This window comes from Natator depressus, chromosome 1 (genome assembly GCF_965152275.1).
Source record: "Natator depressus isolate rNatDep1 chromosome 1, rNatDep2.hap1, whole genome shotgun sequence".
Lineage (NCBI taxonomy): Eukaryota > Metazoa > Chordata > Testudines > Cheloniidae > Natator > Natator depressus.
Genome location: NC_134234.1, coordinates 85317793 through 85461971, shown reverse-complemented (window position 1 = coordinate 85461971; position 144179 = coordinate 85317793). Strand labels below are relative to the sequence as shown.

Sequence of the window (144179 nt, the reverse complement as noted above, 5' to 3'; positions counted from 1 at the left end):
CATTCGTATCAAGCAAATCACCCAGAGCTTGGTAGTGTGGTCAAAGTCTGGGATGGAACCCTGGGAGGATGTAGAGTCAGTTCCTGACTCTGTCTCAGACTTTCATGCAAGTTATCCCAGTTTTGGGGTACGTGCACCTTTAACCCTCCTCCCTCCGCTCCCCCAGTCTGCTCAAAGAGTGCCCTCTCAGGCCTCTAGCTTTCTCATCCTTTCTCAATGCTTTCTCATCCTTTCTCTCTCAAGACAGAAGTTTTAGGCTGCAGTTGCCTGCAGTTGCACTACAATAATTTCAAGCAGGTTTGACTAATTTCCAGCCTTTGTACTTTGATTTCTCTCCAAAGGCTATGAAAGGTATGCCAGTGGTTACAAGTAGCCAAACAGTTTAGAGCAGAATGCATTTACTTAAGGACAAAAACCAGAGACAGCACTTACAAAATAATAAATGTATGCTTAACATACAAGCAGTTGCCTATCTACCATGTAGGGGAATCTTGCAGGTCAAAGTCCTTCCAACCCCAACAAAAAGCAAAGTTCATTTGTTGAATTGAAATGAAGCCCCCCTCTGTCAGGCTAAAACGAGCCTTTTATACCAACATCCTTTTCTTTGTCTCCTTGGGATAATGGGACCTGTCTGAACTAGTATATGCAAACCACCCCAGGGGTGGTACTTCTCTGGAGCGGTTTACGGTCCCAGGGATTGTAGTAAACACACACACATACAGAGAGGTTTTTTAGTTCTGGCAATCCTGTGGTAAATGATCCATATAACACCCATAGAGTTAATACAAGAGTTCCCAAAGAGGCTGCATATGTTGAAATAACTGCCACACAAGTCACTTCTCTCTCTATGCCTTAGCTCCTCATCTGAAAACAGGGATCATGACACATTTTTCTCCTGACCTTAGTTTGTCTTGTCTCTTTAGACTGTAAAGTATTAGGGCAGGGAACTGTCTCCTACTAAGTCTCTGCAAAATACGTAGAACTATAGGTCCCTGCTGTTAGTTGAGCCTGTTAGTGACACTAATACAAATATATAATAAAGGTTCTCGTGGAGCAATCTACAGAGCAATTTTTAAGTCCAGTTGAAATTAAATTAAATTAAAGCAAATGAATAATACACCCAAAATGATAAAAGACACACAATTACCAAGAACGCCTAGTAAGATTTCAGTGTTTGTGTTCTCTAACTCAAATGAAGTTACGTATGCTGCAGAAACAATGCATTGCATTGGGGATTGCAGTTTCTTGTACTTCAGCAAAGACTGCACAGCATCTAATTTGAGCATCCATGGTGATACCTTTAATATGTTAATAATTTAAGGTGATATGATGATATCTTTACTCACTATGAATAGTATTTTAATTGCAATGGGACTGCCTAAGGAGGAAAATCGTACTCACAGTGAGTTAAGGCATCATATGGTGTGCCTCAATTGTACTCAAAAGGGATGGATGATAGTGAAGAGAACCATGACAATGACCAGGACCAAGAGAAGCAAGATTTCTGTTATGTCATAGTTATATTTCAGGAAATTCACTCAATTTCTACATCAGATTTTTGTCAAGTGTAGATAGCACTGACAACACAGGCTGCTGTACTAATAGAAACAGAAAGAACTCTTTAGGCCCAGATCCTCAGGTCTTGTAACACCAGTTTACACCAGCTGAGGATTTTAAGTGGATGTGTGAGATATCTCAGAGTACAAATCCAAATAACATAATGTTATACATGTTAAAGTGCATGGGGAACCATATCTTTCAAAACTGCATGTCACATCAAACATCACATAAACTGCTTCAGTGTAGAAAAAAAGGATAAGAAGCAATTGTTTTCCAACACAAATAACTGTAACTAATGAGAAAGATAATAGTTTTGCAGATGCCTTCCCTTTTCATTAGATATTCTAATGGGGTTTTAAGTTCACTTCTTGTATCATATCTTTTTGGTGATTTGATACACAAAGCTACATCGAATGGGAAAATGCAACCAAACAAATATAGATATATAGATATAGATACACCCAGAAGAAAGCAGGGTATATATATGGAGTGAAATAGAAGAAAGATGAGAAACAAGCCATGTGATCTTAGAACTGTAGAAGAGCACAATGATTAGCTAGGAACAAAGTTATTTACATTGTAGCTGATAGGAAATTATCACATTGTAAGATGATTTCTCAGAATATTTCTGATAGTTTTGATAGTGTCACAGGGTTTACGACTCACTGCTGGGGCACCTCCTTGGGGCAGATCTGAGGACTAGCTCTCAACAGGTCTGACATCCTCTCATTTGGTTGTTCACACCATGGTCGGTCTGTCTGTCTGTCTGTGTCTCTCTGGAGCAATTGATAGGTGACTATCAACAAATCTCCTTGAGTCACATTTATAAGAAGGACAGATGATTTACCAAGCTTTTGACCAAATCACAAAAAAATTGCACATACCAAATAAATGTGACTAGAATTTGGGTGGACATACAGATAATACAGCTGAGTACTATAAAGCATAAATATATAATAAATATTATGATCACTCCTGCATATTAGGAGCCAGATTCTGCCACTCTTAATCATTCTGAACAGTATCTTTCTGCACAAATGGTCCCACTTATGTAAATGAGAACACTCATGGAGTAAGGAGCTTCTGAAAGTGAGTAAAGGTATCAAAATCTGGCCCTATATTATGACCTGCAATCACAACACCAATGATCCTTTTCAAAATGAATTTGTCCTTTTGTCACCTAACTTGGACCTTTAATCCCTGCATTTGGCACTTTGGAGAAGTCAGAATTTTGCCAAGTGCATACTTACGTTGTATTAAGCTTTCTTTTTTCTACAAAGGCTAGATTGTGACATTAGACACAACCCTGAACAAGGGGTGGTGCAGAAGCTGCCGCAACCCAGGAGTAGCGTCAGGAGGCTCTGTAACTCGGACACAGCCCTCTGAAGCCCAGTTCCTCCTCTTCCTCTGCTTTCTCCTGGGTGTATAACTGGTTTAGGCCAGCAGTAAATTACTACCCATCCTTCACTCACTCAGGTAATCAAACTAGTGAGTAGGGGAAGGGAATGGAGCCCAAGCTGTAGCCATTCCCTATCCATTTACTCTGGAGAGGGAGTATGCCAGTGCATTGTCCCACTTTCTTCCCTGGACCTGAACCAAAAGTATGTGAATCCAGGTACCCTTTATTCAGGAATTTTAGTCCCTTGCATTCATGTTTTATTTTGGTGTAAATCAGATGCAGTAAGATACAAGTGATGTATTTAACCACACAGTGCAACACTTAAGATGTTTAAGTTATATGCTTGTACACATTCCTGGCTTCATCCAAAGTTCACTGAAGTCATTAAGATCCAAAGACCATTGACTTCAGTGTGCTTTATATCAAGTCTTTATAAAGCTGAATCTATTTTCCCCTCATTTTATGGTGATGATGTGCCTCAGCCTGAGCCTGTTAGTGTGACTTGAATAATACTTGGAGCGGATAAAAGGTTTTGCACTTTGCATACTGACTCACTATACTGAGCTTTTCTTTTCTTACAGAATAAAGAAATTTACAGCTGCAATTCAGTCTAAGCTTGGTACAATACCAGGGCTCATTTTACACAAATTATATTCATCTAGCTTGGCCTGGAGTAGTTTTAAAAGCTGCATATAAAGCAAAGGAGGATGGAATGAATTACAGGATTTACTAATTGGGCCTGATTCTCAACTGGTGTAAATTGGCAAAGTTCCACTGATTTCAGGGTAGCTCTACTGATTTATACCCACTGAAGATCAGGCCCAAAGTGTGGTGGTTGTGCCCCTTTTTCTTGGTAAATATAAAATTTAATATCCACTTCTGAAAGCTTTCAGTGCTCTGCCATAGTGACAGCTGAAAGGCCTGCAGAACCAGGAGGGGATGGGACTTAGTTTATATGAGCTATCACATGCTGTGTCACTATCCTTTTAACAGTAATAAATGACAGTTGGTGTTAATGGCTCCTTGTTAAAACAGTTCGGAAGACATGTGGTATGTTGTTAGTATACCTTTCCCCCCACTTTTGAATGTTCCTTTCTCAATACTGTGCATTATCCCTATCTGTGGTATCAAACAGCTAAAGATGGACTGTCACTTTTTGACTGACAAGGTAGTAGATGAGGGGGCAGTCATTAAGAGAGTCAAAAGACAAAGAGATTCTTAATATTTTTTTTTGTTGTTATTTCCACTGTGGTCCTCCAATGATTCCTTGGTATTGCCAGTTCTCCCTCCAAGAGGCCTGATTGTGATCAGTCCTTGTATGGTCATGCTAGCAAGGAGACTTCCCTCTCTAGCGTGGCTATGCAAGCATCCCTGAGTGAGGGCTGCTTGTTTGATCTTTGTTCCCTCTCCAGGGAAAGAGATAGGGAGAAGGTAGGTCCATTGCTTCATTCCCTGTTCTGTACCTGCCTGCAGGGACCATGTTCTGGGGGAGCAACCTGTGCCATATAATTGTTAGGTCAGAGTGAGTAGCCCTTGGGAGTTTGTGTAACCTGAGGCAAAAAACACTCCTGATGTCCGGGTGATATATCTCCTCGGACCCCCTACACAGGTCTCTCTGTGTGTAAAGAAAAAGTGTAGCCAAAGGTATTGAAATGTGGGCAGTCTCATGCTTTGTTAGATACTCATCTGGAGGCAAGTAGAGAAAAGATCTTCAGGCTTTTCCTCTGACTCTTCATCCTTCATTTGCTGTGTTTTTTCCCCTTTAGTCTTTAATCCTTTTCCATCTTCTAACTGGATTACGTAGCCATCTCCGCAGTGCTCCATCACCATTTAACTACCATCAGGAAATGTGAGTGGAAGAGAGAGTAATTCCCACTCCCCCTCACAATCCAAGCAAGCCAGCTCCAGACTGGATCTCTTGTTGTGCTAGTTGTTAGTACCTTTCTCAATTCCAATGATCTTGCTGCAGCAGTTTTACTGAAGCACATTCACTCTTTTAAGTAAGTCACAAGCAGTAGATTCATATACCACCAGGAAAAATAAACACAAGCTCCCAGACTTGACAATAATTGCATTTTCTGAAACAGTCACTGGTCTCCTGTATACATATTCACATTCCTAATGATTATGTCTAATAAATGATTACAAAAGAAGAGCTCTGTGTAAATCTTGTCTCTCTCACCAACAGAAGTTTGTCCAATAAAAGATATTACCTCACCCCCTTGTCTTTACAAAAATTTAGTCTGATTCTCTCTCCTAATCATTACAGCCTCTTTCCTGTCAGCATTAGGTAATATACATACTCTCACATTATCTCCCAAAGACACAAAGAACATTGGAACACTGAAAACATGCAAATGGAAGACGATTTCTCACTTTAATGTTCAATAGTCAGAATGTAGTACAGTATCTGATTAACACATTAACAGTGTTGAACATGAGCAGGGACCATACATTTCATTAAAGCATTAAGAGAAATAACATGACATTGCAGAGATCAATAAAGGTGTCAGACAAAAATAATAAAAATATTAGAAAGCCTCCTGATATTGAATACAGCAACAATTCATAAAGAAATGTGTTTGAATCAGCCAGCCATTAAGAAAACTTACATAAAACATGCCTTTTTTTTACAGAACTTCTATTGATATCCACTAGCATTCACTAAATGAGGCTTTATCTTTGGCCAATTACCTGACAGACTCCTTCCCCCCCCCCCCGCCCATCCACACCCCCAAACATGCTCATGAAAAAATAAATTATCTCCTTGTTGTCCTAGAAACAGTGACCATGACTGTTTTAGTAGATACTTTGCTACACATGTTGATAGTACCACTGTTCAGCCATTTCCTGAGCTATAATGTTTCTTTCCTAGAAGCAATATTGATACTGTTTCTAATGAAGTACACAATGCTTCTGCAGATACTGGATGAAATTCTCTCTCACATACATACACACATGGCCCCTTTACACTGGGTATGGGGCAGGAGTACTGTAAAGCAGAGGTGATGCATACGGGGGGGGGGGGGCATGGGGTCATGCCCCACAAATTTCTGCTAGTGTGTATATGCCACCCCACTGCATATACCAGAATCTTTAAATTGTGCCCCCCCCATCAAAAGTTATGTGTCGTCTCTGGTATAAAAAGTTTCTAAAAACCCCAAATCAGGCTGAAGGAGAATTCCTGAACAGAACTGAGGAAGACAGCTGAATGCTATCTTCTGAGGACTCCCTCCCAAGCCCTGGCATGGGGGACATAGCTAGGGATGAGAGGAACATGGTGGGCTGCAGCGCATAGAACTGTGTACATTCTGGGCAGTGCTTCTGCCAATAACAAAGCTTGGGGAGGTTGCTGTAAGTTTGACAGCCCCTCAAGGATGTCAGGAACTGCTCCAGCCCCTGGAACAGCTCAGAACTGGAAGTCACAAGGGTGGTTTAAAGCCTGTTTACCCCCTCCCACCAACAGCAAATTCTGTGCTGTACCTCTAACAGTTTATCTACATGAAAACGTTTTGCCATTTTAACTGTGCTGGTGGCAAAAGACAAAACAAGGAAACAAAAAGCACCTAGCACGGTGGCGAGTAAGCTATATTGATTCAAGCAGGGTCGACGTTAGGCAAAATTGGACCCTGGGAAAACTTGTATTTTGGCCCTCGCTGACTCCCCCACCCCGCTCCCTCTTGCCCCCACAGCCTCCCATGGCTCTCCACCCCCTCCATCACCCTCTGGCCCAGCTGCCTCTCTGGGATCCCCACCCATCCTCCCATTTTCCCCCAAGCCCTTCTGCCTCCCCATCCATCCGCCATCCCCCCTGGTCCCCGCTGTTTCCCAGGCTCTCCACTCCCAGTACCCCTAGGCCATGATGCCTCCCTCCTCCCCCCCCCCCATTTTCCTGAGCTAACTTCCACAGCCTTGCACCCCAGGCCTGCCCCACTCCTTGCTTCTTGACAATGGCACCCTAAGTGGTCCCCCATGTCACCCACCCATAAGGCCAGCCCTGGATTCAAGACACCTTTATACCAGTATAACTTCATCAGCACGAGGGCTTTTATTAATATCACAATGCTGGAAAAAGAACTTATATGTTGGGTATTGGTCCTGCTTTGAGCAGGGGCTTGGACTAGATGACCTCCTGAGATCCCTTCCAACCCTGATATTCTTTGATTCTATATCCCAGAAATCTTTTTAAGCTTAGACCATCCTTAAGAAGTGCAGAAGGAGAATTTCATCCATTATTTCAAAAACAGAGTTGATCAGAAAATCTCTACAAAAATGAAATTATGATAGAAAATGGAAACAATGTTTAGAAAAAAAATCACAAAATGTTGTTTTTGTTTTTCCATCTGTTCTGATAAAGAGCAACAAGCTGCTATATTCTGGATGAAAAAAGTAAAAAAAAAAAGGATGAAAGTGTGTTTTGGTGGAGCCTAGCTAATACTCAAAACCAACCTTCTTTCTTAACAGAAATTCTAAATGTTTTAAGAAACTTTATCCGAAAGCACCCCTCTATTCAGTCCCTACACACTATTGTAATCATATTGTGCAAATTACGCCTTGTGAGGTATCATTTAAAAACTAATAACCCACAGGTCATGAATATTATTGTGTAACGTATGTACAAAATGTATATTAAGGGTTATGAACATAAGCTGTAATTATGACTAACAGACAAATGTGTTTACCTTGTATCTTGTTAAGTTTTATCTACTAGAACACATTTTATCTTTATTTCTTTTGTAACCATTTCTGATTTTAATACTTTATACTTGTACTCACTTAAAATCTCTATTTTTGTAGTTAAATAAACTTGTTTTATTTTTAGTCTAAACTAATCCACTGTCATGTTTAAACTGAACTTTTTGGTAACTCCAGTTAAAATAGCAAACTGTTGAATATTCACCCTTTACAGTGACAACAGAACTTTAATATCTGAACTGTTCAGGAGAGGGACTAGACAGTTCAGAACACATGTTTTTGGTGAAATTTGGGACTCAGAATCTGTTGAGGTCACCCTGTAAGTAGTAACCAAGGCTGGTGGAAGCCAGAGTCTGACTAGAATGTTGCTGACAGACTGCTGGAGACAGCAGAGCTGCCCCCAGGGTGTGATTGGCATGATGTGATGGTGCTTGTGAGGACTTACAACAGCAAAGCATTGGTAAGCCCCCAAGATTGTGGGGAAGGCTGTGACACAAGCCCTCACTGGTCTGGATTTAATCCCAGAATATCTCAGAAATCAAATTATACATGATCTGAAAATGGGATCTAGTCAGTTTCCCATTGCCACACAATCCTTTACTTACTAATATACTACACGTTTAAACAACCTACTCAACCTTAAGGTTGCCTCATAAAATGTTCAAAATATACATACAGATCAAAATTACAAGTCATTAGGAGACTTGTTAATGTAAGAAAAAAGGACATCGGGTATAGTTAAACCACATCTCCCAATTACGTTAGCTACACTAGCAAAAGGACCCTTGTCTTTTCCTGGTGTAAGTTGCCTCTACACAGGTGATGAGGGAGATGGAACGAGCGCTGCTGGCATAGCTATGTGGTTTATGGGTGTGATTTTTTTCCACACTCCTAAATGACATAGTTATGCAGGCAATTTTGTGTAGTGTAGACCTGGCCTATGTAACAGTTTACTAGAGTTCTGCCAATGGGAATTGAATGCTTTATTTAGGTTATTGCAATATAGGGAGAGAAGAGCTGTCTGGCTATATAAATGTATTATGTTTCTAGGAATATCTCATCCTTGCTTGGACTATTTCTTGGATCTGTGTCCAAAGGACAGCATTCATGAATACACTTGAATTGTTAATCTCAAGACTTGAAATACTGCTGTTAAATTCATATTGATTCCAGGGCAAAGCTGTAGAAATTGTAAAGATACTTAAGGAAATGGAGCCTAGCCCTAGCTTGTTGCAGTTTCTAAGGTAGTGATCAATACAGCTCTCGGGGACAGCTAAGTTGCCTGTGTTAGTGTAAAGACTATACTAACTTCACAGTCAAGGACTGTGTTTGGCACTTGTCACTAAAGGGGATCTTGCAAATAACCTCCTAGACCACAACAGAGCCATTGACATGAGCCTCATAAGAAAAGAGAGGAAGTTGAGATCATGTTTGGAGAAAATGGTGAGTTTAAAGGACAACCAGTTTGGGTCTTACTGCAAGAGGGGGCTACACCCTTTGTACTTAGTATAGTCTGTAATCTGCCAAACCACAGATTCCTGAAGTGAAAGAACTACTCACTGTGAGATAATGATAGAACATATTACTGAACCAACAAAGTAGTGTGCCCCAATGCTTTGGTTCTGAAAGAAAACAGGTAGGTCTATATCTGGATGGACCAAAAGGGTATATCTACAGTGCAGGTGGGAGCAAGTCTCCTGGTGCGGGTAGGCAGACTCGTGTTAGCCGGGCTTGTGCTAGCACACTAAAAATAACAGTGTGGATGTTGTGGCGTGGCCTGGAGCTTGGGCTTTCGAGTCCATCAGACTCTATAGGCTTCATAGCCTGAGCAGGAATGTCCACACTGCTAATTTTTGCATTCCAGCTCGAGTTCCACCAGTGAAAATCTGTCTACCCAGGCTGGGAGGCTCGCTCCCAGCTGCAGTGTAGACATACTGGAGGAGACTTGATGAATCAGTAAAGAAGGAAAGGTATAATATTTCCTATTATGGAAAATATTATTTCCAAGTGAAAAACTGCTACAATGATATCTCCTCACTAGATACAGCTAGTGGATTCTGGCAATTTCTGCTCCCCTGCAAAAGTGCCAACCTGAAAACTTTTATAAAGCTATTTGTAAGATATTGTTTTATTGACTCTTGTTTAACATCACAAGCACCCCAGCAACAGCAGGAGGGTTTCATTTAGGATTATGTGCATTTGCTTTGCAGGAACTCCCTAATGAAGCTTCCTTGGTGCCTCCACTTTAGCAATGATTAGTGCTCTGAACCAGAAGTTATTGGCTTGATGCATGAATTACTGAGTGAAATTGTGTGAACTGAATTATGTGGGATGATAGAGTACATGATCAAATTGGTTCCTTCCAGTTCTATCATATACTAAACTAGTCCTTCACCCTCATGGGTACAAAACACACATGTGTTTTTATTTTTTTTAAACAAAATCCTTTTTATAGCATTAGTATTAAGGGGTGGTATTTTTGTTTATGATATTTCAGGATTTATAAGGATTTTAATACAAACATTGTTTATTAAATAAAGTTTTTCTGGGTGGATTTGTTTTTTAAATAAAGGATCGTTTTCATTACATAATACTGGAGGACTGATGTAATTAGGAATGAGTAATCATAGAGCCACTTTATCAACATGTAAAATGTAGAAGTCCTCTAACGGTGGGAATAAAAAAGAATATGTTGGCTACTTGGTAGTGGAATTGAGGGTGGATACCCAATTAAATCTTTGATTTATGGAATCTTTATATATTCTGAATCTGATCCACCATGTGAAGGCATATAATGAGAACTGGTAATGTTGACACTCCCAAAACCTCCAGTTGTCAGTATTGCACCCACAACACATTTTTCACTATTACAAGACCACAGAAACTTTTTGTTATTATTTTAATTTGTATTTCTCAGTCTTGAATATAAAATTTTTCTTTCATCTGTTTTATTCTCCCCTTACACTAATGTCTGAACTGCACACTCTACATTTCCCTCCTGTGCCCACATTTATGTCCCCAGATCACCCAGAAATATTGTAGATTTTCAATCTTGTAAACACAGAACCTCAGTGAAATCTATGGACTCGGTATAGGCACCTGTGTCTCTCAGAGTTGGGCAGGAAAATTTCCCAGCCCAGGAGAAACTTGGAGAGTTTCAAAAACTTTCCTTCTAGCTTAAGGACAAAAAATTAAACTATCACGGATTTATAGATTCATATATGCCAGGGCCAAAAAGGACCAATGTGATCATCTGCTCTGACCTCCTGTATGACACATGCTGTAGAATGTGCCTTAAATAATACTGTTTTGAACTGGAGCATAGCTTTAAAAAATACAACATTTAATCTAGATTTTAAAATTGCCAATGATTGAGAATCCATCAGGTCAAACAAAACTAGTTTATTTATTATTTTATTATTATTATATAATTTAACCCTTTGCACAAACGGTTTCTATTTTGCACCCCATAATGTGACAGTAATGCCCCCAAACTTGATGTTTCATTAATTGAGTATGTTGTCATTTGATACCGTGATGGACAGTTTTAGGGTAAAGTTCTTTGAAAGCTCGCAGAATTTTCCTCTACATCATGTATTGTTCCATTCAATAGATTTTATGCTCACTTATTATTTTTATAGCTCACTTACTACACTCTTAATTACTATCTCTCCAGCTGAAACAAATGTAGTAGAAATATACTAGAATATGCTGTTTTAGACAGATCATGAGCATCTTCAAATCATTTCAGAAACCTGTTTCACATTATGTAGCTCTTACACATATTTGTCAAAGCAAACACGCTTCAGAATAGATTAAACTAATGTATAAAGTGTTGTTCATATCTTTTCCTACTAGGTGGATATGTTTTGTAACAGTGGGTTAATAATAAATACACTATTTATACTTTGCTCTTTCATAGTCCCTTGATCAGAGGCTCTCAAAATGCTGTACAGACATTAATTAATAGCATCCCAATTCCCTCATTAGGTAGATATGACCTGCATTTTACAGATAGGGAAACTAAAGCCCAGAAAGTTTAGGTGATTTTTTTCAAGGGCCACACAGAAAGTCTGTGGTAAAGCTGAGAACAAAACTCAAATCCTCCTGGGTGAAATCCTGGGCCTCATTGACATCAGTGGTAAAACTGCTGTTGAACGCAACTGGGTCAATATTTCACGCTCTGATTTCTGTGCTAATGCTTTAACCAAGACCATCCTTTGGTTTGTCAAAAGAATGTGTATGTATGTCTCATAGTAGCAAAGGAAATTATTGGCAATGGCTCCTGGTTTTGAACAGAAGCTTGACTGATATTAATGGCAAGCAAAAACTACATACCTATTGTACTTTTTAATCACAATACCTATTTTTTACTCTAATGAGAATATGGCTTCTTGTTCTAAAAATATGGTATATATTTAGGCTGGAGCTTTTGGAGAGATGTGTTGGCAAGACTAGGAACTTATGTTGTTTTTAATGATAACTCTGAGATTGTCCATGCAATCAGATCATTTAGTCTCTACAAGATCAGAACTCTGTGTGATAGCATGGAGAGTCCAGGTGTTAATACAGATATAAATCCAGAAAGGGACTGTCCAGATGGGTAAATTCATAGCTGTTTTGCAGCCATAAATTTAGACTAAGTATTTGCTATTAAAATGACTAGTGAATACACAATGTTTACTTTAAACGTCATATTTTGGGGAAGAAAAACAATACAATATGAAGTGATGTAATGTGAGAATATAATTTCAGATCAGATACAACTATCAGTTTGGATGAAAAAATAGTTAACCTGAACTGTAAGTGGGGAGGTGTACATGAATTCTCCTGTAAAAGAGACACTTTAGGCAGTAAGAAAAGGAGTACTTAAGGTGCCACAAGTACTCCTTTTCTTTTTGCGGATACAGACTAACACGTCTGCTACTCTGAAACCTGACTTTAGGCAGTGTTCAAGAGCAATACATTTTTCATTGAGGGTCTCTCATAAATGCCAAATTTGCTCAAATGGGCATTATTAGTAGTTTGCATAGCACAAAGAGTTTGTCAACATAGCCGTCTTTTTCCTAATAGGTGAAATTTATTAAAGTAAACTAAAAAAGGTTTGCAGATAAACACTATATGGAAAATGATTTTTTTTAATTAGAAAAATCCAAGATTAAATTGAAGAGAGCCGGTCAATATATTATGGGGGAAAAAAGCCCCTGAGAAGTGATAATTAAAAAAGATTCTAGAAATGGACAACAGAAGTAGCCTAGACTATTTTGTCATTTCACTGTCTTTAAAATTATATATGTTTCAGGTTTGCCAAAAAGGCTTTTCACACGCTTTTGTTGGAACTAAAGCCTAATGTGATTTGAAGTTGGAAGAGAACATTTATCATTTTCCAGATTGGATTGGTTATTTATGATTCGTAAATGTACTGAATGGCATAAGGAAATAATTCAGCATTAAACAAATATGAAATATTGTTGTTATATGATGAGAAAATGTAAAGGAAACATATTTCTTCTGTTACAGATATACAGTTATTATTTAAACAATGAATACCCTGTGTTTTTAAAAGGTGATTGTACTGAAAATGTGTGAAAAAAATCAAGTTATTGTTTACCTAGATCTCCATTTTCTTCCCAGTCCAGATATGAGAAAGTACCTTTAGTGTAATCTGCAAAAAAATGAATACTGAGATAACAAAGCTCCTCTAGTCCTGTCAGAGATACCAAATTTTAATCAGAGAAGTTTGGGAAGGCAACTTAGTAACCACAGAACAGTAGTGCACTGATACAAGGAGGAAGTACTAAACCTTGAGTTGAATATCACCAGTGGATAAATGGGTCACTATCCTTCTCAAAAATGTTTATTTACTTACCCTGCAAAGACGAATCATGGCAACTGTATGCACATATTAATATCTCTTTAATAACTTGGACCATAATCTCAAAGTGAATGCCCTCATTTCCACCCCCAGGTATTCAGTTTCAAATGTTGATATATTCTATTATTTTTTATCCACGCTAGAGATTTTTAAAATTTCTGCATGAAGATTCAATGAATCCCTGTTCAGTATTTTTACAACATGCGGAATTTTCAGATCTGGTATTCATCACATCCCTACAACTGTAACCAAAAGAACTATTTATAAATGTAAAGTGTACATTCAGCATAAATATGTTGCACCCTTAAAATGAATGCATGTTATCAATTCTGTCTTTGTAAAGTACATCAATAAAACTGTGGCAAATTTGCACCCATCTTGCACTACATTTGTTTGCCAGGAGCATTGTAGCATTAACATCATATATCAATTACAATATTTTATTTTAAATCTAGAGAAAATTACCCTTGGAATAACACAGACAGCACAACCTTCAATTTCTAGTCTTCTAATAGGCTGAGTTCAAGGCCAACCATTCATGCATTCAGAATGAGGAAATTATATATCTCTGATGAAAGGGAAGAGAGATTAGTATATTAGAGAAAGGCAGAACAGTTTTGGCAAGGTGTATGCACTTCAGAACATGTTTAAAACTAATCTTGCTCCTCTGGACAAAGGGAGATCTGTATTCACCTCCTTGCTGCCCTTTCCCCAGTTGCCTAATATCTCAGGTATAAAGTATTCAATGTACAAGGAAGTAGGGACGAAAGACTGCATGGATCCCTCTCCTCTCTCATGACTTAAGATATTGGTAACTGGGTGTATGAGTACATGAAGACCACAGAGAGATCTGTTATATTAGGTTAGATGGAATAAATGGGCTAAAGGTGTCAACATGACCAAGTTAATGGCCAACACTAAACAGTGTTAAACAAGATTCAGGGTTTGGTATCCAGAGACCTCAGCCTGCTTACTACCATTAAATATCCTTTCAAATTTTTATTAAAGGTACAGAAAAGAAGGGAAAAACAATTGTAAAGCACATCAAACGTAAAGTATTAAGTAAGGCTTTCATTTTAACATAATTTCTTGTTCTATTTCCCTTCGGATGGAGAGTTTTTAGAAGGGGGTAGGAATTCTACAGCCCTAATCTGACAGTCTTTTAGTTAGTAATAAAGATGGTAGTAACTCTCCTTTTGGGGAAAAGAGAATCATAGAATCATAGACTATTAGGGTTGGAAGAGACCTCAGGATGTCATCTAGTCCAACCCCCTGCTCAAAGCAGGACCAACACCAACTAAATCATCCCAGCCAGAGCTTTGTCAAGCCAGGCCTTAAAAACCTCTAAGGATAGAGATTCCACCACCTCCCTAGGCAACCCATTCCAGTGCTTCACCACCCTCCTAGTGAAATAGTTTTTCCTAATATCCAACCTAGACCTCCCCCACTGCAACTTCAGACCATTACTCCTTGTTCTGTCATCTGCCACCACTGAGAACAGCCTAGCTCCATCCTCTTTGGAACCCCCCTTCAGCTAGTTGAAGGCTGCTATCAAATCCCCTCACTCTTCTCTTCTGCAGACTAAATAACCCAAATTCCCTCAGCCTCTCCTCATAGATCATGTGCCCCAGCCCCCTAATAATTTTTCTTGCCCTCCAGTGGACTTTCTCCAATTTGTCCATATCCATTCAGTAGTGGGGGGACGAAAACTGGACACAATACTCCAGGTGTGGCCTCACCAGTGCCAAATAGAGGGGAATAATCACTTCCCTCGATCTGCTGGCAATGCTCCAACTAATATAGCCCAATATGCCGTTGGCCTTCTTGGCAACAAGGGCACACTGCTGACTCATATCCAGGTTCTCATCTACTGTAATCTCCAGATCCTTTTCTGCAGAACTGCTGCTTAGACAGTTGGTCCCCAGCCTGTAGTGGTGCATGGGATTCTTCCTTCCTAAGTGCAGGACTCTGGTAGAGTTGGTAGAGGAAGTTGGTAGAGATGGGTTGGAGCTGATGTTGTTGCTGGTGTGGTTAAAGTCTGATCCCATTTCAACCCAGGTGGTATCTGGGATTCAGGTGGAGCTGGTAGGGGTGGCCTTTCTCGGGCCTGGTCTGGTCAGGACATCCCTCAAGATTAGGATAATGAAGGTCCAGGGTACCTGAAGATCATGGGGGTGTGTGATGGGGTAGGTCTCACCACCTCGGCACCTCCTGCTCTCCGTGCTGGGAATTAGCTCTTGGTTGCTGGTGCACCTTCCTCTAGTGGTATCTCACCGCCATAGCTTCTGCTCCACCCTTAAGACCAGTGTCACTCCCCGGACCGAGGTGTCCTCTTCTGGACATGGACCTCTGGCTATGCCCCACTCCACTTTCTCCCCACTTCTGGGAAAAATGGCTGTCTCTAGTCCATCCACTTGCTGCTGTGACCTACTGTAGCCTTCAGTCTAGCCCCTCATCTCAAGGGGTAAACTGCAGTTCGAATACTTGCCACCCTCTCTGTGGCAAGTGAGGGGAAAGGGGTAGGGTGGCCCCAACCACTATTCTGGGCCCCAACCCAGGGACCCTATAGCCAGCGGCCCTGTGCTGCCTCTCCTCCAACTTCTACTGTTTATTTCCCTAGGACACTTCCCCGTAGCCCTACCACCTTCCCAGCTTCTTGCATCTGGGGCCTCAGTCTGGGAGTCCTCAGGCTGGAGTTCCCTGTTACTCCCCTGACCATCACTGCATTATCTAAGATACTCCTCTAAGGCAGCTAGTGCCTCTCCCTTGCATTCCAGGGAGAGACCGACTTTGCTCTAAGAAAAGGAGTACTTGTGGCACCTTAGAGACTAACACATTTATTTGAGCATAAACTTTCGTGAGCTACAGCTCACTTCATTGGATGCATTCAGTGGAAAATACAGTGGGGAGATTTATATAGAGAGAGAACATGAAACAATGGATGTTACCATACACACTGTAACCAGAGTGATCACTTAAGGTGAGCTATTACCAGCAGGAGAGTGGGGGGGGGGGGCATTTTGTAGTGATAATCAAGGTGGGCCATTTCCAGCAGTTGACAAGAATGTCTGAGGAACAGTGGTGGTGGGGGGGAATAAATATGGGGAAATAGTTTTACTTTGTGTAATGACCCATCCACTCCCAGTCTCTATTCAAGCCTAAGTTAAGTGTATCCAGTTTGCAAATTAATTCCAATTCAGCAGTCTCTCGTTGGAGTCTGTTTTTGAATTCTTTTTGTTGAAGAATTGCCACTTTTAGGTCTGTAATCGAGTGACCAAAGAGATTGAAGCGTTCTCCAACTGGTTTTTGAATGTTATAATTCTTGACGTCTGATTTGTGTCCATTTATTCTTTTACGTAGAGACTATCCAGTTTGATCAATGTACATGGCAGAGGGGCATTGCTGGCACATGATGGCATATATCACATCGGTAGATGTGCAGGTGAACGAGCCTCTGATAGTGTGGCTGATGTGACTACGTCCTATGATGGTGTCCCCTGAATAGATATGTGGACACAGTTGGCAACAGGCTTTGTTGCCAGGATAGGTTCCTGGGTTAGTGGTTCTGTTCTATGGTGTGTGGTTGCTGGTGAGTATTTGCTTCAGGTTGGGGGCTGTCTGTAAGCAAGGACTGGACTGTCTCCCAAGATCTGTGAGAGTGATGGGTCCTCCTTCAGGATAGGCTGTAGATCCTTGATGATGCATTGGAGAGGTTTTAATTGGGGGCTGAAGGTGATGGCTAGTGGCATTCTGTTATTTTCTTTTCACCTTAAATGATCACTTTGATTACAGTGTGTATGGTAACACCCATTGTTTCATGTTCTCTATGTATATAAATCTCCCCACTGTATTTTCCACTGAATGCATCCGATGAAGTGAGCTGTAGCTCACGAAAGCTTATGCTCAAATAAATTTGTTAGTCTCTAATGTGCCACAAGTCCTCCTTTTCTTTTTGTGAATACGACTAACATGGCTGCTGCTCTGAAACCTGACTCTGCTCCGTTGAGCAGTCCTTATATGGCCCTCCCTGGCCCTGATTGGCTGCTCCAACAAACCTTCTACTGATTGGCTCTCTACAAGCCTCCTCCCATTGGCTTGGTTTTGCACAGCCTCCTTGAGGGATGCTTTAATGGTTCCTCTACCTGTGTGGGCCTGCTGCTCCACCACAGTGTGGTAGCCATGATGGTGAAGCTCACTCCAGTAGCCTCTGTCAGTTCTTTCTGTTTCTTTTCCCAGCAAAGTCACTTTCTTTAAAGACCCCAAAAGGGAGTGGTGAGTAGAATAGTGTCCTTTCATTATTTTGTCCACTAGTTGGGTCTAAAATTTGATGCAATATTTTTGGCTCATTAACTCTGTATCATCTGTTTTTAACAAGCATAATTTCAACAGTCCATGGGTTATATCAAAGTGGCCTTTTTGGTTTAGACTAATCCAGTTTCTTTGCCTGATTTTTCTTGCACTTATTCACATCAACAGTTGTTATTAGAGGTTATTGTTACATCTTATGAACTTACACTCTGGTTTTACAGTTAAACATGCAATTAGGGTAAATTTGTAGGTCCAGTTATCACAACAGAGCCTCATAAGATGAGTGTTGAGGGACCCCTTTAGGAGGGGAGACTTTCCAAGTGGGAGAAAGGAAGAAAAGAATGAGAGAAGAGATCCCACACAGGAAGTTAAAAATAAAGCTAGGGAAATAATTGATTTTTCAGTTTTTCCAGCAAAACAAAAAAAAATAGTAGAAATATTCAGTTCTGAAAATGTTTGGAATTTGTCAGCAAATAGAAAAAGTCCAATAGGACTAGCTTCAGAAAAGAGTCAGCATGCATGTCTCCTTTATAGCCCAGTAGTTAAGGCACTTGCCTGGGATAGGGGAAAAACATGCATCTGAATCACAGCTCTAGAGCAGGAGCTTGAATTCAGATCCCTATGTGGGCAGCATAACCAGCAGGCTATCAGCTTTTCTCTGCTGGATTCAAAGAAGAGATCTGAATCCACATTGCCTACTTCTCAGGCAATAGGTTCATTCTCCCTTTTTGACCCAATGAATATTTAAGTATTTATACAAAGTGGAAAAGCTTCAACAGGAGAGATTCTTTGCATTGGTCTTCATGACTGAGGATGTGAGGGAGATTCCCAAACCTGAGCCAGCCCCAGATTGAGGTGTCATTAGAGGAGGTTTTGGAACAAATTGGTAAATTAAATCAGATGGTATTCACCCAAGAGTTCTGAAGGAACTCAGATGTGAAATTGTGGAACTACTGACTGTGGTTTGTAACCTATCATTTAAATCAGTTTCTGTAGAATAGCTGGAGAATAGCTAATGTGACACCAATTTTTTTAAAAAAGCTCCAGAGACGATCCTGACAATTAGAGGCAGGTAAGCCTAACTTCTGTACCGGGAAATTGGCAGAAACTATAGTAAAAAACAGAATTATCAGACACATAGGTGAACATGATTTGTTGGGGAAGAGTCAACATGGTTGTTTTTATTTTACTTATTTATTTATTTATTTTTGTAAAGGGAACTCATGCCTCACCAATCTACAAGAATTCTTGGGGGAGGGTCCACAGGCATGGAGACAGAGGTGGTCCAGTGGATATAGTGTACTTAGATTTTCAGAAAGCCTTTTACAACATCCCTAACCAAATGCTCTTTAAGCAAAGTAAGAGAGAAGATCCTCTCATGGATCAATAACTGGCTAAAAGATAAGAAACAGAGGGAAGGAATAAATTGTCAATTTTCAGAATGGAGAGAGGAAATAGTGGTGTCCCCCAAGGGTCTGTACCAGGACCAGTCCTATTCAACATATTCATAATTGATCAGGAAAAAGGGGTAAATACTGAGCTATCAAAATTTGCAGATGATACCAAATTACTCAAGACAGTTAATTCCAAAGTAGATTGTGAAGAGTTTCAAAGGGATCTCACAAAACTGGGTGATTGGGCAACAAAATGGCAGATGAAATTCAATGTTGATAAATACAAATAATGCACATTGGAAAACCTAATCCCAACAATACATATAAAATTATGTGGACAGCTAAATTAGCTGTTATCACTCATGAAAGAGATCTTGGAGTCATTGTGGATAGTTCTCTGAAAAATCCATTCAATGTACAGCAACAGTCAAAAAAGCTAACAGAATGTTGGGAATCATTAGGAAAGGGATAGATAATAAGACAGAAAGTATTATATTAGCGCTATATAAATCCATGGTACGCCCAATTCTTGAATACTGCATGCACCTGTGGTCTCCCAATCTCAAAAAAAGATATATTGGAAAAGGTACAGAAAAGGGCAACAAAAATGACTAGGGGTATGGAATAGCTTCCAGATGAGGAAAGATTAATAAGACTGGGACTTTTTAGCCTGGAAAAGAGATGACTAAGGGGGAATATGATTGAGGTCTATAAAATCATGACTGGTGTGGAGAAAGTAAATAAGGAAGCATTATTTACTCCTTCTCAAAACACAAAAACTAGGGGTCACCAAATGAAATTAATAAGCAGCAGGTTTAAAAGAAATAAAAGGAAGTATTTCTTCACACAACATACAGTCAACCTGTGGAACTCTTTTCCAGAGGATGTTGTGAAGGCCAAGACTATAACAGGGTTCAAAAAATAACTAGATAAATTCATGGAGGATAGGTCCATCAATGGCTATTACCCAGGATACCAGGGATTGTGTCCCTAGCCTCTATTTGCCAGAAGCTGGGAATAGGTGATGGGGGTGGATTGCTTGATGATTACGTGTTCTGTTCATTCCCTCTGAAGCACCTGACATTGACCACTGTCAGAAGACAGGATACTGGGCTAGATGGACCTTTGTTCTGACCCTGTATGGTCATTCTTGTGCTCTTACTGAGAAAGCACTATCTCAGAGTGGCCAATAGCTTGATGGTTAGGGCTCCCACGTAGAAGTAGGAATAATTAGCATTCCAGTCCCACTCCATACACAAACTTGAGTCCCTTAGGGTACATCTAGGCTGCAATAAAATACCTGTGGCTAGTCTGGATCAAGTGATGCCAGCTTGTAGGGCTATACATTTTCAGTGCAGAGATTTGTGCCTGTGCTCTGAGGCCCTCCCCCCATCCTGGGATCTCAGAACCTGAGCCCAAATGTCTACACTGCAATTTCATAGCCCCATGAGCATATATATACTGACCATGGGCAGCCAAGTGTGTTTCACTGCAGTGTAGACATACCTCCTCATCTCAAATAATTGCACATTGATCAAAACTGCATTTTTTGGCAAATGAACTATTCATCCAAAAAAGCCCGGTTCTAATCATGATATCTCCACTGGATAAATAGAGGGGAGAGGGAGCCTTTGAAGGAGAAATGAGAGAAACTCCAAAGTAGGCAGAAAAAAGATACCACAAATGGAAAAAGAGAGGGAAGAGATACCTAATGGGAGAAAAGGGGCCAAGTGAAAGATGCTGCCAAGATTGCTATTCCTACATCCTACAGAGAAAATGCTATTCTTTATAATAGATGTTACCATGTCGCTATCAGAGGGGTCAAGAATAAAATTGTTACTGTTTATAGGGATTACTGTGGCAAGCAAACTACCTGATATAGCTACAGGTCATTGAACAGTGTATTCTGGCTTTCCATTACTATATGTCTGATGGGGTGTTTGTCCCACACAAGGCCTGGAGGGATAAATTATATCACCTAACCTACAGGCTTGTACCTGGAGGAAAGCCAGGGGGTGGTCAGGTCTAATTGCTAAAGAAGTCCAAATGGAGGAGGAGCTGGCCAGGGTTTATAAATAGAGGAAGTTAGCAATAGATGAGGGGTGGGGGGTGGGGTTACAGGGAAATGAGCTTTCATAAGGGGGAGAGCAGGAGTATGAGAAAGGCAGTATAAAAAACAATCCAGGGAAGGAGGTCTGAGAGGGATAGACCTGAACTTCTGATTTGAGGATTCCTGGATTGGAACCTGGTTTAGAGGGCGGGCCTGGGTCCCCCTACCAGTTGCTGTGGGTGTGGTGCAGTCAGCGCAGAAGTGGAGATAGATGCCTGAAACCCTGGAACGGGAAGATGACTGTGATTTGGTTGGAGAGCTAAGGCATCAAGGAGAGGCATTTCAGCTCCTGCCCAGTGAGAGACGGACTGCAGATCTAGTGCATGAAAAAATGGGCTGAGTGACTGCATGATGGAGTGCAGAGTGTGGTGAGCTAATTCCCTAAATGAGCCATGAGGAGGTGCCAATCAGTGGTGAGTAGAATATACCTGTTATAGTGTTTAATCAATTATTTTTTTCGTTAAGTCTTCAGCCCTAAGAAATAACTCTAAATTCCAAGCTAGCTATAACATTTTTTATGGAAGGGATGAGCAAATAGGGTTATGAGGTTCATGACTTATCAGCCATAAAGTACTGTGCTCATTACACATTTTTATTCATATATTTAATGATAAAAGTGTTAGACACCCTAATGTTAGAACAAGATAACGATCTCAGATGAAAATAAATCATACGTCCAGCAAAGAAATAGAATGAATTAAAAAGTAAATAAAAGTTTCAAGATGAATTATTAAGTACTTAACTTTCCTTAAGAGAATATGCTTGTTTTTCAATCTACAGTGCTTGTAGGACTAGTTAGGTCTCTTTTTTCATTAGTGCCCTAAGGTTTAGCAGCGTTCCATGAATCTTGCAGACTTCATTCAAACAATATTTCATCCATCTGTCCCTTTTCAAAGATAATGATAGATAATGTACAGATAGCTTTGTCTTCCTCTTAGTAACTTGTCAGAACAAATTACTACTTCAGATCTTCCCATGACTTTGAAACTTGGTATTAACCACTTTACAGAGAATGAGAGTACATAGATAAAATTTCTCAGCAGCTTCTTGAGTGCCATATATCATGTCTGCTGTCTCTTCATTTAGCCTTTGCTCTGATTCACCATTTTAGTGTCTTTTTTTAAAATTAAAGAGAAAATTATAGTACTTCTACCTATTTTACAATGAGAAGCACAATAGTCAAAGTCTAAATTGGAATTAGTGTTAAATCACAGAGATCAGGCTCTGCCCGCCCTCCCCCCATAAGTCATATCAGTTATGAACTGCTGATTTTATTACACTAGCATGAAATAGTCAAAGACACCATTTTCAACAAGATGGAAATGTCTAACCATCTACACACATTTGCAAGTTTTACAATGCAACGAGGAAGAGAAAATTATTAGAAATGGTCCAGGATGGTACACATAGGATCAAAAGGATGGAATTAAGAAAAAGAAAATGTAGGCTGAATACCACAGATAGCTTTTCAACAGTGAAAAACATAATGCTATGTATTAATATCCTAAGAATGTGGTGGAAGTTCCACGATAGACAGACATTTAAAATTAGGATATACAAGCATTACAAAATATTCCATGGAGAAGAACCCTGAATTGGCACAGAATGTACTGGATGACCTAATTATTTCCCGGTCTCTAACTTCTACTGTATTAAATAGTATTCTGCATTATTAGATGCTTTCCATCTGAGTATCCCAAAGCATTGTACAAATATTCAGCATCACCAAATGCCCTGCAAAGTAAGTAAGCATTACACCCATTTCACATACGGGTAAACTGAAGCACTGAGAGCCAGATTCAACATTTTCAATGCAGTGCCTACATTTAGGCACTTAAATGTGATCAAAATTTTCAGAGCTGCAGGGCACCTGCAACTCCCATATAAGTCAATTAAAGTTGTGGGTGTTCAGCTCTTCAAAAATTAGTTCACTTTTATTTGGGTGCTTAAATATACATTTAGATGCTCAACTTTAAGCCTGCAGATTTGAATTTTTTCACTCTAATGATTTGACAAAGTTGCACATGAGTCATTAATAGAGAAAATTGATCCCAGAACATCAGAATTCCTATATCCAACTCTGACGTGTAGCCCATACTCCCTTCCTGTGATTCTATAGCAGTGTTAAGAGAGAACAAGGCCATGACAACCATAGAAAAAGAGGGATCAAGTTTTGTTTCTTTTAAGTTTGTTGATATCTGAAGATATTCAGTGTAAGAATGTCATGTCATAAACACCTGACTGACCATTCTTTTACTCCATTCTGATGCTGGGGTAATTTCGATGGACCAATGCCCATATAAACTCTAGTGATGAGGTGGAAAATCAGGCAAAATATCTCTCAAATTCAGGCAAAAGAGAACTTTAATGGAATTTTTGAGACCAAAAAGCTCAATGAAAATTTAAAGGATGTTGAACATATTTTGAAATTTGTGATGCTGGCTTCATATCGTTATTTAACATGAAAAATTAACTGAATTTGGTGCATTTAAAAGATGCCAAAAGACAGCATTAGGGAAAGAATTCTTCTGATCTTATAGGGAGACAATTCATCTTAATAAAAGGGCCTACTTAAGTATCACTTCAGCTCTGTTTTGAAGGATTGTGTGGGACTTAAGTGGTGCTTTGGCCTTCTGTGGGCTCTCTGCACCAGTGGCAGATTACTTCATGGGCCAATGGGACCTGTGCCCAGTGGCCCGGGCCAAGTTGGGGGCCCCTGCAGGATTGCCCGAACTCTTGCCCTGCCCCCCACTCGTCCTCTCCCCTTCCCAGCACCCAGGGCCCTGCTGCCTTCCTGCTCCCCTTCCCTCTGAGGCCCTGCCTTCTGGCTAGGACAGAAGCCTAAGGGTGGCTGTAGTAGGGTGAGTATATTCCCCTGCCCCCCACCACGCAGAGCTGGCTTAGACGCTTACCCAAAGTGCTCTCCTCAGCCTGCACCCCCATTCCCTTCATGTGGACCTGGCCCGAGCCTCTCTCCCGAGCCCTGCCCGGTCCCAAGCTCCTCTTCTTAGGGATGCTGGAGCAACTTGTATAGTGGGGGTGCTGAGAACCATTGAACCAAACCGTAAAACCTCTATATGATGGAAATCAATTCAAGCCAGGGGGTGTGGCAGCACCCCCAGCAACCCTAGTTCCAGCATCTTTGCTTCTCCCCCGCTCAGGGCCAGCCTTAGGGAAAACAGTGCCCTAGGTGAACTTTTATTTTGGTGCCCCTAGCCCCCGGTGGGAAGAATGCTCATCCATTGCACCTGGCCCCCCATGGGTTTCCAAGCCTCCCTGCACCCCTAACCCCTGCACTGTGCCTCTTCTGTGCCCCTACCACTGCACTCTGCACCCTCCTGTTCCCCTAGCCCATGCACCCCCTCCTGCACCCCTAACCCCTGAAGCCTCCTTCTGTGCTTCTAAACCCTGCACTGTGCCCCCTCCTGTGCCCCAATCCCTGAAAGCCCCTCCTGTGCTTCTAAGCCCTGGATTGGTCCCCCTTTTCCCCTAATCCCTGAACCCCCTCTTGCACCTCAATCCCTGTACTCCTAACCCCTAGGCATGGAAGAACGTTGTTGGGGACAAGCAGTATTTGTGTGTCACCTCTCGTTCCCCCCATGTTCCTTCTCTGGGAAGAAACATGGAGAAATCTGGGCACCCCCCCATGCAGTGCTTTCCTGCCAGCTGGGAGCAGTTTCTGACTCCACACTGGTAGTGTACACCTCTGCACTGTGGCAGGGTGCCCCTGGGACGTCACCCGGGTGGGCTGCCCCTAAGGCCAGTCCTTCCTCAACACCTCTGTGTGGACCTGGTCCAAGCCCTCCCCTGCTCACTCTGCCACTCACCCCTCTGAACTCCACTGCTCTCTCCTCCCCCCCGCCTCTTTTTTTAAAAACTGGGCATTTGTCCCATTTACTCTTTGTCCCAACTGATGATCAACTGTCAAGAGAAAACAGGACAAATGTTCAGTTTTGCCCCAAAAAAAGTTGGGACATCTCAGGCAGAGTTTTAAAAGGGGACTGTCTCAGCCAAAACGGGACATATGGTCACTCTAGGCTGTAGTAAGAGCTGCCGAGGTAGCCTGGTCAGCAGTGGGAGCCCTGGGTGAGGTGCTGGGATACCTGTGTCCCTGGCCCCCTGAGCACACCTCCCAGGGTAGGTGGAAGGTTCCCAGGCAGCTCTTACCACCACTTAGCTTCTGGCCAGGCCAGGAGGTGGGATCATGAGAGGAAGGGGTGGAGCAGGGAATGGGACCCTGTGGCAAGAGGTGAGGGGGCCCCAAATGTTCTTTGTGTCCAGGGCCCCAATAAATCTTAATCCGCCTCCGTTCTGCACAGAGTGATTTGAAAGGTATGACATAGGGCCTATCAGTTCAAATTTCCATGCATTGGCCTTCCAATGTACCTCAAGCCTGATTTTAATGGGGCCACTTATATGCAGTGAAAGCATAATACAGTCTTTGATTATTCCCCAGACTCTTTGCTTAGACTGTCGTAGCTGGTGGAGCTTTTAATATGTGGACACTTGTTAACTTGGGAAATAATTAGCGCCAAAAACTTATTCAACAAGTTTCAGTAGGTAATGATTTTCAATTGTTGGGTCTCACCTAGTTTGGATGTGAACCTGAGAACTAGCCATAAAACTCTTCACTAGTTACTTCACCATCCTGTTCATCATGAATTTAAAACAAATTCAGTCAGAATCAATAACAAAGAAAACCCAAAACAGGTGAAAAGTTTATTTAGGGCTCCATCCTGCAAGGAGCTGAGAAACTCTTGGAGATGCCGAGCATTCTCAGCTACCAGAAAAATCAATATAGTTGAAGGTTCACAGCACATACAAGTGCTCCTCAGCATCTTGCAGAATTAAGACCTTAGTGTTTTGCTACCATAATTAATGAATGAAACCACGGGTATTAATTTGCTATAATTTAAAAGAAAATCATTATTTAGTGCTTTTAAAAAGCTGTCAGAAATCATTGCTTATTTCTCCACTTGCATCACTGGGGAAAAATTACTTTATCTAATTTAAACCTTTTCATGTAACAAAAAAATAAGTGTCTGGGCTGACAACTTGTATGCCAGGTTTCAGCCTGAGGCAATTTAAACTGGTCAAGTTATTATTAACCCCTGAAAATAGCAGTTTCTGACAGAAATTATGGGAGCACCTGAAATATAGAGTTGTTGACACCATTTGAAAATAATTGTGTGCTTTGCTGTAATATTAATTCAGATTGAGTCAACTGCCTTGTGAGACCTCAACTGCCTTGATAGGGAGAGTTGGTCATTGTGAAATCTTCTCTCTGACTTCTGGTGTAAGAATAATTATTCTTTAACCGTTTTAGTGATTCAACCTTTTGTAAGGTCACCAGCAAAGTTGTCAACTTTCTCACTGTAAATAAGCACCCCGACTTTCACAATAAGCCAAAAATCAAGCTAATCCCATTTCAAAACAAGGTCAAAACAAGCCAATCCCTAAGAACCCCAACACCCTGTGTGACTAGATCTCCCCAGCATGCAGTCTGGCACTGTGGGCCTGCTGTGCACCTTGACTCTCTTCCTCCTTGCCCCTGCTTTCCCCTTGCCCCTGCTTGCTGGGAGCTGATCAAAAAAAGAAGCAACAAGCTACAAGCCAAAAACTAGCCCACAAGCAACTCACAAGGCAATTAAGCCAAAAACAAACCCAATTTCTGCATTTTTTTTTTCGTGGGTTTGGCATGTTTGGTCACCAGGTGAAGCCCATTCTTTCCTCTCTCTTGAAGTTTGTTCAAAACCCCAAGAGTCTCTCTTTTTTTAAAGATGATTATATTTTCAGGTCACAATTGTAAAAGAGACAGTCAATTTCTGGCACATTCTCCACCTTTGAAAACTGGCCAAATGCCTTAGATAAATAACTTTACTTGTGTATTTGTAGCATTCCCCAGGTATTCCTTATAGTAAGCATATGGGATATAAGTAGACAGGACTACGGGGCAACAGTACCTTTTTATATGTCACCAATGGAGGCTATAGTAGAAGCATGCCTGAAAACGTGTCCCATAGGTTGTCTGTGTACACATATTTCATCTTCATTGATCAGAGAGGAGTATCCTGCACCTATAGCAGTCACCTTCAAAAACGTTTTTGTTGTTTTTCTAGATAAGGTGACTTTAATATTTGCATTATTCCCTAATCCTTTGTACTTATTACTTGAGTAGTAAGGGAAAGTGATAATCTATTACTTTATGTAAAGCGAATGATATGTTTTTGGGGTGCATACTCTAGCACAAGCCCACAAATTGTTGGCCTATGAATGCACCTGGAGGGAGATGTCTGATCTTTAAAGGTGAAAGCAAGTGTTAAACTATTTAGCAAGCATTTGCGCAGCAAAGTGCATACTCAAATGATATGTTCAATTTTGTATGTCCATAAGTAGATGCTTAGTAGGGAATTGGCTGGTAAGTTACCCTGTGGCCTTAATGGGATTTGTGAATACAATTGCTACCATCTGCTGAGACATAGGAACAAGAACATGTAAAGAGTATGCACAAGTATTAACATTATTAGTAGATGTTTGCACCTGAAGACTCAAGCACAAAGTGGTATATAAACCTTTCTCCACAAACACAAGTGGAGACTACAGAGCTGGATTTTTAGACCGCATAATGTGTTTCAAATACAACAACGCACACAAAGGGGCAGATCCTTAGCATCTGTAAATTGCCATAGCTCCATTTACTTCAACCATGATTCAGTTACTTCTGTGCAAATTGTCAGAAAACTCCCCTGTTTGGGTTTTGAGCACTCCATGCCTATTTCATGATACCTAAGGCTTCTTAAAGAACCCCTTTTCAGATTATCTATTTTCTGTATATCCCTGATATACTTGAGAGGTCTGGGAAATGTTATCCATTCTGTAAGGACAAGGTTGTCAGGAAAGCTAGTCCCAGAACTTGTGTTCACCACATTCCAGCAATTGGTGCATTGCTACTAATTGCTGGAATGTGTCGAATATATTACTATAGCAATTAGTCATGATTTTCAGGCAAGTTTCCAGTTTTACAGCACTTTTTTTCCTTTGTCACTGAAAATACTAAGCTTTTAACAGCCTTTTGTTTCAGACACATCCTGGTTTGATTTTTTGTGTTAATTTTTATCACTGTTCAATCTAATTTCCATGTCAGAGAATCAAAGGAATTCATTGCTTTATTTATTTAGGCTACAATCCAGCAGAGCACTTAAGCACATGCGTAATCCCGCTGAAATCAAATGTTAAAGATAAGCTGCTTTGATGGATCAGGACGTTACATATCATTATTGATCTACAGTGCTGGGAAATACACAATATAGAAGCACACTACCTTATGGAAACCATGAAAACACTCTGGACATGCTCTAACATTCTGGATCACATCTCTGTTGAAGAATTTGATACAGATGGAATAACCTGGAGGAATTCTGAACAGGGCCCCCTCTAGCTGAACACAATGTGAAACTGTATACCTGTGCAGTCAGCTGCCAGCTTTAATTCAACCAAAGCAACTGTTGTAAAGCTGCCCCACAGCATGGTCCAAGTATGATTATTATTTACCAACAACAGAGTGTTTGTCAACATATAAGGAAACATTCTCCCTAACCTCAAGGAGCTTACTTTTCAGTACAGACACAGACTAACCATTTCAGAAAATAATATGTTTTTGGTGTTGTTGGCATGAGTTTGCAGAGCAGAGGGAATTTTGTACACTTGTGCAGTAGCTGCAATACAGTATATCAGACTTAGTCTGTTCAATTTCTTCTGCAGCAAATAAGAACCTTCATGCTGACATCCTCACACCTCATACTTTCAGAATGTGCTCTGATAACAGAGGCTGACACCAGGTACTGGTTTTATAATATTTGCTGATGTCTAATACAAGAAGCTGTACTAATATTACTAATATTAGAACATAAAACTTAAATATTTTGTATTAATTAATGTCCACAAATACATGGACGGCAAGGACATAAAAACACCAATTGGTTTGATGTACAGCCTCACAAGCGCTCTTGATTGTTCTCTCTCCCGTGCATAAAGAATGCGATTAGAGAATCAAGGACTGCCAAGTGAAGAATGAAATATTATAATGAACGCTGATGCCTCATTGTAGAATATCCCATCATCCATCATGCATCCTGACATTAAAGGATGACTGTACTTGATAGTTTCATCCTCTGTATATTGTTTAACCTCAGTCCAGACAGTTAGGTTACTCTGTCACAGACAGTCCAATCTAGCATTTGGAATGTTGGCAACTTTTGGTATTTGGTGATCTTCCCCTTCACTCCCTGTTATTCCTCTCAAGGAAATTTCTCCCTGCTGTTTTTTTTTCTCTCCTGTTACCAGATTTGCCCGTTACTTTGGGATATGGTCATTTAAAAGGGTTATTCTTTGGGGGGAGGGAGGGTTCTGTACTTCTATCAATGTACTGCTTGTGTCACTTGTGTTTTCATGCGGAGCTCTATTTCTCCCTACTGCAAGTTCCCTCCCAATGGAGCTGTCCTGCAGCACCTAAGTTCCCCAGGGCTGGGTTCTTCCAGCCCCAGAATCAGACGAGCACACACACAATAACAGAGAGCATCTGAGAGGACCGGGTTAATCAGCACTCCTAAGCTGATACCTGATATGTCCCTGGATTCAGCAGGCTGGGTCAACCAGCTCCTCCAAGCTGTCACCCTCATATGCCATGGCCACCACACCGGAATAGAGCACACCTGAGCAATCTGGGTCAAGCAGCACTTTCAATCTGCCACCCTTATATGCCCCTGGACTCAGCAGGCTGGGTCGAGCAGCACTTCCAAGCTGCCACCCTCCTATGTCCCAGGTTCAGCACGTCCCTATCCCCACTTTCATGTTACAATTGTTCTGGTAGTAACCCACTTGATGAGCAAACCCCACAGCCTTTTTGGGTGCTACAGGGATCTTTTAGCTTAGGTACAAGGAGTGTACCTGCAGAGCTAATGAGGAAGCCAAAAAACAGCCACGAGGGGGGGAGGAGGGGTAGAGAGCGAGAGAGGCAACAAGCTTAACCATGAAAGTTATTTATTGCCAGGTAATAACCATAGGGGAGCCAAACAAATAAAACAGTTATAATATTAAATCTAACTTAAATTTTATTATAAAAGTCAGGTTTAGAAAACTATAACTGATCACACAAGTCAGGGTCAGAAGGCTATACCTAGGGAGAGAGAGAGAGAGAGAGAGAGAGAGAGAGAGAGAGAGAGAGAGAGAGCTGGGTTCTCACCACTCCGTGAAGCTTGAATCAATCAGGGTTCCCAGGTGATGGTGATAGCTGAGGGTCCAGAGTGCTGGAGACAGGCAGATCCCCCAGCATAATCAGTCAGGAGAAGATTAAGTCCCAATGGAACTGATGCAGATGTTGGATAGAGGCATCAGAACTCTTACTTGAGCATGGATAGGGGTTTTTGTAGGGAGAGAACAACAGTTCAAGGGAGAACACTAGATTTTTTTGTGTAAACTGATGGCTCAAGGGCATATACCAAAGTTGTTTTGTTCAGGAGAGACAATAGGAACTAATCATTCCGGTGTTCCTTGGAGGAAGCTCACAATGCAATTAGGGAGCTTCACTATTTTGGATACCAATAAAGGATTTATTACTAGAATTGGTCTGATAACTACTGAGCTGGGTGTGTGATGGCGTGGGTTCATTAACATCTGGAGCAGAGATCCCCCATCATGCAGTGCTTCCCTGCTTTTCTGGTCCCAGAGTTTCGTGTGGTAATTGTCTTGGAATCTCTGTTCTCCATTCTGTATGCTAATGAGATGCCTCCCTGACCCATCTTTGATGCAAATGAGGCTAGGGGAGTTTGCTTAATCCTTTCATCCTTATGCCAGCAGTTTAGGTGTATCTCCCTCTGCCTTTTCATTGCTTTTGGTAAGTCCTTCTTCTGTTCAGTATTGGTTCAAGCAGAGGCTGGGAGGGGGAAGGTCTTTCGTGAGTTAGATAGGCTGGATACTGTGCCCTGGCTCCCCAAGAACACAGAGCTGACTAGTCACACTCCTACAAATAGATTTTTTTTTCAAAAAAATTCCAAATGTATGGTGGCTTCCACGGACCCCTCCCCCCAGTAAACAAACAAAAACAGAAGTGGTAAGGAAAGAAATACCCATCCTGCACCTCCTCAGTAATGTACTCAAGATGGTAGAGGAGTTGGTCCTGATGACCACATTTTTTCAAGTTAGCTGGTCTCTCACACAGGCTGGATAATTATACTGCTTCCCTCATCTCCTTGAGAGATGGAAGTGCCCTGGATTCAAAAGAGTCCCGAGGATGGGGAGAATTTATATATTGTGCGATTTTGTGAACCTTCAAGATTATTATTTTTAGGGTGACCATATTTCCCTCTGCTAAATACGGGACACCTGGTAAAATTACTCTTATTCAAGCAAGTTCAATGGCAATCAATCAGAACTGTGCAGTACAAATATTCAAATTAACATCAAGTTGATATGGAGGAGCAGTGAGGCTGGGCGGGGGGCAGAAGGGACAAATCAGGGAGAGGACAGCGAGAGGGGGAGCATGTAAAGGGCCAGTGGGTGGGCAGCAGAGGCGACATATATATGGCCGTTGCCTGGCACCTGCCTGCACATACCAGCCATCACAGCTCACAGCATGCAGACAGTGCCAGCCAGAAAAGGGATAGGAAACAGGGCCCTGATGGCTGAGATTGGCACTCAGCAGGGGAGCGGCCGGCCCTGTGCGCTGCATCTTTTCCCCTCCACCAGCCTTGCACACCCATCCCCATCATCGGCCACTGGACCCTCCTACTCACTGTGGGTGGGTGGCTGGCAAGCATGGATCCAGCCAGCAGCAGTACCCACCAGTGCCGATGGTAGGGAGACACAAAATACTGGACAATTTGCCCATTTTAAAGAAAAAAGCTGGGACATCTCCTGGAGGGCTTAAATACGGGACTGTCCCATTAAAAACGGGACATCTGGTCACCCTAATTATTTTAGGTTTTACATCTGCTGTATTTTCCCTCTAAATTAACCCTATATTTTATTTCCAGAGTAAGGCAAGGGAAAATAATGTTTTGTTTTTTTCTAGCTAAAAGAAAGTTTGTCCTATGTGCTAGAGTAGGGGTCGGCAACCTTCGGCACATGGCCAATCAGGGTAATCTGCAAGCACGGCCCCCCGCAGCTCCCAATGGCCGCAGTTCGCTGTTCCCAGCCAATGGGCACTGCGGGAGGCCGCGGGCTGCAGGGACATGCTGGTCATCACTTCCCACAGCTCCCATTGGTTGGGAGCCGTGGGGGACCATGCGTGCAGATAGTCAACATAAACAAAATGTCTTGCGGCCTGCCACCAGATTACCCTGTGCTAGAGAATGAACAACCCCTTCTAAAAGCTGGACTGGCCCAAGTGGATGGAATCTGTATGGTATATTGCACCATCTCTATTTTGTCTTTGGATTTTTTTCCTCCTCTATCCAATCTCCGCTCTTCACAATTTCTTTGGTGTGGGGCACAGGTCCCATATAACATTCAAGTTGAAGTCAAATGTTAAACCCACAGTGGTGAAGCAGTTTCAAAATTGGACAAATGTATTTGTCCATCACTACACACTTTCCTTTAAGAAATAATCTGAACTCATTTTTGGCTTTAGTTTGAAAAAAAAAGGCTTTACTCAAAATAATGATTTTTTTCTTCAAGAGAACATTACCTTAAACAATGGCAGTGCCACGGCTTGTCAGTATAGTCCTTTTCACTCTGTGACATTCTATACCCCAAAGCAACACCCTGACACCCCCATATTTACTATGGTGATATAATTATGCTATGTTTTGTACAAAGTATGCATTGTGAGCTATCATTTTAAAAGTCTTGATCTGTTGAATATTAATATCCTGTTGGATTGTATATGCTGTCCTTGTATCTGGACTTTTTTTAATGTTTTTGTTTTTGAAATATGTTGTGGTTAAAAACTCCCGAAACCAACCTTTTAGGTACAACAATAAAAAGGCCAAACAGTGTTGATAGCCCATTGAGGGAAATATACACATTTACAAGAAATTACTCCAGGAACTGTGTACAGTGGAAATCTCCTAGAGATAAAACATACACAATGGAGGCTGCTTGACTGACATCATAGCAAATAATCTTTCCAGGAAGCTGGAAAAAACTATAAAATGGGGAAGCGATATCATCACTGGGCCTTACAATTCAACATCTGGAAACACCTTAGGAACAAAGACTGAAATGGGGAAGGGGACCCCAGGTGGACGCAAGAAGCAAGCCTTGCCTGTGTGTGGAAGATTGGTGGACTGTTTGTACCATCAGGGTGAAACACTGCTTAATTCAAATCATGTCTAGTGTATAGAATTTAGATAGTTATTGTGTTTATTTCTTAGGTAACCAACTTTGATCTACAAAGAAAAGGAGTACTTGTGGCACCTTAGAGACTAACAAATTTATTTGAGCATAAGCTTTAGTGAGCTGAAGTGAGCTGTAGCTCACGAAAGCTTATGCTCAAATAAATTTGTTAGTCTCTAAGGTGCCACAAGTACTCCTTTTCTTTTGCGAATACAGACTAACACGGCTGCTACTCTGCAACTTTGATCTGTAAGCTATTACTTATAATCACTTAAAATTCATCTTTCTGTAGTTTATAAATCTGTTTTAGATTTTTTACCTAAAACAGTGTGTTGTTTGAAGTGCAAAAGGGAAATCCACTCAGGAATGGGGGCTAGTGCATTGTCCTCTCCACACTGAAGGAGGGGGCAGACTGGGTAATAAACTTCCACTGGTCAGGGTTTTGACCTGGGCAAGATGGTACAGCTCAGGGGTCCTTGGCTGGAGGGAGAAGCCTCTCTATTGTTAGTTCATGAATATCTAGGAGAAACATTCATGTAACTACAGCTGGGTGTGTCCCTACCTGTGTAAATGTTTGTGTGAGTGCAGGACTAGGAGGGGTCTGTAGTTTGCCACAGCATCACAGTGAGTGAAGGAGCCTGAGCTAGTGAGACAAAGGGCTCAGCGGTACTACAGTCTAGGTTGCACCCTGGGGAAACCCGTCAGACACTCATCTCCGTGAATAAAGGTAAGGTCCTTTGTCTCTAAGACATCATGCTTTTCCTCTGAAAATGAAACTAAACCCAGTGTTGGTTTCACTTCTAAAAGTGTTTTTTGCTAAGTACATGTATACAATACAATCTTAAGTCGACTTACAGCCACTGTACTAATTACCACGGTGGCTGATGTCCACACTACCCTCCTTTGGTTGGTGGTGCACAGCCTCACCAGGAGCACTTCCACCAACTGAGGAGTGGCAGTGTGGGGAGATGAGAGCCAGGAATCTCAGCTCTGCATACAGCTCCTTGCCAGGAGCCTAGCTGCCACTCAGGGCACCTCCCATCTTGGTAACTACCACTTGCAGCAAATGTAAGGGCATGTGAAGGCACTAAGTCTTTATGTTACTCTAGAACAGCATGTGCCCACACACATCAATACCCAAACTCATCCCTCTTCCTGAAATTCTTTTATCAGCAGTTTTTTATTGTGGACAGGGTGGCAGATTTATGGGCTATTTCAGGGAAGCCACTTCATAAACAACAGTAATCATGGAACAATGTACAACGATGTTTGATCTCTTATATATAGCAGCAGAACTCTTACAGTTTAGAACTACCTGAAGTTTAGCTGGGTATGCCACACCGATTCACCTTTCTTCATTTGCTTCTACTGACAGAGAAACAAGAGATTTTGACCAGCACTGTTCAAAAGTATCCATGAACCAACAACCCACTGACTTCATAGAAGCAGGTAAGTATCATGCAAATTGCCGCTTGACAAATTTGTGAATGGATTATATGACAGGGTTGCCTGTGGTAGCAAGGGACTGGATTCAATAACCTGCAAGGCCCCTTCAGTTCCTATAAGAAATACATGCCACTACACACCTCTTCCTGTTCATGAATGCTGGGGCACATTCAACTGGTGCCACCTTAAGGGCCATTCCTAGAAAACAATAGTGGCATTCTCAGAATGGTTCTACACCCATAACTACTGGATCTCCTACTCCAGCAGGTACTACAGGAAATGATATCATTGGGAATAAATAATTGTGAAATAAGGTACTTGTTGGCATGAGTAACAATAGCAACTGTGTTACTCAGAATGAAACCTACAATTATTTTTTTCAAAAAATGTAAGATTTTTTGTGTCTTCTGACTACAATCCTTGCCAAAGGTTCACATTAAGGTCACAATATTTTCAAGTAAACTTGGTCCAATTTATAGATAGGAAACATACAACACTTAGACCCAGATACTCAGCTGATGTAGACTGGTGTAACTCCTTTGAAGCTGAGAATTTCCCTTTTGGTTTTGTATTCTTGACATGAACCCTGGGACACACAGGAGTGTCAGCAGTTTCATTTTCAGTAAAGTAAAAGTCAATGGGGACATGAAATCCTGCAGATCAGACTACATAAAATTTGCATGAATCCCTTTGAACTGAAAACATGAAGTTTTATGCAGCTTAATGTGCTGCTAAAGGCCAGTTGGTGTGATAGTTAATCACTCAACTGTTATTAAGGCCAGCACATCCCTCAGCCCATGCCACTTTCCGAGCCCCGATTGGCCTGGAACGGCGAACCGCGGCCAGTGGGAGATGCGATTGGCCGAACCTGCAGATGCTGCAGGTAAACAAACTGACCCAGCCCGTCAGTGAATTTCCCTGATGGGCCACGTGCCAGAGGTTGCCACCAATTAGAATATGGATAATGGCCACTGATTTGACTCATTGAAGCATGCAAGGGCTTGTGACTAGATCATGTAACACTAAACTCCATCTTGTGCCTATATTTTTCCACAGACTGTGCTGAGGGCTTTGCTTGAAACAATGAGTTTCCCTCCACATGGCAGAAGCTATAAAAGGCCCTTGAGACAGCTCCATTTTGCCTCTTTCCTGCTCTAATCTCTGGACTATGGACTTATACTAATGGGAGCATTCTAATCAAAGGACTGGGGACCTTCCCATTATTTGGAAGTACACAGAGACTTAACAAGTCAGCAGTTTATTCCATTGCTGCTCCAAACCTGAAACAAGAATTCTGCAATTGTTGTATTATTTGATTCCTTTAACCAACTTTAACTCTCACCTCTTTCTTTTCACTTATAAATAAACCTTTAGATATTAGATACTAAAGGATTGGCAATAGCATGATTATTGAGTAAGATCTTAGTTATATATTGACCTGGGTATGTGGCTGGTCCTTTGGGATCAGAAGAACACTTTGGAGGATGAAATTGGTTTTAAATAACCACAATAACCACTCATCATTACAGCTAGTGTCTGGGTGTTGAATCTAGGACTGAAATACCTAAGAAGGCTGCATTTCTGTCTTCTTGTTAGCCAGTGTGGTGAGACAGAAGTTTACTTTTGTTGCTGGTTTGGTTTATCTTATGCAATAACCACCACCAGTTCTGGAGTTTGCCTGCATTATTTCTCATCAGTTTGTCCTGAATTTGGTATTCTCAGTTGTGACCCACTGAGGCACTGTGACATCATCACACATCCCCAGTGGGAAAAGAAACAGCAGGACACTTCCTGCTTGGTCGAGCAGCCTCAGAGGTCCATGACTTTTGATACAGAGCTGAAACAATCATTAGTGGCATTGCTTTCTACAAAGCTTATCAGTATAGTAGGTGTTTTCTATACAGAATAGATTTCCTGCCATTTAATTATTCCTTCCTTTGTACTTCATAACAGACTCCATCTTGCCTACCTCACAACTGGAAATATACTTTTATCTAGCAGTATCCTTCACAAGAGTACATTTCAAAGATTTAATGGACTTTAAAAGCATGGGGTAATCTCAAGTTAACTATCTTTCACCTAATAAGACAAAGGTATCAGCTCTTGGACTTTGGGGAATAGATCATGTCACAGAGATTCTGTCAGCCATCTTGATGGAAATATGTGGTGCAGATTTTATCTGGAACCAAGTCTAGTTTTAGTTAATAGAAAGTGTTTTATCTTTATTTCTCTTGTAACCTTTTCTGAATTTAATACCTTACACTTATACTCACTTAACAACTATCTCTTTGGAAATAAATACACTTGTTTTATTTTCAGTCTAAACCAATCCAGTGCTGTGTTTGAATAACTCCAGTTAAAGTAACAAACTCTTGGATATTGACTCTTTAAAGGATCAACAAACCTCAGCATTCCTCTGATTTTTCCCAGACAGGGCTGCACATTTCAGAATACTTTTTTAAGCAAAATTAGGGGCTGAGAAAAGTGTGGAATCATCTTACCAGTTGTTAACCAAGGCTGGTGGAAAGCAGTAGAAGTCTATGGTAGTGCAGGCAGGTTCCCGGTCTGCCCAATACATAGACATAGAGTTCACACTTCTTTCTGACTGTCGGCATTCCAGACAGACAACCACAGTAGCAAAGCTTTAAGGCATGCAAGAGTTACAGGGTAAAAGGTGACACAAGACTTCACCAGTCTGGATTGCATTGATCATGATCTTTTTATTTAATTAAGGTATTTAATTTTGGTTCTATACATTGTTTTACTCTTTAAAGTGACTCTCTAAATTGGTTCTCTGAACTTTATGAATAATCCCAAAGCTATTAATTTGTGGAAGAGGCAAGGGAAATCTGCACCTAGAGCAGCCATGGAGATGATCTGTGGACAAAGAGGAAATAGCATTACATTAAACTGGGAAGAGGAAACCAACAGCTTTGAACCCAAATATATTTAAACTGTGTTAAATTAGGTTGTTTCTAAGTGGTGAATATTATATTATGTTTTGCTTAAATCAGGGAGTTCAGTGTTAAGTAATGAAGGGAACACTAAAATAGCAAGGACAGGTGAATATTTTACATTTTCTGTATTGCTAATTTGTTGGAGTAATTCCTATGAAGACTGAAGTAAAGAGAAGGTGCATACGAATGAACATTTATAGGGTTAATTCTGTTGGATTTGGATATTTTGAATGATATAAAAGGAAGTAACCATTTCTTAAGGGAAAAAATGAAAACACATTAAAGGAAATGGAGCTGGGGGAAAAGAATTAACAAGTTCCATTTTTGTGCAACACATGGTTACAGTAATGCATGATAATTTGGAGTTCAGTAATATTATGAAATAAAAATAAGATGATATACCTGGCTCCCAGACTTTGCATCATATGATGTAATATTAGTAATACATAAAAAACAAGGGGTCACCTAATGAAATCAATAGGCAGCAGGTTTAAAACAAATGAAAGTGTATTCACAGAATACACAGTCAACCTGTGGAACTAGTTGCCATGGGATGTTGTAAAGGCCAAAGTACAATTGAGTTTAAAAAAGAATTGGATAAGTTCATGATGGATAGGGCCATCAATGGCTATTAGTAAAGATGGTCAGGCACACAACCCCATACCCTGGAATTCCCTAAACCTCCTACTGTCAGAAGGATCTGGCAATGATAACTGTCAGGGACAAGATAGTGGGCTATGTACCATTGGTCCCATTGGACCCAGTACGGTCATTCTAATGTTCCTGTGTAAAATATAAATAGTTGTAATAAAGAGTTTTGTTGGAATAGAGTAATTGGTATAAAAAAGGGGTGAATCATCTCCTAAAGAATTAGGAATTAAATATATTGGGACCCTGAGTAATAATTGCTGTTTCATGCTTTATGGTGCAAGTTCTTGTTTTAAGAAAAGGAGTACTTGTGGCACCTTAGAGACTAACCAATTTATTTGAGCATAAGCTTTCGTGAGCTACAGCTCACTTCATCGGATGCATACTGTGGAAAGTGTAGAAGATCTTTTTATACACACAAAGCATGAAAAAATACCTCCCCCCACTCCACTCTCCTGCTGGTAATAGCTTATCTGAAGTGATCACTCTCCTTACAATTTGTATGATAATCAAGTTGGGCCATTTCCAGCACAAATTTCCAGCAGGAGAAACTGTTGAATTGGAATTCATTTGCAAATTGGATACAATTAACTTAGGCTTGAATAGAGACTGGGAGTGGCTAAGTCATTATGCAAGGTAACCTATTTCCCCTTGTTCCCCCCAGCCCCCCAAGACGTTCTTGTTAAACCCTGGATTTGTGCTGGAAATGGCCCATCTTGATTATCATACACATTGTAAGGAGAGTGGTCACTTTAGATAAGCTATTACCAGCAGGAGAGTGGGGTGGGGGGGAGGTATTTTTTCATGCTTTGTGTGTATAAAAAGATCTTCTACACTTTCCACAGTATGCATCCGATGAAGTGAGCTGTAGCTCACGAAAGCTTATGCTCAAATAAATTGGTTAGTCTCTAAGGTGCCACAAGTACTCCTTTTCTTTTTGCAAATACAGACTAACACGGCTGTTACTCTGAAACCTGTTGTTGTTTTTGTTTCTCTTTGTTCTGGTACCAAAAACTAAAAGATGAATAATCTCTCAAAGTTGCATCTCCTACCACACGGAGATCAGCCATGCAACTACACCTGAGCAATTAGAGAGGATTCTGTGAATGGATACACTGCTCCATACCTGGCTGTGTGTGGGTAGGACTTGTTGGACACAGAGTCTTGATCTTTTTGTTTTGAATGCACTCTGTTGACAAACAAACTGGAATGAGCTGAAATGAGTATGGTTGTGATTACCATCTCTGTACATGTTAAGATTAAACTGAAAAATACAATTTGGCTAACTGATGACATGTCCTGTCTGTTTATTGGTGTAAATTCATGTATTTCTGTTCTTCACTTGCCTTCCAGAGTAGAGGCCAGAATCCTGGAAAGGAGTACTGTCTCCTTTGGACTTTAATTTTACTGAGAGACTGAAGCCCTGGATTGGGAGAGCGAGGGGTGTTACAGAAATACACTCAGATAGGTTGGTCACATTTTAAACATCAAGTAAACAAACACACACATAGTTTTCACACATGTAAGCACAGAGTTTTGTTGTTTTAACATTGTAAAATGTCCTAATAACCAGTTTCTGTTTCTGTGCAAATAAGCAAAACACGGTTTGCAGTAATTTCCAGAATACAAACTTTCAGCTTAGATGTATAGGAGTCCTTTTATTTTTCTCACCATAAACTAGTTTAAACAGGATAAATCAGGTTTTATGTAGAACAGTCAAACAGAAGACCTTGAACCATTTTTTTAAACATTTCTGATTATAGCATTTAACTGGTATAATTCAATACAAGAAACAGCTGATTGAGCTACTGATTGAGTATGTGTGATAGCTACTTTTTATAACATATACAAATTGACATCAATAGCACGTTGTGATTGTGGTTTACCATTATGAACTGAAAGATACTTTATATCAATTCAAATATTCTATCTGAATATAGTTAAAAGACAAAAAGTAAGCTAAAAATCCCCAAAACACCTTAATATGATACTATAGATCTCGCTAAAACCCCATATACAGTACTGTTGTTTGATTCATAGAATCCCAGGCCAGGAAGGACGATAGTGATCTTCTAGTCTGACTTGTTTTGTTTAGGTACTGCAGGAATCACTTGCCATACCTGCCGCCCTGATCAAAACTCCCATATAAACTGCAGTATTTATTAATATTGCTATTATTACTACATTACCACCCAGGGACCCCCAAGAAAGTTTGGAATGATTTTGTACTAGACACCATAAAAAACTGAACAAACACATATAGGGTGACAATATTTCCCTATTTCCCCATTCTGAATATGGGACACCTGGTAAAATTACTCATCTTCAAGCAAGTTCCATGGCATTTAATCAGAACTCTGCAGTACAAACATTCATAAGAATATAAGAACAGCAATAGTGGGTCAGACCAAAGGGCCATCTAGCCCAGTATCCTGTCTTCTGACAGAGGCCAATGCCAGGTGCCCCAGAGGGAATGGACAGAACAGGTTATCATCAAGTGATCAATCCCCTGTCGCCCATTCCCAGCTTCCAGCAAGCAGATCCTTCGGACACCATTCCTGCCCATCCTGGCTAATAGCCATTGATGGACCTGTCCTCCATGATTTTTTCATATGTACAGTTGGGATTATGTTTTCCAATGTGCATTACTTTGCATTTATCAACATTGAATTTCATCTGCCATTTTGTTGCCCAGTCACCCAGTTTTGTGAGATCCTTTTTATAGCTCTTCACAGTCCGCTTGGGTCTTAACATCAAAGTGACTGAGTCCCTGTTAAAAAGAAATACTCCATAGGTGGATTATTTTTATTTACCTTCTTATCTTTAAGGCTTTATGGTTCACACAGGGAGGGATGACACTCCTACTTCTCCACACACACACATACGGGGAGAGGTGACACACTCCCATACACCTCTTTCACATGGCTGGGGGGGCGGGGGGGATGGCCGACCCAACCCTCCCTTCCCGGCACTCTCTGCCCTCCATGCCTGGCTGGGGCCCTGGGACAGACCCGCCTTTCCTGGTACCTGCCACTGCATCTTCCTCCCTTCCCCCCATGGTTGGAAGCAGGTTTTCCTGTAGGCAGCTAATACCTCCAGGCTCCTGCTGGCCCCCAACGTAACCCAGCCACCTCCTGTTCCCTGGCTACAGCTTAAGCAGAAAGGGGTTAAGCCTTAATGATGCATTGTGAAACAGGACCCAGGGATTCTCACTGCAGGGGCTTCAGTGAACCCTGCCAGAGAGGTGGCTTAGCAGGGGAGGGTGCCTAGGAGCCAAAGTAGCCCCACACTCACTGGGGACCCAAAGCAGTGGGGTGGGGGTGGGGGGGTGAAGAAGGTGCTAAGCCCCTGCCCCAGAGGTTGTTGTGGAGCCTACAAGTTCGGGGCATGAACGGGCTGGAAATCGCTTCCCCCTCCCCACTCCAGAGCTTAGCTTAGGGACAGAGAGGCTTCCCCATACCAGCACGGCACGGGGCTTTGGCACACACAGGGCTTGGCTCCTCCTGGACAGTGCACTGGGCCAGAGGGTCTTGGGCTTTCCAGGGGTGCCTGCCCAGCCAGAGGCAGTGGGGGAAGGAGGGAGCCTGCTGGCCAGGCTGTTGATGAGCTGAGTGCTCCAACCAGGGGCTGGTTCTCCGCCCAGCACTGGAAGTGGGATACACCCCCTGGGCAGGGGTGTGAAGGAGCAATGGGCTGTGGGGAGGGTGGGGGTGAAGGGGCAAAGAAGGGAGAGCACAGCTAGAGGGAAGCATATAAAGGGTCGCTGGGTGGACAGCAGATGTGACATGTAAGTGGCAGCCACCACCTGGCACCTGCCCACACTCATCAGCCACTGCATCTCGCAGCACGCAGCCAGTGCCAGCCAAAAACGGGTCAGAGGCAGGGTTCTGCTGGCCGAGAGCCAGCATGCAGCAGGGGCTGCACTGATGGACCAGTAGGGGGAGTGGCCTGCCCTGCGCACTGCAGCTTCGCCCCACCCCCAGCCTTGCACACCCACCCCCATTGTTGGCCACTGGATCCCCCCATTCACCACTGGTCGGTGGGCAGCCGGTGAGCAGGGATCTGGACAGCAGCAGGACCTGCCAGAACTGATGGGAGGGGAGACAGAAAATATGGGACAATTTGCCCATTTTTAAGAAAAATTCGGGACACCTGCAAGAGGGCTTAAATACGGGATTGTCCCTTTAAAAATGGGACATCTTGTCACCCTAAACACAGATGAGACACGACAACTTCTTCAAAGAGCTTATAACGTGGGGACCTGATCCTAAAAATTTATATACAAGCACATTCCTTCATTTGCATGGGTAGTGCCACTGCTGTCAACAGGACATGAGCAAAAATACACATATATGTAAGCTTTTGCAGGATTGGAGTATAACAAGTTCTACCTGTGCAGTAAAATCTAAATTTAACTAACCTAGTGAGTTAGAGGGAAACTGTGATGAAATATAAAGTACTTTCTAATCATTTAATATAATCTTTGGCATGATTAAATTGAAAACAATTTTGGTTTTTATTGAATACCTTATAATATATAGATTGGCACTAAAGCAGTTTCATATCTGATGGCATGTATCTGCACAGGAAGATCAATGAGACAGCCAGAGTTTTGCACAGCTCTTTTTAGATATAAAACATCAGCATTGCATGTATGTATGCACACACTAAATCAGGATACCGCAGGAAAAAATATATAATTTACCGTCATATTACTTAATTCTACCATACCCATTTTTAGGTAACTATGGTTAAACTTAATTTAGTGGGTTAAAATTAAAGCTGTAAAACAATGCCTTTTTATACTGAGATCATATGTAATGCTGTACAATCCACACTTCATTCATACTAGTAATTTAAAATATATCTTTTCCATTATGGAATTTAAAACTATAGGCATATTTCCTATAGAAGCAGGTAGACAATTTGTAATGTTTTTTCATCTGTTCGAGCTCTCTCAAAGCAATACAATTTGTGCTAAGAAGCATGACAGTTAATTTATATCTGTAGTCTCAGAGTGCTCACACAGTGCATGTATTTGTTGCTGAACAGTCCATTTTGATTTAATTGAAGCATTCTAAACAGCCTTCAGGAGAGACTGACAATTACACATCCTTAAATGAGGAAAGCAAATATTGTTTTAATAATATTGAAATTCCTTTTCTCTGCTGCTATTATTGCAAAGTAAAATGTCACCATTTAAGCTTGTGTGGCTGGATCAGAGTCCATGATGAATTAAACATATTAACTGTATTCATAATCATGCTAGGGCCAGATGTTACTGTTTGTGTTGCCGAAGAGCCATATTAACAGCTAACCATCTTTTGTTTCATTTCCAGGCTTGCAGAACTTTAATTTAAAACTTGAGTGAATCTGACATTCAACTACACTTTAGCATAGAATATGTTATAGGATTTTTGTTTGCCATTGTGTCTTTAACGTGATACTACTTTGTGGCTGATTCATTTAAAAAAGGGTTAATTTATTTTTAATTAAGTTTATTTAATTAAGTCTCACCCTGTTTTTAATAATTGAATGTCTAATGGCACTGAAAGCTGCAGGGAACCGAATCATCATTGCTACATGTAGCGCTTAATTGGAAATGCTATAAGTTTCACAAAATGAATTACAGGGATAAGATCAAATGTGTGGTGAGACACTTTTCAAATTATTTGTGACTTCTTCAAAAAACAAAAGTCAAATCATTCCTAGAAGATTTGGTTATGGACACCTCTTCACTATTTAACAATTATTTAATTGCAGATTTAAAAAGTAAGCACTATGGAAAGAGAGAGATAGAGTAGTGCAATGAAAATAGTGCAATGCATTTGAAAAACAAATATGATCACATATCAAAAAGAAACATATGGGCAAGTGCACTGCAAGTGCGTTTTCAGTTTCAGGGCCCTTTCAAGGTTCATACTACCTATGTCTCAATAGGCAAGGAAAGGAAATAATAAGTTTCAGAGAGTACTAGTTATCAACACTTAAAGGGACAATGCGGATGTCATCTCCCTTAAAGCTTTATCCTCACCAGACTGGAACCAATAGTCTGGCTGTTTCTACCAGAGAAAGGGCCCAGCTTGTAACCTCTGAGCTCTGGAGTAGGAGAAAAAACTCAATGTGTGAGCTCAGGAGAAAGGGAGGCAGAGGCTGTAGAGGTGCAGACTGTCCCTCCAAGACCCAGAGATTGGGGTGTCTGGGTAAGCTAGGCTTACCAGTGTTGTAGGTAAAACAAATATGTGTTTCAGAGTAGCAGCCATGTTAGTCTGTATTCGCAAAAAGAAAAGGAGTACTTGTGGCACCTTAGAGACTAACCAATTTATTTGAGCATAAGCTTTCGTGAGCTACAGCTCACTTCATTGGATGCAAATATGTGTGTAGACAGCTTGCGGTGTTAATACTCCTTTGCTCTTGTTGTGCTTTGTTTGGAAAAGGCTGCTTGGACTAACTATGGACAAACTGGTTGCAGCAGCCAAAGGGAAGTCTTGCAGGGCAACTGAATCCAGTCAGGCCCAATGGGAAATCATTTTTGGGACACAGGGTGGTGCAAGCCAGAGACTCAGTCTGAGACTGGAGGAATCACAGGATCTGTCCCAGGAGAGGTGAAGGTTCAGGCCTTACACTTACACACTTTACTCATAAAGACTGAGAGGGATCAAAGGTACAGATGACCCTGAAATGTGATACTACTAGCTGTAGCTCACGAAAGCTTATGCTCAAATAAATGTGTTAGTCTCTAAGGTGCCACAAGTACTCCTTTTCTTTTTGCGAATACAGACTAACACGGCTGCTACTCTGAAACCTACTAATAATAACGCATCTGTTCATATAACAGCAAAAAACCTACACGGGTAAATATATTTTAAAACATCAATTGCATTACTGAAGGAATAACCATTAGTATGGAAAAAGAGATGTTTTTGGCTTTAACTCTGATATAGTGTTCCTTTAAATCAGTGGTTTTCAACCTATGGTCCTCAGACCCGTGAGGGTCTGCAAACTATGTCTAAGATTTCCAAAGTGGTCCACACCTCCATCTGAAATTTTTTAGGGGTCAACAAATAAAAAAAGGTTGAAACCCACTGCTTTAAATGAAGGGACATCAGCCCAACATAACTGACTTTGGGACAGGAGGGACAAGCAACACCCCCATGCATTGCCAAAGTGTCAGATAATGGAAACCTATATGTTCAATACGGACATTTTAATATGAGTCTGGACATGGTTCCTGGTGGGGAATGACAGCTAAATTGAAGGAAAGTGACATGTTTGGGGTTAGCTTTGCGGAAGGGGTAGATTCTTCTGAACAGGAATATAATAAGGAATAAATATAATATAATATAATATAATATAATATAATATAACAGGAATATAATAAGGAGGAGATGTGAAGGTCAAGGGTACCATTCCTCTGGGGTCAGAGGCCGGGAGCTAGCTGGTCTGTCTGATTAACCCATCCTGTTGTACCTGAGAAAGAACTGGAACTTAATTATCTGACCTTCATAAAAGAGGGCAGCAGGAACTGGAGAAAACAAATGGTAGTACTCTTTAGAAAGTGGAGGGGTGGTAATCCAGGGAACTGCTTTAGAAAACCAAACAGATAGAAGGGGAAGCTTTGGGGATCCCTTTTATTGTTGAAGTTCTGAGGTAAAAGCCAGACAATCTTGTTACTGGAGTTACTGATGTGAGAGATACATTTGGTGAAGGGACTACTTTATATGCATAGACTTTGAGGGAAGAATCTACAAGGGTTCTGATAATGTTTAGTTAAGAAGTCTTAAATAAAGCAACTAATCCCTGTGGAAACAAGCTTCCCTGGATTTCTTGAAAGGCTTGGCTGGAATTAACTCCAGGGAGTGAGCACAACCTACAAGAAAAAGCTTGGCCTGATAGGGGAGGGTGGTGCTGTAAAATAGGTCTAATCCTTTTAAAGCAGTTGTTATCCTGATTCCACAGGAGTTGGGTTAATTCCCCCTTTGTATGTGTGTGTGGATTAGGCATCAACCCATCTTCAATTCAGAAGATTTACAGGCAGGCCTGAGCTTTTATGGGAGACTGGTGGCTGACTGGTGCAGTAGTCTGCATGAATTAGGCCTTTATTAGGTCTTTCTATACAGCAGGCCCACTGTGAGCTAAATTCTGTTCTCAGTTAAAATGGTGTAAATCCAGAGTTTCTCCGCTGAAATCAATGGAGTTACTCCAGACTGAAAGACATCTAACCCAGCAGAATTTGCCTGTTTACTTTAACAAAAATGCATATAGCTATAATCTTTCAGGAAAAATATCATACTAAATCATTGCCATGCTGATTGTTATCAGCTCTTGGCAAGCCATCACAAAACTGCACTGCCCTCTTTGCTTTGATAGTAATTGCTTATCCAAATAAGAAGAGAGGCAGACTGCCTATGATTATTCTCAATCTCTTAAAGTTATGTTTTAGAATAATCAGCCTTGATTAAAAGTAGGTAGATGTTATAAACACTTAGAGATACCTTTTCTCTAGGCAGGAAATTTTTTTCTTTAGATGGGAATATGTATTAGAAATCATTATGCCTTTACTGGAAGGTCCTATAGAAACTAATAAACTTCCTTTGTTTTTTTGGACCATTCTATAGAACAGGCGTTGGCAACCTTGGGTACACGGCTCATCAGGGTAATCCACTGGCAGGCCGCAAGACATTTTGTTTACATTGACCATCTGCAGGCAAGGCCCTCCCACAGCTCCCAGTGCCCGTAAAAGTTCTCCGTTGCCGGCCAATGGGAGTTGTGGGCCCAGGGACTTCCCTCCTAAACATCCACACAGAGGCCAGCATGTAACTGCTCCTCAAACAGAGATGAAGTAACTTCCTTCTCCTTACAGCAAAGGGGAAGCAGGAAAGGAATTGTGATTCTCTCAGTTACAGTTAGTTTCCCCCAGTCTGCTTCCGGTATGGAGTAGCCACACATCACTCTTTATTCAGAACAGATGATAAAGGTAAAATCTAGTTCTTTGAGGACTGCTTTACTCCTCATCTAGTCCCATTGGTTTTATAGTACCCACTGCACAATAACATAGTAAATGTGAGTAAGAGTGTAACATTTGTTTCTTTCAAATTAGGCAAATAAGATAGACTAATATGTAGTATGATTATTTTGTCTCTCTCCCTGTTACTTAATGATCCTGAAATGCTGGTGCAAGCCTGGAGATTTTTTTTAAGCCAACATTTTATTGATAAGAATACTACCAATGTAACAAACCTTAATTATAGTGATGTTAGGAAGACAAACCCTGGCACCAATTAGAAAGGCAGATTGTTCAAATATATAAAACCTGAACAATGTCAGGCACCAGTTAAAATCCTGACTCCTAACTCACTGAGGTGCATTAGAGAAGCTCTTCATTTTCCCTTACTAAGAATTCATCACCTTCTCTCAAGTCCATGTAATAAAAGATTAAACACAAATGATGAAGTCTCGGCAGCATATTGAATTTGGCCTAACCTCTGCCTTGGGTGATAAAGAAGGTATCAGTAAACTGTGTCAAATGACCGTCTGCTATGTCAGACACTTCTGTGACACAGTTTATTCCTATCCCCACCAAAGTCAATGGAAGAACTCTCAGGGTCAAATTCTGGATGCTTTACTCACATAAGAAGGACATTGGGACAAGAACAATAAATGATCACAATTCCCATTGTCTTAATGTGTGTAGGATCTGTAATATATGTATAATTCTATTGTAGCTGAAAAACATGATCACTAACAGTTAAAGCCTTCAGCATGTTAAAAATATTGTTTAATAAAAGGAAAAAAAAGGAGTTTGTGTAAGGCACAAGGGAGCCCTGCTTCATGAGGCATGTCAAGGTTCCAAGAATGGCATGACTTTTTGTATGTGTGGTCTTTTCACTTAACATATTTTCTCAACTTTTTCATGCCTGCCTCTTGCTTTTTCCAAAGGCCTCAGGGTACAAAAATAACTTCAAATATTTCTTGTTAGTGGATTTAATGAACAACAATGAACTCTAAAGCTTATGTCAGTGACAGCAAAATCAAAACTGTTATTTTAAAATGTATTTATTATTAAGGAAGAATCTGTTTCGAAGCTATGGACAGTGAGCTGGGACGTTGGCTTTACTAAGCTTGATAAGTGAAAAAAGCAAAATTTCAAAACGCAAAGTTGCAAATATATATAATTACTAATCTGTTTACAAACAAAATATATTAGAGGTAAAATAGAAGGTACTTTAAAACAAACTCTAGATCTTTAGAAGTAAAGGAATTAGGGTTTTGTCTGTGTCTTAGACATTTCTAAGGTGCCTATCAAATTTGTATCAGTTAAAGTCCTACAGTGCATAGCTACTATAGCAATATATATACTTCATTTAACAAAAATATAGATTTGATCATTGTTAATAAACACAATAAAATTACAACCTTAACACTGAGCCATTATTAATTATGTAATTTTTGAAGGAGCAGAATTTGCCAGAGACTTCACCCAGTGCTAAAGAGCTCTGCTCAAGAATCTAAGTTTTTATTTTTAAAAAGCCATATATGAAGAAAACCTTGGAACTATTAACAGAGTACAAACAAGATTTTTTTTCTGCCTAAGGATGCTGAGAGGCTGAAACAGTAGCTTACCTCATTCATCTGGCCACATATTTTAAATCTGAAACCTAAACACAACCAAACACTAGCACAGAATCTCTATGGATAGTAATTCTATACTCTAATAATAAGAATATAGCAGTAGAAATATATTACCGACCACCTGACCAGGATGGTGATAGTGACTGTGAAATGCTCAGGAAGATTAGAGAGGCTATAAAAATTTTAAAAAAACCTCAGTAATAATGGGGGATTATTACTGGAGTTGGTAGATTTGGGGGGAACCCGGGCCCACCCTCAACTCCGGGTTCCAGCCCAGGGCCCTGTGGAATGCAGCTATCTAGAGTGCCTCCTGGAACAGCTGTGTGACAGCTACAACTCCCTGGGCTATTTCCCCATGGCCTCCTCCCAACACCTTCCTTATCCTCACCATAGGACCTTCATCCTGGTGTCTGATAGTGCTTGTACTCCTCAGTCCTCCAACAGTATGCTTTCTCATTCTCAGCTCCTAGCACCTCTTGCTCCCAGCTCCTCACACGTGCACCACAAACTGAAATGAGCTCCTTTTTAAACCCAGGTGCCCTGATTAGCCTGCCTTAATTGATTCTAACAGCTTCTTGATTGGCTGCAGGTGTTCTAATCAGCCTGTCTGTCTTAATTGTCTCCAGAAGGTTCCTGATTGTTCTGGAACCTTCCCTGTTACCTCTCAGGAGAGGGAGGGTCGGTGACCCTGGGCGCGGCACTAGGTAACTCGAGGGGGTGGAAGACCACGAGTGTCGAGGAAGCCCCCCCGCTCTAGGCCACCAGGTAACTCAGGAGGGTGGAAGACCACGAGTGTCGAGGAAGCCCCCCCGCTCTGGGCCTGGGCTAGCCTGAACACCTCTCCCTCCTGAAAGCTGTTGTGTTATACCTTCTGATTGCGTTGTTTTGTTGCTAAGTTTTTCCTTATCTTTTTGTAATCTCTGTAACTGTTACGAATAAATTTCTTTTCTGTTTCAAAAAACCTTCCCTGTTACCTTACCCAGGGAAAAGGGACCTACTTAGCCTGGGGCTAATATATCTGCCTTCTATTACTCTCCTATAGCCATCTAGTCCGACCCTGTCACACTACATTAATTCTACATGCATTAACTAGCACCATTATTGTAGGCACAGAAATTAAAAATACACCTTTAACTCTTTTTATGAGTGAAATAATTAATATTAAATAATTTGTCTTATAAAAAAAAAAAAAAACCCTTCCCTGTTACCTCTCAGGAGAGGGAGGGTCGGTGACCCTGGGCGCGGCACTAGGTAACTCGAGGGGGTGGAAGACCACGAGTGTCGAGGAAGCCCCCCCGCTCTAGGCCACCAGGTAACTCAGGAGGGTGGAAGACCACGAGTGTCGAGGAAGCCCCCCCGCTCTGGGCCTGGGCTAGCCTGAACACCTCTCCCTCCTGAAAGCTGTTGTGTTATACCTTCTGATTGCGTTGTTTTGTTGCTAAGTTTTTCTTTATCTTCTTGTAATCTCTGTAACTGTTACAAATAAATTTTTTTTCTGTTTCAAAAAAAAAAACCTTCCCTGTTACCTCTCAGGAGAGGGAGGGTCGGTGACCCTGGGCGCGGCACTAGGTAACTCGAGGGGGTGGAAGACCACGAGTGTCGAGGAAGCCCCCCCGCTCTAGGCCACCAGGTAACTCAGGAGGGTGGAAGACCACGAGTGTCGAGGAAGCCCCCCCGCTCTGGGCCTGGGCTAGCCTGAACACCTCTCCCTCCTGAAAGCTGTTGTGTTATACCTTCTGATTGCGTTGTTTTGTTGCTAAGTTTTTCTTTATCTTCTTGTAATCTCTGTAACTGTTACAAATAAATTTATTTTCTGTTTCAAAAAAAAAAAAAAAAAACCTTCCCTGTTACCTCTCAGGAGAGGGAGGGTCGGTGACCCTGGGCGCGGCACTAGGTAACTCGAGGGGGTGGAAGACCACGAGTGTCGAGGAAGCCCCCCCGCTCTAGGCCACCAGGTAACTCAGGAGGGTGGAAGACCACGAGTGTCGAGGAAGCCCCCCCGCTCTGGGCCTGGGCTAGCCTGAACACCTCTCCCTCCTGAAAGCTGTTGTGTTATACCTTCTGATTGCGTTGTTTTGTTGCTAAGTTTTTCTTTATCTTCTTGTAATCTCTGTAACTGTTACAAATAAATTTTTTTTCTGTTTCAAAAAAAAAAACCTTCCCTGTTACCTCTCAGGAGAGGGAGGGTCGGTGACCCTGGGCGCGGCACTAGGTAACTCGAGGGGGTGGAAGACCACGAGTGTCGAGGAAGCCCCCCCGCTCTAGGCCACCAGGTAACTCAGGAGGGTGGAAGACCACGAGTGTCGAGGAAGCCCCCCCGCTCTGGGCCTGGGCTAGCCTGAACACCTCTCCCTCCTGAAAGCTGTTGTGTTATACCTTCTGATTGCGTTGTTTTGTTGCTAAGTTTTTCTTTATCTTCTTGTAATCTCTGTAACTGTTACAAATAAATTTATTTTCTGTTTCAAAAAAAAAAAAAAAAAACCTTCCCTGTTACCTCTCAGGAGAGGGAGGGTCGGTGACCCTGGGCGCGGCACTAGGTAACTCGAGGGGGTGGAAGACCACGAGTGTCGAGGAAGCCCCCCCGCTCTAGGCCACCAGGTAACTCAGGAGGGTGGAAGACCACGAGTGTCGAGGAAGCCCCCCCGCTCTGGGCCTGGGCTAGCCTGAACACCTCTCCCTCCTGAAAGCTGTTGTGTTATACCTTCTGATTGCGTTGTTTTGTTGCTAAGTTTTTCTTTATCTTCTTGTAATCTCTGTAACTGTTACAAATAATTTTTTTTTCTGTTTCAAAAAAAAAAACCTTCCCTGTTACCTCTCAGGAGAGGGAGGGTCGGTGACCCTGGGCGCGGCACTAGGTAACTCGAGGGGGTGGAAGACCACGAGTGTCGAGGAAGCCCCCCCGCTCTAGGCCACCAGGTAACTCAGGAGGGTGGAAGACCACGAGTGTCGAGGAAGCCCCCCCGCTCTGGGCCTGGGCTAGCCTGAACACCTCTCCCTCCTGAAAGCTGTTGTGTTATACCTTCTGATTGCGTTGTTTTGTTGCTAAGTTTTTCTTTATCTTCTTGTAATCTCTGTAACTGTTACAAATAAATTTCTTTTCTGTTTCAAAAAAAAAAAAAAAAAAAAAAAAAAAAAACCTTCCCTGTTACCTCTCAGGAGAGGGAGGGTCGGTGACCCTGGGCGCGGCACTAGGTAACTCGAGGGGGTGGAAGACCACGAGTGTCGAGGAAGCCCCCCCGCTCTAGGCCACCAGGTAACTCAGGAGGGTGGAAGACCACGAGTGTCGAGGAAGCCCCCCCGCTCTGGGCCTGGGCTAGCCTGAACACCTCTCCCTCCTGAAAGCTGTTGTGTTATACCTTCTGATTGCGTTGTTTTGTTGCTAAGTTTTTCTTTCTCTTCTTGTAATCTCTGTAACTGTTACAAATAAACTTCTTTTCTGTTTCAAAAAAAAAAAAAAAAAAAAAAAACCTTCCCTGTTACCTTACCCAGTGAAAGGGACCTACTTAACCTGGGGCTAATATATCTGCCTTCTTTTACTCTCCTGTAGCTATCTGGCTGTACCCTGTCACACTGGATACATCTCAGCTCAGGATGGGATGCAGAGATAAAGTTTCTTGACACCTTAAATGACTGCTTCTTGGAGAAGGTAGTCCTGGAACCCACAAGAGGAGAGGCAATTCTTGATGTAGTCCCAAGTGGAGTACAGGATCAGGTCCAATAGGTGAATATAGCTGGACCACATGGTAATAGTGACAAGAGTATAATTACATTTAACATTCCTGTGATGGGAAAAACACTACAGCAGCCCAACACTGTAGCATTTAATTTCAAAAAGAGGGACTACACAAAAATGAGGAGGTTAGTGAAACAGAAATTAAAAAGTACAGCGCCAAAAGTGAAATCCATGCAAGCTGCATGGAAACTTTTTAAAGACACCGTAATGGAGGCTCAACTTAAATGTATACCCCAAATTTAAAAAAAAAACATAGTAAGAGAACCAAAGAAGAGCCACCTTGGCTAACCAACAAAGTAAAAGAAGCAGTGAGAGGCAAAAAGGCATCCTTTAAAAAGTGGAAGTTAAATTCTAGGGAGGAAAATAGAAAGGAGTATGAATTCTGGCAAATGAAGTGGAACAGTTAACCAAAGACTCAAAAAGTAATAGCAAACATTTTTTTAAGTACATCAGAAACAGGAAGCCTGCAAAACAACCAGTGGGGCCACTGGATGATCAAGATGCTAGGAGCACTCAAGGACGATAAGGCCATTGCAGAGAAACTAAGTGAAGTTTTTTTCATTGGTCTTCATGGCTGAGGATGTGAGGGAAATTCCCAAACCTGTGCCATTCTTTTTAGGTGACAAATCTGAGGAACTGTCCCAGCTTGAGGTGTCATTAGAGGAAATTTTGGAACAAATTGATAAACTAAACAGTAATAAGTCACCAGGACCAGATGGTATTCACCCAAGATTTCTGAAGGAACTCAAATCTGAAATTGCAGAATTACTAACTGTAGTCTGTAACCTATCATTTAAATCAGCTTCTGTACCAAATGACTGTAGGATAGCTAATATGATGCCAATATTTTAAAAGGGCTCCAGAGGTGATTCTGGCAAGTAAACCTGACTTCAGTACCTGGCAAACTGGTTGAAACTATACTAAAGAACAAAATTGTCAGATGAACACAATTTGTTGGGAGAAGAGTCAACATATTTTTTTGTAAAGGGAAATCATGCCTCACCGGCCTACTAGAATTATTTGAGGGGGGTCAACAAACATGTGGACAAGGGAGAACCAGTGAATATAGTGTACTTAGATTTTCAGAAATTTGACAAGGTCCCTCACCAAAGGCTCTTAAGAAAAGTAAACTGTCATGGGATAAGATGGAAGGTCCTCTTATGGACTGATAACTGGTTAAAATATAGGAAACAAAGCACAGGAATAAATGGTCAGTTTTCAGAATGGAGAGAGGTAAATAGTGTTGTGATGTTGCACCCCATAAGACTTTATGGAAATATGCTTATGAATGTATATATGACATAACTGGAATATGTTTTATTCTACATATGTCATGTAACATATCTCTGCAAAGGTTATGATCTACTGAATATATTCACCCTATTTGTATGCCTGTATCATTTTTGTATTCAAAGTTATGAATATTGGCTGTGTACTTGTTTGATTTTAAGTAGCCTTAGTAAGGCATTTGCGCAGCTTCGTTAGAAAGGAATTTGCAAGTTAAGTGTCCAATCAAGAAACACTTAATGGACAATGGATCTTGGAAGGCTCCAATCCACATAAAAAGTCTACCTGAGGATGTTCAAGGTAACATGTGAACAATGGCTGCTACCTGTAAGTTCTGAGTCATGCATGGATATGTGACTTGCCCATGTGACTCCAAAACTCTATCTTTTTCATAGATATTCATAGATATTTAGGTCAGAAGGGACCATTATGATCATCTAGTCTAACCTCCTGCACAACGCTGGGATTCTACACAGGGGGAGGAAAGGGTGTCCACCCACAAGAGAAAGTCTATTTAAACCCCTGGAAGACCCCTCCATTTTGTTTTCAACTGGCTCAAGAGATAGCCTCTCCACCCCCAAATGATACCTGAATGACACTGGAACAAAGAACAGTAACCACGGGGGTGTGAGTGATTGCTAGATCCAGACTAGAAGGAGGCTAGTCTGTAAAAGAGGCTTATTGGAACATCTCTGTGGGTGAGATTTTATCTGTATTCAGCTTCTTACTGTATTAGACATAGGCTTGCGTGTTTTGTTTTATTTTGCTTGGTAATTCACTTTGTTCTGTCTGTTACTACTTGGAACCACTTAAATCCTACTTCTTGTATTTACTAAAATCACTTTTTTATTTATTAATTAACCCAGAATATGTATTAACACTTGGGGGGGGGCAGCTGTGTATATCTCTCTATCAGTGTAAAAGAGGGCGAACAATTTATGAGTTTATCCTGTATAAGCTTTATACTGGGTAAAATGAATTTATTTGGAGTTTGGACCTCATTGTGAGTTGGGCGTCTGAGTGTTGGAGACAGGAACACTTCTTCCGCTGTTTTCAGTTAAGCCTGCAGCTGTTGGGATACGTGGTTCAGACCTGGATCTGGGTTTACAGCAGACGAGCAGGTCTGTCTCAAACCAGGCAGGGCACTGAAATCCCAAGCTGCCAGGGGAAACAGGCTCAGTGGTAGTCTCAGCACATCAGTTGGCAGTTCCCAAGGGGTTTTCTGTGATCCAACCCATCACAAGTGGTGTCTCCCAAGGGTCTGTACTGGGACCAGTCCTATTCAACATATTCATAAATGATATGGAAAAAGGGTTAGTGATGTGTCAAAATTTCAAGTTGATACAAAACTACTCAAGATATTTAAGTGCCAGGCAGACTGCGAATTGCTACAAAAGGATCTCTCAAAACTGGGTGACTGGGCAACAAAATGGCAGATGAAATTCAATGTTGATAAATGTGAAGTAATGCACATTGGAAAACATAATCCCAACTCAACATATAAAATGATGGGGTCTAAATTAGCTGTTACCACTCACAAAAGAGATCTTGGAGTCATTGTGGATAGTTCTCTGAAAACAACCACACAATATGCAGTGGCAATCAAAAAAGCAAACAAAATATTGGGCATCATAAAGAAAGGCATAGATAATAAGACAGAAAATATCATCTTCTCTCTATATAAATTCATGGTACACCTACATCTTGAATACTGCGTGGAGATGTGGTCACCCCATCTCAAAAAAGATATATTAGAATTGGAAAAAGTTCAGAAAAAGGCAACAAAAATGATTAGGGGTATGGAACGGCTTCTCTATGAGGAGAGATTAATAAGACTGGGATTTTTCAGCTTGGAAAAGAGGTGACTAAGGAGGGATATGATTGAGGTCTATAAAATCATGACTGGTGTGGAGAAAGTAAATAAATTAGTGTTATTGACTCCTTCTCATAACAAAAGGACTAGGGAGTCACCAAATGATATCAATAGGCAGCATGTTTAAAACAAACAAAAGGAAGTATTTTTTCACACAACGCACAGTCAACCTGTGGAACTCTTTGCCAGAGGAGGTTGTGAAGGCCAAGACTATAACAGGGTTCAAAAAAGAACTAGATAAATTAACAGAGTATAGGTCCATCAATGACTATTAGCCAGGATGGGCAGGGATGGTACCCCTAGCCTCTGTTTGCCAGAAGCTGGGAATGCGTGACAGAGAATGGATCACTTGATGATTACCTGTTCTGTTCATTTCTTCAGTGGCACCTGGCATTGGCCACTGTTGGAAGACAGGATACTGGGCTAGATGGACCTTTGGTCTGACCCAATATGGCCATTCTTATGTTCTTATGTTAACCATTTTAATGTTAACATTGGGTGTGTGATAAATGAAGGTGGGAGGTAGCTCCCTTGTATGAACACCCAGCCTGCCAGTTAGCTGTTAGTAGCTGTTCTTTACTTGCTTTACCTGGAAAGGGTTAAAAAAATCCCTGATAAGTAAAAGGAAGGGAGTGGGCACCTAACCGAAAGAGCCAATGGGACGGCTAGAACTTTTTAAAATTGGCGGGGGGGGGGGAATTCCCTTTGTTTGTTGCTGTTTTCCAGAGAGGGGGACAGAGCAAAAACAGGGCTGTCGCTATGCTATAAAAAGCTGTGGACCAGGTATGAAAATCACCAGATCATACCTAAAAACTGTTTAATGTGAAACCGCAGATATGTAATTAGATTAGGGAATGTCTGGACAGATACAATTAGGTTTATTAGCATCTACCCATCCAAGGTCAGAGAGAAGCTGTAACCTTGGGAGTTTAATACCAACCTAGAGTGGCCAGTACTAATTTTTTAGAGTCCTTGCAGTCCCCCACTTTCTGCAGTCGAAGTGCCAGAGTGGGAAATCAGCCTTGACATGGTGGCAGCGCGGTGGGATCATTTTGAACCAGAAGCACAGAACTCAGGATTTTAAAAGGATACATTTTTCCTTTTGGCAGTCTGCAAAGCCAGGAAGTTTTCTTTTCTTTTCTTTTCTTTTCTTTTCTTTTCTTTTCTTTTCTTTTCTTTTCTTTTCTTTTCTTTTCTTTTCTTTTCTTTGCTGCCTGAGGGGGAATAGGCATGAAATGGGTTCAGCCTGCCAAGCCAGCGAGTCCAACAAGCAGGTTTTTTTTCCCTAGCTTCGTGGCAATGGATGGGGGAATGGAAACTTCCCAGGAGGTAAGGGTCAGCCCTCCTGCAACCGAGATGCCGGTGCCAGAATGGAGGGATTCCCTTAAATCAGGCTGAGTTCTAACTGAGAAAGAAAGAAATTTCTTCCTAGAGGCAAAGTGCTTGGAGGTGGAAGTGGAGGAGAGGAGAGAGGTGAAACGCTTGGAAATGAAGCACTTGGAGTTGAAAGCAGAAAGAGAGATGAAGCGCTTGGAGGTGGAAATGGAGCTGAAGCACTTAGAGCTGGAAAAGACTAAGCTGGATCAACCAGGTAGCCCTAACGGTCCTTCTCCAGGTACTGCTCCCATTCCAAGAAATTTCCCACATACAAGGTAGGCAATGATACAGAGGCCTTCTTAGAACATTTTGAAAGGGTCTGCCTCGGGTACAACATCCCTACAGACCAAGATATGGTGGAGCTGAGGCCACAACTCAGTGGACCCTTAGCAGAGGTGGCAGCTGAAATGCCTAAAGAACACATGCATGAGTATGAACGTTTTAAACAAAAGGTCAGAATTAGGATGGGGCTAACACCCGAGCATACCAGTCGGTGGTTCAGAGCCCTAAGGTGGAAATCAGACATGGCATTTTCCCAACACGTCTACCACATTGGAAAAAATTGCGAGGCCTGAATATCAGGAGCAAAATGTTAGGTCCCTGGAAGATCTGTCTCTTCTAATACAAATGGAGCAGTTCTTAGAGGGTGTTCCTGAGGAAAAAGAAAGATATATCCTACCTGGGAAGCCCCAAACTATAATTGAGGTGGAGGAGATCAAAGCCAGATGGGTGGAGGTAACAGAAAAGAAGAAAGCTAGTAGCAGTTGGTGCGGATAACAGAAGGGGCAACCCGAGACGACACCCCACCATCAAAGTCACCCCAAGGCCTCACCTCGCAAGGAGGAGCCCTTCACACAGCCAGGGAAACCCCAGATATCCTCTTGTCCCTTCACCCCACTCTCCAACCACCCACCTTGCCCCAGCTCACAGTCAGTTGGGCGATGCTTTAAATGTAATGAGCTGGGGCATGTGAAGGCCAACTGCCCCAAGAGCACCAGCCAACTGCTACTCATCACCCCAGGGTCCCAACGAGAGCCTTCAGACCCAGATGCCTCACAAATACCGCCAGAGTGAAGGGAAACTGTGAGAGTGAGGAAGATTACTATGGAGACACACTGGAGCACAGCTGTCAGCTATCCACCAATCCCTGGTGGACCCCAAATACATCTACCCAGAGGCCCAAGTGATGGTGCAACCCTTTAAGGCCAACTCTTTTAACTTGCCTACAGCCAAGTTGCCTGTCCAGTAGAGGGGCTGGTCAGGAATATGGACTTTTGCAGTCTATGATGATTATCCCATTCCCATGCTGCTGGGAGAAGACTTACCCAACCATGTAACGCAAACAAAAAGGGTGGGGATGATCACCCACTGCAAGGCTAAACAGGCCTCCACACCTAACTCCATTCCTGAGCCTCCTACAGGGACCCAGCCAGAGGTGGTGGAACCAGACCCCATACCAAAGTCTATGGCAGCAGTTGTAGACCCAGATCCTGGGACCCAACCAGAACCAGGCCAGGAATCGGAACTGGAGGAGCAGTCAGCACCAGAGCCCATGTTTGCAACCCCACTAGAGTCAGGGGAGCCAGCACCAAAGGACACCACAGAGTCTGCACCTGCAGCAGCAGCTAAACTGGAGCAAGAAGCTCAACCGGAGCCTGAAATACAACCTAGTGCACCAGAGGAAAGCGGTTCACAATAGACGGAGACAACCCCATCACCTGCATCGCTTCCAGAGGGACCAAGCCCAAGTCCACAACCCAGCAAGGAACTAATGTCTCCAGCATCAAGGGAGCAGTTACAGGCAGAGCAGGAAGTGGATGAAAGCCTCAAGGCTTTGGACTACGGCTCGAAACAACCCACCACCTCTCAGCTCTTCTAATAGGTCCAGGATTGTTATAGAAGGAGGACTCTTAGACAAGGAAACCCTTTCTGGTGGGCACAAGGAGGACTGGCATCCTCAGAGACAGTTGGTAGTTTCAACTAAGTATAGGGAAAAGCTCTTGAGCTTAGCCCAGATTCACCCTAATGGCCATGCTGGGATGAACAGGACCAAAGACTGTTTGGGAAGTCATTTCACTGGGAGGGAATGGGCAAGGATGTTTCTACCTATGTCCGGTCTTGTGAGGTGTGCCAGAGGGTGGGAAAGCCCCAAGAGCAGGTCAAGGCCCCTCTCCAGTCACTCCCCATAATTGAGGTGCCATTTCAGCATGTAGCTGTAGATTTTCTGGGTCCTTTCCCTAAGACGACACCCAGAGAAAAGCTATAAATACTGACCTTCATTGATTTTGCCACCTGATGGCCAGAAGCAGTAGGTCTAAGCAACACCAGGGCTAAAAGCGTGAGCCAGGCATTGGCAGACATTTTTGCCATGGTACGTTGGCCCTTCGACATCCTTACAGATTTGGGAACTAATCTCCTGGCAGGGACCAAGAAATGTCTTTGGGAAGCTCATGGGGTGAACCACTTGGTTGCAACCCCTTACCACCATCAAACGAATGGCCTAGCGGAGAAGTTTAATGGGACGTTGCGGGCCATGATATGTAAATTCATGAATGAGCACTCCTATGATTTGGACCTAGTGTTGCAGCAGTTGCTGTTTGCCTACAGGGCTATACCACATCCCAGTTTGGGGTTTTCACTCTTTGAACTCATTTATGGCAATGAAGTTAAAGGGCCATTACAGTTGGTGAAGTGGCAATGGGAGGGGGTTACATCTTCTCCAGGAACTAACATTTTGGACATTGTAACCAACCTGCAAAACGCTCTCAGGGACTATCTAGCCCTTGCTTGAGAAAAGCTACAGGATGCTCAACAAGAACAAAAGGCCTGCTATGATAAACATGCGAGAGAGCATTCCTTCAAAGTTGGTGATCAAGTCATGGTCCTGAAAGCCTTCCAGGCCAATAAGATGGAAGCGTCATGGGAGGGCCCATTTATGGTCCGAGAGTGCCTGGGAGCTGTTAATTACCTCATAACATTCCCAGGTCCTACCCTAAAACCTAAAGGATACCATGTTAATTCTCTAAAGTCCTTTTATTCCCCAGAAATCAAGGTTCTCCAGTTTACAGCCCAGGAGAGAGATGATGTGGAGTGGCCTGAAAGAGTCTACTATGAAGGAAAAAGCAACAGTGGTGCAGAAGAGGTGAGCCTTTCCATAACCATTGGGCGTAAGCAAAGACAGCAAATCCAGGAGCTGTGCACAAGCTTTGCACAAATGTTTTCAGCCACCCTCAGACCGACAGAACATGCGTACCGCTCCAGTGACACAGGTGATGATCACCAAAATTAGAGCCCAGCCCTACCGAATGGCTCCTCAAGCCAAAACCACCATAGAAAGGGAGACCAGGGATATGTTACAAATGGATGTAATCCACACCCCTGAGTGTGCAAAAGCCTCTCCAATGGTTCTGGTTCCCAAACCAGATGGGGAAATCCGCTTTTGCATGGACTACCATAAGCTAAATGCTGTAACTCAGCCAGAGAACTATGCAATGCCAAGCACAGATGAGCTATTGGAGAAACCGGGACGTGGCCAGTTCATCTCCACCTTAGACTTAACTCAGAGGTACCGGCAAGTGCTGCTACATGACCCAGTCAAGAAAAGGTCAGCCTTCATCACCCATGTAGAGCTGTATGAATTTAATGTGCTCCCTTTCAGACTGAGAAATGCACCCGCCATCTTCCAGAGACTGGTAGATAACATTCTGGCTGGATTTGGGGAATTTTCAGTTGCCTATATTAACAACGTGGCTATATTCTCAGATGCATGGGCAGAACACCTGGAACACCTCCAAGTTGTCTTCCAGCTCATAAGGGAGGCAGGATTAATTGCTAAGGCCCAAAAATGTCAAACAGGCCTAAACAGGGGAATGTACCTTGGAAACCAAGTGGGTCAAGGAACTATCAACCCCCTACAGGCTAAAGTAAATGCTATCCAAAATTGGCCTGTCCTTAAGTCAAAGAAATAGGTTCAATCCTTCTTGGGCTTGGCCGGGTATTACTGATGATCTGTACCACACTGCAGCCAAATTGCCATCTCACTGACAGACCTAACCAGGAAAAAACAGCCAAATGCAGTTTAGTGGACTGAAAGTGTCAAAAAGCCTTTAACCAGCTTAAGGTGTCCTTTACATCTGACCCTGTACTAAGGGCCCCGAACGTCAACCAACCTTTCGTCGTAACCACAAATGCGTCTGAGCATGGTGTAGGAGCAGTTTTAATGCAGGAAGGACCAGATTAATAATTCCATCCTGTTGTGTTTCTCAGCAAAAAAACTTTCAGAGAGAGAAAGCCACTGGTTCATTTCAGAAAAAGAATGTTACACTATTGTGTATGCTCTGGAGAAACTACGCCCATACATTTGGAGATGGCGTTTCCACCTGCAGACTGACCATGCTACACTGAAGTGGCTTCACACAGTCAAAAAAACTAATAAAAATCTTCCTCAGTGTAGTTTAGCTCTTCAAAACTTTGATTTTGAAATACAACACATTTCAGGAACCTGTATTCTAAGTCATTGTAGTCCTTGAAATGTTAAAAATACTGTTTAGCTCTTCATGTAATTAGTTGTAAAATTAGAGCCGCATGTATCTTATTATCTCTGTTTCTTAAACTTCCAGGAAGAAATCCCAGCTGGTGTAGACCCAACCAGAACCAGGCTTGACAGCGCCATCTGTGAATTGGGGGGCCTGTGATAAATGAAGGTGGGGAGGAGGAGGGTAGTTCCCTTTTATGAACACCTAGCCAGACAGTTAGCTACAAAATCCCTGTTGGTAGCTGTTCTTTACTTGCTTTCCCTGTAAAGGGTTTTAAAAAAAACATAGGTAAAAGGAAGGGAGTGGGCAAAAGAGCCAATGGGAGGGCTGGAACTTTTTAAAATTGGGGAAAAAAACCTTTCTCTTTTTCCTGTCTGTTGTTGTTCTCCAGAGAGAGGGGACAGAGCAGAGACAGGGCTGAAGCTATGCTGTAAAAATCTGTGAACGAGGTATGAAAATCACCAGATCATACCTAAAAACTAGTCAATTTGAAACCCCAGATGTAAGTAGATCAGGAAATGTTGAGAAAGACCCGATTCGGTTTTTTCTCTTTTATTTCTTCAAGGCTTGTGGACTCCTCTGTGCCAACCCCCAAATGCTTTTGTTTTGCTTGTAACCATTAAGCTGGACCTCAAGAAAACCATTCTTGATGCTTAATTATTATATTTTCTCTTTTTGAATCTAGCAATAGCCTAACTTCCAGATGTATTTTCTTTCTTTTTGTTTTTAATAAAATTTATCCTTTTTAAGAACAGGATTGGATTTTTGTGTCCTAAAAGGATTGTGCACATGTTGTTTAATTAGCTGGTGGCAACAGCTGATTTACTTTGTTTTCTTTCTCAGCTCTTCTCCGGGGGGAGGCTGGGGGAATGAAAGGGCTTGAGGGTACCCCACAGGGAGAAATTCCCAGGGGCACCTTCCTTGGTCAAAAAGGCTTCTTTTTTTTTATGCATTTGGGTTGTGGCAGCATCTACCTATCCAATGTCAGAGAGAGGCTGTAACCTTGGGAGTTTAATACCAGCCTGGAGTGGCCAGTATTAATTTTTAGAATCCTTGCGGGCCCTCACCTTCTGTATTTGAAGTGCCTGAGTGGCGAATCAGCCTTGACAGGGTGGAATTTTCAAAAGTGCCTAAGTATGTTAGATGCCCCATTCCCTCTGAAAGTCATTGGCATTATGACCCTAACTCAAGTAAGCAGTTCTGAAACGTTCCACCCATTGTGCACTATTTCAATGCTGAACATTTTAGGAGAACTATTCAGCTAATGACAGGTTTCAGAGTAGCAGCCGTGTTAGTCTGTATCCGCAAAAAGAAAAGGAGGACTTGGTCAAGGAAGTCCTGGTAACGCTCTGTGTTGGGGCAGGGGGGAGGGGGTAATGGGCGCCTATAAAAGACAAATCCCCAAATATCGGGACTATCCCTATAAAATCGGGACATCTGGTCACCATACAAGTTGCACAGTGGGATAGCTACCCACGATGCAACGCTCTGTGTTGATGCAAGCGCACTGACTGTGGACTCACTTCACTGACACAAGGAACACTGTGTGGATGTGTACAACCAATTTAATTAAAGAGGCATATGGTCATTGACGTAACTTACGTTGACTTAAGTCTCTAGTGTAGACAAGACCTTATTCTACAATAAGTGTGTCCACACATGGAGTTATAAATTCACCTTAATATAATATAATTTTCAAGTGTAGGCAAGCACTCAGTGACATTAACTGTATATGAGAAAAGCAGAAAACACATTGTATAATGTGCAACACATACCTTGATAAGTACTAAAATCAATTCAGTGTCAAATTCATTATTTTCCCTGAAGTTTGGTTGGACTACATTTACTGAGAGTCCACAGTGTTCCAGAATGTGCGGGGGTCATGACAACAACATAGAATTTTGTTTTTCTGGCCTCATTTGCTCCCACAACCTCATCCTCAACCTACAGCTTTGTTATTGTTCTATGTCAGGGCTACATATCTAAACCTACAAGAACAAAGATCATTTTGATTGGTTGTTGTCACACAGAGTACTGGAGAAGAAAAGAAGATGCAGGGGCGGGGGGTAAGACATGCAGAAGTGGACAAACAATAAAGGCAGGAAGAGGAATAAGTAACAAAACAGGAGAGGAAAGGGAGGCACAGTAAAATAACCTACAGGAGGCTTGTGTAGGTAAGAATATATGAAGATAGATGAGGGGGGAGCATTTAAAAGAAAGAAGCAGAGATGTAAGCAGAAGTAGAGACTTTAAGGGGAGGATAATACCCACCTGCTGAAGTGAACAAACAGATTGACGGAGCCAGAAGAGTACCCAGAAGTCACCTACTATAGGACAGGCCCAACAAAGAAAATAACAGAACACCACTAGCCGTCACCTTCAGCCCCCAACTAAAACCTCTCCAATGCATCATAAAGGATCTACAACCTATCCTGAAGGATGACCCATTGCTCTCACAAATCTTGGGAGACAGGCCAGTCCTTGCCTACAGACAGCCCCCCAACCTGAAGCAAATACTCACCAGCAACCACACACCACACAACAGAACCACTAACCCAGGAACCTATCCTGGCAACAAAGCCCGTTGCCAACTGTGTCCACATATCTATTCAGGGGACACCATCATAGGGCCTAATCACATCAGCCACACTATCAGAGGCTCGTTCACCTGCACATCTACCGATGTGATATATGCCATCATGTGCCAGCAATGCCCCTCTGACATGTACATTGGTCAAACTGGACAGTCTCTACATAAAAGAATAAATGGACACAAATTAGATGTCAAGAATTATAACATTCATAAACCAGTCGGAGAACACTTCAATCTCTCTGATCACTCGATTTCTGACCTAAAAGTGGCTATTCTTCAACAAAAAGACTTCAAAAACAGACTCCAACGAGAGACTGCGGAATTGGAATTAATTTGCAAATTGGATTGTAAATTAACTTAGGCTTGAATAGAGACTGGAAGTGGTTGAGTCATTACACAAAGTAAAACTATTTCCCCTTGTTTATTCCCCCCTCCCACCGACTGTTCCTCAGACGTTCTTGTTAACTGCTGGAAATGGCCCACCTTGATTATCACTACAAAAGGTTTTCTCCCCCCCACCCCCACTCTCCTGCTGGTAATAGCTCATCTTAAGTGATCACTCTCCTTACAGTGTGCATGATAAACACCCATTTTTTCATGTTCAGTGTGTATATAAATCTCCTCACTGTATTTTCCACTGAATGCATCCGATGAAGTGAGCTGTAGCTCACGAAAGCTTATGCTTAAATAAATTGGTTAGTCTCTAAGGTGCCACAAGAAAAGGAGTACTTGTGGCACCTTAGAGACTAACCAATTTATTTGAGCATGAGCTTTCGTGAGCTACAGCTCACTTCATCAGATGCATACTGTGGAAACTGCAGAAGACATTATATACACAGAGACCATGAAACAATACCTCCCCCCACCCCACTCTCCTGCTGGTAATAGCTTATGTAAAGTGATCATCAAGTTGGACCATTTCCAGCACAAATCCAGGTTTTCTCACCCTCCGCCCCCCCACACACAAACTCACTCTCCTGCTGGTAATAGCCCATCCAAAGTGACCACTCTCTTCACAATGTGTATGATAATCAAGGTGGGCCATTTCCTGCACAAATCCAGGTTCTCTCACCCCCTCACCCGCCTCCAAAAACCACACACACAAACTCACTCTCCTGCTGGTAATAGCCTATCCAAAGTGACCACTCTCCTTACAACGTGCATGAAAATCAAGGTGGGCCATTTCCAGCACAAATACAGGTTTTCTCACCCCCCCCTTCCCCAAAAACACACACACACACAAACTCACTCTCCTGCTGGTAATAGCTTATCCAAAGTGACCACTCTCCCTACAATGTGCATGATAATCAAGGTGGGCCATTTCCAGCACAAATCCAGGTTTTCTCACCCCCCCCACCCCCATACACACACAAACTCACTCTCCTGATGGTAATAGCTCATCCAAAGTGACCACTCTCCCCACAATGTGCATGACAATCAAGGTGGGCCATTTCCAGCATAAATCCAAGTTTAACAAGAACGTCTGGGGGGAGGGGGTAGGAAGGTGCCACAAGTACTCCTTTTCTTTTAGTCTTATTTTGGAAGCCACTGAAGAGAAGAAACCCTGTGGAAGGTGCTGGCCAGATTTGGCTGCCCTCCACAATTTATTAAGGTCCTAAGGCTTCTTCATGATCAGGTGACTGCCACCATTCTCTGTAATGGCCTGGAGATGGGCTCTTTTGTCATCAAAATTGGGGTTAAGCAAGGAGGCATTATTGCCCCAACCCAGTTCTCCATATATTTAATAGTCATTTTGATCCTCATTAAAGACCACCTCCCCAATGGAGTTGACATTCAATACAGAATGGATGGGCGGCTTTTTAATCTTTAATGTCTCTGCTCAAAGTCTAAAGTCCTCGGGATGTCCATTACTAATCTTCAGTATGCTGGTGACTGTGCCATCCTTGCACACACTGAGAATGTCCTTCGGTCCACACTGGATTATTTTACACAAGCTTATTGAAGCCTAGGGCTCCTGTTCAATATCGAGAAGACTAAAGTGCTCCATCAGTCTGCTACAGGCCTTGCACATGACCCCCCAAAAATCACCATCGAGGAAGAGACTTTGGAGACAGTTGAGCACTTCTGCTACCTCAGTAGCCAACTTTCTCAAAATGCTAAGTCAACAGTGAGATCCAGCACAGCATCTAGTGCGCAAGTGCTTCCTTTGGGAAATTTCTCAGATCTGTTTTCACAGGCTGTGACCTATGGAAGGACACCAAGATACAGGTCTATAAGACAATTGTTATTCCTACATTCCTTTATTGATACGAAACCTGGGTGACCTATCAATAGCATCTCAAGAATCTGCAGCAGTACCGCCAATGATGCTTCTGGAAGATCCTTCACATCAAGTGGGAAGATCGCCGCACTAACGCCAGCATCCTTACTGAAGCCAATATCACCAGCATTGAAGCAATGATCCTCATGCACCAACTTTGCTGGGCTGGACATCCTATGTGGATGCCAGACTCTCACCTCCCGAAACTAGTCTCCTCTCAGCTCACCCATCGTCAGAGACCCCGGGGTGGTCAGAGGAAATGTTACTAAGACACACGGAAATTGTAGCTCAAGAAAACTGATGTGGACATCACAAGATGGGAGAGGCAAGTCATCAGCCAATCTTAATGGCACCACATACTCCATCAGGCAGTGCCCCACTTCAAGGAGAAGTGCCTTACCCTCAAAGCTGAAAAGAAAGAGAGAAAGAAGGAAAAAAGAAAGAACTTTCTCCTTGGAGGCAGTTGACCCGCCAGGAAATGTCTGTACCTACTGCAGGCGGATCTGTGGTTCCAGAATTAGACTCATATGTAAAGCTATGATAGAGATCATCCTCAAAACTGATGATGATGATGATGAATGGAATCTAAGTAACTAATAATATTTTTTTCCAAATTGTGTTTGAGCTGGAGGGACATCTAGGGAGAACAGTCTGAGGCCTTCTCTAAACACAAACATTACGCCAGTTTCACTAAAATAAATTTGTAATTGATTTAGATGAATTGGTGCAAACCTCTATATGGACACACTTTTTTTTTATCAATTCAGTTTAATTTTAGGTAACTTACCAAATTACTTTTTCATATTATTAAAATCAAAGTCACTTGAAAAGTTTCAGATAATCAGTAAAATCACTTTAGTGGAATAAAATTCCAATTAATGGAATAAAATAATCAATTCCTTTCTATTAAATTTTGAGGCTACACTATTGCTTTAATGGAATGTTCATATTCAGCAGTGATACTTGCCTTTTTATGTTTGCCTTAATTGGCTATTTCATCACAATAAGTACTACATATAGCTCTCAACTGCTACACTCTATATGGAGCCAGTCTTGTGAAATAGCAACTAGGAAGCTTCAGCTTTACCATGGAAGAGTGCATTGAAATATTTAATATCCTTTAGACTCCTATTTTACCTTTACCTTGAGCTGCTGATCTTAAACAGACCCTGTGCTTTCAAACAGCACTATATCAAAGTGCACTACTGAACTTTTAGGGCAGGGTAACAGGGCCCGCATGGTGATCCAGCTTGCAGAAGGCTCATGCACTGTATATTCGCACCCTGGCTTGCCTTGCACTTGTAGGTAAGAGATCTCCAAAGCCAGCCTGCTCTGATCAGCCAGAGAGAAGGAATCATTTTAGGAGAGAATGAAGAAAGTGTTAACACCTACCAAACAAAAGAAAAGAAAATATAAGGATGAATAAAATGAGGTTACTTTGACAGGAAGTTACTTCTTTGGTTCTAACAGGGGCTGTTAATTTGTCCCAAAGCTAGAACAAAAAGTGCATGGACTATCTGCCCCATTAAGGTATGAAAGATATGACCTCATTAATGGTTGGTTGTTATGTAGTGGTCACATTTTCAAGGGCATAATTCAGAATACATTTGAATTCCTTGCATACAGCTCCTAATCAATGTCTACAAATTGGAGTTTGCCTCCCCCTACAATGGTCACAATTGAAAATCTAGCCTGAGTGCCACATTTAATGTTGCCATCCACTTTTTCATTATTTTTAATAGAGACCTTATTCTAAATCTGAATTTGGAGCTTCCATTCTTAAAGGAAGAACATTAACAAGCAAGGATGGAGACACAGAAGTAAACAGGTTACTTTCCATTCATATTTCATTCATGCATCACATTTACACCAAAGCAGCAAATGTTCTAATTATATGTTTAATTACAGTTAGACAAAAATAACTAGAATTGGAAATTGCCTGTTTAGATTACAATGATATGTAAGACAATGGGGTAATTAAATTAGATCTGATTAATTGGTGACCATCACTGAATAGTAGTGACCACAGGTTGTGTCTATTCTAAAGGCTCTTTATTTTGAGTTAATGGTCTTAATCTCATTGCTAGTTAACAAGTGTCCAGCTCATAGAAAACCTCATTGCAATTGACGCTAATTGTCACCACAGCTGTCAGTCTTATTACAGAAGCCAAGAACTGTATTTGTACTTTCTCATTCATAGAAGAGGCCCCGCAGGTCATGTGCTAAGGCACATTTGCAGTGTAATATCGAAAAGCCTATTTTACGGCTACAAGGCTGCAGTAGTTACAACTTAATTCCGTCGCCTATCATAAGCACTACATTCAATTAAAAATAATGGATTTCCTTCTCCTGTTACTTCAACCAGTTTTATGTTGATACCACTCCATTTACCTCACTGGTATAATTCCTATTTATACTGGTGTAATTGAGAGAAAAATCTGGCCCAATAATTCCAGTTACATATCTAGTCTTTTTTTTTAATCAAATATTGTGCCAGAACAATCCAGGCTTGAGTGTTCATTGTAAAAAGACTCTATGGTACAAACTGCATTCTTCTATCTTTCAGTTTACAGATTATAACATAATGCAAATAAAAACAAATTGAAGTTATTCTTGGAAGAAGAGCCTTGTTGATTTGAGGAAAGATGAAAGATACATAAACACAAGGGAAGGATGAAAATGAGAAGGGGGTGCAATATACTCCCCCGTGAACTAGTTATATATATCGACTGTCTTGTGTCATAAACATAAACTTTGTTTGTAAGCTCTTTGGGGCAGGACCAACTTTTCATTGAATCAATGTAAAGTGCCTAACAAAATGGGCCCTGATACCCACATAGGGACTCTAGATGTAGTACAAACAAAATAGTACAAACAAAATAAATAAGAAATCATTTAAATGCGGTCTTACAAGGTAGGGCAGGAAAGGAAACACCATCTGTTTAGTATTTATTTTAAAGTGTACCTTTCAGCAGTGTGACAGGCTGTTTCATTTTTGTAATATTTTTCTTCTTTCACTGAAACCTGCAAATTAATCAACATTTTTACTGATAGCAAAATAGCCTGATATGTTTTTCAGTAATAGCTATATCAGGGACGAAAATTCCTCAATTATGGAATTTTTTTTATCTGAACACCTTGGCCTTTAGCATTAGATTTATTCTGCCCAAATACCATCAATTCTTCAAGCACCTTCACATTATTTATTTAATTTTCTCCTTCACATCAAATGAACATAAGAATGGCCATACTAGGTCAGAACAATGATCCATCTAGCCCAATATCCTGTCTTCCAACAATGGCCTATGCCAGATTAATGCAGAGGGAATGAACAGCACAGGGCAATTTATTGAGTGATCCATCACCTGTCATCCACTCCCAGCTTCTGTCAGTCACAGATTTAGGAACATCCAGAGCATTCCGGTGCATCCCTGAGCATCTTGGCTAATAGCCACTGATGGATCTATCCTCCATGAAATTTTAGAATTCTTTTTTTGAACTCTGATATAGTTTTCACCTTCAGAACATCCCCTGGCAATGAGTTCCACAGGTTGACTATGCCTTGTATGAAAAAATATTTACTTATGTTTGTTTTAAACTTGCTCCCTATTAATTTCATTGGGTGACCTGTGGTTCTTGTGTTATGTGAAAGCAGAAACAACACTTCTTTATTCACCTTCTCTTCACCCATGCATGATTTTATAGACCTTTATCAGATCACCCTTTAGTCCTCTCTTTTTTAAGTTGAATGATCCCAGTCTTTTTAACTTCTCATTTTGTAAGCTGTTCCATATCCCTAATCACTTCTGTTGCCCTTTTCTGTACTTCTACTAATTTTAACATACATTTCTTTGAGATGGGGCAACTAGAACTGCATGTAGTATTCAAAATGTGGACATACCATGGAATTATATAATGGCATGATGGTATTTTCTATTTTATTATCTATCCCTTTCCTAATGGTTCCTAACATTGATAGCTTTTTTGACTGCACTTCACACTGAACAGATCTTTTTAGAGAACCATCCACAATGACTCTCATCTTCTTATTGAGTGGTAAGCGCAAACTTAGACCCCATCAGTTTGTATGCATAGTTGTGATTATGTTTTCCAATGTACATTACTTTGCATTTATGAACACTGAGTTTCATCTGCCATTTTGTGGCCCAGTCCCCCATATTTGGGAGATCCGTTTGTAAGTCTTTGCACTCAGCTTAGGACTTAACTCTCTTGAGTAATTCTGCAAACTTTTTCACCTTACTGTTTACTCCTTTTTCCAGATCCTTAATGAATATGTTGAACAGCACTGGTCCTTGTACAGATCCCTGAGGAACATTTCTATTTACTTCTCTCCACTGTGAAAACTGAGTATTAATTCCTACCCTTTGTCTCATCTTTTTTAACTAGTTACTGATCCAGGAAAAGACCTTCCCTCTTATCCCATGACTGCCTACTTTACTTAAGAGCGTTTGGTGAGGGACCTTGTCAAAGTCTTTCTGAAAGTCCAAGTACAGTATATCCACTGTATCATCCTTCTTCACATTTGCTAACCCCATCAAAGAATTCAAGTAGATGGGTGAATCATGTACAAAAGCCGTGTTGACTCATGCCCAAAATATCTGTCTAATAATTCTGCTCTTTATTATAGATTCAATCAATTTCCCTGGTACTGAAGTTAGGCTTACTGGTCTTTAGTTGCCAGGATCACGTCTGGAACCTTTTTTCACTTGACTTGCCAAAGACTATGTTCCTTTCCATTTTCCTCAGTAGGAGTTGACTTCTAATTTTTAACAGATGTCTTTTTTTGTCTCTAACTGCCTCTTTTACTTTGTGTTTATCCATGGTGGCATTTTTTGTGCTCTTCTTACTATTTTGTTGTTGTTGTTGTTGTTGTTGTTGTTTTGGGGTTTTTTGGGTGGGGAGGTGATTTGTGCCTCTATTTTGGTGTTTTTAAAAAGTGTCCATGCAATTTTATCCTTGGGACTCTCCCTTTTAATTTCTGTTTAACTTGCTTCCTCATTTTTATGTAGTTCCCCCTTTTAAAGTTAAAGTGCTACTGTGGTGGGTTTTTTAGGATATCCCCCCCTCCATCTTACCCTCAAAAGATGCTAAATTTAATTACATTATGGTCACTATTACTGAGCAGTTCAGCAATATTCACCTCCTGGACCAGATGCTATTTGCCACTTAGAAGTAAATTAAGAATTGTCTCTCCCCTTATAGGTTCTAAGAGTAGCTACTCCAAGCACCAGAAATTAATGGTGTCTAGAAATTTTATCTTTGCATACCATCCTGAAGAGACATGTTTCTAGTCAATATGGGGATAGTTGAAATCCCCCATTATTATTGGGGTTTCTGTTTTTTAGCCTGTCTAATATCCCTGAGCATTTCACAATCACCATAATCATGTCGGTGTGGTGGTCGGTAGTACAGTACTGCTATACTCTTAGTATTCAAACATGAAATTTCTATCCTTTGAGATTTGATGGTACTGTTTGATTCATTTAAGGTTTTTATACTATTTGACTCTACACTTTTTTTCACACACAGTGTCACTCAGGGGTGCTGGAAGAATTTGTGTAGTGGGGGTGCTGAGAGCCATTGATCCAAACTGTCAAGTAGTATGCACACCCCGTCTTCCTTTGGAGCATAGTGAGGTTGTGATACCACCGCAGTTAGTCTTCCTAATAGTCTTTAGGCTGAAAGTGGCACAGCCCAGAGGCTGGAGACAATATGGCAGCCCTTGGGGTCAGGGCAGTGCAGCCAAATGGCCAGAGTCAATATAACAGTCCACAGTCACAGAGCACTATGGCCTAGTGGCCAGGGTCAATATAACAGGCTTCAGACACTGGGCAGTGTGGCCTAGTGGCCAGAGTCAATTACAGCTGCCCTAGTATCCAAGGCAGTGCATCCTAGCAGCCAGAGTCAATATAACAGCCCAACGACACAGGGCAGTATGGCCTAGTGGCCAGAGTTAATTACAGCGGCTCTTCCATTCAAAGCAGTGCAACCTAGCGGCCAGGGTCAATATAATGGCCCTCAGGAATAGGGCAGAATGGGCTAGCAGCCAGGGTCAATATAACAGCCTTCAGACACAGGGCAGTGTGGCCTAATGGCCAGTACCCAGGGTGGTGCCACCAGGAGGGCGGTGTCCCTGATAGGAGGGGCCCAGGCCCACCCATTAGTAGTACTCTGTACTGAAAGAGTTCATGTCCTACTGTGAATTTCAGGTATTTTCTGTGAGCGGGATGAATGGTGATATGGAAATAACCACCTTGGAGGTCAAGTGCTGAAAACCAGTCCCCTTGGTGCAGCACTAGAAGTATCGTGCCCAGTGTGATGATTCTGAACTTTTGGGAGTGTACAAATTTGTTGAGCTTCCTGAGCTGCAAGACAGGTTTCCATCCCCCATTCTTTTTCTGGATCAAGAAATAATGGGAGTAAAATTCCTTCCCCCATATTGTGAAGACACTTGTTCTATGGCACCTAGTCATATAAGATGATCAACTTCTTGTCATAACAGGTGCTCATCAGAAGGGTCCCTGAAGAGGGACAGGGAGGGAGGTAGGGCAGGTGGTTGGGAGGTGAAGGGAATGGCTTATCGAGAATGGATTATTTCTAAAACCCATTGGTCCAATGTTACTATGGCCCAGATGTGATAAAAAAGGGTGAAGTTGATGACCAAATATTGGGATTGGGTCAGGCGTAGGCATTGTTTGGTGCGGGAGGTCGTTTAAACCCTTGACCAAATTTTCAAAATTGTGGTTTTGGTGATGCCGATTGGGAAGTTGGTGCTGTGATTGAGGCGTTCATCAACACTGTGAGCATTGATGTTGATTGTCGTAAGGTCTATGTTGTTGCCTGTTGTTAGGGGAGTCTCTGGTTCTATGATATGGCTGGTACTTTTTTCTCTTTGCAGGTGGGTTATACATCCCCAAAGTGCGGAGGGTGGCCCAAGAGTCCTTCATAGAATGAATGAAGAGTCCTTAATCAGTCTTATTTGAGAAGAGTTTTTTCTTGATCAAAAGGTAGGTCTTCTAACTTTGTTTGCAGTTCCTTGGGTATACCCGAGGCCTGTAGCCAGGATGTTCGGTTTATCATGACAGCTGTGGCTGTCATTCTGGCTGCTGTGTCCGTGGTGTCTAGTGATGCTTGTAGGGCTCTTTTGGCTATCAGGTGATCCTCATTGATGATGGCTTGAAATTCGGCTTGTTTCTCCTCTGGGAGCTCTGCTGTGAATGAGCTAAGTTTCCCATAGTTATCGTAGTCATATTTTGCTAACAATGCAGAGTAATTGGCCACTCTGAATTATAGTATGCCTGACAAATAAGCCTGACACCCAAACAGGTCATATTCTTTCTCCTGTGGTGTAGATTTCAACTGTGGTTGCTTGCTGTGTTGATTCGCTGCATTGACAACAAACAAATTGGGGGGGTGGATGTGCAAAGAGAAAGTCTGCTCCTTTTGTGGGGACATAATACTTTCTATCTGCCCTTTTGCATGTTAGCAGAATTGAGGCCGAGGTCTGCCAAACATTCTCTGCTGGTTCATCTTGGAGGTAGATGATGGTTGTAGTATTTGTACTAGCTTGTGCTGGTTTGTCTGCACCTCCGCTAGTGGGATGTCCTGGCTATGAGTGACCTGATTAAACAGTTCTTGAAACTGATTGCAATCATCCGCCGAAGTAGGTGGTGGGGCATAATAGCCTCATCTCGGGAGGAGGAAGAATTGTGAGCAGGAGGCATAGTTTCTTGGTCTGTGCCAGTTTCTGTGTCCTCTCCTACATCCTGAGCCTCCATGGGCTGCAGTGTGGGAGACGCAGGGTTAGAGCACAATTTGCATCTATGCGCTGTGGGAGGCCTGGAACGTGCACACCTGTAAGAAGCCCAGGGTTCCCAATGTGTCCATTGTATTGGGAAGGCCACAGAGGGGTATATCCATGGTGGTCCGCACCAGGACTGAGTTGTCTGGTGCTATCTTGGTCCCATGTGGCTCCAAGATGATTGGTGTGGTTTTGGTGAGAAATGGTGTGGTGAGAAGGTGTTTTGATCCTGCATCTCCTTGGCGTCTTCTCTGAAAAACTATTCTTTGTGAGAGCTGTTTGGATGTCCTCTGAAGCTTGTCGGGGAGCCCTTGGTACTGAGTATCGGGGAGTACGGAGCCAATGGTATCACCAAGTCTTTTTGGTGTAACAGAGTCTGTGCCGATGCAAATGTCTGGACTGTCGGTGCCATGGGGTCCGCTCTCGCTGGTGCCAGCATCGGTGCTGATTGATGCTGTGACTGTTTAGTCAGTGTGGTAGGTGACGACTTATTTTTCTGCACTGGTGCTGATTGCGTTGTCAGTGCTGGGGGCAGAGGCATAGTGCCTGATGAGACACTCAGTGCTGATTCCCTTGTGGGTGAACTCAGTACCATGGAGGAGGCATGTCTTTGTCTGTGCCTGACTCCGTCTCCTTTGCTCAGACCTTGGAAGTGCCAGAAGTGCTGAGAGCATCATAGTTGCTCACCCGAGCATATGTCAGCATTGGGGGGAGCAGCCTGTCAGGAGACCAACTTTGTTTCCATGGTGCTTTCTTAGCCCTCTTTTTTGGTCTTTCAGAGGGTTTCATCTCCTGCTCCTGACGAAGCAGTCTGCTTGTCTGAATCGGGTTGGAGGGATTTCTCCATTAACATCATTTTTAGCCAGCAATCCCTGTCACATCAGGCTCTGGCTTTCAAATTGCTGCAGTAGGGGCATTTTGGGGGGATATGCCCCTCATCCAGGCAGCATACACACAATGAATACCCATCTGAAATGGGCATAACTTTGCAGCAGAATCCGTAGCATTTGAAGCCCGGGGAGCCAGGCATCTTATCAGATAACTGTCCCCTGACTGAAGGTAGCTAATGAAATAAAAGGTTTTTTTTAAATATAACTAACCCTAACACTAACTATAACTTTCTATCTAACTAACTATCTAATTAAACTCTTTTGTTAACGATTTTAGGGAGTGCTAACACTGCGCCAGAGCTCTGTCTTCAGCCGAGGATGGGCACTGGAGCCAAAGGGAGCTACAGGGGCAGTGCCTGAGGGCAAGGGCAGCCAGAGGAGACCCGCTGGCCCCTTGCCTAGGAGCCACTGCCAAAGAGATGTGCCAGTTGCTTTCGGGAGCCGCCTGAGGTAAGCACTGACCAGCCGGAGCCTACACCCCTCACACCTCCCACACCCCAACCCCCTGCACTAGTCCTGAGCCCTCTCCCAGAGCCAGCACCCCGAACACCTTCCTGCACCCCAACGCCTTCCCAGAGCCCACACCCCCTCCTGCACCCAAAATCCTTCCCAGAGCCCGCACCTCGTCCTGCACCCAAACTCCCTCCCAGAGCCCACACCCCACTCCACTTCCCACACCCCCAAACCCTGGCCCCACCCCAGAGCCCAAACCCTGCACCCAAACTCCCTCCCAAAGCCCGCACCCACTCCTGTACCTCAACCCCCGCCCCAGCCTGGTGAAAGTGAGTGAGGGTGAGGGAGATCGAGCAACGGAGAGAGGGGTGATGGAGTGAGCAGGGGGCAGGAAGAGGTGGGGCAGAGGTGGGCCTTGGTGGAAGGGGTGGAATGGGGGCAGGGCCTGGGGCTGAGTGAGAAGGCTTGTGTGTCCCTGAACATTTTTAAATCAAAATGGGGGTCCTCAGGTTGCTAAAGTTTGAGGACCATTGTTTTAAATAATGTTTTTTTCTTTTACACTGTATGTAATTTATACACATAGAAAACATATAAAAATGAACTCTGTCTGGTCTACCCAGTAATGGGGTACATCCATCCTATTATCAACAAGACCTTGCTCAATAACAGGAGCTGAAGATTATTCTGCAAGAGTCTCAGCAGGAGCTCAGGATCCACCTCAGCACACTGATAATTTGCCCCTCTGCCATGTAGTACTCAAGATGGCCTGCCACTACTGCTGGCCCTTCTCCAATTGCCTTAAAGCCCTCTTCCCTCAGTTCACCTGTTACTGTTCCTACAAAACTTCCTGGTCCTTCTTTATCCACTGCTCATCCACCACAGCATCCTTGTCAGCATCCACTCTTGCTCCACAAGAGAATCTACCCAGTGGGGAGCCTAATTTCTACCCAACCATCTATCCCTCAACCTGCCCTGCCAATGGTGTGGTCCACCTTCTGGATTCTTCCTGTCAGCCCCTTACACATAGCACCTCTGGGTGACATTTTGGCCTCTGAACCATATATGTCCCAGTTCCTCAGCATTACTTTCCATCTTTCCTCACTGTCTGGTCACATTCAGAAAATTTTCTCCATACTCTGGGTCTGGGAACATGGACAAAGTGTCTCTTGGGAAGCAAACTTTCTCCATTCTGGTGATGCAGCTGAAGCACTCACTCTCCTACACTCTTTTGCTTGATGATTGCCAAGTCATGATTGTCATCAGATGTTTGGCTGTGCGTGTGTGTTCTTTGTTTGCTGTCCCAGCTCTGCGCAGATAGTTGGCACAGAGGACCTCAGTCAAACTGCCCAATGACCACGAGACTGGTTTTAGTAGTGAAGGTGCCTGGCCAGGTTATTGTCAATGAAGCATGGTAATAGCACCTGGCAGAGTCTATGAGGATACTAAGACATATATGCCCATGATAATGGACACAGCTCAGTCAGTGGTGGGATTTTCCACTGCCCCCGAGGCTGGACGAAGGGTTAAGGAGAGGTATACCAACTTATATAGACTGAAACAAACAATCTAGGTAGGATAAACAGCCTATGTATCACCTTATGTGTTTCATGACATGTTTGTTACCTCCCCTTGTACTTTCACTCCTGAGGTTTCAGACAAAATATCCCTATTCATCACTTGTGTACAAACCATTTTATTTTGTGTTAGGTTGGGGTGTTCTTGTGCTGCCCTGCTGGAATGTGTTGACATATTCAGTGTGTTTTAGCAATGCTAGTAATACTGCTGCCGGGTTCATGTACTGGACACTGGCTTGCAGGCAAGCATCTGTTTTTGACAGTGCCTGACTATTGCTCATAGCATAACTTTTGCTGACTTTGGTTCAGACCTCAGGCCTTGCACCAGGCCCATACTTCAGGCTCTTTCTTTCTACTACAGTGATCAATTATAAACAAATTATTATGATTGTGCATCACAAAAGTGCCCAGTGTTTGCATAGCTCTCCTCCCATGAAATCAATGGGAGTTTCACAATTGACTTCAATAGTAGAGTTATGCCAATGCTGAAAGCTTGTAAAAAATCCCACTCTGTATATTTTAATTAATTGGTTTTACTGCTTTTACTCTGTCACTAACTCCAATACCTATAAAAACAATATAAAATAACCATACAAGTGACTCTGGTATGAATTATTAATATGCATATTCTCGTGCAGACAAGCATATTCACACAAATACCATCTTCAGATTCTGTTGCAAACAGTTATATGAACAATAGTTGCTCACATGAATATGCATGTGAATAATCAAATAAAAAAAGAGGTGGAAATCTGGTCAAATTGAAACAGACTCTGAATTCGACTAAATGGTGGAAGAAAAAAGGTCAAATTATTCACTCCACACTGGTTTTTATTTAAAATTCATTGAGAGGGAAGTGTAGATTTAAAATCTCACTGAGTGGCTCAATTAGTTAATTATATTCATTAAGAACCTGTGATAAAGTGACCACTCTTTCTTTTTAATGGTATTTACAATAACCAAACAAACTGTACTCAGAGGATCAGTTGGTACCTGTTTACATAATTAAAGTTGCATTCTCTGAAGAATATGTACAGGGACACATACACAGCTACAACATAACTTTAACTGATATTAAAAAATGGATGTTTTAATGTCTGCATATTCTTAAGACAGGATAGTAAACATTTCAAGAAATGCTTCTCAGCCATTTTTCCTCTACTGGCTAGACAATTATTTGCTAATTTACAGAATGCATTACTTTAAAGATGGATCATACATCTATAGGATCTTCTTAACATATCAATCTGCAGAAGTGCTAATGAAAGCGTCATGACGTACCATATATTAAGCCTTATAAATGAGGGTGGACATGTTAATATCAGTGGTCCTTTAGCTATATTTTGCACATAGACAGGTTTCAGAGTAACAGCCGTGTTAGTCTGTATTCACAAAAAGAAAAGGAGTACTTGTGGCACCTTAGAGACTAACCAATTTATTTGAGCATAAGCTTTTGTGAGCTACAGCTCATTTCATCGGATGCATACTGTATGCATCCGATGAAGTGAGCTGTAGCTCACGAAAGCTTATGCTCAAATAAATTGGTTAGTCTCTAAGGTGCCACAAGTACTCCTTTTCATTTTGCACATAGGAATGTTTCCAGAATGCAACTGTAATACAGCATGAAATTTGCCCACCATTGTAACTGCTGTAATACAGTGCCTAAATGAATGAGGTATTGGTTAATGAATGCTAGAATCGGTCAAGCTATTAATCATCTGTAGTCAAACATTAGAAGTTAGTTACAAAACAATTCAAGGTACTTCTATTATAGGCTATGAGAGGCAAAATGAATTCCCAACAGCTTCTTTCATTTGTTTTTAACTATCAAAAAGAGTTATGCTACCAAAAAAGAAAAAAAGCCAACAACAAAAAACATTTTTTATCTTTCTTGATATGAAGAGATCCTTGTAATTAGTAGAGAGCTTCTCCTTGTAGTATACCAGTATAAAGAGTGGAGAAAAAAATGGATATGTCACTTACCATTATATTTTTTATTTCTTTTATTTTAATATGTATTTATTTATAATTAGAAATACTTCTTTCTAGGGCTATTGATTAATCACAGTTAACTCATGCCATTAACTCAAAGAAATTAACTGCAATTAAAAATTAATCATGATTAATTGCACTGTTAAATAGAATACCAATTGAAATTTATTAAATATTTTTAATGTCTTTCTACATTTTCAAATATACTGATTTCTATTACAAAACAGAATAGAAAGTGTAAAGTGCTTACTTTATATTATTATTTTAATTACAAATATTTGCACTGTAAAAATGATAAACAAAATAAATAGTACTTTTCAAGTCACCTCAGACAAGTACTGTAGTGCAATCTCTTTATTATGAAAGTGTAATTTACAAATGTAGATTTATTTTTGTTACATAACTGCACTCAAAAACAGAACAATGTACAACTTTAGAGCCTACAAGTCCACTCAGTCCTACTTCTTGTTCAGCCAATTACTAAGACAAACAACTTTGTTTACATTTACGGGAGATACTGCTGACTGCTTTTTATTTAGAATGTCACCTGAAAGTGAGAACAGGCATTTGCATGGCACTTTTGTAGTTGGCATTGCAAGGTATTTACGTGCCAGATATGTTAAACATTCATATATCCCTTCATGATTCGGCTGCCATTCTAGAGGACATGCTTCCATGCTGATAATACTCTTTAAAAAAATAATGCGCTAATTAAATTTGTGACTGAACTCCTTGGGGGAGAACTGTATTTCTCCTCTTCTGTTTTACCCAATTTCTGCCATATATTTCATGTTATAGCAATCTTGGATGATGAACCAGCACGTTTGTTTTCAGAACAGTTTCACAGCAGATTTGACAAAACGCAAAGAAGGTACCAATCTGAGATTTCAAAGGGTAGATACAGCACTCAACCCAAGGTTTAAGAATCTGAAATGCCTTCCAAAATCTGAGAGGGACGAGGTGTAGAGGATGCTTTCTGATGTCTTAAAAGAGCAACACTCCGATGCGGAAACTACAGAACCAGAACCACCAAAAAAGAAAATCAACCTTCTGCTGGTGGCATCTGACTCAGATGATGAAAATGAACATGTGTCAGTCCGCTCTGCTTTGGATCGTTATCGAGCAGAACCTGTCTTCTGGAATGGTGGTTGAAGCATGAAGGGACATATGAATCTTTAGCACATCTAAATGCAAATTGTAACCAAACTTGTTTGTCTGAGCGATTGGATGATGTAGAACTGAGTGGACTTGTAGGTTCTAAAGTTTTACATTGTTCTATTTTTGAATGCAGTTATATTTTGTACATTATTCTGCATTTGTAAGTTCAACTTTCATTATAAAGAGATTGCACTACAGTACTTGTATTAGGTGAATTGAAAAATATTTCTTTTGATTTTACAGTACAAATATTTGTAATAAAAACATAAAGTGAGCACTGTACACTTTGTGTTCTAAAATTAATATATTTGAAAATGTAGAACACATCTAAAATATTTAAATAAATGGTATTCTATTATTTTTTTAATCGTGCATTTAATCACTTGATTTTTTAATCACTTGACAGCCCTACTTCTTTCCTTTAAAAAGAGAGAAAGAGAGTTTGATTTTGATCTCACCTACACCAGAGTAAACAGGATTAAATCAAGGACATTAAACCGATGCAAAATGGGTACAAACAAGATCAGAATATCTATATTAGCTTAATATTCATACTTCATTGTCAGGGGTGTTTGTCTGTTTGTTTTAAATATGAAAAGTTGACAAATGCATAAATAGTCTTTAATTTGGCACTCACCACTTTGTCAAATTCTTGTGCCAAGAATTAGCACTAGGCAAATCTCAACATTTTAAGGTTGCAGGACAGCTAACACCTGAATTTCAGACGCTTACCTGAAGCATTTGAGTTCTTTTTTCTTCCTTCCTTTTTTACCTACTTTTCTGATCTTTTGCCTACTTTTCTGATCTTTTGCCCTTCTCCAAGACTATTTAGACCCTTCTCTCATTCCTTCACATTCTCCAACTGATCCTTCACTTGTAGATGACATATCACAGGCCACAAAAAACCTTTGGGTCTCAAGAAGACGTCAACATGTTTAAATACTCATTTCAGACATGTAGCCTTATATTATCAACAAGTTGAAGAAATTACTCCAGGTAAGAAAATGTTCCATGAACAAGACTAACCACAGAATTGACTCAGTAGTAAATACGAAGAAGCTAGTGAAAACCATTACTGGAAACATGTAAGAAAGCTAGTAGAAAACTTAATGCTGCAATGGCCATGTCAGAATATGGGGCAGCCTCTGCCAATCACAGTGCAAATGTATGGCACTCCTTAAATTAAAGCTATGCACCCCATCATACCACCTAGCTGTCAGAAGAAAGTGGTTCACAAGGAACACACCAAAGTACCTAAACAGGAAATATACACCCAGTATAAATCATGAACCATACAAAACCTTAATGTACAGACATTCACCACATATGACAGCACATAGCAGTAGGTGAGCAGGTGAGTATTGGACATGCATTCGTTTGCAGTGGAGCTCAGAGGATGCCGTCACCTTCAGCCCCCAACTAAAACCTCTCCAGTGCATCATCAAGGATCTACAACCTATCCTGAAGGACAACCCATCACTCTCACAGATATTGGGAGACAGGCCAGTCCTTGCTTACAGACAGCCCCCCAACCTGAAGCAAATACGCACCAGCAACCACACACCACACAACAAAAACACTAACCCAGGAACCTATCCTTGCAACAAAGTCCGTTGCCAACTGTGTCCACATATCTATTCAGGGAACACCATCATAGGGCCTAATCACATCAGCCACACTATCAGAGGCTCGTTCACCTGCACATCTACCAATGTGATATATGCCATCATGTGCCAGCAATGCCCCTCTGCCATGTACATTGGCCAAACTGGACAGTCTCTACGTAAAAGAATAAATGGACATAAATCAGACGTCAAGAATTATAACATTCAAAAACCAGTCGGAGAACACTTCAATCACTTTGATCACTCGATTACAGACCTAAAAGTCGCAATATTACAACAAAAAAACTTCAAAAACAGACTCCAATGAGAGACTGCTGAATTGGAATTAATTTGCAAACTGGACACCATTAACTTAGGCTTGAATAAAGACTGGGAGTGGAAGTGTCATTACACAAAGTAAAACTATTTCCTCATGTTTATTCCCCCCTCCCCCGTACTGTTCCTCACACATTCTTGTCAACTGCTGGAAATGGCCTATCTTGATTATCACTACAAAAGGTTTTTTTTTCTCTCCCGCTGGTAATAGCTCACCTTAACTGATCACTCTCATTATAGTGTGCATGGTAACACCCACTGTTTCATGTTCTCTGTGTATATAAAATCGTCCTACTGTATTTTCCACTGCATGCATCCGATGAAGTGGACTGTAACCCATGAAAGCTTATGCTCAAATAAATTTGTTAGTCTCTAAGATGCGACAAGTACTCCTGTTCTTTTTGAACACACTATGTGCATCTCTTTACCAGTTGTTTTGCCTTTCCATTTACTATTGTGCCTTGTACCATGACTGGAACCACAGTTATGATAAAAGGAAGTGCTAATCAGAGGATGAATGCATGAAAAAAACAGGGCTTTTCAGGGGGCTCACTTCGGTGGTAAGTTAGCTACTTACTGAACAATTTTGCATAGAAAACTATAACTACTTTTCATACCAGTTTTGAGTTCACATAAAAATGTCTAAAGAAACAACAGAATTTGCCTTATCTTAAACTAATTGTGAAAGTCTCCAATGTTGCATTTGTCAGCCTGTCAAGATGGTATTTTTTACTGTTTTTATTATTAAATACTATTCCAACTGTTATTTTGCATTAAAGCATACAACAGCTTTCATCAGAGAATCTCACAGTGTTTTAAGTCTCAGTACTATGGTTAAGCAGGTAAGGGATTTAACAATCACTTCATCTATCTTGCCCTTAAGGTAAAACACAGAAGATGCTTGTCAGTATAAAGATCAACTGCATAACAACTTAGGCCCTGATCTTGCGAAGACATACACATATATGCCCAACTTTTTGTAAGGAGGTCCATTAACATAAGTCCTGTATCCCAGAAAGGGATCTTCCTGGGTTGAACTTCAATGTCAGTGAGAGTCCTTGCTAGGATAAGGATTCAAATAGGTTGATTGCTGTACAGTTTTAGAGACTAATATAGGAGCTGAGGATGAATATCATATTCTTTTGCAGTTGCAAGGTAGGCTAAATGCAATGTGGCCAAGACACTAGTGTTAACACCACTACTCTTGCCAAATGTGCCAACAGCTCTTGGACAAGTAGTCAGGACCTTGATTTTACATCTCATCGAAATCCTGAATTTTAAAATTCAATTATTCTATTATACTATCATTAAAAATATTTTACACAGTTACATGCACTGATTTGCTTAAAGTCAGAGAAACATGAATGATATAAAATGCAAGCCCTGCCCTCCCACACTAATCCCCTTCTAGAATCCATTCAATCTTTTAATTATCATATGGTTCTAACCTGCAATGTTCTGTCATTTGAAACCATCCTTCTTTCTTGGAGCTCTGTCTAGAGCACAAAAGAAACATAGCATTGGTTCTCACATGATGCTCATGTAGAGCTGTTAAATCATCCAGAAAAGGTTTACTAGCCCACAAGCTTTACAGAGAATTAAAGAGGAAGCTTTAATTATATTCTGTAACCCTCTGGCCAAAGTTTTTCTCTGCTTTCTGGTAATCAATAGGTAACAACAAAGAGAAAAAAAATCTAAATCACTGATTTGATCCGCCTCCATAAAGAGTGAGGAGGAAAAAAAAATCTGTCTCCTACAGTTAAAGCCCCTCTGCCGCCTAATATTTCTTTTGGCATAAGTTTTAAAGATGAATGCTTACATGATTTTGTCTGCATTCTGGGATGAGGTTGCTGCCAGAATAAAAATATTCTCTATTTAGATACATAACACCACTGTAACATAGTTCTGTTGTATGGCACAGGCATATGTTGAATTCCTTCCACTTGAAATAGGAACATTGCCTCATCCTGGAATTGACTCATTAAGCCCCTGCTGATGGCGTACTCATACTTATCTGATTGGTTGAGAATGTCCACTTTTCATATCTGGATTTGTAGATCAAATTATATTTCTTTAGGTATTGAATTACACCCCTTGGCTTTGGCAGAATGGAATGAGGGAAGATCGAGGTGGTTAAGCTTTCTATTGATTTTCTATCTGTATCATTGACACTTTTCTCCTATCCCAGTTTCAAATGTCAGCAACAAGAACAAATCACAGTCAACAAGAACAAATCACATTTCTCTTTAGTAAGACACTTGAAAAGTGGGAAAATACAATGTCTCAAAAAGATATGGGGCAGAGCTTTAAGCACAAGGCTGTGTCATTTGATGTGAAATGATTAGGAACTTCATTTGAGCATCCACTTTGAATATTTGATTCTCTCTACAGTCAGCCATTCACATAAGACAAGATTTTATATACTAAAAAAAAAAGTTAGATTAATGACTGGATTGTGCCACAGCTCAATTTACAAGAGTAAGAACCTCTTAGTCTCTGCATGACCACAATAGTGCTGCCCTCATCGTGGCTCCATAAGTGGCTTCTAGAGTTCAGCTCTTAGCATCCCAAAGCAGGTGGGCAGGAAGGGGGAAGAACCTTGGCTTTTCCCATCTAACACACAAACCAGCAGAATTGAGTCAGTACAAAGGGGAAGTAGGCTTTCCTCCATAACGGGCTTTAGTAAATTACTTCCTGCTGAGAGAAAACAGGGAGCAGGAAAGGAACCGAGATTAAAAGCCACAATTTCTTTGAAGACCCCATGAATGGCTGCATTTATGTACTACTATGCACTACTCTCCCAAAACTTGGGGAAGTAGATGGTCTTGCAAACTTTCTGTGAAACTCATCAACTCTGAGATACTTCAGACCAATGGTGACATGGAGTCACCTGAGGAGGCAGTTGTTTTCTAAAGTGTAGCTCAGCCCCCAGCCTCCTCTCTTCCCTGCCCCATGCACACTTTTAAAACCAGGGGATGATAGATAAAGTGACTCTGCAGCATCTCTTTTCTGGGAGGTGGTCTCCCAAGAAAGCAGGTCCCAGTTATTGATGATTACTAGGTCAAAAACAGCACCTTGAACGCCACCAGGACATGCTAGCTGCCGCTTTCCAGAGCTCCCATTGGCCGAGAACGGCGAACCGCAGCCACTGGGAGCTGTAGGCAGCCATGCTTGTGGATGGTTAATGTAAACACTGTCTTGCAGCCCACCAGTGGATTACCTTGATGGGCTGCATGTGGCCTGCGGGCCGCAGGTTGCCCACCACTGATCTAAAAGAAATGGAAAACCTAACCAGCTCCCCTAATTCTGAAGCCAAGTACAAAGTAGCAAGTGCACCCTTCATCCCATAAGGCTGATACAATCTCTGCCATTTCTTCAAAATGCTTATCCCAAATTAGAGCGTAACCTTAGTTTTATTTTGATTGCGTCTTAGCCAGCAGGTCTCCTCCATGAAACTCTCTGAGACATTGAATATGGCATTCAGTTGCACTATCTTGGTCAAATGAGACTGAAACATAGAGCTGAGTCTAATCATAACACTGAAGTTATGTTTAACCTCTCATTACTCCATAAGCATCAGCCAGCAACATGGCTGACAAGATGGAACCCTGAGGAATCCAGGAGAAAAGATTCCAGAATGTAGAGAAACAACTGGCTTTGGGGTCACATAAAGAGAAAAGTCTCAAACAATGTGAGAGCAAGTCAGGCTACTCGTATTTGGGTCTGCAAGTGGTCCAGCAACACGTCATATTCAATTATTATTTGTATTCCAGTAGTATGCAGAGGCCTAATCAGATTGGGCTCCATTGGGCTGGGTGTCGTAGAAGAACATAGTAAGAGACAGTCCCTGCCTCTGAGAAAGTACAATTTAAATTAATAATCGATTTACCAAACAGGAGTAACAAATCATTTGTGAGTGTGGAAGATGCAGGATAAGAGCAATAGCAGTAGGAATGTGCCATTACATAGTGTGGCTATGTGCACAAGTTTTTAATCTCTCTTTTTTATTAAAGATATAAACAAATACTCATTGTCTGTCTACTGGCCATCTGCCGGGGTGGCAGGTATCCAATAAAATTGACATGCACAACTGGAGCCAGCTAAATCAACTTTGTACCACTCCCTCCTAGTCACCTTGGTATAGGGAACATATCAGGGTATGTGCCATCAGTGTGCCCCGAGTGCACAGGTTTCTAGCAGTCCCTGTCAGAGTGACAGCCCTTATGTGACTATTACAAACTCATGCAAATAGCAATGTATAGCAATACAGAGGGTGTCCTACATACATTTCAAGGATCTTAAATTCAATTACCATAGGCATAATTATATGGCTCCCATCAATGGAGAGATAGTATTTGGATTGAATCCTGTGAAAATGTATGTGAGTGATTCTTAATTCTGTGATTAGTCCCATTAGTTACAGTGTAACTACTCCTATTGCTAAGGATGTTCAGGATTAGGCCCTTTTTTGGCATTTAGCAACAATGTGACTCTTAGCTTGAGTTTACTAAGTAATGATCAGGCATCATAGTGAAGCATTGAGTTCTGCAAACCTTTATTGTTTAATCTAAAGGGCTCCCATCAATTTGGAAATGACACAGGCCACATATTCAGTGTAGCTATTTGCAACCTCTTTGTCAACATTCCCCTGCATTATCCTCCTGCCTCCATCTCACTTCGTAGAAGGTGCATTAGTTCTGAAAGGCACTGAATAATGTGGACAATTATGGAGTTAGAGAAAAAATAAGAAATACAAAGAAAAATGACAAAATTTAATTTCATTATTTCAAATATATGGAGGCTTGTGTGTATAAGCTGGCATGTAATAGCAGTGAATTGTGTTATCTTGTGATTTATGCTCTATCATTACATGCTGAAAAATAGAGTATAATAAAGAGGTATTGTGTACAAAGTAGATAAGGGATAAACCTCCTCCCAAGACTCTGCAATGACTCAAACTCAAATAGTTAGGTTCAAAAACTAGGTTAAAGGGGATTGGTTCTCTCAGGAATTTGAAATGGGATCTTGCTATTTTCCCTCTTCTCCCGGATATATGTTCAAGTGAAAATTATCTTGGGAAGGAGTCTGCAGAGAGGTGTATGGCAAGGCCATAGGACAGGAGGCTCAAAGCTGGAATTTGGAAGCTGAAAGGTGTCTAAGGCAAGAAGAAAGATGAAGCACAGCAAGGATGGTAGGGATGACTTCCTCTAGGAAAGAGGAAGATACGCGAAAAATATCCAGATTCCTCATGATTCTGCAATTTACCATCATTTATGATTTTTGCAGGCTTTATTATCATTTTTGGTATAAAGATACTGAACACAGCACTTAAATTGATGGTGTAATATTGGCTAGATACTTTGTATATGATGTCTTATTTACCAGGGTTCTCTTAGGCAGGAAACTACTTCATCAGATACTGTGATGAAATGTCTGGGATCTTTTATGATTTTTTTGCTATTAATACTGAATAATTTATATGAACAACAGTTCATGGCTGCTATCTTATCCTGCACTGGATACATTTAAGCAGTAAGGACTTGATTGGTTTACAGGATCCTGACCTCTCTTACTCTTAGTATATTTTGGATGCTAGTTTTGTTAAAATGATATCCAGCTGAAAGCAGTTTTGTTGATCATACATAATTGCCTTAGTTGTCTTTTCATTTGCATACAATATTTATGGGATCTTGTAAATTTAGATTTAATAGAAAAACTACTGATGGGGGAATTAACTCACATTTATTCCCTTTTAAGAGTCATCTAATGTAGGATTAAGGTATGTTTTTAAAAGATGTTAGCTAAAATGTTTTTATTAAAATATTCTAAAACTGTAGTATGGACAGGGCACGTTATACTTTAATATATGTTAGCTGGTCAAGGTTAGATAAAACGTGTTAGATAACTTATTTATTTTAGAAAGGGAATGGTCATGTGGTTAAACGCACAGGACTGTAAGTAAAGAAATCTGGGTTCAGTTACTAACAATCTAAGATTTGACATGTGACCATTGGTATGGCATGTAGGGACAGGTTTACAAAGACATTTAGGAACCTTAAAATACTGGTCGGAACACAGTGGGATTCTTAAAGTTTTCACTCAGGCTTCCTATACAGTGAATGGGGGAAGATAGGTACCTCAGAATGAGATTCACAAAAGCCAGCCTGCTACTCAGGTCCCCACCTAAGCTAGCAATGGGAGATATGTCCTAAGCCCCACCTTACTCTGGGCCTTCAGTGCCTATCTCTCCTTGGGATTCTCAGCAACAAACCTTTTCTTAGAGTTAGGCAACATTATCATTTTGGAGGCAGAGACATAACTTTTAGCCCAATGGTTAGGGTACTCAGTTGGGATGTGAGACAATCTCAGTTCAAGTCCATCTGATCCCCCAATCTCTCCTGCTGAAGCTATTCCGCTTTGGACAAATAATGAAAGTTACTGGATGAGGGAATTCCCACATCCTAAGTGAGTGCTATAACCACCAGGTTAGAGAGTCACTCTCTTTATTATCTCTCTGGCCCACTGCCCCAGCATGGAACAACTTCAGTAGGAGAGATTGAGGGTGACCCATAGACCAATGGTAAGTGCATGCTCTCGAGAGGTGGTGGAACCTGTTCAGATCCCTTTATCTCCTCATCAGCTGGAGCAGGAAGTTGAAATGGAGGGCTCCCACATCTCAAGTAAGTACCCTAATCACTAAGCTAAAAATCTCTCCCTCCCACCCAAGCTCAACTAAAGGGACCTGAGCTGTTAAGCTGGCTCTGAGCCTACTTGCTGGATTGGGCCCCCACAGGTGAGGTAGGCGTAGAAATGCCTATCATCTCCTGGTTCTTCATCACACTGGGGCTTAGGTGTCTGGTCACCTAGAGTGAGGCAGCAGTACACATGCTAACATACAAAAACATAGGTAACTAGGGAATATTTACTGAAAAAAATTAGACACCAAGTCATGTTGGGCACCTACAGAGTTTGGTGGCAGCAGGAAGGCCTAATTCTGAGATTTAGTCACCTAAGTCCTTTTGTGAATCTAGCCCTACATGCTTACCTGCATTTTAAGACAACTATATACCTTTATAAATCTGGCCCTTAATCCATTTACTACCTGACTAGCTTCAGGTGCTTTAACTGGCTTCAGGTGCTTTAATTAATTTATAGCAAACTTTCTTCCCTCTACAGGGAAGAAGGCTCCCTTCTAGCGCTCTCCTGCTGCTGCCCTCTGGCCTGGGCTTTCCTTGCTTTTTGCCCCTGCTTTCGGCTTCCCCCCCGACCGGGCCAGACGCTCTCCCCCCTTTCTTTTCCTTTTGTTGTTTTTTTTTCTTTCTCCGCTGTTGCTAGAGTGCTGGCCGGCTGCCGGCCGGCTGTTAGCCCCGCCCCCCCTGCCCGCCCTCGGACGCTGCTGCTGCTCCAGCTAAATCCCCCCCCTGAGGGGGGGGCCTGCCGGCCCACTTCCCCGGAGGGGGGGAGTGGAAGGACCCATCCCCCAGACCCAGCCGCTTGCTGTTTGTCTGCGGACTCATCTCCGGTTGAGAGGAATCTTATCACTTGCTCCGGCATTTCTGGAATGCAAAAAAGAAAACCCGGAACAGACAGAGAAACAGCCATCTACCAGAGGAACACCGCCCGGGGAACTTACAAATCGCCGTGGAGGGGGCCCAAGACTGAGTAACTTTCAAACTGTGCTCTCGTGTGGGGGGAGGCCTTGACTGTGTTGTGACTGTGTTTGTAGGGACACAGGGGGTGTGGCACGGAGCTGCCCCCTGATCCATCTGTGTCCTCCCAACCCCCACACTACCATCTTCACAACTGCCTCCTCCACCACCATTGCTGGCTGTTTAACATCTGCCTCTGGACTTAGCTGCTCACCCTGATTCCACCGTGTGGGCCAGAAGCACCAGCCAACGAAACAGGACTCTCTGGACAAGCGTATGGTGGTTCATGTGCCCCCCCCCCCCACGAACTGCCCATCCCACAGCCTGTTCCTTTTTACCTGACCCCAACTCCTGCAGCTCTTTTATCTCTGCCCGGGAGGTCTTCTGCGAGACCTCTCCAGGCAGCTGGTCTTCTACCAGGACCTCCTCCAGACTTGGAAACTGTTTTTAACTACCAGGTTCATGGCGGCCACTGAGGGGGCAGATCTCCTCGCAGAGCCCCTGCTACACAACCCCCAGCTCCGTGTGCAGGTGGCAGAGTCCCGCTCAGTGCACCAGAGCTTGATCCTGGCAGAAGTCACGAGAGTCGGAGACCTCCTAGACTACGACCGGGGAGACTGGCTGGATCCCCTGACATTCGCCCGGCGCATGGGGCTCTCCAGACCTCGTACCCCCCGGTGCGTACTTCAGGAGGTGAAGGCCGCTTTGCCGCCTGCTGCTTGAGCTTACCTCGACTGGGTCTTGCTCGAGGGCACGCCCCGCCCACCCTCTACCCCAGGACCGCCGGACCTTTTAATTGGACCCCTACCCCGTAGACCCAATCGACCCCCTCACCCCTTTACTGCGAGCCGGCTGCATGAACTGCAGCCGGTACGCTTCCAAACTGCGCCAAGGAAACATCTATACACGCTCGTGCTCCACACCCTTCATGTCCTCACCCTAGTGTCCCACCCCGACACAAAGTGGCGAGACCTTTTGCCACCTTTGGAGGGTGAGCAGCCCCAGTGGGCCAGCCTATATTCCACCTTGGTTCTGAGGTCCATCAGGGACATCAGCTGGTGGCTCCTTCATGGAGCTGGGAGCACGGGCACGTACTTAGCGCAGTTCAACCCCATCCCAGATACTTGTCCATTTTGTGGTGTGAGGGAAACCCTGGCGCACATATATTTCAAGTGTGCCAGGCTGCAGCCCCTGTTCCGGCTCCTTGCAAATCTTCTATTATGTTTTTGGTTGCATTTTTTGCCCTCACCTTTTTATTTATGCACTCCCCATCCGTGGCCTCACAAAGTTGCAGGATCTTCTAGTTAATCTCCTCCTGGCCCTGGCTAAAATGGCCATCTATAAAACCAGAGAGAGGAGGTTGGCCGATGGAGTTTCCTGTGACTGTGGGGCCGTTTTCCGATCCTCAGTCCGTTCACGTATCCGGGCGGAGTTCCTCTGGGCGGCGTCCACCGACTCCCTTGATGCTTTTGAGGAGCGCTGGGCACTGTCTGAGGTTCTCTGCTCGGTGTCCCTGTCCGGCTCCCTTTGTTTGACCCTTTGACTGGGGGAGAGAGTAAGGGACCCCAGCCCCAGCCATTGCTGCTGCGGACACCACCACCTTAGAGGGGTCTTTTCACACGTGGGTGCATGTGCTCCCCCCCGGATTGACAACCCCACAGCCTGCCCCTCTTGTTGGGTGCTTTCAAAGGAGGGAATTGTTGGTGACACTGGGTGTGGCGCCAGGTAACTCGAGGGGGTGGCAGACCATGAGAGTTGAGGAAGCCCCCCGCCCTGGGCCCAGGCAAGCTTGAACACTTCCCTCCCCTGAAGCTAATGAGAAAACAATTGTGATTGGTTGCTGTGTTACACATTGCATATGCTGTTGTTTTTGTTTTGTAAGTGTGTTATGCAAATAAAAACACTCTCCTGCTGAAAAAAAGAAAAACAAGAAAAACAACACTCTCTTGCTGCCCTCTGGCCATTCTGTATCACAATATATATAACAGTACTTCCTTTCTGTAACCATTTGTCTATCTTGTCTATTTAGATTGTAAACTCTTTGGGGCAGGGATTACCTCATACTATGTGTTTTTATAGTACCTAGTACAGTGGGGATTGGGGCATGTAGATATTACCATAAAACAAATACATGACATAATATAGATTTAGCTATTTTTTCATGTTCCAATTGCCCATGAGAAGGTCACAACTTGTACAAATGTGTAATCTGCAGTTGCACTATTTGCTACTAATATTGTTTGTGTTCTGTAACTAGATCCCTGAAGCTTTATTGATATAAGTCCATTTGCCTAAGGGATTATCCAGAAACATTGTTATTTTACTGTTGTATGAATGATAAAATTGGCTTTTAAAGACGACAGAGGACACTCCGTGGTCAAGATCTCTTAAAAAGGTATTTGTATGATTTTGAAAAATAGTTTTGTGAATAAAAGGACTACTCAATAACGACTTAATAATCAGATAAACAAATCAACAGATTCCAGGAGTCACAGCTCTGTGTCTTGACCGAAGGTATAACACTGTCCCCTCAACAGGTCATGCAATAGTGTTGTTCTAGCCTCACTAGCAGTAATAAAACATAGATTGTAAGCTCTGTGGGGCAAGGAGCGTCTCTTTGTTGTGTGTTTGTACAGCACCTACCACTGTGGGGTCCAAGACCGGAGCCCCTAGGTACTACTGCAATACAAATAAAAATAGTAACGATAATAATATGCACCTCTTTTATCTGTGGCTTTCACCTGTTTTAGTGCATATTTTGGGCTGCACATACAAGTGGAGCATATGGGCCTTTAGAGAGACAGACTCATGATCAAACTCAGCTGATATGTACCAGTAGCTCAATATTTCCTCTTCCACACTGGCTCAGTTCTGCTTTCCAGCTCATTGTGGGGACAAAGTCAAGGCATGTGGAGTAGTCACACTGCAGAGGTGAGGCATCTTCCTGCACAATGACCCTCCAGTGCAAGTAGTTGGCACAGGTAGGTCAGGGACTAAAGAATCTGGTTAAAAAGAGAAGGAAACCGAGAGAGAGGCTTGGAGAGAGAATTCCACAAGAACGACTGCTTTGACTCTCTGCTCCCATTGTTTTTTCAAAGGTTGGGAATAAATAGAGACAGGCTAGGTATTCTTATTGAATTTGGAATTAATGTCAAGAAAAATGCAAGTTGCATTTAAAAAAAAACAATAAAAGGTCTGATTTTTAACCCAGGCTAATTACAAAAAAAGAAGGGGAAAATAAAAGCCTGTTTCATGATCCTAAAACCATGTTCTCCTAACCCTGAGCTGTTGTTGCTTTTGGTAACTAAATTGATAGTTTGTTAACTTTCAGTATCACTCTCTTTTCTTCCACCACACAAGCTAAATACAAAATATGTAGACGGCCTCTGTGTCAGCTTTAAATTTGAAATCAGAATCAAGATTTATTTAAACCAGAACTTTCCCAGTTTTTCTCCCATCTCTGGCAACAATATGAGCAAAAATGAAAAAAAAAATATTTGTCTGACTAAATACATACATATGTGAAAAAGACTTTTTATTTGCATAATGCTTTTTTGCATAATGAGTTAGCAAGCCACTGGAACAGTCTCTATTCTCCACTAATTTTATATTATGTGACAATGATGATAAAGAGTGATAGAGAATATTCTGGAGCACTGCAGCATGAACCAGTATTTATAATTCAGAGATGAAAGGTTCTGCATATGAAAGCTTCCACAGCTTCTCCATAGGACATTTCCATCTTGTATCAATAATGTATAGTAGCTTGGAATTCTAATTTTTGTTTCTATTGGCATACCAGTGTCAATGGGGAGAAAGGAATTAATGACAGGTTTCAGAGGAATTAATGACATTCTTTTCAGCTTTATTGTCACTGGACAAGATAATATTTCATTAATGCAAAGCTGCATTGTCAAGTATAAACATATGTATGAAATCAGATGATTAATTTGAAGTATAAATCAGAAGTTCTTAACACTATTTTTTAAATGAAGAGGTTTTTTAACTTTCTGTACATTTGTTTCCTGCAGAAAGAAAAGGGAACAATGAGAGAAGCTCATGCTGTATTTGAATACCAGAGGAGTTCTAGCTTGATTTTTTTTAATTTTATTTTTATTTATTGATTGATTGCTTCCACTAGTTCTGAAACTGTTGTGCCTGGCCTAAGGGGTATATACCTTAGGCTTTGCTTTATGTACTGTGTGCTGTATTTTCAATGAAATGTAGTAAATTTTATTTAGAGTACAAGAAAATCTGATGGAAGAAGAGAAGAGACCATTTTAATCTGAAAAAAATGGATTGAATCCACTTTTATTAAAAGACATGCTACAAGTCTGATCAGCACTATGGACCACATCCAACACCTACTGAAGTCAGTGGAAAGCATCCATTGACTTCACTGGGCTTTTGGATCAGGCCCAACATGTAGGAAAGACATTTGATTTATGATTTTATTTTATTAAAAGGTTTCTGGAAATAAGTGAAAACAACAAAGAGGCTGTTGAGGCTGAGACTCCAGATTTGAATAAGGCTAAATGTTTTACAAATGTTAGGTAGCACCAGCTATGTAGACATTCATGACAAAAATGCAGTAAGTGCAGTGGCTTTCTGACAAAGTAAAATTGTATAAAATTAACAAGTTCGCTTTGCAATAAACCAAAGTGGAACAGAGATTCAGACGTAAAATCTGTTGTCCCTAAATTAACTGTACAGTAACTCCCACTGTTCTCATTCTTAGACCTGGGTTTTTATTACAAACTGTCAAGGTTCCTTCCCCACTCTGAACTCTGGGGTACAGATGTGGGGACCCGCATGAAAGACCCCCTAAGCTTATTTTTACCAGCTTAGGTTAAAAACTTTCCCAAGGCACAAACTTTGCCTTGTTCTTGAATAGTATGCTGCCACCACCAAGTGATTTAGACAAAGAACAGGGAAAGGACCACCTGGAATCCCCATTTCCCCAAAATATCCCCCCAAGCCCTTACACCCCCTTTCCTGGGGAGGCTTGAGAATAAACAAGATGAGCACAAACCAGCCTTGGATTTTTTAGACCCAAAAAACCCAATCAGATTCTTAAAAAAAACAGAACTTTATTACAAGAACAAAATAAAGATAAAAGAAACACTCTGTAAGATTAGAATGGAAGATAATCTCACAGGCAGTCAGATTCAAAACACAGAGAATCCCTCTAGGCAGAACCTTAAGTTACAAAAAGACACAAAAACAGGCATACACATTCCCTGCAGCATAGCGAATTTATAAGCCAAAACAAAGAAAACCTAACACATTTTCTAGCTAGATTACTTACTAACTTTACAGGAGTTGGAGGGCTTGCATCCTTGATCTCTTCCCAGCAAAGGTACGGACAAAAGCCTTTTTCCCCCCTCCAGATTTGAAAGTATCTTGTCCCCTCATTGGTCATTTTGGGTCAGGTGCCAGTGAGGTTACCTTAGCTTCTTAACCCTTTACAGGTGAAAGGATTTTGCCTCTGGCCAGGAGGGATTTTATAGCACTGTATACAGACTTTATATTTATGACACAAACCTTTTGGGGGGTGGGGTGAGGAGAGATTAAAGGGATAATTGATTAACATTTTGATTACAAACTGGAAAAAATATAAAAATAACATGGCACACATTAAATAGGTTAAAACTGGCTCACTGAAAGATCTCAGATTGTAACTGTAAATGGGGAATCATTATCAAATGGATATGTTTCTAGGGCAGGTCCATCAGGGACTGGTTCTTAGCCCTGTGCTATTTAATATTTTTACTAGTGACCTGTAAGAAAACATAAAATCATCACTGATGAAGTTTGCAGATGGCACAATAAATGGGGGAGTGATAATGAAGAGGGCCGGTCATTGATACACAACAATCTGGATCTCTTGGTAAACTGGGTGCATGCATACGATATGCATTTTAATATGGCTAAAGGTAATATGTAATCTAGAAACAAAGAATATAGGCCATTCTTTTCAGGATGGGGGACTCTATCTTGGGAAGCAGTGACATTAGGGGGTCACAGTGGATAATCAGCTGACCATGAGCTCCCAATATAATGCTGTTGCCAACAGGGCTAATGCAATCATTGGATGCATAAGCAGGGGAATTTCAAGTAGGAGTAGAGAGGTTATTTTACCCCTGTATTTGGCATTGATGTGATTGCTGCTGGAATACTGTCTCCAGTTCTGGTGTCCACAATTCAAGAAGGCTGTTGATAAATTGGAGAGGGTTCAGAGAAGAGCCACAGGAATGAATGAGGGATTACAAAACATGCCTTATGGTGGTAAAATAAATAGATTATCCTCCTGATTCTAACAAAGAAAAGGTTAAAGGGTAAATGGATTAGTCTAGAAGCACCTTCATGGGGAACAAATATTTAATAATAGTCTCGTCAATCTAGCAGAGAAAGGTATAAAATGATTCAATGGCTGGAAGTGGAAGCTAGATAAATTCTGACTGGAAATAAGGTGTAAATTTTTAAAAGTGAGAGTAATTAACCACTGGAAAAACTTACCAAGGGTCATGTTGGATTCTCCATCACTGACAATTTTTAAATTAAAATTATATTTCCCCCCTAAAATATAAGCTCTAGAAATTCCTTTAGGGAATTTTCTTCTATGCTTATTTTTAAGTCTCAGTATGCCATGTTCTTTGCCCTGTCTTTTTTTCCCTGAGATTTTTACCTACCTATCGCTCATTTTACCAACTCTGATCCTTCAATCCACTTCACCCCCACAAGTCTCTGATGAGTGAAGCACAAATATAACAACATTCAAATTGACCTTCTGACCTCACAATATTGAAATTAGGTATAATTGCCCAGATCTTCAGCTGTAGCTTCAGAGCACACAGCACAATTGGGGAGGAGAGAAATGCACAAACATTGAAGTGAGGTAGTACAGTGTGCGGCAAAGCCCCACTCATGCCTCTTTTCTGGCCACAATCCTTAAACATTAACTACATAGAGGGAGAGGGATCATTAATTTGATCTATACCATTTGAGGTGATAAGGTGATGCTTCCATCAACAGCTATCTATATGCTGGCTTAAGGGTACTTTGTGGAAGCTAAGCAGAGCAAATCTGCCTGAATGCAAAGGAAGAATTTGGGCATATGAATTCACACATCCCTAACAGAGCTGAGATACTAATAGATTCTTCCATTCCACCCCTAAGTTGAAAACAAACAAAATGTGAGCCTCCGTTCAAACTGAAATTAAATTTTGTTTTTTTCTTACCAAAACAAACAAAAAACATCTCTTTACATTAAATTAAACATTTAGTTCAACCTGATTTTTTATTTTTTTCCATTCAATTGTGAGTGTTTTACAACCTTTATTCGAATTAGCTAAATTTCAAAACAAAACACAATTTTGAAATGAAAAGTCAAAATGATTCATTTCAAAATTATTGAAACAAAATGTTATTTCAGAAACTTCAAAGCAAAATGTTTCAACATTTGCCATTTTTCCTCCATCCAAAACTATTTACCGAATTCACACATAGTCTGATGCCCTGAAAAGTGAATTTTTCAGCAAGTTTACTATTTGTCTCCCAGCTCTAATCCCGAACAGTAACCAAAGTTGTAACCATATTTTGTTCATCTCTATTCATCTCAATAAGGTGCTTTTGCCTCAGTGTTTTTTGCCTCTCTGTAATACTGGTTAGTAATGTTCTTTCAAGATAAGTTGTTAGTGCTGTAATAGGTAATTCAGATATCTGTCCAGGCACGTCTACACTTGCAAAGTGACAGCGCGGGCAGTTACAGAAAGTGCTGAAGGAAATACACTGTTGTGTGTTCACACTGACAGCTTCCTGCGCAATAGCGTGTTCCCACTTGCAGCACTATTCGGAGCGGTGCACTCTGGGCAGCTATCCCACAGGGCTCCTCTTTTTCTTTTGCTGCTAAAACTTGTGGGAAGGCGGAAGGGGTCATGGGGCATCCTGGGTTCTGTCCCAATGCCCCATGATACATTGCTTCACATCCCAGCAATCCCTGTGCTTCTGTCCACATTTGCTGCCATCTTTCAATGGTTTGTGTACTGCGCGCCCTGCCCTGCCTCTTTCTGGCTGCAGGAATGGATCCTGAGCTGTTGACCAGAATGCTGCTTGCACTGACCAACATGTGAAGAGTGGCAGTGGAGTTATTCCTTAAACTACAAAAGCAAGAGGAGTGTGACATTGATCTCACCATGCGTAGTAGCTATGACACAAGATTGCTTGTGGTATTCATGGAGGTGCTGACCACAGTGGAACACCGCTTTTGGGCTCAGGAAACAAGCACTGATTGGTGGGATCACATCGTGATGCACGTCTGGGATGACGAACAGTAGCTGCAGAACTTTCGCATGAGGAAAACCACATTCATGGGACTGTGTGATGAGCTCGCCCCACCCCTGCAGTTCATGTACATGAGAATGAGAGTTGCTCTGTCACTGAAGAAGTGCATGGTGATTGCACTGTGGAAGCTGGCTACTCCAGACTGCTACCAATCGGTCGTTAACCAGTTCGGAGTGGGAAAGTTGACCGTTGGAGTTGTGTTGATGGAAGTTTGCAGGACCATTAATCGCCTCCTGCTCCAAAAGACTGTGACTCTGGGCAACGTGCGTGACACTGTGGATGGCTTCGCACAAATGTGCTTCCCTAACTGCGGAGGGGCGATAGATGGCATGCACATTCCAATTCTGGCACCGGACCACCTACTCACTGAGTACATTAATTGCAAGTGGTATTTCTCAATGGTTCTCCAGGCACATGTGGATCACCATGACATTAATGCAGACTGGTCCAGAAGGGTGCATGACACACAAATCTTTCAGAACACTGGCCTATTCAAGAAGCTGCAAGCAGGGACTTTCTTCCCAGACCAGAAGATCACTTTAGGGGAAGTTGAAATGCCCATTGTGATCCTGGGAGACCCCGCCAACCCCTTAATGCTATGGCTTATGAAGCCATACATGGGGCAACTTGACAGCAGCAAGGAGCGGTTCAACAATAGGTTGAGAAAGTGCAGAATGACTGTGGAGTGTGCATTTGGCCATTTAAAAGTCTGCTGGTGATGCCTGTATGGGAATCTGGACATGGCCAATGACAATATTCCTGTGCTTATAGCCATGTGCAGTACCCTCCATAATAGTTGTGAAGGGAAGGGTGAAATCCTCACTCAGGGCTGGACCGCAGATGCTCAGTGCCTGGAGGCTGAGTTTGAACAGCCAGAGGCCAGGGCTATTAGAGGGGCACAACACAGGGCCGTAAGGATCAGGATGCTTTGAGGCAGCAATTTGAAACTGAAAGCCACTAATATTTGTTGCTATGCTCGGGATTGCAGTGCTTGTAATGCTAGGAGGTGATTGGTGCACATAATGCAAGAAAGGGTCTTAACATAATTGTGTGTTGCTTTGCAGTGCTCTTTTTGTTGTCACTTAATAGAATAAAGATTTTTTTTCCAAACAAACAAAATTATTTTATTAAAAGATAGCAACCAGAGGAGAAAGTCAAACAAAAAAATCATCAGCAGGGAGGTGGATGGGGGAATGGAAGGTCTCAAGAGGAGAAGGAGTCCCATGATGGCTACAGATTTATGTATGTCCAGGGATCATACCCAACCTTCTCCTTTGGAGTATGGGTGCTGTACTTCAGCAAGGCCAAACTGCAGAGGGATGGGTGTTGGGTGCAAGTGGGTATTGGGAGTCCACACTGCTGGACTGTGAGGAGGGAGGAGCAGAATGCTGCTGGTAGAGACTGGAGCCAGGAGGTTGATAAGAGTGTGTTGGCGGTTTGTGGGGGGGAGGGGCACATGGGAAAGAGTTTTGCAACAGTGGATTTAAAGACTTCAAGTTACAAAGAATCCACCATATACACTGATTTAAACCTGCAAGTGATCAATGTCCCATGCTGCAGAGGAAGGCAACCCCCTCCCTGCCCCCAAGCAATCTGTCCCAAGGAAAAATTCCTTCCTGACCCAAAATATTGTGATCAGTTAGACCTTGAGCATGTGGGCAGGAACCAGCTAGACATCTGGGAAAGAACTCTCTGTAGAAACCCAGAGTCTTCACCTGATGCTAGTGTCTCATTACCGACCATTGGAGATATTTGCTGCTAGCAACTGCAGATCGGCTACATGACATTGTGGACCACATCCTCCATAAATGTATGAAGCTCAGTCTTAAAACCAGTTAGTTTTTTTGCCCCCACGGGTCCTCTTGGGAGGCTGCTGCAGAACTTCACTTCTCTGATGGTTAGAAACCTTCGCCTAATTTCAAGCCTAAACTTGTTGATGGCCAGTTTATATTTATTTGTTCTGAGTTCCACATTGGTGCTGAACTTAAATAACTACTTTCCTTCCCTGGTATTTATCCCTCTAACCTATTTATAGAGAAAAATCATAATCACACAGCCTTCTTTTGGTCAGGCTAAAAAGCCAAGCTCTTTGAGTCTCATCTCATAAGGAAGGTTTTCTATTTCTAGTAGCTCTTCTCTGCACCTGTTCCAGTTTGAATTCATCTTTGTTAAACATGGGAGACCAGAATTGCACACAGTATTCCAGATGAGGTCTCACCAGTTCCTGGTACATTGATACTAACACTTCCCTGTCCCTATGGAAATACCATGCCCGATACATCCTAGGACTGCATAACCTTTTTCATGGCTGTATCACATTGGCGGCACGTAGTCATTCTGTGATCAACCAATACAGTCAGGTCTGTTGCCTCCTCTGTCACTTTCAGATGATAAATCCCCAGTTTATAGCAAAAATCCTTATTGTTTGTCCCTAAGTGTATGACCTTATACTTTGCACTATTAAATTTAATCCCATTTCTATTACTCCAGTTTTCAAGATCATCTAGATCTTCTTGTGTGATATTCTGGTCCTCCTCCATATTGGAAATACCTCCCAACTTTGTGTCATCTGCAAATTTTATCAGCACACTCGCACTTTTTGTCTCAAGTTCATTAATTAAAATTTTAAACAAGACTGGTTCCAAGACCAGTCCCGGAGTAACTCCATAAGTAACCTTCCTCCAGCCTGACAGTTCACCTTTCAGTATGAGCCATTGCAGTCTCCCCTTTAACCAGTTCCTTGCCCACCTTTCAATTCTCAGATTAGTCCCCATCTTCTCCAATTTAGCTAAGAATTTCTCATGTGGAACTGTATCAAATGCCCTATCCTGCATTTCCTTTGTCATTTCAAAAATCAGTTATCTTCTCAAAGAAGGAGGTCAGGTTGGTCTGGCACGATCTACCTTTTGTAACACCATGTAGTATTTTATCCCAACTACCATTTACTACTATATCTTTAACTACTTTCTCTTGCAAAATTTATTCCAAGACCTAGCATACAGTTGAGGTCAAACTATCAGGACTTTAGTTTCCTGGATCACTTTCCCACACCCCGTTTCTTAAAAATTGGTATTATATTAGCAATTCTTCAGTCATATGGTAGGACACCTGAGTTTTCAGAGCAATAAAAATCTTTGCTATTGGGCTTGCAATTTCATGTGCCAATTCCTTTAATATTCTTGGATGGAGATTATCAAGACTCACTCCTCCCCAGTTTAGTCCCATTAAGCTGTTTGAGCCAAATTCATGGATGACATAAATAGTGGTATAATTTACAGCAGGGATCGGCAAGCTTTGGCAGACTGACCATCAGGAAGCAGTGGCCAGCAGATCCCTCAGTCATCCCACGCCACTTCCTGCAGCCACCATTGGCCTGGAACAGCAAACCGCGGCCAGTGAAAGCTGCGATCAGCTGAACCTGCGGACTCTTCAGGTAACCAAACTGTCCTGGCCTGCCAGTGGATTTTCCTGATGGGCTGAGTGCCAAAGCTTGCCGATCCCTGATTTACAGGGTTGGGTGTAGGCTGTTCAGAGGATGGGACCAAGTAATGTGACTTGCAGCAATCTGGCATTGCCTGGGGACCAAATTTAGTCATGATTCTATGGGAAGTGTTTTGCTTACACCGGAGCTTTATCTGACCTTTGTAATTGTTTGGGATGATAAAGCAAACTTTTATTTTCTCTGTGTGCAACATTAGAAAACTATATATGTTCTCAAAAACCCTGCTGTCCTTTCTTCCTAAAATGGTTCATTTTGACAAATTGAGTCATGCTTCCTGTTTATAAACCAGAGGTGACAAAATCCAGAAATAAACACACATAATATGGTTTAGGTGACCAATCACACAAATGAATAACAAATAACCATAGTACTCAATGTATAGGTAATCAGTAGGTTGTAATGAACAATTTCAAGACAATGGAACAAACTCCTATAGAAACTTAAAACCACCACTAATCTTACCACCTTTTGCTCCAAGTGGAAACAACACATCCTTTAACTTGCCGTTTCCAGTACAAACACACACAAAAGCCAGGCACTGTACACTTCCTTTTACTAGTGGGGCGAACAATGAAAGAAGGAACCATACATGAGAGACGTTAGCTATGTTGCTTTATGCACTATTGGAAAGTGCTCTGATAAAAATACAATATAAGAACCTGAACAGAATACAATTATTTATAATTAAGGCTAGTTTATGTCACAGAGGTCATGAGAGACCTCCATGACATTCTCTGCTTCAGCCCCAGAGGTTGCAGGACTCGAGCTGACAGCCAGTGGGGTCCTGGCAGGATTCCAGTGACACACGACAGCAGCGACAAGGCACCCCCTGCAAAGTTCCAGCGACAGATGACAGACTCCTGAGGGGGTCTTCCTCAGACTTCCAGCGACAGACTTGCGTGGGGGGAGGGGGATGCCTTGGGCAAGCAGCTGGGGTGTCCCATTTTCTCTTTGGGATATATGGTCACCCTGCAGCTCCCAGCCGCCGTGGGCGGAGGGGGAACCCCACAGCTCCCAGCCACCATGTTGGTGGGAGAAACCATGGAGCCACAGCAGCAAAAGTCACAGACAGGTCACGGCTTCTGTGAATTTTTGTTTATTGCCCTTGACCTGTCCATGACTTTTACTAAAAGTAACAATGACAAAATCTTAGCCTTATTTATAATACACCAAAATGAGATAATCAAGGATATTTTGTGAATAACTAAACGAGAAAAAGATTTAAGCTCTTTGAATGAATTGTTTGTTGTGACTAGTTTGCCCAGACCTAAATGAAAATTGTACTCACTTACTCCATAAATTCAGTGGAATTTAGCTCTTAGGTTTTTGTTTTGTTTTATTTTGTTTTTTTAAAGGGAAAGAACTGAATAGAATTGACAGAGTAGAAAGGGGTGACCAGGAACAGCTGGCGGGGCGGGGGGCAGGGAGAGAATTAACTATTAAACAGTAAGAGAGCCCAAATTCTCTCAGCTTATTATACTTATTTTAAATATATATATATATATATATATATATATACACACATATATATATATATATATATTATAAATATATATATATATATATATATATATATATATATATATATATATATATATATATATATATATATATTTTTTTTTTTACAGGCAAAGCCTTTATCACAGATATAATTCATTCCTTTTCTGTTGGCAAGGCTTCTGATTTCTCAGGATCCTAGAGTCACCACCTTGGCTATCAATATGCTAATAGCTATCCACAACTTCATCCCCCACTCTGAGTTGTATGATGCATTAAACAAATTTTACATCTAAAGCTTGATATTGCTAAAAGAATTTGGAGTGTAGCATTTTATCTTTAATGAAATATTTCCTGCAGGAATACCTTATAAAAAATACATTCATTTCAATCCAAGAACATTATATTGGACCATCATTACCATAGTGCAGAGCAGAAATCTAACTTTTCTGGATCGCATGTTCTAAGTGCATGGTAGAGACAAGAAAAGGAGAAAGGGATTCACTTGCTATTCTAGCACCATCTCATGACCTGTCTTTGAACTACGGAAGCTTCAGAGTAAACTCCTGATTGGCTCATCCAAATTAGGGTATGGACAAAATGTAACAGCAATAGTTGCCCCAAAATGAAGAGTTTAGAAATGCCTAATAAATGAACTGTGACTAACCTGAAAAAGTAGTTAGAAAAAGGCTTTTAGTACCTTTAGGACAATTGAAGTCTTTAATCTTTGCTTATTAGCTGGTTGCAATATGTCTGATTCACAATAAGGAAACAAATAAAAACCTAATATTGTGCCTAGATCACATAAAAAAGGATAATGTACCTCCTAGCATTGTAATAGTTTCATACCCAGTAGTTAAGCAAAAGTTGGAAAGAGAATTCATTAGATCAGACAGTATTCATATGGATCTTTGTAATTCAAAGTTACATAAATTAAACTGCCATATTAATATTTTCTTTCAGAATAAGAGCATTTCCTTCATATTGGACAACTGTGCAAATAAATACTGTATCTGAGCTACTATTATATCATTAGAATTAGACCAAAATCTTTGGTGCAGTGACTAATGCGACAGTGTACTTCAATCAGATGTATATGAGTAGAATATTACAGTTTGCTAGTTACCAGTGCAGTGTTATACAATATTCAGTAAGTGCTATCCTGACTTATAATTAAACCAATTCAACATTTATTTAAAGTAAAATATGAGTCAACTAAAATATAGATAATCTCTTTTGGTGTAACCTCTCAAGGAAGCAAAAAATAACTTGAGCTTGTGTCTCTTGTTTTTCTACTTTTTGAGGTATAAATAAGGTCTGAAATAGTCACTCCTCCCAAAAAACAAAAACAGTTTTCCCTGCTTGATTTTTAAATTATAACTCAAGACATTCATGTATTACTGCAAACACCATCACTATACTTCACCAGATCATTGAGCTTCAGATCTGGAAGACTATCACAACTTGAGAACCAGTGTAACGACGACATTAAATAAGCCAAGCGAGTGAAAGCTGAGCAATAGAGGGGAGCAGAGATATTTAGACAGGGGCTGTTTAAAACTGTTTTTTGTTAGCTCTGGTTAACCCCTATTTAAATGAACATTTTTGAGAACGGAAATCTTTGTTAAAGATTCAGTACTGTGACAATTAACAATATACATCTGCTGAGATCTACGACAAGATCTCTAGGAAAACCAAGGAAGAACAGAACCAGAGTTAAAGGACAAAGAAAATAACAAAATAATCAAAACCAGAACCTCTTAAAAAGTTACCTCGGAAACAGGCACACAGTATTTAAACTTGAAAGCCATTTTGGACAGCTAATTTATTAGAAGTTCATTACAACGCAAGTTAGGAAAACTTGTCTTGATTATAATTCATAGAACTTTCTCTCAAGAACTCACTATTTTGAAAGACGTAATTGTTTGGGGATATTGATTTTAAGGAGAATTTCCTGTAAGTACAAAAATGCTATTTTTGTAAGATTAAGCTCTTGACTGAAGAAGATGAAACATTGCAATGCTGTATTGATATACTACAGGAAGAGCCAAGTACACAGCATAAATCACATAGACATTTGTCTAAACTTAATTAAATAATGCCACTCTGTCAGACTAAAATGATTAATTTATAGACTGACAAGCCAGATTATTATTTTCTAATTATTCAGCGAATGAGAAACTTTGATTTACAAAAAATAATAGGAACAACACTAAAATTTAATTGTTTTGATACACACAGAGCTACAGACATAAGCAACTATTGTTTTGTGTAAGCAGCACTCAGACTTTATGAAAGGCCAAAATCCATTAATGTGTATGTAAGATCCTAACCACAGTTTCTGTTAAGAACTTTTCACATAGGCCCAAATTCCACAGCTTGGTCTGAGGCCTGGGGCCTAGCTAACAATGGACAATATATGACTAAAAAAAACTGGGTAAACAGGAGACAATCTTGCTTTGTTTCAACTAGATAAGTGGAGTCAGCAGAACTCCAGATGGGAAGCAGTAATTGGGTGTTCTTATCATGAGTTATAGACACACAAAGCACGGAGAAGAGCCTCAAAGTCTACTCCCCCGAGCAGGAAGGAGATCGTGAACACCCTCCCCAAATGCCAACCAGAGTTCAGGGAGAGGCCTAACATTCAGTATGAGATATGACATCCTCCCTTCCACAGATGTATCCTCCTTCACAGATGCCAACTCTAGTTCTCAGAAACACCCAAAAACAATTGCTATTTGCTGTGTACTTTTCACTGTCTTTTGTTTTAAACACCCAGGAATGTACCTGTTGGACAACTGGAAGAGCTACCTCATTCTTGTGAACCCCAAAATCAGGATTTAACCTACACATTGCAATAGGAAATGTTTGAGGGAAAACACCTGTGTATTAGCAACATGTTATCCTGAGCTATGGGCGGAGCCATTATGTAATCTTTTAGAATATTGGCTTATTGTGTTAATCTTGTCTTGCTGCTAGAACCTATCCAGGGGCTTGGGAACTCCCACCCCGTTGCTTCTCTCCACCCATGAGCACCCTATATAATCTATTGTAATCAATTTTTTAGCAGTGTCTCACTGAGCCTAATAAGCAAAGTAACACTCTGCCAGCGCTGTGCGTAATAAACCCTCGTGCTTGACTCTACAGGGTGTCCATTTCTGTTCCTTCACTTTACCCTATATCTCAGGATGGGCCAGCTCACCCAGGTTGAAAGCACCACGTCACTTTGACCAGAGAGCTTCATTTGTGGCTGGCAACCAGGCTAGGGGCAACACCTGAGTAAGAATCCAAGTTAACTCTGCAGGGAAGACAAGCCCTCAATGGATATTCACAGGGTGCTTCGAGCCAGCAGCCTTATAAAAAAGCAGCCAGTTGCAAACCAAGTGAGCGGCAAACAGAGGGCAGGCAAGCAGGAGTTTGCTTTAGAGTTTGCATGGGGGGAGTTCCCACAGAGGGTTTTTGTTTGTTTGTTTTTTGCCTTTCAGGCTTCTGTGAGCAGTAAATACAACATCTGAAGAGGCTCTTAGAAGGAAGATATTATGGATAGTGAGCAACCAGCTGCTGCGACCTGCACACAATGTGCCCTGTTTGTCTTTCTCCCCGAGGATAGAAGCAACTTCATCTGTACAAAGTGCAAGCTGGTCTCCATATTGGAAGAGAAGGTTAAAGGACTAGAGACCCAAGTATCAACCCTACTTTGCATCAGAGAAAATGAAGATTTTTTCTGGATAGAAGTCAGTGTTTGGAGCTGCAGGCATCACATGCTGAACAATCAGAGAAGGGAGTGCAGAACGGGGGAGAAAATTGGCAACATGTGACCTCCAGAAGAAGAAAGAGGAGAACCCATGTACCCCCAATGCAGATAGAGGTATGAAACCGTTTTCAGGCTGTCTGCACACGTACTACATCGGAGAATGGTTTGGAAGAGTCATCAGAGGAAAGGGATCAGAAGGGGACCCCATCGACCAGAAGGCATGGGATTCATTGTCCTAGGGATGGGGGTTCCATGACCACCCCTCCCAAGAGGAGGAGACAGATGGTGGTGGTTGGGGACTCCCTCCTAAGGGGTATGGAGTCATCTATCTGCCATCCAGACCAGGAAACTCGAGAAGCATTCTGCTTGCCTGGAGCTAGAATTCAGGATGTGATGGAATGTCTGCTGAGACTGATCAAGCCTTTGGGCTGCTACCCATTCCTACTTCTCCACGTGGGCACCAATGATACTGCCAAGAATGACCTTGATTGGGTCATTTCAGACTACATGGCTCTGGGAAGAAGGATAAAGGAGTTTGAAGCACAAGTCATGTTCTCGTCCATCCTCCATGTTGAAGGAAAAGGCCCTGGTAGGGACCATCGAATTGTGGACCTAAATGCATGGTTGTGCAGGTTGTGTGGGAGAAAGGCCTTTGGATTCTTCGCCCATGGGATGTTGTTCCAGGAAGAAGGATTGCTAGGCAGAGATGGAATTCATCTAACAAAGAGAAAGAAGAGTATCTTTGCAGGCAGGCTTGCTAACCTAGTGAGGAGGGCTTTAAACTAGGTTCGCCAGTGACCTAAGCCTGGAGGTAAGTGGGGAAATCAGATACTGGGAGGAAACACAAGGAGGAGGGTGCAACAGAGGAGGCCTCCTGATTTACCCTGAGAAAGTAGGGAAATCAGCTAGTTATCTTAGGTGCCTGTACACGAACACAAGAAGCCTGGGAAACAAGCAGGAAGAACTGGAAGTCCTGGCAGTAAAGGAACTATGATGTGATTGAAATAACAGAGACTTGGGGGGGGGGGTAACTCACATGAATGGAGCACTGTAATGGATGGGTATAAACTGTTGAGGAAAGACAGGCAGGGGAGAAAAGGTGGAGGAGTTGCACTGTATGTAAGGAAGCAGAATGATTATTCAGAGGTCCAGTATGAAACTGGAGAAAAGCCTGTTGAGAGCCTTTGGGTTAAGTTTACAGGTGAGAGCAACAAGGGTGATGTCATGGTGGGCATCTGCTATAGACTACCAGACCAGGAGGATGAGGTAGACAAGGATTTTTTCAGACAACTAACAGAAGTTTCCAGATCACAGGCCCTGGTTCTCAGTCACCCTGACTTCTGCTGGGAGAGCAATACAGCAATGCACAGATAATCCAGGAAGTTTTTGGACAGTGTTGGGGACAACTTCCTGGTGCAAGTGCTGGAGGAACCAACTAGGGGCCATGCTCCTCTTGACCTGCTGCTCACAGACAGGGTAGAATTGGTAGAGGAAGTAGAAGTGGGTGGCAACCTGGGCAGCAGTGACCATGAGATGCTTGAGTTAGGATCATGAAAAAAGGAAGAAAGGAGGGCAGCAGAATACGGACGTTGGACTTCAGAAAAGCTGACTTTGACTCCCTTGGGGAACTGATGGGCAGGATCCCCTAGGAGGCTAATATGCGGGGGAAAGGAGTCCAGGACAGCTGACTGTATTTTAAAGAAGTCTTATTGAGGGCGCAGGAACAAACTATCCTGATGTGCAGAAAGAATAGCAAATATGGCATGTGACCAGCTTGGCTTAACAGAGAAGTCTTTGGTGAGATTAAACACAAAAAGGAAGCTTACAAGAAGTGGAAACTTGGACAGATGACTAAGGAGGAGTATAAAATTATTCCTTGAGCATGCATGGGGTCTAAATATGAAGGCCAAAGCACAATTGGAGTTGCAGTTAGCAAGAGATGTGAAGGGTAAGAAGAAGGGTTTCTATAGGTATGTTAGCAACAAGTAGAAGGTCAGGGAAAGTGTAGGACCCTTACTGAATTGGGGAGGCAAACTAGTGACAGATGATGTGCAAAAAGCTGAAGTACTCAATGCTTTTTTGCCTCAGTCTACACAGACAAGGTCAGCTCTCAGACTGCTGCACTGGGCAGCACAGTATGGGGAGGAGGTGAGCAGCCATCAGTAGTGAAAGAACAGGTTAAGGACTATTTAGAAAATCTGGACATGCACAAGTCCATGGGGCCGGAATTATGCATCCAAGGATGTTGAGGGAGTTGGCTGATGTGACTGCAGAGCCATCGGCCATTATATTTGAAAAGTCTGGTGATCAGGGTGGGTCCCGGATGATTGGAAAAAGGAAAACATAGTGCCTATGTCTAAAAAAAGGGAAGAAGGAGAATCCGGGGAACTACAGACCGGTCAACCTTACCTCAGTCCTGGAAAAATCATGGAGGAGGTCCTCAAGGAATCCATTTTGAAGCACTTGGAGGAGAGGAAGGTGATCAGGAATAGTCAACATGGATTCACCAAGGGCAAGTCATTCCTGAACATCCTGATTGCCTTCTATGATGAGATAACTGGCTCTGTGGATATGGGGAAAGCAGTGGACATGATATACCTTTACTTTAGCAAAGCTTTTGAAATGGTCTCCCACAGTATTCTTCCCAGCAAGTTAAAAAAGTATGGATTGGACTATAAGGTGGATATGAAGCTGGCTAAATCATGGGGGTCAACGAGTAGTGATATACGGCTCGAAGTCTAGTTGTCAGCTGGTATCAAGCGGAATGCCCCAGGGGTCTGTCCTAGGGCCAGTTTTGTTTAACACCTTCATTAATTATCTGGATGATGGAATGGATTGCACCATCAACAAGTTTGCAAATGACACTATGCTGGGGCGGGGGGGGGGGGGAGAGGTAGATACAATGGAGGGTAGGGATAGGGTCCAGAGTGACCTAGACAAATTGGAGGATTGGGCTAAAAGAAATCTGATGAGGTTCAACAAGGACAAGTGCCGAGTCCTGAACTTAGGATGGAAGAATCCCATGTGCTGCCATTGGCTGGGTACCATCTGGCTAAGCAGCAGTTCTGTAGAAAAGGACCTGGGGATTACAGTGGATGAGAAGCTGGATATGAGTGAACAGTGTGCCCTTGTAGCCAAAAACCCTAATGGCATACTGGGCTGCATTAATAGGAGTGTCGCCAGAAGATCGAGGAAAGTGATTATTCCCCTCTATTTGACACTGGTGAGGCCACACCTGGAGTATTGCATCCAGTTTTGGGCCCCCCACTACAGAAAGGATGTGGATAAATTGGAGATAGTCCAGCCGAGGGCAACAAAAATGATTAGGGGACTGGGGCACATGACTTATGAGGAGAATGCTGAGGGAACTGGGCTTATTTAGAATGCAGAAGAGAAGAGCGAGGGGAGATTTGATAGCAGCCTTCAACTACCTGAAGGGGGGTTCCAAAGAGGATGGAGCTAGTCTGTTCTTAGTGGTGGCAGATGGCAGAACAAGGAGCAATGGTCTCAAGTTGCAGTGGGGGAGGTCAAGGTTGGATATTAGGAAACCCTATTTCAGTAGGAGGGTGGTGAATCATGGGAATGGGTTATCTAGGGAGGTGGTGGAATCTCCATCCTTAGAGGTTTTTAAGGCTCGGATTGACAAAGCCGTGGCTGGAATCATAGAATCATAGAATATCAGGGTTGGAAGGGACCCCAGAAGGTCATCTAGTCCAACCCCCTGCTCGAAGCAGGACCAATTCCCAGTTAAATCATCCCAGCCAGGGCTTTGTCAACCTGACCTTAAAAACCTCTAAGGAAGGAGATTCTACCACCTCCCTAGGTAACGCATTCCAGTGTTTCACCACCCTCTTAGTGAAAAAGTTTTTCCTAATATCCAATCTAAACCTCCCCCATTGCAACTTGAGACCATTACTCCTCATTCTGTCATCTGCTACCATTGAGAACAGTCTAGAGCCATCCTCTTTGGAACCCCCTTTCAGGTAGTTGAAAGCAGCTATCAAATCCCCCCTCATTCTTCTCTTCTGCAGACTAAACAATCCCAGCTCCCTCAGCCTCTCTTCATAAGTCATGTGCTCTAGACCCCTAATCATTTTTGTTGCCCTTCGCTGGACTCTCTCCAATTTATCCACATCCTTCTTGTAGTGTGGGGCCCAAAACTGGACACAGTACTCCAGATGAGGCCTCACCAGTGTCGAATAGAGGGGAACGATCACGTTCCTCGATCTGCTCGCTATGCCCCTACTTATACATCCCAAAATGCCATTGGCCTTCTTGCCAATTGGCCTTCTGTTGACTCATATCCAGCTTCTCGTCCACTGTCACCCCTAGGTCCTTTTCTGCAGAACTGCTGCCTAGCCATTCGGTCCCTAGTCTGTAGCGGTGCATTGGATTCTTCCATCCTAAGTGCAGGATCCTGCACTTATCCTTATTGAACCTCATCAGATTTCTTTTGGCCCAATCCTCCAATTTGTCTAGGTCCTTCTGTATCCTATCCCTCCCCTCCAGCGTATCTACCACTCCTCCCAGTTTAGTATCATCCGCAAATTTGCTGAGAGTGCAATCCACACCATCCTCCAGATCATTTATGAAGATATTGAACAAAACCGGCCCCAGGACCGACCCCTGGGGCACACCACTTGACACCGGCTGCCAACTAGACATGGAGCCATTGATCACTACCCGTTGAGCCCGACAATCTAGCCAGCTTTCTACCCACCTTATAGTGCATTCATCCAGCCCATACTTCCTTAACTTGCTGACAAGAATACTGTGGGAGACCGTGTCAAAAGCTTTGCTAAAGTCAAGAAACAATACATCCACTGCTTTCCCTTCATCCACAGAACCAGTAATCTCATCATAAAAGGCGATTAGATTAGTCAGGCATGACCTTCCCTTGGTGAACCCATGCTGACTGTTCCTGATCACTTTCCTCTCATGTAAGTGCTTCAGGATTGATTCTTTGAGGACCTGCTCCATGATTTTTCCAGGGACTGAGGTGAGGCTGACTGGCCTGTAGTTCCCAGGATCCTCCTTCTTCCCTTTTTTAAAGATTGGCACTACATTAGCCTTTTTCCAGTCATCCGGGACTTCCCCCGTTCGCCACGAGTTTTCAAAGATAATGGCCAAGGGCTCTGCAATCACAGCCGCCAATTCCTTCAGCACTCTCGGATGCAACTCGTCCGGCCCCATGGACTTGTGCACGTCCAGCTTTTCTAAATAGTCCCTAACCACCTCTATCTCCACAGAGGGCTGGCCATCTCTTCCCCATTCTGTGATGCCCAGCGCAGCAGTCTGGGAGCTGACCTTGTTAGTGAAAACAGAGGCAAAAAAAGCATTGAGTACATTAGCTTTTTCCACATCCTCTGTCACTAGGTTGCCTCCCTCATTCAGTAAGGGGCCCACACTTTCCTTGGCTTTCTTCTTGTTGCCAACATACCTGAAGAAACCCTTCTTGTTACTCTTGACATCTCTTGCTAGCTGCAGCTCCAGGTGCGATTTGGCCCTCCTGATTTCATTCCTACATGCCCGAGCAATATTTTTATACTCTTCCCTGGTCATATGTCCAACCTTCCACTTCTTGTAAGCTTCTTTTTTATGTTTAAGATCCGCTAGGATTTCACCATTAAGCCAAGCTGGTCGCCTGCCATATTTACTATTCTTTCGACTCATCGGGATGGTTTGTCCCTGTAACCTCAACAGGGATTCCTTGAAATACAGCCAGCTCTCCTGGACTCCCTTCCCCTTCATGTTAGTCCCCCAGGGGATCCTGGCCATCTGTTCCCTGAGGGAGTCGAAGTCTGCTTTCCTGAAGTCCAGGGTCCGTATCCTGCTGCTTACCTTTCTTCCCTGCGTCAGGATCCTGAACTCAACCATATGATTTAGTTGGGGTTGTTCCTACTTTCAGAAGGGGGTTGGACTAGATGACCTCCTGAGGTCTCTTTCGACCCTAATCTTCTATGATTCTATGAAAGCATGACCTCAGTGAAATCAATGGTAAAACTCCCATTTATCTGAACATGGCCAGGGTTTCATCCACAGAAACTGGTCACAAGTTGTGACACTTGAACAACCCAACCACAGTACCTCAGTGAAGTACTATTCAAAGTCCTACTTAACCCACTGTGGCTTCAAGATGCTGCAAAGAAGAAGAAAAACTCCCTGCTTCTCTGCCAATTGGTCCATCTGAGAAAAAAAATCTTCCTGACCCCAAAAGGGCAATAATCTAGACCCACAGCTTCCTTCAGATTGTGTTCCCGTTCCAAGTTCTGAGTGGGTAGGGTGGGGCTGATGAATGGAGTTGAAAGACATTACACATAGAACCCATGGCAGGTTAAATCCTGGGATCTGGGGAATACTGGCCAATCAGCACCCCTCACCCTGAGCTCTCCAATGGGTGCCAGAGACTCCCAGGGGGGAAGAAGGCACCTGGTGTCCCTCAGCAAGTGCCCCCCTCCCTGACTGCTGGGACTATCCTGCTTCATCACTGGCCCCATCAAGTTCCTCCACCTATTGAGGCAGGTTCATGGCATTTGTACCAGAACTAAGCAGGCATAACACCCATGGCACTAGCCCATTCTTGGTCTGGCATTTTGAAAGGCTCTTCCTGCTCCACACCCACATGGCTTATGCAGGGAAATAAAGGGATTGTTACATCCCCTTGCTCCCGTGTTCATGTGTAGTGTGATCTCTGCATGTGTCGGAGCATGCCAAAAGTGTCACCACAAATATATCATTCTCTTTAAAACTTTTTTTCCCTTTCCTCTGTAGTGTCTGGTACTGGCCTCTGTTACAGACAAGATACTAGACTACAGGGTCCTGGACTGTCTTTTTGTTCTGTGTTTTACAGCACCTAGCACAATGAGGTTTCGATCCATTACTGGGACTCCAAGGCACTAAAGTAATATAAATAAATAATAATAATTGTATGTCAAAGTCCATGTTTTTCTGGGCATCTTTTCATTGAATGTTATTGATAGGTCCTCCCCCCCCCACACCATTTTCAGTGTTCCTCCAATGAACATTTTTACTTGACATTTCAACTCTTCTTTGGTTCATTACATTTTTCAGTCTGCTGTTTCAGATATAAAGATTGGTTTCTTCTTCCACTAAATGGGAAGCTCCACAGTTATCAAAATTTGGGCTATTAAGTACAGGTTGTGTGTACATGTACCTGTATGTATCATAGACATATGCAGATCAGTGCAAGTAACTGAAAGCTTGCGTTTTTAAACCAATTGTCAGGATGTTGGTTACTGATTGCATTGCAAGAGAAGAAAATGGATAGTAGGAAGTTTCTTTTCAGATAGGATAGGCGGTTGAACAGAGAGAATGAGTTGTGATTCAGGGTGATTCACATCCCGCCCCTTTGTGTATTATTTAATAATACATGGCCTTTATTTTCCTTTTTTTTTTTTTGAAGGATCTGAAATCCTTTTTCAGACCTGTGATCCAAGCAGAGGAGAAGGAGGCAGAAACTCTTGAGCAGTAACTTTGGCTCTGACAACAAATCAGTGTGTGGCTTTGATCTAGCTAAGAGTTTATATATGGCTCCTAATCACCATATTATCAAAGCCCCTGCTGAGAATATGGTGATAAGAATCAATAGCAATAACAAAGTCTTTGGTGGACTTCTCTGACATTTCGTGGGTGGAGAGGTAAAAAACTCTGATGTGGACATATTATTTGGTTTTTGTTTGTTGATTTGTTTGTGTCATGTTTTATCTTTATTTATTTTTGGTGTGAGTAGAAGGTATTTGCGTAGACAGGGGTATCAAATATGCAAGTGTCATATTTGCTTTTGGAAAAAGCTTTTCTCAAAGAGAAAATTTGGAGCTGAGGAGATCCGGCTATGGAATAAAGCTTCCAGAGTACCTTAGGCAAGTCTGAGTATCTTCATAAAATGCTGCAAAAGTTTCCTCTTTTGGGGTGAGCAGAAGCTTTTCCATCATAGATTCAAGTTACTACCTCGCTCTTCTTCAGTTTCCCACTATATATTGGGTAATATTTTCTTTGAAGGAGTGTTGTGAGGATTAATGCTTGTAGAAGCACTTTAAAGATGAAAATGTTGAGCAAGTTCTGAGATGTTAAGTATTATTAGGGTTTATTATTATTTACTGCAACATTTTTCCATGTCTATAGTCTATTGTTTATTTTACTTTAAAACCATTTCGGTCCATGTAGCAGTCCTCACATCCGGGCCAGTCTGAATGAGTATTCCAAGTAAGTTTTTGTGAGGCAAGGTACTTTAAAGATATATCAGTTACCTGGCCTCTGTACTTCAGTGTAAAACAGTCTAATTAAATTTATATAAATTATTGAACGACAATATTAATAAAATATTTTAGCATTAATATGGTATCAGTTGAGAATTACAATATGTTACACTCTGCCAGCTGTTCACTCAGTGTTATATTTCCTGTTGCTGCGCACCTCTGCACAACCATGCTTTAGTGGCCACCAGTTTTTATTCATAGATCTACTAATCTAGTCTCTCTAAAGACAGATAAATATTGCAATTAAAATTAATCCCAAAGTGTAAATTGTCATTATGTGGCACTGGATCACTTTGTGGTGAGGGCTTGTGGGGCGCCACATACCATGGATTGTATTCTAAGTTTTATTTTATCTCCCTGTGTGATATGGAGGCTAGCATATATAATGAACAGCCAGGAGACCTGGGTTCAGATCACAGCACTGCATTAGAATCATGCCCAAATTCCTTAAACCTTTTCTTCTCTCCTAACTCTAGATTACTTAACACCACCACCAATATGGCTGCCTATTCCTTCCGTTGCTCCCATGTATGCTCCTCCCCTTTTCTCTGGCCATTGGTTTGCAAGGTGTCATCTAGCTATCACCATGGTAACACAGCAGAGCTCCTGGTTGCTATTTCTTTTGAACGTTACTGAATGGAAAGGAATGATTTACAGAGCAGTGTCTTTTGCCTTTAGTCAGTAACAGTTTAGCACCAGACATTGGATGCCCCTGCACTTGCTGTGGTTTTCTGTAGACATATTAGGCGAATCCATGAAGGTCAGTTCACAGGCAGCAACCTCGAAGCTAAAATTTCAGATTGCACTGATAATCCATGCAGGTTAAATACTGTATTAACGCAACTGGGAGAAAAATCTGAAACAAATATTTAGTGGGAAAGGAATACATGAAAAGTGGTAATGCTGAAAATGACCTAGGAGTTACGATGAACAGCAAATCCAGCAGGAACCTGTGTGGGATACGGACACAAAAGTAGGCAATGTAGTTTTTTGAGTTCCTTATGCAGTAATGGTGCACTATGATTCATGCAGATCAGAATTTCCCCAATATGCAGGGCACGGCGTATTTCATAGCATGAGTGACCTATGCTTTGTTGCAAGATCACCCATATTTCAACAGTACTGATTTTGGTAGCATACTATTTTTTTGAATTATGCTGCAAAAATAAGAAGTTTCTAATAGCATAACAGACTCACTGCTGAGTTGATTGTGTTATTTAATTTAATACTTAATTCAATAAACCCTCTGTTTAAAATGTTTTTCCATTTATTTTGCTCTACTTCATATTTCAATTTGCATTACAATTTAATTTAATATAGTCAATACATTAAGGCAGTGAAGCAGTTGCTAGGATTAGGAGGCACAGAGAGTTTCACATTGAGGGTGGGATCAGGATTGTATGACTGATTGGGGCGGCAGTGAGGGGAGGGGCGGGGGAATATAGGTGATCTTATTACTGGTCCTGCAGCCTGATCCATGGATTATGTATTAATTATATTGATTACTTAAGAATTTCCAGATAGCATTCTGAGATTTCACAGGTTTTTGTCCCAAGATCATGCCCAGTATTATTAGAATTACTGTTTAGTTGGGAACCCTGATGTTCATGGTTGCAGCACTCACACTTTAGGAACCCTTCTGTATTTGTAAATAGTTTATTAATACATTTAGCAAAGTCACAGACACTCTAACCCAGCAAATACATAGAGATAATATAAAATGTACATCTGAACAGCCACGTACTCACACCATGCCTTGCAGCACAACATTAAATGTTAGCCATTATCTTCCTTATCACCATCATCTTCCTCATCATCACCAGTGGCCATCATCTGGCAACTCCCAAGGACTACATCTCTCTTTCTTCCTGCACACAAGAAGGGATACAACTTGATAATACACCACCACTGTGATGACACCACTATGACTAAAATATATTCATCAGGGTTTCACCTGTCTTCCTTATTTGTATTTCCTCACCCTACTAATGTTGGGAAGCCCTTCTCTACTAATCTTGCGGAGCCCTATAGGTTACAATATTAACAATCCCAATTTATTGCCATTAAGGCTAAGATTCTGTCATGGAGGTCACAGAAGTCACAGATTCCATAACCAGAGACCTCCATGACATTTTCCCTTTCCGTCCCAGTGTAGCAGGGATGGAACTGTCAGCCAGCAGGGACCCTGGAGCTCTGAACCACTGCAGGGGAACCTAGAACTCAGAGCCGCCACAGGCGGCGGGGGGTGGAGGGGACTCAGCAGCTCCAGTCACCGCCAGCAGCGGGGGCCCCTATAGCTCTCAGTCACCATGGGCAGCAGGGGGTTCCCACAGCTCCCAGTTGGTGTGGGCAGCAGGGGAACCTGGAGTTTGGAGCCACCATGGATGGCGAGGGGACCCCGGAGTTCTGAGCCACTGTGGGCAGCAGAGGAACCCTGGAGCTTTCAGTCACTACGGGCAGTGGAGGCCTCCACACTCCCAGGTGTCGTGGGTGGCAGGAGGCCCCCACAGCTCTCAGTCACTGGCCCTGGAGCTCCAAGCTGCCGCAGGCGGTGCTGTACCCCTCTTCCCATCCTGCAGCATGTCTTGGGCTCTCATCCCCTCCTCAGCCTCATTTTGGCACAGTTCTTTTTAGTAACATTCAGGGACAGGTCACGGGCTTCAATGCATTTTTTTTTGTATTACTCATGACCGGTCCCTGACTTTTACTAAAAATAACATGACAAAATCTTAATTTTAATGATCATATACATCAATTTGTTGCCATGGTGCTCTTGTGGTCAGATATCTGCATATATTCCTATCCTAAAATATCCAAAAGCTGGTGTTAGCTCATGGCCCTGTGGTCATCTGGTGTCATCATGTACAAATGTCTCTTTTACACACACTACTCTCAGTTCCCCAAAACTTAGGGGTGAACTTTGGGCCATTTAAGTGTGCCTAAATTCATAGGCCTCATGTCTTATGATAGCTGCTGTAGCCAATGTATTACAGGATACAGTAAACCTGAAGCTAACTCTATGGGCTACAGTCCTGTCTTAGACATTTGCTAACATAGTGCTTCTCCTCTTTCCTCCCACCAGCAAGAGTTGGGCTTTTTGTGTCTCTGTCCTCCTTGTTGGGGCAAGGGTCACAGGGTCATCTGGGGGCTCCTAGATTATGACCAGATTAGATTATGCCCCCCAAGATCACCATCCCACAAGGAAGATGGCAACATGAAGGGCACTGACTCCCTCTCGTAGGACACATGTCCACAGATAGCTTTTCATAGGTTCAAAATCTATCCAAAGGAAGGTTAAAAATATGAAAGGGCTAGCGCAGGAGTGGGCTGCTCTTCACTGAGAGGGCTGAAGATCAAAAGGATGACTATTGAGACCCTCCTTGCCCCATGGGAGATTGCCTAGGAGCCTGAGTCTGTTTCACCTGTTCCAAGAACCTGTTTTACTCATTCCATTACCTCGGTAATATGATCCACTTTTAAATGGGTCTCAAGGCAACTGTAGACAAGGGTACTTCTTGGTAGTACTGTTCCTTTGGAGCAGTGTTGCTGGTAAGTAAGGAAAACGAGGGCAAAGAGCCAGAATAGAGGCACAGGGCCACCTGGGAATCATCCAAGTCTGAGGTAGGCCCCATGGCTCATTCAAAGGGTGTTAAATCTGCCAGAAAATCCGAGGGAACAATCAGGGGAGGAACAATGTGTGGGGATCTTCATACAGATTTCCTTCTCCTGCAGGTTTTACCATGAGCAGGGGACATCCTGGCCATAGGTTTGGGGATATGAGAGTATCTTTCCAATTCCATAGGTCTATTCATCCAATGCTGCCTGCTCTGTTTGAGATGGGAATATTACATCTTTTCTTACCTCCAAGGTTCTAAGGATATATACTTTATGTGATTAGGGAAAAAACTGAAATTGTTTCAATGCTTTTTCCTGATGAAGAAGAAAATCCTGTTTGAAAACATTGATTTATATGTGGACTAGAAAAAGAAGGCAAACAGCTTTGGGGACATTCGCCAGATAAAACAGCCCAATTGCAAAATATAGAGCACGGAAAAAGCACCTTCAGTATGATTCCAATTTTCTAGCAGGAATACATACAGTAGTGTAAGGAGCATGGAGAACATGCATTCCCAAGGGAAATGACTCAATCAGGAGCTTTTGAAATTCAAGCAGAGGAAAATAAATAGCTCTCCAAAATGCCAGCTACAAAGAGCAACATGGTAATTGAAAGCCAAACCACAAAAAGCCCCAAATAGAGTGATAATAGTAATGGCGCATGCCCAATACATAGGCCTCAGTCCTGAAGATATAACCCACTAGCAAGTGTTTGTGTATTACAAGTCTCCCTCTGTGCCAACCAGCAGAGAGTACGAGTTGTTATAACCCCCCACTACAGAGACTTGACTATAACAGCTGGTGCTTTTATCTCTGGAGGGCCCTGGCCCTGGCTGAAGCTAGATAAATTCAGACTGGAAATGAGGCATAATTAGACATTGGAACAATTACTGAGGATTGTGGTGGGTTCCTTAAAATTGGCATTTTTTTAAATCATTTTTTTAAAATAAATATGCTTCCATTCAAAAGGAATTATTTTAGGTACATTCTATGGACTATGTTATACAGAAGGTCAGACAAGATGATCACAATGGTCCCTTCTGGTCTTGGAATCTATAATCTATGGTCCAAGCTCTGCTGTGTCGGCCAAGAGGGCAGTAGTCATACTAGCACACAAGTGCATAATGTTTCTCACATGTTTAGTCCCACTAAAGTCAATATATTTGTTTATACATAAATAAAGTTACACATCTGAGTAACTATTTACAGGTTCAACACCATTGCAGGTAAGACTTACACCTATATGCACTAAAATTTCTGGTCTTTTTAAACAATTAATTTAAAAATATCCATAGAAACTTCCTTGTACATTATGCTGTATGTACCAGTTCATATTAGAGTTGGTTGGACAACAGGATTTTTCCTCTCCCTTCTAGCCCCTCTACTTTTTGGCAAAAAACAAAGAAAATATTCAGTCAAAACCATTTTTGGGTTTTTTTTGACAAAAACAAAGACTTTTCACAGAAATCAGACACTTTTTGCAGAGTTTTGTTTCCTCGAAAATCAGTTTTGATGGAAAATTTTCAGTCTTCTCGAGCTCATATGATTCACCCTTTACCTCATTAATTTCACTGATAAGGTCTAGCTGGGATTTGTTTGCTTTTAGATACATATTATGAGGTGACATGAGTGGATTTTTTGCCTCTGGATTTGACAAAAGAAGTAAGCGTAGGAGATCTGCTGCAACAGTACTGACCACCTTGTTCTGTGTGTGTGTGTTTTGATTTTTATTTAGTTAAATTGGGGTTAATTTACAGTAATCTTTAAACAGCCTACCTGGTGCCACAACGAAAGCAGCCTTGCCATGAAAATGTTTTAAAAATTGCACATAATGGAAATTGTTTTAATAGTACTTCTTTTGACATATTTGGCTCCCATTTTGATGTTTCATGTATTTCAATATTGTTTGACAAATGTAAAGATAAGCACTGTAACGAAAAGGTTATTCTGCATCTACAGACCATAATTTAAAAATCAAACATCTAATCTTTTGAGTCTGAAAGTAAAACAGTTTTCTCTTAGAATAATGTTTTCTCTTTTTGTTCATTTTTACAATTTGAATGAACACCATTTAACTTCAGAGGTGCTTGTGAACAACATCAAATAAGGACAAAAAGTTGGATCCTGGATTTCTTGTGCACCAAGACTCCCACTGAAGTCTAAAATAGTAGATAATAACAGGGCAAGATTTTTTTTTCTTCAGTACAGTACCATGTTTTTAAAATCATGACTAACATATGCCGAAAAGAGAAATTATTCCCCTCCCGGAACAAAAGAAGGATGTTTTGAGGAAACAGGACAATCTAGGGCAATGGTCCCCAAACTGTGGAGTGCCCCCTTTAGGGGGCATGGAGGAATGCCCAAGGGGTGCAGCAGGCCCCAGGCCAAGCCCCCTGGTGGGAAGAGGGGGAGAGGGAGCGCTACCCAGCTCTGCTCTGGCCCCAGATCTGCTCTGGCCCCACTCCTGGTCCCAGCCCCTTCTACAGCCCCAGCTCTGCTCCAGGCCCCTGGTTCTAGCCACAGATCTGCTCCTGGCTGCAGCTTGACCTTCTGCCCCTGCCCCACAGCCACATCTCCACTCCTGGCCTGGGGTGGTGCAAACACATTCCATTACTGGTAAGGGTGTTATGCTTATAAGAAGCACACAGGATCTTTTTCAGGGGAAAAGGCAATACGCCATATTTATTGAAGATACAACAATTAGCATATGCATTCAATCACACCACACACTGTCCCGCCAGTCAATGCTATAGTTACCAGTCCAGAGTCCAGATCAATCTAGTGGCCAGCTAGGTTGATCATGGGTAGGGAGGAGCTGGGTTCTGTCAGTCACGACACAATGCTCTGGGGAAGTTTTAGCAGGACAAACCCAAAGTTTCATGGCAAGACACCCTGTTTATAGAGTGATTTTCCTTCATTGGTACCAATGAGTTTTGCACCATCATGCTATAATCAATTGTTGTTTGACGAGTGCTTACTTTCTTAAATCGTCCTTCTCATTCTTTATCACAGCTATCTTGTCCCCATCGATAGGTGCCTGTCTCAGCTATAGAGTTGTCAATCTACCCTCCTCTGACATTTAAATAAGGGCGTGTTGCAGCCTCCTAACACCCTCGGTCTGTTTCTAGTTCCTCCCTCATACATCTTGCTCAGTGATGGCCTTCACATTTCTCTCTTTACACATACATTCCTCATTCACACAGAAAACAGAATTAATTTATATAGAACATTTTGAACAGGAACATCAAATTGAAATGCACAAGAAAACAATCATGGCATTCTTTTACTTATTTTAAAATGCTAAACCTACAACAAAATAGTGACCTTAAAACGTCTGTACTCCCTTGAAATCAGCCCAGACACAGATTCTGGCTGATGCATCTTTACCAAATGGCCCATTAGGCCATTCCTTTCTTCTATTCAAAAAGGGTGGCTGGAAGGATATGATCAAATCATACACCAGTACATTTAATACATGCTACATTATTATCTCATTATTCTTTATCCTTCATTCTAAATCATAGAAAATACAAACATAAAATCCTACTACTACGGGGGACAGGGTTGGGGGAGCTGACAGGAAAAGTTTGGACACCACTGGTCTAGTGATTAGAGCAGAGCCTATGATCCAGAACTCTGTTAATGATCTACTAAATGATCTATTATGTGATCTTATTGGACAGTCACTCATTCCACCTCTTTATACGCCTGATCCATAGCCCACTGATTTTAAAGAGAGTCCTTTAATGGACTTCAATGAGCCTTAGATTCCTCTCTCTCTCTCTCATTTGATCATCTGTAAAATGGGTATGAATATAATACTATACTCAAAATTTGGGTCTTAATTCAATAATGTGTTTAGAATGCTTTGAGATCCTTTAATGAAACAAGATTTGAACTAAAATATTTTTATTATTAACAGAAGATTACAGGTGATTTGATTTATGTATGTATATTCAAGTTTCAATGAAAAATGTTCCTGGGATCTTTTGTATCATATGATCCTATAAACAGCTGCAAAGTTTAGCCCCCTGTTGCTCTATCATGCAGTGAACTTTCAGTTTTCATAATTATTTTTTCTAGATCTTATGGTTGTAACAGTAACCTTCCAAACATGAACTGAATATAAAATAATGTAGTCATGATGCTTACTGAAATGTTTAGGTAGCCTGAAACAATTAATCAGATACAGGTTTTAACACAGCATTGAGATAAATGGCAGTTGACTCTGAAATAAGGGTGTGAAATTATCAAAAAAAATTAACTGTGATTAATCTCAAAATTATAAAAAAAAATTTGTGACTAATCACAGTTTTAATCACACTGTTAAACAATAATAGAATATTTTTATTTAAATATTTTGGATGTTTTCTATGTTTTCTACAATTTCAAATATTTCAAACTTGTGTAGCCAGCATTGCAAAGTATTTACGTGCCAGATGTGCTAAACATTTGTATGCCCCTTCATGCTTCGTCCACTATTCCAGAAGATGTTTCCATGCTGACGACACTTGGGGAAGAATTATATGTCTCCTGCTCCATGGTTTTGCCTTCACTCTGCCATAAATTTTGTGTTATGGCAATCTTGGATGACAACCCACCATATGTTGGTCGATTTAAGAACACTTTCATTGCAGATTTTTAAAGATAGCTACAGCTCTCAACCCAAGGTTTAAGAATCTGAAGTGCCTTCCAAAATCTGAGAGGGACAAGGTGTGGAACATGTTGTCAAAAGTTTTAAAAGAGCAACACTCTGATACAGAAACTACAGAACCCAAACCACCAAAAAAAGAAAATCAACCTTCTGTTGGTGGCATCTGATTGAGATGATGAAAATGAATGTGCATCGGTCTGCATTGTTTTAGATTGTTATTGAGCAGAACCTGTTATCAGCATGGAAGCATGTCCTCTGGAATGACAGTTGAAGCATGAAGGAGCACACAAATGTTTAGCATATCTGGCATGTAAATACCTTGCAATGCTGGCTACAACAGCACCACATGAACACCTGTTCTTACTTTCAGGTGACATTGTAAGTAAGACGCAGATGGCATTATCGCCCTTAAATGTAAACAAATGTGTTTGTCTTAGAGATTGGCTGAACAAGAAGTAGGACTGAGTAGACTTGCCAGCTCTAAAATTTTACATTATTTTGTTTTTGACTGCACATATGTAACAAAAAATATCTAAATTTGTAAGTTGCACTTTCATGATAAAGAGATTGCATTATAGTACTTGTATGAAGCGAATTTAAAAATACTATTTCTTTTATCTTTTTAAACCGCAAAAATTTGTAATAAAATAATATAAAGTGAGCACTGCACACTTTGTATTCTGTGTTGTAATTGAAATCAATTTATTTGAAAATGTAGAAAAACATCAAAAATATTTATAGTAAATTTAAATTGGTATTCTATTCTAGTTAACTGTGTGACTAAAACTGATTAATCATGATTATTTTTAATCGAGTTAATTTGTTTTGAGTTAATAAGTTGAGTTAAATACATGGATTAACAGCCCTACTCTGAAATTTATGAAATCAATAGAAACGTTACCGTTAGATAATTTCATGGCTGATCATTTAAATCAGAAGTATGTGATCCATCCTGACTGGATGCAATGGTGATAGTAGGGCTGCTAGTTGCTGTAAGGGAGTTCTGAGGTAGGAAACTAAGATTTCAAGCCCCTCCCTTCCTAATAAATTAAGGTTGCTTCTGACCCAGCTCAAAAACAGTAAGTGGGTATGTATCCTCTCCCCAAAATGTCAACTATCTCCTGGGTGCCAAAAACTAGCCCTCCTTCAACATCTTCCCAGGTGGCAATTGTTGCCTACCCAGCTGCCAAAATCTCTGGCTTCCTCACAACAAATTCCAGTTATGCATTTTCAGTATACATTCTGAAGTGTTTCAAGAGCTGAAAATCTGGGGGGCAACAGATAAAGATATTTTAATATCAAAGCAAACATAAAGGTCTTGATTGAAGGTCTATGTACATTTTCCCCATATGTTCTGATCCAACGCATCTTTGATGTGAGCTGGGAGCACTCTGAGCAATTTCAGTCTCTCTTCTGCTGCAGCTGTTCATCAGCACCCCCTCTGGCTCCTCACTGCATCACAGTGGAGGGATTATCCCATTAGGGTGTTGGGATTTGGGAATCTCACAGAGAGCAGGGCAGGAACGCAACTGGCTGTGCCTGAGCTTAGAGTAGTGCCTAGCAAAAGTTGGGTCTCCTCCCCACACAGTGTAATCAGCAAAGCCTCCAAGACAGGGGTGGAAGGGAGAAGCTGACAAATGACCACCAACCAGCAAAGCCTCCTTAACTTCTCCCAGCCCTAGTGGAGGTGGGCACAACGTGGGTTGCTCTAACTATCAGATCTGGCTATGGCCCTCAAGGGACAGTACACTATCCCAGAGACAGCTGAGCACAGTGTGCTCCAGCTACTTCCCCGCTCCATGTGGCAGGGACTGTGGTGAGGTAGGTGCAAGCATTTGGCTATGCTGAATCTACATCCACTGAACAGTCTTCAACAGGGAGCTTGTAGGTAGCTTTCAAGTCCACTCCCTGAGTAGGACAAAGGAGGCAGAACAGAGCTGTTCTGTCTCGTTTGTCCAAAAGTATTTATTGTAGCACTTTCACCTTTCTTATATAGCATGTTCAGCCCTTGGGCTGACAAAGATGGACATTACCAATATTAGTAGTTTTACTGCTTATGAAGTGTTGCAACTGATACCATCAGGTATATGGGAAAATAAGTAAGTAAGACCTTATAGGGACTCTCCACAGATACGTACAGGTAGTTTTGTTGTACCATATCCTATCCCATTTGTCTCTCCATTAATCATATACGAACTGATCAAAACAGTGTCTGTGTTCTAGAGAGCTTTCAAGTGTTCCATCTATGGATAAATAAGAAGAACAGATGAATAAAAACCAACTACCTCTCCCGGGGTCACTCCCCCATTTGTGAGTTACACTTGCCAAGTGTGCTATGATGCTGATCCCCCACCCACCAAGTATAAATACAGAGGTTGAAAAAGATGCTACCTGTAATTGACCTTTCCATTGGATTCAGTAAGCCACTCTTGGCTTCAGAATAAGAAATTTAATGTCTGTACACCTCAGATTACAGTTCTACTTCTCACCAGTATGTCCTTATAGCCATGTTATAGTATTCCAACTTCAATAGTGTGGAGATGTTAGTGTCATCATAATAGCATATGAAAATCACATTTCCAGTCTGGGTCATCTCAACTGTCACAGAAATGCAGGCATATATTTTTAAATTACTTTCAGTGAGCAAATACAATGCCCTTCTGTCCCCCATATAGCTTTATTTCAGGGCAGAAATTCTCTGTCTCAGTTACTGCAAACAGACATTTGTGAAATGATGCATGACCCTAAAAGGTAACATGTTGATAAATCAAATCATTTATTTAAATAAACTTCAAATTAATATAGGAAGAGCACAAAAAACAATTGTATGTGACTTGCTAGTTCATTAGAAATAGCTTGAAAATATCACTGCGGAGAAGCAGGGGAAAAAAAAGCACTCAAACATCTCAGTTGGTACAACATCACGAGACACTAATGAACAGATTTATATTATCTATGCCAGTAATTTCCAATGGAACTTATTCCCAAACCCAAGTGGCCTGTATATTTTCAGTAAGACCAAAATGTTGGAGAGGCTGTTCATCACAAAATGAGGGGTGCTAAAGCCCAAAGAAGAACAATGTACAAAAAGACCTTATTCCAACACCAGTTTTTGAAACAGAACTTCCCATTAATGTAATAATAATTTCTGCATAAAATGGATGTTGTGATAATGTCCCAGATTGGCATCAGTGTGAATAAGTAAGTATACTGCATATGCTCTGATCCAAATGTTCTTTTCACTAATTATTTTAAGTCTAATGAATAAATGAGAAGGATTCCAGGATCAGGTTGGAGTATAACAATAGACAGCTAAATGGTTGTGGAAGGCCCTTCAGTATGGGCCTAATTTAAATTATATAAGCAATCACATGATGAGACTCTTCAGGTGCTTAAAAACTCAGGAAGACAAGGTGGGTGAGGTAATATTTTTTATTGGACCAAATTCTGTCGGTGAGAGATACAAGTTTTTGAGCTTTCATAGAGCTCTTCTTCAGGTCCAGAAAAGGTACTCAGAGCATCACAGCTAAATACAAGATCAAATAGATAGTTTAGCGTAAGTAGTTAGCACATATTCCAAGGGACCATTCAAGGTAAAGTGGCCCATTAATACCCTTGCAATCATAAAACAAAAAAGGAGGGTTAGTGGGAAAAATGCACCACAAAACCAATTGTATACCCAAGTTATATCAGTGGTAATTCATCTTCTGGACAGACAACTTAAAATCCCTTATAGATTTCCACCCCAACTTCCATAACCACTACCCGTCCATTAAAACTTCTCTGAAACATTCTCACACTAGCATCAACTTCCTGGACACCAGGATCAGCTTCAATAATGGAACACTACAGACAGCTATATACAAGAAATGCATGGATCACCTGTAGCCACCCCAAACTCAACAAGAAATCTTGTTATCTACAGCCAGGCACTCAGACACCACAGAATATGTTCCCAGGAGAAAGCCCGAGGTACACACCTTTAAACACACTTAACACTGCCTTCAGCAAACAAAGACACATCAGATAAATAAACTGTATTGTGGAATAGCCACATAAACACCTAGAGAGAACCCGCTTCAATACAGAAGAAAACCAAAACACCTTCTAATCAGACACCCCTAGTTGTTATCTACCACCCCACACTGGAACCCAAAGAGGTTATCATTAAACAACTACATCCCTTACTCAATGGGATCACACCCTAAAAGATAGCAACCCTCCAATCTCTCCAAGCTCATTATCAGAAGCCAGCTCCGCACAGAGCAGGACACACCAACTGAAAGAGGCACCAGACCCTGCCAGAACAATGGATGAAAAACCTGCAGGCATATCTCCTTTGCTACAATGATCAACACCACCACAACACATCTTTCCTACACATGCCTGTCACAATGGTATACCTCATTTTGTGCACTAATATCCCAACAACAACTATGTGGCTGAACCCAGACAATCACTACACTCTTGAATGAACTGACACAGAAAAATGATAAGACAAAAACATCCTATGGCAAACACATTTCACAAAACAATCACTATATATCTAATCTATCAGTCTTTATCCTCAAAGGGAACCTGCACAACACTTTCAAAAGACAAGACTGGGAGCTTAAATTCATAACTTTGCTAGACTTTGAAACTCATAGTCTTAATAAAGACACTGGATGTATGGTTTATTACAACAATCTTTTCATCCTATGACTGCAGATGTGTTCATGGGCCACTTCGCCTTTAATGGTCCCTTAAAATATCTGTCAACTACTTATGCTAAACTATCAATTTGATCTTGTATTTAGCTGTAATATTCTGAGTCCCTTTCCCAGACTGGAAGAAAAGCTCTGTGAAAACTCTAAAACTTGACTCTCCCTGACAGAATTTGGTCCATTAAAATATATTATCTCACCCATCTTGTGTTTCTAATATCTTGGGACAGACATGGCTACAACAATACTTCATACATATAAAAACTCAGGAACATGGTTAAATAGCTTCTTCATCTAAGTCCTTACTAGGTATGCCTACACAGCACTTAGACATGAACCTCCCAGTGTGGGTAGACAAATGCATGCTAGCAGCATGGCTGTTGTGATATGAGTGGCTAGGCCAAATTTCCACTGGTCTCACAGCATCTGTACTCCTACTTTTACTGCTCTAGTTCAAGCCCCACTAGTGCTCATCTGTCTACCCAGGCCCACTTCCAGCAGTAGTGAGGACATACCCACTGAGACTCCCTCTGCTTAACTCATGCTTCAGTTTTAAGACTCCCTTTTCCCCACATCTCTGGAGACATGGCTTTCTAGGGCCAGTTGTGTTTTGCAACTATACTTATTTTATTATGTGTTATACATAATATTTGATAAATATATTTCAATGTACAAGATGCCCATATAGGTCAGTTAATATTGCACAAAATATAATTACTTTCTCCTCATCCTCTTCTCATTTTGTATAAAAATGAATTCAATTGTATAGCAGTACAATGAAAATGTGAATGAATTGTTTAATTTATTTATTTTAGAAATGTTTGCTCTCATTTAAATAATTCCAGTTATGAAAATACTTCCAACCCAGCTAATTTTCTTTAAAATATTCAAACTACTGTTTAAGGAAACTTTGAATAAGTTTAAATTGCTGTTTGTATTTTTAATAGAGCTTCATAGCACTATTAAAATGACACTGGGCAGTGTTATGATAATAATTACTTTAAAAACCATTTTAAAAGCCAGTGGGTAACCTGCCTGAATAATCAGCTATTGTATCAAGAAAAATTAAAGTCATTTTATTTTTAAAATACATCTTCGTACCATCTCTAAAAATCATTGGCATTTTTTTTATTCAAGTAGAAAGGAGACTTCAATAAACTTAAAAGCTGCATGAAAAGTTTCAGATATCTTCATAAGGAACGATGGGCAAGGAAACAGAAACATCTTGGGAGAAAAAAGAAAGGAGCATGAATTAGCAAGCACACAGTTCAATTCCTACTGAAGTCAGTCGAAGGACTCCCATTAACTTCAATGAGAGTTGGTTCTGGCCTCAAGCTTGCAAACTACTAATACCCTAGGTAATCAAAGAACTGAAAACATTATCTTACCTAACAGGAGCTGCCAATAGGACCATCAAATGAACAGGAGTTAACTTAAAGGCCTTGAAACCAACTGCTAGACCCATAAAAACAATGAAGGGAACAGATGCAACTGCAGCTTCCTCATAACAATATTTTCCAGAGCATTTTTATTGTTGCAGAAGTGTTGTAGAATCTATTAAGAATCTGTGCCAGTATCTGGTTCAGAAACAGAATAGATTCCTCTTAAACAGCAGAAATTGGAAGGAGTAAACAGTAAATCTCTAGTCCCTTCTCCAAAAATAAACCCCAAAATAATACAGCAGGAAGACCACCTCTGTGCTAATTGTGCCCATGTCTGTCTAGCAAGCAATTTGACTTCTATGTAATCGGTATCTTCACAGACAGTATACTCATTGTTTCCAACTGTGGGCTGCTTATTCATGTAGGCAAGTAGAGCTGGGTATGAAACTAGTTTCCTGTGCCATAAAAAATTTAGAATTCTTTTTCATTTTTTTTTGTTCTGCACCAGGATAAAAAAAAAAAAAAGACTTCCAATTTTGGAAGAGAAACAAAGGCCACCCACCACTACCTGCAATAATCAATATCCCATTGGTTAAGGCAGTCATCAGGGATGTAGGAGACTGAGGTTCAAATCCCTGCTACATCTGATTCATAGCGGGGACTTACACCTGAGTAAGTCCCCACTATGAATCAGATGTAGTTGTAGTTAGTTGTACTAACTAATAGTTAGTAAGCTGGTGGGTAGGGAACTGAGTCCTAGCTCAGTTCCCTACCCACCAGCTTACTAACTATTCCAGGTTCAATTTCTCCTATAAGAGATGTTTCACTTGTATAAATAATTAAATATTAACTGGGTGAGAGGGGGACATTGACTTTATAGCCACTGGAATGTTTGTTCAAAAACTTTTGGTTTTCTAACAAAAATGTTTCATCAACAAATTCCTCATTGACTAGCTCCAGTGGTGAGTATCTACCAGTTGTCTCATGGAATGCTTTCTAGATTTTATTGTTGGAACACCTCCTATACTTCCCTAAGTACTAAAAGCCCCAACTGCCCCCTCCCCAACCATCAAAAACACTCACTTTCCATCTGACAAAGATATGTGTAACAGTGCCACTTGGTGATGTCTGTCACGAAAATGTTATACCCTTCTTTTTATTTAGATTGAATTTAATAATTCTGTATTATATTACCATGGGTTCAGTTCCTGTTGCCACAATTTCAAGCTGAACAGAGTGAAAATCACCTGTGCTGCTTTTCTCAAATTTGGAGACGCTAGGAACACATGAAGTCCAAGGATTGTGACCACAGACACAATCACAAGTACGAAGTCTTAGCTGTACTTCAAGTTTTATTAAACCAATAAGTCAATTTAAAATTACCCATGCATATAGAAAACCTACAAAAAACACATGCAGTGACTAAGACTATATTTATACTCACATCCTCGACGATATTCTAGGGTCTGAGAGATCTCTCAGACAATCATTGATAGAGGGATGGTTCCCATAAGGTTGTCCCATGGGGACTTCCCACTTTTACCCAACCAGGGAACCTCTTATATTATTGTTCTGACCATACCTAACATCTTATGCATTTGCATGAGGGTTTCCACCCTCTTTTCCTTATTTGTACTTATTTTATTGTGAACAGTATGGATAGACATAATAGTGGTAGATGTGATGGAAGAGATCATTCAGTGTAAATAGGAGACTAGTACAATACTTTTTTTTCCTATTGTTAGGCAATGAAAAAAGTTGAGGGGAGAAATGGCATGGAAATAGCCTGATTTTAATATTTTTTAGATGTGGGCCATGCCTTATAATATTAAAGAGTTCAGATTAAAGTCTAAAAAGAAGGAAAGAAAGCAGTCTACTCTTGTCTCAGAAATAGTTAAAAAAAACTCATTAGTCAATAGGGATGCCTCAGCATTAGGACCTTAATACAGCAATATGTAACATCTGCAAACTATTGATCCCACATCTAAACTACTGCAAGGTACAACACAGAAAGAGTCACATCACACTAGAATCCATTCTCGATAACTATAATGCAAAGATGACCTCTGGCATTTCTTGTCTCCCTACACTATAAGACATGCAAGGTTACCCTAAGAATAAGATAAATCCTGAGAGGGACTGCTGAGCCCCTGAAATTTTCAATGATTTTCACTGGGAGCTCGAGTACTCAGTACCTTTTAGGATTTGGCTTGTTAATGCCAACTATTCTACCACTAAATAAAATAAAATCAGACTAATACTGTGGACTATTAATTTGCAGGATGCCTAATATACAAGGGGGATTCTGAGTTAAAAAAAAAAAGGTTTGCTAATGCCAACCATTCTATCACCAAATCAAATAAAATCAATAGTTTCTCCCCAGTTCAAATAATGTATGGCTTCCTCAATTTCTTTAGGGGCAACATCAGTGACCAGTGCTATCTTCTCATCTTTAGCTATGGTTGGGATCTTTAACATATTAAGATATATTCCAGTACTTGTATTATCTTCATTACACTCAAGGGTATATAATTGCTGGGGGATGGGGAACAGCAAAACCAAACAAAACCAAATCACTACCACAACAAATCTTGCTACTACGGATTCTGTCACAGTATACTGCACAATTCTACAAAATAAGCCATTTACATTCCTGAGAAGTTGGTCTGATTTGCTTAGAGTTGCCCTGAATTATTATTCTGAAAACCATATGCGAATGAAAAGTCACTGCCTATTCATATTGCTTTCCTAATATAGGAATTGGCTCCCCTTGTCTGCATTCTATAGATAAAGAGGGGGAGTGAATGCTTCTTAGAGCTCCCGGGCAGGTATCCTTTTAAGGGGACCCCTACATGAGTCCCCTTTTGCTGCTTTGGTGGTGGGGAGGAAGGAGTTTGTTCTTGTGTGGTTCTTACTTGTGCTTCTGCTGTTTGGCACAAGTGAGGACTGCACAAGGGCATGATCCAGCCCACTGTTTCCATGTAACTTTACATTTCAGACTAAAATTAAAGTAATATTTTTCTTGCAAATCGAATAAACTCAAGGAACATTATTCCGTTGCCCCCTTCCATTGACAGCCTTAAAGAGTGAGAGATTTTTGTTAGACAAAGTGGATTTATAGAAAGCTAATGCATCATTATTTTGTATTTTTTGTATTTTAGAGTAGCCACAAGAAAGCCCCACTCTTCATTATCAATACATGATAAAATAAAGACCCCCCTCCTTTGTGTACTAGAAATCCTGCCAGGATTCATCATAACCATTTTTTGCACAGTGAAAAATCTAATGCAGCTATAGTGGTGAAGATTATCTGTTATTTATTGTGTAGGTGAATAAGTGTTCCAAGCAATAAAGGGTTGAGTGTATGGTGCTTCCTTAACTAAAGCTTAAATCATTCTGAACTTGTTAACATAATTGCTGAATCTTCAAGAAGACATTGAAGGTGTGTGTGTTTAGGGGAAAATGTTTCTTTCATCTCTGCACAGCTGTTGGTGGGATTTAATAGAGATTCTGGTGGTCTCATTTGTGACAGCAAAAGCCATGGAAATCCCCTCTGTTCAGTAAAAGGAATGTTAATAGTGTCAGTAATTGTGTTCAAAATTAATTTTCCCATTATAAGCAAAAAAAGATTCCAGGGGTTTTGCACTTGTCACAAAGAAGTACTGCTAAAAAAAAGAAATTCAGTAGAAAAGTAAAACTCACAATTCTGGCTGAAAACATTTAATACTTAATACAATATTAAGTATAGTATAGACAATCAGGGAGTTCGTAGAATATTTTAATTTAAAAAGAGAAAATAATTCAAATTTAAAATAATGCTTCTTAATAGATCATGCTTTAATATGCCACAGTAAAGGCATAAAAGTAAATCTCAAACAGAAGAGGACCTAATGCTAATCCCATTCAAATCACTGTGCTTTTGCTATTGTCTTTATTAGGAATGCATCAGGCCCCAAATTTGTAAAAGCATATTCTACAATGGAACATAGTGTTCATGACTCAACAATTCAGCATATTCACCTGGGAAATTCTGTACAGCAAGTCATCAATCACACTAAATCTGTGCTACTCCCTCATTCTGCCTCATTACTTAAGAAAAATGAGTGACTAAAGCTGACCAGACGACAACAATTCCATTTCACAGCAGCTTTCAAATTTTTAAAATGTGTTTCTGTTCCATATTTGAATGAAACAAAAACCTTTATAACATTTTCAAAGATGCAGAATAGCACTGAAATGTCCAACTTGAGATCAACACCTCGCCAGATGCATAGTCTGGTGGTTACGGCACTGGCCTGTGAGGTAGGAAACCGAGGGTTAAATACCTCCTCTGCCTCATTCACAGCAAAGTTTTTCAACTTTGACAAAGGAACATATTTTGATGAAATGTCATTTAATCAAAAAAGGTTTTGATCAGCTCTAGTGACTAACGGCCTCAAAACAGAAGTTGGAAATCTCAGAGTGGGAATACTCCCCCTTCAAATTGTCACTTCAAATATCAAGTCAAATCTCGGCTTAGCTCTTAGTTCCAAAAAGATTAAAGCTACAATTCTCTGTCATTGTTGGTTTCTTCCTCATATAGAGCATGCCCAATTGAAATCAATGGACAGACTCCCAATTATTCATAGATACTAAGGTCAGAAGGGATCATTATGATCATCTAGTCTGACCTCCTGCACAACGCAGACCACAGAATTTCACCCGCCCACTCCTGCGAAAAACCTCTCACCCGTTACTTAAAAGGGATTTGGATCAGGCCCACAACATCTAAGTTAAAAGAAAATCAGTTGACTTAAGTGTCTGTGGCATTGACCTATATGCTAATACAATTAAGAACACACAATCCCCATATTAAAAACAAAAGAAGCCCCCTCAACACACACACACACAAAGTCCTTACCGAAGCCAACATGAAGACTATTATACTGACATAATAGCTATTATACTGACATAATTGCTAGCAACAGATTATTGTTAGAGCCGATGGGATGATGACCATTTTGTTTCACAATAAACTTCTCAGTTTGTTTTCATTCTCAACTAAACATCTATTTGAAAACAGAATTGTGTCAAAAGGTCCATTTTCAGAGTGTGTGTGTCCCCATTCCCATAGTTAGAGCACTGGCTGGAGATGCAGGTTCAAAACTCTGATTTTTTTGTCTCTCTCATAAAACTTCCCAACAAAATCTTTGTCAAAACCAATATGACCAGCTGTACTCATATGCCCACTCTGCTGTGGAGATGCAAGCTGGAAAAATACCTAGTTCAGTCTCCCATTGGCTCTGCAGTTATAGTAGGAGTGAAAAATACATTCATATTTTTGCCAAATTAAGAATATATGGCTGAATGCACACAGCAATAGTTTCTTACCAGCCCATGCAATGGGAAGGGAATTAAAGAGTTCCCTGCAAAGTCATGGCTGCATATCTTCCTCCCTTTTCACATTGGTCAACAGAACCGGCCAGCCACATGCCTAAAGGCATACAGGAATGTGTGCAAGCCTCCTGCACACTGGACAGTCCCACAGAGTGCCTCTCATGTTCTTTCTTGAAAGTGAAAATCCACACACACACCAGTGAAGTGCTGTGGTGTGAAAGTCATAATCATTCCCACAGTCATTTTTTCTATTTTTACTAGTCATTTCTACCCACAGTAATATTTACTCATTGCATAAAAATAAATTATATTAAAAATTATATTTTTAACTGGGAGTAAAAGATGAGCACTCTTGCTCGGATATTAGAAAAATAGATATTTTTCTTGCATTGTAGAGTTACCATTCTTGGCTCTCCATGTGTGTATAACTATATATACACTGATATATATTATCAGTGTTATGACACTAAGTAGCCTAATAATAATGAAGTATGAGCTTCTACCATTGAAAAACATGGACAGCAATGATTGCGCAAGTTCATTTATTATATAACCACTTGACTTCTACTAAAATAAATATTGTAGGGACAGACAAATTGAATAAATGTTGTGCCATCAAATCGACCAGATATATGCAAATGATTCACTGATTTAAATGGAATGTTAATGGGCACAGCAACATAGCTGATGCAGTGAACAATCTGCACTGAAACACAATATTAAGGAGTTAAATATCTGACATGTTTTACCTTTTACCTTTTACAGTATAAAGATGCTCCCCAGTAAAGAATAACTGCCTTCAGGTTTAACTGCCTTCAGGTTTGTTAAAGCTAGATCTTGCCAAACAAAATCTGTAGCCATGGTAAATGTAAGTATTGTTGCTATGTAACTGAAAAATCAATTCAAGAGATTTAAATCCCTCACATATATTCCACTTGTTGTTAAAAAATGGTCGCAGGGTTGTACACCAGATTTCAGCATGAAGCAATTTAAAATACTGAGAGGTTAATCTCTCTTTTGTCTGAGGTGCCCATATCATGTGAGAAATAAATTTAAGAAATAAAATGTGGTCAGACAGCTCTTAATAAGGCAGATATGTTAACATTAGCAGCAAAATTACCCAACCTCAAACAGAATAGTTCCATGTTACCTACAGAATTCTAACATTTATTTATTCAAATTTATTAGCTGTGCTGTGTTCACAAACTCAGGTATAAATAAAATATTAAACAAGGAGCCCAAACAATGCCTATGCCCATAGATCACAAGAAAATGTACGCATATCCTATATTTACTCCCAATGAATATTCTCTGTTTTCTCAAACTCATGAATCATCCCTCTTCAGGAAAAGCCTGCAGTCTGTGGATTCTACCTAAAGTTCCCGGTGTTGATATTTGATATTCAGAGTTTTAAATTGGTCACCCAAATCACCAATGAGTTGGATATATGCATTTCAGGTCAAATAGGTATATTCACTCAAGTATATGTATTCAACTGAATCATGTTTCCCTTTTCACTGTGGCTTTTGCTGCAGCACATTGCTATTTCTGTCTTCCTCTTAAGCAGGAACCTCCATCAAGTATTACCCTAGCTCTGTACACACGTCTGTTCTGGACACATTCCTTATTTTCTGCTCTCTCAAGAGCCTTTTACTAGATTATAAAGATTCAGCTGCTCTGAGCACTGTTTTACCAGTGAACCCAAAGGAACAGTCATTTTTGAAAATAGCCTTTTTTATCATATTCTGAAATGATGATCCAATAGTACCCAGTCAGATTACTGTACTGATGCACAATATTAAAAGTAAGCCATATACCCACACCTTTCTGCTACGTCCCCAAAATGTACATTTAGAGTTTCACATGTAAAATGTGTGTTCACATCCACAGTGCAGTTGCGTGAGCAAGTCATAGTTAAATGTTCAGTTATCTTATTTGTGCACATAAATCTGGGAATTACGTGTGAAAATCTGTGAACATGAAAGTTTTACATTAAGTATTTTAGAGCCTTCTTGATCCTTGTGACCCCTAAAATGCCTTCCTCTACTTTACTGAATGTCTATTACTGTTTATTAAACTGTTGCAGTGAAGAATAAATATTAGTACATCATAAATTATCTTTTTATAGCCTGCCAATGAACAAAGCCACTGAAGACACTGTACATCAGTGTAACAAAGTGGCACAGCTATAACAAAAATCAAATGATTGATATTAGTCAAAAATGGCTTGTCATGGGAAAAATTAGTCTCATTTCGTATCAGGTTGGGTTAATTGTTGAGGAAGACAGATACCTTTGAACATAATGAACTATAAGGAGGCCACATTCAAGCCCTTTTTTGGGAAAGGAACTGAATTCAAGCTGTAAACATGGAGGGCCACAAATTTGTCCCATAATTAAGTTTTGTCTGTGGTATTGAATGACACCCTTACGGGGCTGGGTGGGAGGTTTTATTTATTTTTTTTTTTTAAAAGCCTCCAAACACCTATTCTTACAAAGAAATTTTAGTGTGCTCAAGATAGTGTTAAGACACACATTGTGCAGAACAGTTGGGCACAATGTAGTACTGCCTGCTGTCAGGACATTTTCTAAAAGTTTCCAAACATGGCTATCACTGGTTCAGCTCCACTAATGTCAGACAGATTTTAAGCCCATAGAGTAGATGGGCAGGAAGACATTGCTGATGTTTTTAATACCACGCCATGTAAACCTACTCAGAGTATATCTAATTAATGCAGTGTAAGAAATGACGGTGTCTACAAGAGGGCTCCCTATTAACACTATTGTAGCTGAATTATTGTTGGCAATGATAGGATTTTAAAAAAAAACATCTACTGAAGACAGAGTGGAAGTTTGTTCTGGCAGCATTCTGGCTGGAACTGTACAACTTGAAAAGTGGAGATCTCTTTTGCTGGAATTCTAAAAACACTACTACTTCTCTGGAAGCTTTGCTGGTTTTGTCCATTCTTGTTCAAAACATTGGTGGGAATATGGGACAGATTTTTAATTCCTCGGCTCCCACAATCAGGTCCAGATTTTTCTAGAGAACTCAGTTCCCACTTCAGCACCAAAGTAAGCTCCAGAGAGCTGTGAAACTGCTCAGAATCTAGATTCTAGGAGTTCCTATTGTGTCATGTATATGTGCATATTTAAAAGAGCTCAGCTCCCAACATGCTGTTTTTTGTTTTGTTTTGTTTTAAATCTGGCCCCAATTGTGGATGCCCTGTTGCATGCTGTAAATACAAATGGAACAGAAAAGATTATCTTGAATTTTAACCTATTTGTTTCTTTCATCCTCTGCTCATTTCCCCGGTAGGAATTAACTCACAGCAGAAATCCAAACCTTTCTTGGAAGCCAGGTCAATGATCAAAAATGTGAAGTTTTGCTACAGTAGCTTTTAAAAAAAGAAGAAGCAGCTGCTCAGACTGAATTTGCAAGTTCAGTAGTTACAAGTTCAGAGAATGTAAAAGCAGAAGTTCAGTTAGAGATTACTCAGACACCTAACACTGGGGTCTGTGAGGCTCTGGCACAGCTTTATGGCAAACCACTGCAGGATGGGATTTAAACGTTTGAGCTGAATTTGGAAAGGGTTTTTATTACTGATTCTGATCATCTGTAATTCTCTCTCTGTGTGAGCACACATGAAAATGCATCTTTTGTCATTTAAAATGGTGGATTATTGAGAACATTTTTACTTAGAATGGTACAGCATATTCTTCAATCATATACACACCTTTCTTAAATATCATTGAAGCAGTCAGCTTGTATATGGCTGACACTTAGAGCAATAAGAGCTTGAGGAAACCCACTTGGGGAGAAAAATCTTTAAATGAAAAAGATCAAACTTTTGCATCTTGGGAGAATTTGGCTAAAATTGAAAGGAAAATCAGTAAGAAATATATGCCATCATGTGCCAGCAATGCCCCTCTGCCATGTACATTGGTCAAATTGGACAGTCTCTACGTCAAAGAATAAATGGACACAAATCAGATGTCAAGAATTATAACTTTCATAAACCAGTCGGAGAACACTTCAATCTCTCTGGTCACGCAATTACAGACATGAAAGTTGCAATTCTTCAACAAAAAAAACTTCAAATCCAGACTCCAGCGAGAAACTGTTGAATTGGAATTCATTTGCAAATTGGATACAATTAACTTAGGCTAGAATAGAGACTGGGAGTGGCTAAGTCATTATGCAAGGTAACCTATTTCCCCTTGTTTTTTCCTACCTCTCCCCCCCCCCCAGATGTTCTTGTTAAACCCTGGATTTGTGCTGGAAATGGCCCACCTTGATTATCATACACATTGTAAGGAGAGTGGTCACTTTAGATAAGCAATTACCAGCAGGAGAGTGGGTTTGTGTGTGTGTGGGGCGGGGGTGAGAAAACCTGGATTTGTGCTGGAAATGGCCCAACTTGATTATCATACACATTGTAAGGAGAGTGATCACTTTAGATAAGCTATTACCAGCAGGAGAGTGGGGTGGGGGGAGGTATTTTTTCATGCTTTGTGTGTATAAAAGATCTTCTACACTTTCCACAGTATGCATCCGATGAAGTGAGCTGTAGCTCACGAAAGCTTATGCTCAAATAAATTGGTTAGTCTCTAAGGTGCCACAAGTACTCCTTTTCTTAAAACAAAATATAACCTCTTAAGACCAGCTTGATAGAAACCAGAAACCTGATGCCAGTGATTATTACTCTGAGGTATGGGATATTTATAGTAAGGAATACCTGGCATGGAATGAACTACCAAGAGCCAACATTGTGATTTCAACTTAATCTGGACCTGTGCTCCTCCTGCTGCGCACCCCCAGGGATGGTCTTGGGGACCACTGACCTAGGGAGGTGGTAGAATCTCCTTCCTTTGAGGTTTTTAAGGTCAGACGTGACAAAGCCCTGGCTGGGATAATTTAGTTGGGGATTGGTCCTGCTTTGACTAGGGGGTTGGACTAGATGACCTCCTGAGGTCCCTTCCAACCTGATATCCTATGATTCTAAGATCATAACAAAAGCTCTGCTATGAGTGGTACCAAGCAGAGCCAAACATACATTATATTTAAAGTTCTATGTGAAAATCTCCTATAGAAGTTTAAAAAGTTGTAACTTTTCTATGAGTATTTTAGAAGCCAGCTATAGAATTGAATAGACAATTATATGCCTACTGTATAATTCTATTGGGTCGTTTGTTCTTTTTCTATTTATATAACAGAATATACCTTGGTAAGGCTCAAGAATGATTGCAGGGTTTCCTTCCCCCACCTCATTTCAGCTTTGTTATGAAGAGGCATTATATTGTTTTCATTTTGCCTTCTGGGATTTTTTAATGAATATATCTTTATAATTTTCTTTATTTCTCTAAAAGAGCTAGGAGGTCTTTGGGAATAGGGCTCTATGGATTAATTTAAAAATCTGCATGAGTTTGTGGAACATCTGTCTTCTGTCATTTGAACTAGCTTTAATTACTGACAGCTTGGTAGCACTAAGTTTTGCTGTTCATGTTGTGTCTAAGAGGAGACTAAATATAAAGTAAGGCTGTAGCATTTACAAAAAAGCATGCAGGATTTATTCAGAAATATGGATCCATATCTATAGAGAAGGAAAAGCAATATGCATTTGAGGGACAGGGCAATACATTTTTCCTCCTCTTGGATTTCCTTTAATGTTATATTTCAATCATAGGATAATTATGTCACAAGCTAATTGAAACAGACCAAATTAATTGTACCAATTGTTATGTATATGAAACTATAGCCTTTTCCAGACAAATTTGCTTTGATGAGGCAAAGGAAGTACTTGACATTTTGCCACTGAAAGTTAATTGCTCTCCAGCTCCAATTAAAATGACACATAATTTGAATTGAATTGCTTAATGTGTTGTTCTGGAGGAGGGGGAAAAAAAAGGAGATACACAACCTAAGGTGCCCAGGCTTTAGGAGCAGAATGTTTTGGTCCAATCAAATTTGCAATAAGACGAGAAAGCCCTTGAATTTTAGAGATTACTTGTTACACAGGTTAAATTCTTAATTTCTGATTAGATTACAGTTGTCTCCGTTCACCAAGTACCCTCATGGCTAATGTTTTAACTGCTATCAGCTATGGAGGAAGTTTCCCATGCCTTCCCATCTAGTGGGACCCAAAGACAGCAGGAGGAAAGACTCAATAGAATAGCAAAGGAACATAGAGCTTTCAGAAGAAAGCTCATTATTTTTCTTCATCTGAATTGGGTCATTTAACCAAAGTATTCTAACCTCCTCATATATGCACTCACTTGCTTTGCCCTGTTAACTGCATGACTCACCACCCACTTCATAGCTTCTCATTTCTGGCTCTTCCTCCGGATATCCATGTAACAGAGTAGCCAATTAAGAGTTAAAGTCACTAGAGGCCAGATTTTAAAAGGCATTTAGATGCCTAAAGATGCAGATAAGCACCTAGTAGGATTGATAAAAGTGCCTGAGGCTTGATTCACAAGGGGCACTTAGGCGTTGCAATGCTCATCATTTAGACTTTTAACTGTTAGATACCCTGCTGCCTAGTGAAATTCACAAACTTGAGTTTGGCACACAGCTTCTCATACATGCACAGGGAGACTTAAGTGCCTAAAAAGTGGGATTCATCTAAGCCAGACAGTAGAAAATTCTGAGAAGCCCCATCCATCCATGCTGCCAGGAGGCACATATCTCCACTTAGGATTCACAGCTGTGAACCCTCTCCTGGTGTTAGGCACCTATGCCAGGTCAGCCCTTTCTCCAGAAAAGGTTACCATCCTTATATCCTAACCCAGTGGTTAGCACACTCACCCATAATGTGGAAGACCTACGTTCAAATCCCTCCTCTGCCTCATGTGGAGCAGAGACTTGAACACGTCTTCCCTCTCTCCCCTTCATTGGGCAAAATAGAGAGAAATATTGTTGTTGCCCACTAATAAGTACACTCACCTGGGAAGGGGGAAGACATGCTCCTTGCTCCACAACAGGCAAAGGAAGGGATTTGATCCTGGGTCTCCTACATCCTGGATGAGTGTTCTAACCACTGGACGAAAAAGAGGGATACCCACCAACCCATCTTTTGTGGAAGTTTAGGCATGCCCTGAGTACATGCAGTGGAGTGGGCCCTGCAGGTGACATTGGTGTGAGAACAGTTAGTTTGTGAATTCAGCCAAGGCTTAGGTTTGGGCTAGGTGCCAACCAACTCGGGGCTATCAGGACTTAGTAGGCTGTGCACATGCCCAGTGGCTGATATGTAGGTACTTAGGGGATTTGAGGTGCCTTCAAGGTTAGGCAGCAGCTGAGCAGGGATTTAATGAATACCATGGCACCTAAGCATTGGATTTAGGCCACTAGGTGCCTAAACCCCCTTCAATCTAGTCCTAGGTGCCTAAATGCCATTAGAAATCTGGTACTGTGTGCAGCTTTATAAGGGCCTAATTAGGATGGACGAGAACCTGGGCTAAATTCACCTGTGTGCTATTTTGGCTCTGATTATAATTATAAAAACCTTCCTTCAGGAGCTCAGAGACAGACAGTGGTTGCAGGGGAGTCACCTAAAGAGGCATTGACCAGGTACCTTTTCTAGTAGAGGGATTCATTCAGACTATATTATTTTTTAATAATTTTATAGTATTTTCTATTTTTATATTAGTGGATCTTTTTAGTGTGCACTAAAACACTGGCACAGAAGGTTTATTGCCTTGGGAATGCACGTCCCAACCCTGACCTGGTCTACTAACGTTTCTATCCTAGCTTCTTCCAATAGGCTGACAAATCCTATTTATCTCTTCAAAAATGTTTGCTAAGCAATAATACACAACAAGGTACTATGCAGGCAGCAGACACTTGTGAAGGTCCTCATTGATTTGAAGTCAGTGGAGCTCTGTGCGGGTGAATGGAGCAAAATAAATTCCCCCTTCCCACAAAATAAAATGATGGTGACAGTAAACAAAACAAGTACTAAACGTCACTGTTAAAAAATCTGCTTTTCACTGTATCCCATTGGTTATTATTTTTATTTTTTTTCAATGCACAGGCTATTTATATTGAAGGCCACCCAAAACAGGGACCTTGGGTGAAATCCTGGCTCCACTGAAGTCAATGGTAAATACCCCTTGTCCTTTACCTTTTTGAAAAGCACCCTAAACACTATTGGAACAATATCCATATATTTATTTCCAATAACATGTATTATAATTTAAAAATATCCCAAATTATTAAAACTGTATTTAATTTTATGCAGAACTTGAACCTACACCAATTATTTTTGGTAATTTTCAACATATTTTTATAACTACCAAGTTACAACTATTATTACAATATAGAACGAATAAATTAGTAGTCCTATTTCAAATTTAATATTTCTATATTTCGTATGTTCTGGTTTTCCTAGAGATGAACAATTAAAAAAAGCAGACTTCATATAGATTTTAAACTCATGTTAAATCTCTTTGCCATATTTTTCTTCACTGTTGCATTGACAACGCCAAAGCATGTACTAAAATTCTTTTGAAGAGTTAGTGCTTGGTTAAATAACCAAACTTGTGCTAAATCAGCAAAGAAAATG

At 41.3% G+C, this 144179-nt stretch overlaps 1 long non-coding RNA gene across 1 annotated transcript; it reads right to left on the bottom strand.

The window, feature by feature from the left end:
* Window positions 1-37844: 37844 nt before the first annotated feature.
* On the bottom strand, window positions 37845-117692 carry LOC141982355 (uncharacterized). The gene is made up of 3 exons (XR_012638040.1): window positions 117635-117692; window positions 84314-84357; window positions 37845-37997 (listed from the first exon to the last, which is right to left on the bottom strand). It is a non-coding gene; the product is annotated as an uncharacterized LOC141982355 (long non-coding RNA).
* Window positions 117693-144179: the final 26487 nt, after the last annotated feature.